The sequence below is a fragment of the Coregonus lavaretus genome (genome assembly GCF_964263955.1).
Source record: "Coregonus lavaretus genome assembly, chromosome: 5".
Classification (NCBI taxonomy): domain Eukaryota; kingdom Metazoa; phylum Chordata; class Actinopteri; order Salmoniformes; family Salmonidae; genus Coregonus; species Coregonus lavaretus.
In genome coordinates this window covers 58,770,024-58,894,255 of record NC_139992.1, presented here as the reverse complement: position 1 = coordinate 58,894,255, position 124,232 = coordinate 58,770,024, and the positions used below count along the sequence as shown (strand labels likewise).

The following is a 124,232-nucleotide window of genomic DNA, read 5'->3' as shown; positions in this document are numbered from 1 at the left end:
AGCCACGTTTCATCTTCAATGCCCTTGCTGATGGAAGGAGGTTTTCACTAAAAATCTCACGATACATGGCCCCATTCATTCTTTCCTTTACATGGATCAGTCGTCCTGGTCCCTTTACAGAAAAACAGCCCCAAAGCATGATGTTTCCACCCCCATGCTTCACAGTAGGTATGGTGTTCTTTGGATGCAACTCAGCATTCTTTGTCCTCCAAACACGACGAGTTGAGTTTTTACCAAAAAGTTATATTTTGGTTTCATCTGACCATATGACATTCTCCCAATCCTCTTCTGGATCATCCAAATGCACTCTAGCAAACTTCAGACGGGCCTGGACATGTACTGGCTTAAGCAGGGGGACACGTCTTGCACTGCAGGATTTGAGTCCCTGGCGGCGTAGTGTGTTACTGATGGTAGGCTTTGTTACTTTGGTCTTAGCTCTCTGCAGGTCATTCACTAGGTCCTCCCATGTGGTTCTGGGATTTTTGCTCACCGTTCTTGTGATCATTTTGACCCCACGGGGTGAGATCTTGCGTGGAGCCCCAGATCGAGGGAGATTATCAGTGGTCTTGTATGTCTTCCATTTCCGAATAATTGCTCCCACAGTTGATTTCTTCAAACCAAGCTGCTTACCTATTGCAGATTCAGTCTTCCCAGCCTGGTGCAGGTCTACAATTTTGTTTCTGGTGTCCTTTGACAGCTCTTTGGTCTTGGCCATAGTGGAGTTTGGAGTGTGACTGTTTGAGGTTGTGGACAGGTGTCTTTTATACTGATAACAAGTTCAAACAGGTGCCATTAATACAGGTAACGAGTGGAGGACAGAGGAGCCTCTTAAAGAAAAAGTTACAGGTCTGTGAGAGCCAGAAATCTTGCTTGTTTGTAGGTGACCAAATACTTATTTTCCACCATAATTTGCAAATGAATTCATTAAAAAATCCTACAATGTGATTTTCTGGATTTTTTTTCTCTCCATTTGTCCGTCATAGTTGACGTGTACCTATGATGAAAATTACAGGCCTCTCTCATCTTTTTAAGTGGGAGAACTTGCACAATTGGTGGCTGACTAAATACTTTTTTTCCCCACTGTACATTTCCAGAAGTGTATGGACATCCAGTAACTGGAAGAGGAGGAGGAGTGGAAGAGGAGGAAGAGGTGGAGGAGAGAAAGAGGTTAAAGAGAGGAAGAAGAGGAGCAGAGGAAGAGGAGGAGCAGAGGAAGAGAGGGAGGAGAGGAAGAAGAGGAGAGGAAAAGGACAAGGAAGATAGGGTGGAATATTGCAGATTAATGTTAACAGTTAAAGTTAGGAATAGTACACATACTAATGCAATTTTCACACAATTGTGTCAACCCACACAATACTCTACTGGCTCTGATACTTTTTCTTTAAATAAAGATTGATATCCACATAATGTTGAATGCTCCCACTGTTTTATTGAATGCATCGTTTTGATCCGAAAGCCTCTGTCAGCCTGACAAATATGTTTGCAGAACACATACATCTCGAACCAGGGCTTACTCCACACATAAGGCCCCACAACCCAGAACAATGCCAGTCACTGGACAGTGGACAATGTCGCTGAGAGTCAACAGTATGCAACAACACACACTTGCTCTACTGACCACTTAATGCTATTTGAGAGCTGCTTTGCTCTGATATCATGAGGTCATTCAGCAGCCAGTCCTTTGAAAGTAATGAATTGCCTGTATGAATTACCGTTAATAATGCAGACTCTATGGTACACACATGATCTACCTCAAATCACAATGTCTAAGAATAATGCAACAGGAAGGAGTCTTTTGGCCTGTGTTTTTAAGTAATGAGGACAGAGGGATGCATTCATGTCGTAAGGGTCTCTCTCTCTCTCACTGTTCCCCTGTTAACCACAATGCATTTTCCTATCAGATTTTTATCTCTAGGTTAGGAAATAATAAACATGATACCCATTAAAATAAAAATAAATTGACAACACAATCAAATACTGCTGGCCACTCAAGAAATGTGTATCCCACTTTGCTTGGTTGATAGTGCCAAACAGTGGCTGATACTTGATGCCTTGAACAAATTACATCTTTATTTGTATTCCTTCAGCAAAAGCTGCCAAATTAGTTGGGAATCAGCAGCCAGCTGATAACTAATGTATCATGCTCATTTCCTTTCATGAATAGAGATGGAGAATAATGTGTTGTTGATGATAGTCATGTGTACAGGAAGTGAAGTAGCTACATCTTGAGCTACAGAACACATAGAAGTTCCCAATTGTATGAACTTTGTATCATGTTATAGAGCAACATATTCTGTCCGCAAAACAGCACTGAACTAACTTATTACTCGCAATATTGGTATCATGATGTTGTACGTTTTCTATAAAGATGTATGTGAAGGGCGAACATTTTATTAAAATGTGCAACAATGTATTGCATGCAGCTGCAGTGTACGCTAAGAAAGTGTGGCACCAGGGAGACATTAATTTAAATGCAACCTATATTTTTGACTATACATTGTACAGATTATCATTACAGCTGTGGGAGAGGAAGAGCAGGATATGTACATGTTCCCTGAGTATATTGAGAACAGGAGTCTCGTGGTCTTGAGACTACTGCAGCACCTAAATGCGGTCTTGGTCTCATCACAGTCTCAATCCACAGGGTCTGGTCTTGGTCTCGTCATGGTCTTGATAAACTGGGTCTTGGTCTCGAGGTTAGCTCTAGATCTGGGTTTTAAGGGTTCTGGTCTGGGTTGCAAGTTCTGGTCTTGACCATAATGTCTGTCTTACCACATCTCACTAGCTACCAACCTAAATGTCACATTTATAAGAAAAGGTAGTGGAGCAAAAACTCTCAAAGTTCGATACATCACATGAATCACTGGAGCATACTTTCCCCGTTGAAACCTACTAGCTGTTCTCATGACAACTGTCAGACCGACTTTTCACTTCTCTTGGATCTACTTCCCTTGGAGTAATAATGGTTAATAGAATTTTAACATGCATTGGTTTGAGCCATTTCTCAAAATTTTTTGATTTCTGTTGATTACTTATTATTTGCGAGGGCTGACAAAATGTGAATAAGGACCATTTGATGAGTCATTGCCAGATGTGATTACATTTTTCGCTCTGAGTAGTCAAAAGGGTTTTTACCTCTAAAATAATATTTCTTTCAATATCACATTACGTTTCCAGGACAAAATTTTATGTTGAAAGGAACGTATCTATTTTGAAAGGTTTACATGGATGAAGGCTTGGAGTTCAAGTCCCATCACTGAATTAGACTAATTCGGGAGTAAGCAAATTGAGTGAATCCCTAATACAGTTGTTCTGGCAATGGATTGAATTCAGGCTTAAGGGTGTGTTTACACAGGCAGCCCAATTCTGATATTTCTTTTGACCAATCAGATCAGCTCTGAAAAAGATCTGATGTGAACAGATCTGATGTGATTGGTCAAAATACCAATTAGTGGAAAAAAATATCAGAATTGACACACAGCCTGCAGTTTGGAGGAGTTGTTGCCAGAGGAAATGTCACGATAACATTCATGTTCGGATGTAATTACAAGGACATTGCTGTATATGACAGAACCCAACTGGATAGAAAGGAGCCCTAAAACCCATTCTCAAATAAATGGCGTTCTGTGGACACTCAATCAGAATAGCAAACACATTCTCTGCAAGGAGCAGAACACTCGCTGGATTAGAAATCCATTATTAACGTAACGCCAACTTTCCATGCGCCATCATGAAACGTCATCACTACAAAGCAATGAGTAAGAATTCTACTTCTGCAGGTCAAGCTCGGTAAAACATTTACATTTACATTTTAGTCATTTAGCAGACGCTCTTATCCAGAGCGACTTACAGTTAGTGAATACATATTTTTTTTTTATACTGGCCCCCCGTGGGAATCAAACTCACAACCCTGGCGTTGCAAACGCCATGCTCTATCAACTGAGCTACATCCCTGCCGGCCATTCCCTCCCCTACCCTGGACGACGCTGGGCCAATTGTGCGCCGCCCATGAGTCTCCCGGTCGCGGCCGGCTGCGACAGAGCCTGGATTCAAACCAGGATCTCTAGTGGCACAGTTAGCACTGCGATGCAGTGCCTTAGACCACTGCGCCACTCAGGAGCTAAAACAAATGAGATTATTTTTTTGTGTGCCCTTCTGTTCGAGACAACGATATGATAGTTATTTCATACATCAAACACTGTCCTGGCAGCCACAGTGCCAAAATACAACCAGAAAAAAACAATACTGTCAGGGGTGTAGTAGGTGGGTGTGGTGGTGGAATCAGGCGCAGGACGCAGAAGTAAATTCCAAAGACTTTAGTGAATTACTCACAGTGCAAACACTAAATAGCCCGAAGGCGAAACTCCGCACGCAGGCGAAACAAATACGCGCGCACAAACAGGTGCGACAAAAACACTCCAAACTATGGAGGAACAGCTCAACCGAGCAAAATGCAAAATACATCTAGCAACAACCACGACAGTGAAAACAATAACACACAACACTAGACAAAACACAACGAGAACTTATAGGACACTAATTACACTAAACGAGAAACAGGTGTACAACAATCAGACAAAAGCAAACGAACATAGAAACATTCAACGGTGGCAGCTAGTATTCCGGAGACGACGAACGCCGAAGCCTGCCCGAGCAAGGAAGAGAGGCAGCCTCGGCCGAAACCGTGACAAATACATCAATAAGAACAAACCGATGCCATATCTCAGGTGGTCCTGTGCTCAGTGTGTTTTGTATCAGTGTTCATGAACTAGAAAAAAGTTTAAATCATCCAAATATGAACATATCCATATACAATATTTGGCCTGGTTGTAGACATCATAGTAGTAGTAGTAGTAGTAGTAGTAGTAGTAGTAGTAGTAGTAGTAGTAGGTAGTAGTAGTAGTAGTAGTAGTAGTAGTAGTAGTAGTAGTAGTAGTAGTAGTAGTAGTAGTAGTAGTAGTAGTAGTGGTGGACCTTATGATTCATATAATTATATACATCTATGTTTTTATCAAATTAATAGTAGTCAACTCACTCAGGGACAAAAGTTATGTATAATAACCTTTATTTTCAAATGCTGCTATGATGTCCATTTTGAATTCCACAGATTATAAATGTAAATAACAATTCTACATTGACAAATAGAAACAACAGAAATTGCACAATGGAAATTACAAGAAATGACTGGAGCCCTTTCAATTCTATGACAATGTTCAAATATACATTATCTAATGACAATAACACTTTTAGACAGTGCCCAGTCCCAGAAAAAATTAAACTTGGCCCATTCACTGAACATTATGACAACACTGAAACAACATTTTGACCTATTTTAGCATGCAGGATATCCCATACAAGCACATATTATATGAACCATACAAGATGTTGACTCACGTTTGACCACAAATAAAATGAGGAGGAAGTCTAACTACACAGATAAAAACTTCCTACCCAGCAGGCAAAATTTGACACAACGTCTTAATGACATAATTTTCTGGTTGTAAACTGATTTTCTGATTGAGAAGACATCATATTATCAGATTACAAGCAACTTGTCTTGGTTACAACGAGGTAATGACGAGATCAATAAAGATGTCATATTTTGGTTGTTATCTGGTCAAATAACCAGATAAAGATGTATTTCTATTGGTTGCTAAAAATACATTAATGAAACTTCCTTATATAACCAGTATACAACCTGGCAATGACACCATTATTACTTAATTGCAACCAACTTTCCCCCCTGAGTAGCAACTAACTAGACTAAAAGACAGCTTTACCGGGTACTGTACATGGCAGAAGAACAGGGAGTGAACATGATCTAGTACATCCCAATGCAGAGTGCAAAGGTGTAGAAGTCATAGGGGATAGGCACTTCGGCATGCACATCTCATAACCACATAGCTACAGAAAGATCAATACAAAAATGAGTATGGCTTGTGTTTATGGTTGTGTTAAAGTGACAGAAATGTAACAGTCTAGCTATCAATCAACTTTTATTCCACTTGTGTAATGAATTCCATTGAATTTGCATGTAAACAGATGTTGTATAAACAGACAATGGTGGGCATTTGCCACATGTACATGGGGATTCTGTGGTGGTTTGCAGAGTATAATGACTTGTAGTTAGGAACCAATCTGTGTGCCACAATGAAATATAACAAGTTCTGAACAGCTAAACTCTCCCACTTAAATGCAGGATCTCAAGAGATATCAAGTGAAAATAGTGTTCTAAAAGAATTAGCCTTCACCTTGAGAGTGTGAAGTGAATATAAATGAAATGATAGTCTAAATGATAAAATGCCCAATTTGTCAATGTATGTCCTTTTTCGTAATTTGATCACTCTGTTGTCGCAGAGAATTTTCCTGCGCCGCAGGAAATGCAACTTTTAGTGTATTTGAGGTTTAAAAAGGCTTCTAAAGTTAGGATATTCCACTTTAAAATGTCGGACTTGATTTGCCCCAACGAAAAATGTATCAACCCTACAAAAATCCACATAATAATTAACATTTCCTGTTGTGGCAGGATTATTTTCCTGCTGTGAGAAACTGGTCAAATTAAGATAGTATATCTGTATACATACAGAAAGACAGAGAGCGAGTATAAATACTAAAGGTTCAGACGTAGTCCAAGTCTATCGTCTCCTAAGGTCACCTTAAACCTTAAATCCAGCTCAAAAATCAAGAACTCCTTTCCCCCTATCATCCACTCACTCACTCACCCACTCACACACACTTTCTCAAATGTGTGCCACAGTGGGCCTGCTAGAGAACCGTGCTGATGGTGTCAAAGTCTTTGCTGATCTGCGAGCTGCTGGGCAGGGACTTGAGGTACTCAATGTGCCTCCTGGCATCCTCCTGGTTCTGCCGCACGTAGTAGATCACGTAGGCTATCACCATGGTGAACCAGCCAAACATAGTCACGAACATGGCCACGTCGGTGGTCTTGTGGTAGAAGTTGCAGAAGTTGATTCCCAAGTCCAGGACCTGGATAACGGGCTTGCCGGCGTACTCCTCCTCCACGGCCGTGTAGCAGCTCACCTCGTTGACCGTCTCTGGGTCCAGTCTCAGCTCCCTCAGGACCTCCTGCAAGCTGCACTCGCAGTGCCAGGGGTTGTTGGAGAGGCTGATTTTGGCCCGAGGTTTGGTGAATGCCTCTTTGGGCACGCTGCTTAAGCGGTTGTTGGACAGGTCCAGGACCCGAAGGCCGTCGGAGACCCCCTGGAAGGCCCCAGCGTCCACCGTCTCAATGGCGTTGTTGGATAGGTCCAGTTCCTGTAATCTTTTGAGGTCCTTAAAGGCCTGGTTGGGGATCTTGGTAATGCGGTTTGAGGCCAGCAGCAGGACTACTGTGTCTCGTGGCAGGTCGGCGGGGATGTTCTCCAGGTTGCGCGACATGCACTGCACCATGACAAGGCTGTTCTTCTCCATGCAGTGGCAGCTCTTGGGACAAGCGGTCACCAGTGCACTTCGAAACAATATTCCAAAGTGCAAGGCCCACAAGAGAGCCGAGACAGCTGAGAGCAAGAGATTTCTGGGCCGATCAGGACCCATAGGATTGGACATATTCAGCTGCGTGCTCTAGCTGGTCCTGTCATGCAAGAGCAGTCATGGTTCAACCTTGTGCCATGTTGTGCTATCGTTATGGCTTGCAAACCACAAGACAAGACAGAGGAGTGTTTTAATTTCCTTACAAGCCGTCAAGGTTGTATCTGTAGTTAATCCATCAGATCCATCGGTGAAGTATCATTTTCATGTCCTGCTGTTTCCAAAGGGTTTCAGTAGAGCCCAGATTCACATGAGCTGCATTGGGAGTATTCCAGACAGAATCCAAGAGGCTGCCTTCAGATTGGAAAGACAAAATAGTTACTCACGAGGGAAAGGTATCTTAGAGGGAGATGAAGGCAACTGTGAGGTGGAGGTAGGCTGAATGTGTTACAGGTATCCTCCTGCCATGTCGAGAACTGAAAGAACAAAAACAGAATAGTGACAGTCCTAGTGAAAAAGGGAATTACAAGACATAGCTTCTTCTTAGTAGCAGTGACACAGAATAACTTGAAGGCCATATTGTAAAAGTTTTAGGGTAGGTTTATGTATTTTAGGGATAATGTTTTATGTCAAGATTACTTTGCTATAATATTCGTACAATTGTACTGAGTGCATCAGCCAAATTGGTTTTGCTTGCAAATTGGACATAGTCAATTCAAGCGTCACACTGAACACATTTGTAAAATGATTATCAAGGACAATCCATTTCACTTAAAGAAAATCTCATAAAGCGGAGAAACAAATACATTGGTCATCACTTACATTATCGGATCATATTAGGATAGCTAATTCATTTATATGGACTTAAAACGTTGGAATGAAATAAATTTGTTCTGCTTCTGCAGGGTAGTGCCGATATAATAATGATTACACTCTTTCATAACAGAAAACATGAATATGAACTGTGCTTCTGTCACGCCCTGACTCAGGGGACTCTTATATGTTGAGTCAGGGTGTGTATATTATTTGTTGTGTATGTTCTATGTTGTATTATCTAGTATGTGTATTTCTATGTTGGCCGGTGTGGTTCCCAATCAGTGGCAGCTGTCGCTCGTTGTCTCTGATTGGGGACCATACTTAGGCAGCCTATTGGCACTGTCTAGTTGTGGGATCTTGTTCCTTGTAAGGTATGTTGTGTGTTCTACCTTGGACTTCACGTTTCGTTTCCTTTGTTGTTTTGTCGTGTTGTTTATTACGTTAATAAACATGTACGCATATCACGCTGCGCCTTGGTCTGACCCGTCATTAAACGAACGTGACAGCTTCTCTTCTCATAACGTAATAAATCAATGCTTCAGCTGCTCAGTCATATTTCCACTTAAAGGAAAACGGATGTCCTACATTTACACAACTAGAATGGATCCACTGTGCCAATGTATCATATAATTTTCACTATGGGTCTATGCACCCTCTTGTGGATTATGCTGACCATATAGCTTATTGTTGTACTTGGTGTCAACCTGTTGATGGGACTGGGGGCACCAATGTGACATTTAGAATTTTTATCAAGCATTTTTGGCTACGTCTCAATGGCTTTATCCCATGAACACGCACACACACAAAATGCAGCCAAGATTTCTTAAATAAGCCCCTCACGTTCACATTTGAGCTGGTGCTCATAGGGAGGTGTCAACAGGATTTGACACGTTAAAATGCATCAGGGCACACTGGGACAGCCTGTAGTGACATTATGAGAGCCTCTGTTCTTTTACAAAACAGGCCATATTAATAGACCATGACAGCCCTGCAGTTGAATTGAGATGAATTGAATGTATAAGATCATATGAGATTAATTTGGAGCCAGAGCTAAAACATAACAAAATGTTAACAAGTAGAGGTCTTAATTGGTTCTGTATTTTGTTAGATAACCATTTTTATTGCAAGTCAAATAAGTTAATTACTGTAAATGCAGTAAAATGTTGAACACACATAATATCATGCATCAAATTAGCAGCAAGTGCTTTAAATGGGCATTCTGTGATTGCTACATCCCTTTTTGGACTATTGATTCTTGAAGGATATGACTTGTAAATGCCTTATGAGCTTAGTTCAACTGCCGTATCCCATCAGAACCCAAAATATAAGCTTGTTTACTCCACTGTTTGTAAACAATGTAATTGTAAACAATTACTGTATAGCCTCAAAACATGGTTTAAACTATAATTTTGATATCATGGATGGTCAGTCCTTGCATCCACAGCTCTTGGAATTTGAGAGTAGTTACATTTCTTCAGCCCCATCTCTAAGCTTTTTACCAAAACAGTGGCGGGTAAATTTGAAATTGTTTGAACTGCCGATTGCCCCTTTAGATACTGTAGCTTTGAATGTATCATAGATCAAATTAGGAGAGTTACATTCTGCAATATGATCACTTATAATAATAATAGGGTTTCAGGACACAATCCTTAATTTGTGTTCTAAATGGCAGCACCCACTTGGTTTGCTATAAAGTTGAGGGGTGGGGCTAGATACATGTAACCACTGTCAAATTCATAGGTGAAGCTATGGGTGCAAAGACTGAAAGGCAATGAGATCATCATGAGTTGCAAACATATTTTGAAGCTATGAAAATACTTAAATTACCATAACCATCAAAACCATAAATCATGGAATAAAACATCCTTATATAAAGGGGAAGACAGTTCTCAGCTTATAATGAATTTTAAATGACATTCTTTAAATCTAGAAGTTGTATAAAATCAAATGCTTTTTAAATGACTATTGGATTGCAGTAGTTACCTCTACATAATCTTGCTGATTTATCTTAATTTAAAATGTCCTATACTGATTTATTTGCTCTTACAAAAATCCACCCAGAATTACAATGAGTCATCCCAATAGGCATTGGACATTGAATGTAGACAACGGAAAATTTGACATTTTATTGAACTATGTGCTTTCAAACGTTTTTCGCCCCAAAAATACATAAACTTTTACAGTAGGCAGGATACAAATAAAATTTACAGGAATCGTAGCCAATTATTTTGTCCGGAGTGTTACCGTTACCTTTATAAAAAAGTATTCAGCGTTATATCACAGTTATAAAAATGAGCACACATCAGGTGTTTATCCACTAGTCCATTTGCTCCAGATCGCGTGCGTAAAGACTCGTCTCCATTTTGAGAATATGTGCTTCTATATTTCAAATTTCCACCAAGATCCATACTTCTTCTTTAAAAATAATTACTCCAGACATTTCTTATGAATATAACAAAACATAATTCAGACAGCTGTGGTCTGAACAGTATGTATTGCTTTCAGCACGAGGCATTCTATTCAAAGCCTAAAATGTCAGTGGTCAGCATAAAACCGAAGTTTCCGCGTGGTCTGTACATGGTATTCCAAGTAACATCATCTCCAAAACAGGTACCCTATACTATAAATTACAGTTGTAATACCTAATAGCCTACCGTTTCTCAACACAGAGATGACAGCAGACACACTTGTTGATGTTCCTGTTCAGTCACCGGCCACATTCATCAGCGCGTCATGCGCACATCAGTGGAGAGCACAGAAGGGGTTCGGTCGGGCTGTGTGTCGATTGGACTGCTGTTAGTTTGGCAAGCCTCCACGTATTCCCTCGCTTGAAAAAAACGAGAGTAGATCCTCTATAGTCAAACAAGGAATTTAAGGCCTGGTGGATGAATAAATAGGCTAAAAACCTGGAAAGAATTACAGGTTAACTACAGGAGTTAGGTTAAAGGGGAATGGTTAGCTAATATAATAAGTAGTTACAAAGTAGCTCAAAAGTAGTAAGTAGTTGCAAAGTAGCTAATTAGTGAAAATGATAAAGTTATCCATGATGCGATTCGAACACAACCTTTGGGTAGGTAGATGTTCACATTATATGCCCACCCCATCCTCCCCGACCAACCTTCCTCTATCATTTCTGTCTTAAGTAACCTTCTGTCTTTATCTGTGATTGAAATGCACTGTATACAAAATCGTGTGCTGCACACGAAAAAACAAAGAATTTCCCATAAGCAATTAATGTCTATTTCACAATTATCTGTAATACTGGGTTGAAAATAACACAATTATGTTTACATAACTACATAATAATGATAATATGCCATTTAGCAGAGGCTTTTATCCAAAGTGACTTACAGTCATGCGTGCATACATTTTTGTGTATGTCACCTGCAAGTTAATTACCATGTCATACACAGGTTGTAAATTACTTTTTTGGTGGCACAGTGATTCAATATATTGGAATAATCTATCACGGTATAACAACTCATACTCTCGGTGATAGATTGTTCCAATATATTCCCTCACACTATAGGTCAGAGAAATTGTATATTCTTTCTTCCATGGGTGAATTGTTTTTAACATCAACCCCAGACAATACGACCAAAATGTATCCCAAATGAAACTATGTACTAGCTGGATTGTGGTGGTCTTGTTCCTTTTAATGTAACACAACACTTGTTATGTGAGGAACTCTAATAAAACGTGTCTTCTCATCTGAAAAAGCTTGATAGATTTATATTTGGTTGTAATAGCATTACATTAAGCGATGTCTGAGCTGGCTCTTGCATAGAATTCTATGACCTGGTACCAGGAAAAAAAATCTTTACCTCCTCCAGCCCAACTGGCTTGGATTCTGATAGATTTTTGTGAGGAGCAGATGAAACCAGTTCCACACATACTGTATAGTTGAGAGAAACTAGGACGTATGATAGTATAATAGGCATTTCAAGTTGTTTTCCATCATTATTAACGGTGGCATTAAGTTACCTCTGAAACATGAAGAATGTTCCAATTTAGTAAATCCAGAAATGATATTTTTTTCCCCTAACAAATGATCAATATGTAGCCTGGTCCCAGATCTGATTGTGCTATCATTTGCATTTTTACATTTTTTGTCATTTAGCAGACACTCTTATCCAAAGCGACTTACAGCTAGTGAGTGCATACATTATTTTTATTTTTATTTTTTCATACTGGCCCCCCGTGGGAACCGAACCCACAACCCTGGCGTTGCAAATGCCATGCTCTACCAACTGAGCTACATCCCTGCCGGCCATTCCCTCCCCTACCCTGGACGACGCTGGGCCAATTGTGCGCCGCCCCATGGGTCTCCCGGTCGCGGCCGGCTCCTTGCCATGTTCTGCAGTGTCATTTTTGAGCCCCACATTTCTAGCAAAATAAATAAATAATACTAACTTTTTTTTTGGGGGGGGGGGGGGGGGTTATGCCTGTTTTGCATGTTATTTTGGCATTAATACGTGTCACATATCAGTTTGCAAACAATGTAAAAAATATATATATATATATATATATATATATATATATATATATATATATATATATATATGTCAGTTAATAAAGCATCCATGGACAGCCACATGATATTTAGCTACATTTCTTGGACTAAATTGCTTTTGGTGTCTTTAAGTTTGTTTTCAGTGTATTAAACTAAGCAAACAGTATATAATCTAGTTGATTTGATGATGTTTAAATGTTTAAGTTGAAATGGTGCTGGAATAGCGGAAGCAGTGCTCCTGTGACTTGCGGTAACTCTGTGGTTTTAAATCAGTTGCTGTTGTTTAGTAAACTGTTTTGAGCCCAACCTTTTTATCAAAAATAAAACCCTTGGGTACTGCCATATAGTTACATTAGATGTGCCCATCCAAGAAGACTCAAGGTCATTGGCCACAGATAAAAGGACGTCAAATCACGTTATATCTACAGTAGCTTTGATTGGACTGATCATGTCAACGTCATACTTTCAAAATTTTAGCTAGCAGTCATCATCATGAATCAAGTCGACAATCTACTGGCAAATCCTTTTTAATCCTTGTCATATGAAGATAAATAATGAAGAGAAATTATAGATAAAACGTATCGGTGCTCATCGGCCATTGGACATAAACATTACACAACAAGATGGAAATCGCAAATTCAACAATGAGTGGTTTGGAAGGAATCAGTGGCTTACTGCAAGCATTGCAACGCAACCACTAGCCTGCTATTCAGTGGAGTGGGTTTGTGGTCCCAATTCTCGGTTTAAGGGTCTCTTTTCCAAGTTTAAAATGATAAACATTCAACATTTGCCATGCTGTCAATCCAGCATGATTTCTGCCGCGCTCAAAACAACTGTTAACTCAGAACTGGGAAATCAGACTTCAGTGAGTTCAAGACAACTGGAAACTCAGGAAAAAACGAGCTCCGACTGGGAAAATACGCTTTGAACGGTCAACCAACTCGGTATTGTAAGTCGGGACTCTGGCCTTTTTCAAGAGCTACGACCTGAAGATCCCTGACGTCATCATGATTCAACCTTGTTTTTTCACAGTTGTCTTGAAAGCACCATAAATCCAGAGAATGCCAGACTTTGATGACAAAGTTTGATGACAAGATTTGCCCACGTAGGACCGCTGCGCCACCTTCCTGTTCAAGTGAGCACAGCACAACAAGCTGAGTCCAAACATGTATTGTATGCTGCTGCATAAATGATGTAATATGCCAGAGAGATACACTACCAGTCAAAAGTTTGAACACACCAACTCATTCAAGGGTTTTTCTTTATTTTTAGGGTGAGCCACATGGGCTACTAACAGCTTACTACACAACATAGACTTAGTATTACTTTCTTAGCTACAGTATACATACAATACTAGTCAAAAGTTTGGACACACCTACTCAGTCAAGTCTTTTTCTTTATTTTTACTATTTTCTACATTGTAGAATAATAGTGAAGACATCAAAACTATGAAGTAACACATATGGAATCATGTAGTAACCAAAAAAAGTGTTAAACAAATCAAAACATATTTCATATTTGAGATTCTTCAAATAGCCACCCCTTGCCTTGATGACAGCTTTGCACACTCTTGGCAATATTTAAGAAAGTAAAATTGAGGTTTTGGCTTTCTTTGGAGAATATCTATGTGTGCACAATTATTATGCAACTAAATGAAAAACGAAAAGTTCCCCATCTCACTTGTTTATTTTCATCTGTTAAAGTGAGAATAATAAACAAACAACTCAAAATGTACAAATAAACTTTTCTGACATTTCAAAAAAAAATCTGTGACCAATATAGCCACCCATCTTTTCAATAACAGTCGTAAGCCTTCCATCCATGGAGTCTGTCAGTTTCTGTTAACGATCAACTTTTTGTGCAGCTGCAACCACAGCCTCCCAGACACTGGTCAGAGAGGTGTACTGTTTTCCTTCACCGTAAATCGACCGTTTAAGAAGGGACCACAAGTTCTCAATAGGGTTTAGGTCAGGTGAGGAAGGGGGCCATGTCATTTTTCTTTCATCTTTAAGGCCTTTACTGGCTAGCCACGCAGCGGAGTACTTCGATGCATGCGATGGAGCATTGTCCTGCATAAAAATCATGGTCTTCTTGAAAGATGCAGACTTTTTCCTGTACCACTGCTTGAAGAAAGTGTCTTCTAAAAACTGGCAGTAGGTTTGGGAGTTGAGTTTGAGTCCATCTTCAACCCGAAAAGGTCCAACTAGCTCATCTTTAATCATACCAGCCCATACCAGTACCCCACCTCCACCTTGCTGGCGTCTGAGTCGAAGTGGAGCTCCGTGCCCGTTACTGATCCAGCCACGGGCCCATCCATCTGGTCCATCAAGAGTCACTCTCATCTCATCAGTCCATATAACCTTTGAAAAATCTGTCTTCAGATATTTCTTGGCCCAGTCTTGACGTTTCAACTTATGTGTCTTTTTCAGTGGTGGTTGGGTTTCAGCCTTCCTTACCTTGGCCATGTCTCTGAGCACTGAACACCTTGTACTTCTGGGCACTCCACGTAGGTTGCAGTTCTGGAATATGACAGCACTGGAGGATAATGGGTTCCTGGTAGCTTCACGTTTGATTCTTCTCAAATCTTTGGCAGTTAATTTGCGTCTTTTTTTCTCAACACGGTTCTTGCGACCCTGTTGACTATTTGCAACAAAACGTTTGATGGTTCTGTGATCACGCCCCAATATCTTAGCAATTTCAAGAGTGCTGCATTCCTCTGAAAGACCTTTAACAATTTTTGACTTTTCAGAGTCAGTTAAATCTCCTTTTTGGCCCATTTTGCCTGAGGAAAAGAAGCTGCCTAATAATTATACACACTTGATATAGGGTGTTGATCTCCTTAGGCCACACCCTCCCTCATTACACAAATACACATCACCTGATATGCTTAAATCCAATAAGCATTCCAGTTTATTCAGCTTGGAGTTGGGAAATATGCATAATAATGATGATATGGTCAAAATACTGACTTGGCTAATAATTTTGCACACAGTGTATAATGTGGCTCATTGCATGGATTATTGATAGTGTAACTCAGCCCAAGTACAGAGTTATACAATTAAGGAAAACAATTTAAGAGAAGATGACATTACGGTGACATTCGCTTCTAAGAATATCCTAGGTCAGGAGTTTTAATCAAATCAAATCAAATCAAATTACACTGCTCAAAAAAATAAAGAGAACACTTAAACAACACATCCTAGATCTGAATGAATGAAATAATCTTATTAAATACTTTTTTCTTTACATAGTTGAAAGTGCTGACAACAAAATCACACAAAAATTATCAATGGAAATCAAATGTATCAACCCATGGAGGTCTGGATTTGGAGTCACCCTCAAAATTTAAGTGGAAAACCACACTACAGGCTGATCCAACTTTGATGTAATGTCCTTAAAACAAGTCAAAATGAGGCTCAGTAGTATGTATGGCCTCCACGTGCCTGTATGACCTCCCTACAACGCCTGGGCATGCTCCTGATGAGGTGGCGGATGGTCTCCTGAGGGATCTCCTCCCAGACCTGGACTAAAGCATCCGCCAACTCCTGGACAGTCTGTGGTGCAACGTGGCGTTGGTGGATGGAGCGAGACATGATGTCCCAGATGTGCTCAATTGGATTCATGTCTGGGGAACGGGCGGGCCAGTCCATAGCATCAATGCCTTCCTCTTGCAGGAACTGCTGACACACTCCAGCCACATGAGGTCTAGCATTGTCTTGCATTAGGAGGAACCCAGGGCCAACCGCACCAGCATATGGTCTCAAAAGGGGTCTGAGGATCTCATCTCGGTACCTAATGGCAGTCAGGCTACCTCTGGCGAGCACATGGAGGGCTGTGCGGCCCCCCAAAGAAATGCAACCCCACACCATGACTGACCCACCGCCAAACCGGTCATGCTGGAGGATGTTGCAGGCAGCAGAACGTTCTCCACGGCGTCTCCAGACTCTGTCACGTCTGTCACATGTGCTCAGTGTGAACCTGCTTTAATCTGTGAAGAGCACAGGGCGCCAGTGGCGAATTTGCCAATCTTGGTGTTCTCTGGAAAATGCCAAACGTCCTGCAGGGTGTTGGGCTGTAAGCACAACCCCCACCTGTGGACGTGGGGCCCTCATACCACCCTCATGGAGTCTGTTTCTGACCATTTGAGCAGACACATGCACATTTGTGGCCTGCTGGAGGTCATTTTGCAGGGCTCTGGCAGTGCTCCTCCTGCTCCTCCTTGCACAAAGGCGGAGGTAGCGGTCCTGCTGCTGGGTTGTTGCCCTCCTACGGCCTCCTCCACATCTCCTGATGTACTGACCTGTCTCCTGGTAGCGCCTCCATGCTCTGGACACTACGTTGACAGACACAGCAAACCTTCTTGCCACAGCTCGCATTGATGTGCCATCCTGGATGAGCTGCACTACCTGAGCCACTTGTGTGGGTTGTGGACTCCGTCTCATGCTACCACTAGAGTGAAAGCACCGCCAGCATTCAAAAGTGACCAAAACATCAGCCAGGAAGCATAGGAACTGAGAAGTGGTCTGTGGTCACCACCTGCAGAACCACTTCTTTATTGGGGGTGTCTTGCTAATTGCCTATAATTTCCACCTGTTGTCTATTCCATTTGCACAACAGCATGTGAAATTTATTGTCAATCAGTGTTGCTTCCTAAGTGGACAGTTTGATTTCACAGAAGTGTGATTGACTTGGAGTTACATTGTGTTGTTTAAGTGTTCCCTTAATTTTTTTGAACAGTGTATATTCATCACATGTGCCGAATACAACAGGTGTAGACCTTACAGTGAAATGCTTACTTACAAGCCCTTAACCAACAATGCCGTTTTAAGAAAGAATACCCCCAAAAAACACACAAAAATACAATATAAAATAATACGAAATACAAGTAACAAATAATTAAAGAGCAGCAGTAAAAATAACAATAACGAGGCTATATACAGGGGGTACCGGTACCGAGTCAATGTGCGGGGGCACCGGTTAGTCAAGGTATTTCAGGGAATATATACATGTAGGTAGAGTTATTAAAGTGACTATGCATAGATAATAAACAGAGAGTAGCAGCAGCGTAAAAGGGGGTTTGGGTTGCCATTTGATTAGATGTTCAGGAGTCTTATGGCTTGGGGGTAGAAGCTATTTAGAAGCCTCTTGGACCTAGACTTTTAGCACCGGTACCGCTTGCCATGCGGTAGCAGAGAGAACAGTCTATGACTAGGGTGGCTGGAGTCTTTGACAATATTTAGGGCCTTCCTCTGACACCGCATGGTATAGAGGTCCTGGATGGCAGGAAGCTTGGCCCCAGTGATGTACTGGTCCGTATGCACTACCCTCTGTAGTGCCTTGCGGTCGGAGGCCGAGCAGTTCCCGTACCAGGCAGTGATGCAACCAGTCAGGATGCTCTCGATGGTGCAGCTGTATAACTTTTTGAGGATCTGAGGACCCATGCCAAATCTTTTCAGTCTCCTTAGGGGGAATAGGCTTTGTTGTGCCCTCTTCACGACTGTCTTGGTGTGTTTGGACCATGATAGTTCGTTGGTGATGTGGACACCAAGGAACTTGAAGCTCTCACCTGTTCAGTCCTCTTTTTTTCCTGTAGTCCACAATCATCTCTTTTGTCTTGGTCACGTTGAGGGAGAGGTTGTTATCCTGGCACCACACGGCCAGGTCTCTGACCTCCTCCCTATAGGCTGTCTCATCGTTGTCGGTGATCAGGCTTACCACTGTTGTGTCGTCAGCAAACTTAATGATGGTGTTGCAGTTGTGCCTGGCCATGCAGTCATAGGTGAACAGGGAGTACAGGAGGGGACTGAGCACGCACCCCTGAGGGGCCCCCGTGTTGAGGATCAGCGTGGCAGATGTGTTGTTACCTACCCTTACCACCTGGGGGCGGCCCGTCAGGAAGTTCAGGATCCAGTTGCAGAGGGAGGTGTTTAGTCCCAGGATTCTTAGCTTAGTGATGAGCTTTGAGGGCACTATGGTGTTGAACGCTGAGCTGTAGTCAATTAATAGCATTCTCATGTAGGTGTTCCTCTTGTCCAGGTGGGAAAGGGCAGTGTGGAGGGCAATAGAGATTGCATCATCTGTGGATCTGTTTGGGCGGTATACAAATTGGAGTGGGTCTAGGGTTTCTGGGATAATGGTGTTGATTTGAGCCATGACCAGCCTTTCAAAGCACTTCATGGCTACAGCCGTCAGTGCTACGGGTCGGTAGTCATTTAGGCAGGTTATCTTAGTGTTCTTGGGCACAGGCACTATGGTGGTCTGCTTGAAACATGTTGGTATTACAGACTCAGTCAGGGACATGTTGAAAATGTCAGTGAAGACACTTGTCAGTTGGTCAGCACATGCTCGGAGTACACGTCCTGGTAATCCGTCTGGCCCTGCGGCCTTGTGAATGTTGACCTGCTTAAAAGTCTTACTCACATCGGCTACGGAGAGCGTGATCACATAGTCATCCAGAACAGCTGGTGCTCTCATGCATGCTTCAGTGTTGCTTGCCTCGAAGCGAGCATAGAAGTGGTTTAGCTCGTCTGGTAGGCTTGTGTCACTGGGCAGCTCATGGCTGTGCTTCCCTTTGTAGTCTGTAATAGTTTTCAAGCCCTGCCACATCCGACGAGCGTCAGAGCCGGTGTAGTACGATTCAATCTTAGTCCTGTATTGATGGTTCGTCAGAGCGTCAGAGCCGGTGTAGTACGATTCAATCTTAGTCCTGTATTGACTCTTTGCCTGTTTGATGATTCGTCGGAGGGCATAGCGGGATTTCTTATAAGCGTCCGGGTTAGAGTCCCGCTCCTTGAAAGCGGCAGCTCTACCCTTTAGCTCAGTGTGGATGTTGCCTGTAATCCATGGCTTCTGGTTGGGGTATGTAGTGGGGAGAACAAGTATTTGATACACTGACGATTTTGCAGGTTTTCCTACTTACAAAGCATGTAGAGGTCTGTACTTTTTATCATAGGTACACTTCAGCTGTGAGAGACGGAATCTAAAACAAAAATCCAGAAAATCACATTGTATGATTTTTAAGTAATTAATTTGCATTTTATTGCATGACATAAGTATTTGATCACCTACCAACCATTAAGAATTCCAGCTCTCACAGACCTGTTAGTTTTTCTTTAAGAAGCCCTCCTGTTCTCCATTCATTACCTGTATTAACTGCACCTGTTTGAACTCGTTACCTGTATAAAAAACACCTGTCCACACACTCAATCAAACAGACTCCAACCTCTCCACAATGGCCAAGACCAGAGAGCTGTGTAAGGACATCAGGGATAAAATTGTAGACCTGCACAAGGCTGGGATGGGCTACAGGACAATAGGCAAGCAGCTTGATGAGACGGCATCAACTGTTGGCGCAATTATTAGAAAATGGAAGAAGTTCAAGATGACGGTCAATCACACTCAGTCTGGGGCTCCATGCAAGATCTCACCTCGTGGGGCATCAATGATCATGAGGAAGGTGAGGGATCAGCCCAGAACTACACAGCAGGACCTGGTCAATGACCTGAAGAGAGCTGGGACCACAGTCTCAAAGAAAACCATTAGTAACACACTACGCCGTCATGGATTAAAATCCTGCAGCGCACGCAAGGTCCCCCTGCTCAAGCCAGCGCATGTCCAGGCCCGTCTTTAGTTTGCCAATGACCATCTGGATGATCCAGAGGAGGAATGGAGAAGGTCATGTGGTCTGATGAGACAAAAATAGAGCTTTTTGGTCTAAACTCCACTCGCCGTGTTTGGAGGAAGAAGAAGGATGAGTACAACCCCAAGAACACCATCCCAACTGTGAAGCATGGAGGTGGAAACATCATTCTTTGGGGATGCTTTTCTGCAAAGGGCACAGGACGACTGCACCGTATTGAGGGGAGGATGGATGGGGCCATGTATCGTGAGATCTTGGCCAACAACCTCCTTCCCTCAGTAAGAGCATTGAAGATGGGTCGTGGCTGGGTCTTCCAGCATGACAACGACCCAAAACATACAGCCAGGGCAACTAAGGAGTGGCTCCGTAAGAAGCATCTCAAGGTCCTGGAGTGGCCTAGCCAGTCTCCAGACCTGAACCCAATAGAAAATCTTTGGAGGGAGCTGAAAGTCCGTATTGCCCAGCGACAGCCCCGAAACCTGAAGGATCTGGAGAAGGTCTGTCTGGAGGAGTGGGCCAAAATCCCTGCTGCAGTGTGTGCAAACCTGGTCAAGACCTACAGGAAACGTATGATCTCTGTAATTGCAAACAAAGGTTTCTGTACCAAATATTAAGTTCTGCTTTTCTGATGTATCAAATACTTATGTCATGCAATACATTGCAAATTAATTACTTAAAAATCATACAATGTGATTTTCTGGATTTTTGTTTTAGATTCCATCTCTCACAGTTGAAGTGTACCTATGATAAAAATTACAGACCTCTACATGCTTTGTAAGTAGGAAAACCTGCAAAATCGGCAGTGTATCAAATACTTGTTCTCCCCACTGTACGTACGGTCACTGTGGGGACGACGTCATCGATGCACTTATTGATGAAGCCAGTGACTGATGTGGTGTACTCCTCAATGCTGTCTGAAGAATCCCGGAACATGTTCCAGTCTCTGCTAGCAAAACAGTCCTGTAGCTTAGCATCTGCGTCATCTGACTACTTTTTTATTAACCGAGTCACTGGTGCTTCCTGCTTTAGTGTTTGCTTATAAGCAGGAATCAGGAGGATAGAGTTATGGTCAGATTTGCCAAATGGAGGGCGAGGGAGAGCTTTGTATGCGTCTCTGTGTGTGGAGTAAAGGTGGTCCAGAGTTTTTTTTTCCTCTGGTTGCACATTTAACATGCTGGTAGGAATTAGGTAGAACGGATTTAAGTTTCCCTGCATTAATGTCCCCAGCCACTACTTATGGCCTTATACAGCTCATTGAGTGCAATCTTAATGCCAGCATTGGTTTGTGGTGGTAAATAGACAGCTATGAAAAATATAGATGAAAACTCTCTTGGTAAATAGTGTGGTCTACAGCTTATCATGAGATACTCATAAGATAAGATACATAAGATAGCTGCTGGTGTGAGGCGTACAAATGCTAGCACTGCTGTCAATGAGCTCCAGCAGGCTTTCCACATCAGCACCTTATGCTCACATCCTTCAATCTTTGTAAATTTAATTTACATCACCAGACAGAGGAGCTGAGGGATATAGAAAACATCAGATCAGCCTGGGTGTGCGGTAGCAGTTTTGTCTTCATTTTGATGTTCCGTAATTTGTTTTGCTGCTGTGGGTTTCTTTTTCTATGGAATGTTTTTAAAAAGCCGCTGAGGTAATTGATATATATATATATATATATATATATATATATATATATATATATATATATATATATATTTCAATGCTTTTCCACCAAAAACTTTTCTTATGCTTTTTTGACAGAGCAAATACCTACAGCATGTGGATGGCAAAGGTGTAGTAATTATGCAGCCCAGTCTCCCTCAATAAGATGCTGCTACGTTTAGCCCACTATACCAATGATGAGCTTTGGAGTGAAGTACACTTAATGGTCTTAATGTATTTACATTAAGTAGTTTGGTCCATAATTGCCATGGGGACCACCAACAGCAACATTAAATGCAAAACACATTAATCGCATGCTCTGCTAAGCACCACAGGAGGTGGTCCTTTGACACAATTAGCTGATTACTGTCCGAAAGTGTGTGTTTGGGTGGGTAGTATCAGGCATGGAAGAGAACACATCGGTCATTAACAATAGAACAGGCAGACTGCCACTCTTTATTTTCCAAAGTTGCTCATTCACTTCTCTATACACCTGTGTCTTAATGAATTCCCCATGCTCCAGAGTCCTTAATAGACAAATTACATGTATCAAGTGCCAAGAGTGATTTCCGCTTCTATAGCCAACTTACTTTTTCAAGCGCAACGGTGTGGTGTCATAGCAGATCCATCTTTTTTGATGGGCGAGATCCTGATTACAGGAGCCTACTGTCCCCACAAATTAATCACAATTACCAGTACTCTTACTGCTGCTCTGACAAAGGAATGGAGTTGGTGGCCGCAAATTACATCAGTAGCTGGGCGAGTGGGGTGTATCTCTCCTATTAGCAGCCACAATTTACCCTTGTGTTCTAAGTGCAACTCCAGAACAACTGAGATCCAACATCGGACATACGGCGGACATGTACAGGAGCTATTAAGTTAAGGAGCCATGCATGTGGATACAAAGATACAAAACTAACGCCACATACACTACCAGTCAAAAGTTTGCACAAACCTACTCATTCAAGGGTTTTTCTTTATTTTTCTATTTTTTACATTGTAGAATAATACTGAAGACATCAAAACTATGAAATAACACATATGGAATCATGTAGTAACCAAAAAAAGTGTTAAACAAATCAAAATATACTTTATATTTGAGATTCTTCAAATAGCCACCCTTTGCCTTGATAACAGCTTTGCACGCTCTTGGTATTCTCTCAACCAGCTTCACCTGGAATGCTTTTCCAACAGTCTTGAAGGAGTTCCCACATATGCTGAGCACTTGTTGGCTGCATTTCCTTCACTCTGCCGTCCGACTCATCCCAAACCATCTCAATTGGGTTAAGGTCGGGGGATTGTGGAGGCCAGGTCATCTGATGCAGCACTCCATCACTCTCCTTCTTGCTAAAATAGCCCTTACACAGCCTGGAGGTGTGTTGGGTCATTGTCCTGTTGAAAAACAAATGACAGTCCCACTAAGGCCAAACCAGATGGGATGGCGTATCACTGCAGAATGATGTGGTAGCCATGCTGGTTAAGTGTGCCTTGAATTCTAAATAAATCACAGACAGTGTCACCAGCAAAGCTCCCCCACACCATCACACCTCCTCCTCCATGCTTTACGGTGGGAACTACAAATGCGGAGAACATCCGTTCACCCACACCGTGTCTCACAAAGACACAGCGGTTTGAACCACAAATCTCAAATTTGGACTCCAGACCAAAGGACACATTTCCACCGGTCTAATGTCCATTCCTCGTGTTTCTTGGCCCAAGCAGGTCTCTATTTCTTATTAGTGTCCTTTAGTAGTGGTTTCTTTGCAGCAATTTGACCATGAAGGCCTGATTCACACAGTCCCCTCTGAACAGTTGATGTTGAGATGTGTCTGTTATTTGAACTCTGTGAAGCATTTTTTTTGGCTGCAATTTCTGAGGCTGGTAACTCTAATGAACTTATCCTCTGCAGCAGAGGTAACTCTGGGTCTTTCCATTCCTGTGGCGGTCCTCATGAGAGCCAGTTTCATCATAGCGCTTGATGGTGTTTGCGACTGCACTCAACTAAACTTTCAAAGTTCTTGAAATGTTATGTATTGACTGACCTTCATGTCTTAAAGTAATGATGGACTGTCATTTCTATTTGCTTATTTGAGCTGTTCTTGCCATAATATGGACTTAGTCGTTAACAAATAGGGCTATCTTCTGTGTACCACACCTCTTACCTTGTCACAACACAACTGATTGGCTCAAACACATTAAGAAGGTGTCAGCTTCCTGCTTCTCCTGTTTGTCTCCTGGCCTCTAGAGGTCAGCTGTGTTCCCCTCTGCCTTTGTTCTTCCTCATGTGTCCTCATTAGTTTGATCCAGGTCACCTGTGCCTTGTTTTCCCTTTAGTATTTTAGCTGTGTGTTTTCCCCTTGTTTCTCACTTGGTTATTGCGTCCTGACTATGTGTCTCCTGCTTTGTCCCACCGTGTCAGTCCTAGTAAGTTGTTCGAAGTTATCTTTAGTTTGTTTTTCTCCCCTCGTGGAGTTGTTTTGTTTTGCCTCCTGTTTTGGAACATTAAATCTACTTGCCTGGAGTATTGCCTTGGGTGTTTCATTTGGGTCCTACAACATCTCCTCTGTGGCTAAGGGGTAGTACCCCCAGCTCTACACATCTGAGACCGGAGTTCTAGCCCGGCTTGTGACAGAATAACCAAGTCAATCATGGACCCAGAAACACTCAGTTCCCAGGACCTGTTGGCGGTGATCACTCGACATGAGGCTTCTTTCCAGCGCCATGAAGCCGTTCTCAGCCGACAAGAGGAGCTGATGGCTAGTCATTCTCAACTCTTGGCCGAAATGATGAGTGCCCTTCGCCAGCTCTTTGAACGCCTCCCTGGTCCTCTCCCTTCCCCCAGGTCACCCCCCAGTGACGACAGGCCTTCTCGGTTGGCGGAGCCCCGACTACCACCTCCCAAGCCCTTTTCTGGGGATCCAAGCTCTTGCCAGGGTTTCCTCACCCAATGCTCCCTCACCTTCGAGCTCCAACCCTCAAGTTTTCCCACAGACCGTTCCAAGATTGCCTACATCATTACCCTTCTTTCAGAAAAGGCGCTCGCCTGGGCTTCTGCGGTGTGGCAGTCCCAGGAGGCCTGTTGTGACTCCCACGCTGCATTTGTAGAAGAGTTCAAGCGGGTGTTCGATCATCCTGTCAGTGGGCGGGAGGCTTCCAAGCGCCTACTGTCTCTCCGTCAGGGCTCCCGAAGCACGGCAGATTTTGCCATTGATTTCCGGACCATAGCAGCAAGGAGCGGATGGAATGATGAAGCGCTGAGGGTCTGCTTTCAGGGAGGGTTATCTGAGCCCCTTCAAGATGAGTTAGCCACCCGAGAACCAGCTGGAGATCTCGAGTCCCTCATAGCCTTGGCCATCCGCCTGGACAATCGTCTAAGAGAGCGGAGAACGGCTCGCCGTCAGGTGTCTCAGTCCCAAGTTCCTCTGAGCAGCTCTGTTTCTCCTGTTTGGACTCCGTCATTCAGAGCTGCCCCGGCTCCTGAACTGCCCCAGGATTCCCCGGAGAGCATGCAGTTAGGCCGTTCCAGGCTTTCTCCCAACGAAAGGGAACGTCGCATGAGGGAGCGTCGGTGCCTCTACTGCGGGGTTGCCGGCCACTTCCGCTCCACTTGCCCCGAGCTTTCGGGAAACGCCTGTCCCCGCCCAGCTACAGGAGGGTTGTGATGGGGAAAATTAGAGCTCCTCCTACTAACGCGGTCCTAGCTATTCCAGCCACTCTGTCCTGGGAGGGCCACCAGCATCGGGTCCAGGCTATGATCGATTCCGGTGCCGCAGGTGATTTTATGGATGTAACCTTGGCGAAGGAACTTAAGATCCCTACCCAACTACTTCCTCAACCCCAGGCAGTTACAGCCTTAGATGGCAGACCTCTGGAACCAGGAAAGGTTACTGAGGCGACTCAGTCCCTGCGACTTACCATCTCTCAACACCAGCAGGAGGAGACCTTCTATCTCATTGACTCTCCCGAGTATCCTATTATCCTGGGTCACCCTTGGCTATGCAGACATAATCCCCAGATCGACTGGCCTACTGGCACTATTCTAAGCTGGGGTCCCACTTGCCAACTCACCTGCATGCTTCAGAGTCCCTCAGCCCCTAGTACCCAATTTCAAGAGTCTGTTGACGTCTCCCGAGTCCCCAGTGTTTACCATCGGTTCAAGGCAGTGTTCAGCAAGGCCCGGGCTACTGCCTTACCGCCTCATCGCACGTATGACTGTGCCATTGATCTACTCCCTGGGTGCTGCCCTCCTAGAGGTCGGATCTTTTCCTTGTCCTCCCCCGAGCACGCAGCTATGGACACCTACATTAAGGAGTCCTTGGCAGCCGGCCTCATCTATGCCTCTACTTCCCCGGCTGGGGCGGGCTTCTTTTTTGTTGAAAAGAAAGACGGGGGTCTTAGGCCTTGTATTGATTACCGGGGACTCAACAAGATCACGGTTCGGAATCGATACCCCCTTCCTCTCATGGCCACTGCTTTTGAGCTGCTTCAAGGGGCTTCCATTTTTACTAAGCTGGATCTCCGCAATGCTTACCATCTCGTGCGGATCCGGCCAGGAAACGAATGGAAGACGGCGTTCAACACGCCCACGGGGCACTATGAATATCGGGTGATGCCGTTCGGGCTCACCAATGCCCCCGCAGTATTCCAAGCCCTGATTAATGATGTTCTCCGGGATATGCTTAATCTGTTCGTCTTCGTGTACCTGGACGATATCCTCATCTTCTCGAGGTCACTGAAGGAGCATGAGGGGCATGTTAGCCGGGTTCTCCAGAGGCTCCTTGACAATCACCTCTACGTTAAGCCTGAGAAGTGTGAATTTCATGTTTCTCAGACTCAGTTTCTCGGGTTTATTGTCACTCCCGGGCACCTAGAGATGGATCCCAAGAAGGTCAAGGCGGTCCACGATTGGCCCACACCTGCCACGGTCAAGGAGGTTCAACGGTTCATTGGCTTTTCTAACTTCTATCGGAAGTTCATCAAGAATTTCAGCTCGGTGGTAGCCCCCTTGACGACGCTTACCAAGGGAGGAGGGACCAAGATTCACTGGGGTCCGGAAGCAGCAGGGGCCTTCGAGGATCTCAAGCGCCGCTTCACTTCTGCTCCGATTCTGGTGACCCCTGACCCAGAAAGACCTTTCGTGGTGGAGGTGGACGCCTCAGAAGTGGGGGTAGGAGCCGTCCTGTCACAGAGGGGTGCGGATGGGAGATTACACCCTTGTGCCTTCATGTCTCGCCGCCTGTCTGAGGCCGAGCGCAACTACCACGTGGGGGATCTAGAGTTGCTTGCGGTAAAACTGGCCTTGGAGGAGTGGCGCCATTGGCTTGAGGGGGCTCAGCACCCTTTCCAGGTTCTCACAGACCACAAGAACCTGGAATATCTCCAACAGGCTAAGCGGATGAACCCTCTGCAAGCACGATGGTCTCTTTTCTTTAATCGATTCCAGTTCCTCCTGACTTACCGACCTGGCACCAAGAACGTCAAGCCGGATGCTCTGTCTCGAGTCTACTCTCCCGAGGTACAAGAGAAGCCCTTGGCATCGATTATTCCGAGGTCTAGGATCGTCGCACCTCTTCAGTGGGAACTAGAAAGAGGGGTACGAGAAGCTCTTGTCCAGGAGCCCGATCTAGGCGGTGGTCCTGCCGGTCGCCTGTACGTTCCTCTCTCTGTTCGGGCCCGCGTCTTGCAGTGGGGTCATGAGTCGCCCTTGACATGCCATCCAGGCAGTGCTCGCACACTGGAGTTCCTCCGACGGCGGTTTTGGTGGCCGTCCATCAAGAAGGACGTGCAGGTCTATGTTGAGGCCTGCCCTGTGTGCAACCAGGGAAAGTCGACACGCCAGCGACCCCAGGGACTGCTCCATCCCTTACCTGTTCCTCGAAGGCCATGGTCACACCTTTCTCTGGACTTTGTTACGGGACTTCCTCTATCCCAGGGCAACACCGTCATCCTAGTGGTGGTAGACCGGTTCTCTAAGGCTGCCCGGTTTATCCCCCTGCCCAAGCTGCCCTCGGCTAAGGAGACTGCTGAGCTCCTCATGAACCATGTCTTCCGGATATTTGGTATTCCCCTGGACGTGGTCTCTGACCGAGGTCCCCAATTCTCGTCCCGGTTTTGGGGGGCCTTCTGCAGGCTTGTTGGGGCCACAGCCAGCCTATCGTCGGGGTTCCATCCAGAGTCTAATGGCCAAACAGAACGGATTAATCAGGATCTGGAGACCACCCTGCGGTGTATGGCGGCCAGTAATCCCACGTCTTGGGCCACCTATATCATTTGGGCTGAATATGCCCACAACACCCTCCAGTCCTCAGCCACCGGATTGTCCCCATTCGAATGCCAGTTCGGTTACAACCCTCCATTATTTCCAGAGGAGGAGGCGCAGGTTGGTGTTCCCTCGGCCCAGCGCTTTGTCCAACGCTGTAGGCGGACCTGGAAGAAGGCCAGGCGTGCCCTCCTTCGGACCTCCCAGAGATACCAAAGTCAGGCTAATCGCCACCGCCGGACGGCCCCTAGTTTCCGAGCTGGTCAGAGAGTTTGGTTGGCCACTAAGAACCTGCCCCTCCGGGTCGAATCCAAGAAGCTTTCCCAGAGATACATCGGCCCTTTCCGCATTGCTAGAAAGGTTAACCCTGTGTCTTATCGTTTGGTTCTCCCTCGCTCCCTTCGTATTAACCCCACTTTCCATGTTTCACTTATTAAACCTGTCTTGTCTTCTCCCTTTGCCCCCCCACGCAGACCCCCGCCACCTCCCAGGATTATTGACGGCCAGCCAGCCTACACAGTCCGCCGGATACTGGACTCCCGGAGGGTCCAGAACTCTCTGCAGTATCTGGTGGACTGGGAGGGCTACGGGCCAGAGGAGCGCTCCTGGGTTCCAGCCAGGGACATCCTGGATCCAGGGTTGGTCCGAGATTTTCGCACCCTGAGGCCAGGGTGTTCTGGAAGGAACGTCAGGAGTCGTTCCTAGAGGAGGGGGTCCTGTCAGCTTCCTGCTTCTCCTGTTCGTCTCCTGGCCTCTAGAGGTCAGCTGTGTTCCCCTCTGCCTTTGTTCTTCCTCATGTGTCCTCATTAGTTTGATCCAGGTCACCTGTGCCTTGTTTTCCCTTTAGTATTTTAGCTGTGTGTTTTCCCCTTGTTTCTCACTTGGTTATTGCGTCCTGACTATGTGTCTCCTGCTTTGTCCCACCGTGTCAGTCCTAGTAAGTTGTTCGAAGTTATCTTTAGTTTGTTTTTCTCCCCTCGTGGAGTTGTTTTGTTTTGCCTCCTGTTTTGGAACATTAAATCTACTTGCCTGGAGTATTGCCTTGGGTGTTTCATTTGGGTCCTACAACATCTCCTCTGTGGCTAAGGGGTAGTACCCCCAGCTCTACACATCTGAGACCGGAGTTCTAGCCCGGCTTGTGACAGAAGGAAAGAAATTCAACAAATTAACTTTTAACAAGGCACATCTGTTAATTGAAATGCATTCCAGGTGATTACCTCATGAAGCTGGTTGAGAGAATGCCAAGAGTGTGCGAAGCTGTCATCAAGGCAAAGGGTGGCTATTTGAAGAATCTCAAATATAAAATATATTTTTATTTGTTTAACAGTTTTTTGGATACTACATGATTCCATATGTGTAATTTCATAGTTTTGATGTCTTCACTATTATTCTACAATGTAAATCAATTTTAAAATAAAGAAATACCCTTGAATGAGTAGGTGTGTCCAAACTTTTGACTGGTAGTTTAAGCTCCTAAAACTTTCCCCGACACAGTAGGAAAATACTCCTGAGGGGAAATGTCACTTCTACTCAGAGCCAATCAAATGCAAGCATTGAAAGCCAGATGCAAAATCCAATACTGAAGGTCTCCAGACTTCCAAAAGTTGAGTCAATTAGGCTAGAGCTCGATTCAATCAGATCCGCCTAAGCTGACTTCTGCATAGCGGTTGTTTTGGCAGTGTCGGAGGTGGTACTGCATTAGAGCTGTCATATCCACAAGCGGCTCCAAGCATTATACCTAAAGCAGACATTGCCATTGGCTGCACGGAGTCACATTACGAGAAATCCCATGAAGCGTTGTTTACAAGTTCGAACACTGGAATGTGAGATGTAAACTACACCTCGCGAGAATGCCAAGACTGTGCAAAGCTGTCATTAAGGCAAAGGATGGCTACTTTGAAGAATCTAAAATCTAAAATATATTTTGATTTGTTTAACACTTTTTTGGTTACTACATGATTCCACATGTGTTATTTCATAGTTTTGATGTCTTCACTATTATTATACAATGTAGAAAATAGTAAAAATAAAGAAAACCCTTGAATGAGTAGGTGTGTCCAAACTTTTGACTGGTACTGTACATGTTGATCACCTTATGGTATAGTACTGAAAGTAGGTCTGCTGTTGAGAAATCCTTTCAGAATGACTCTGCACATATAAGCACTGTGAGAAGTGAGCACAAACAGAATCCCCATGATGTCGGCAGCTTCTTACAAGGGAATCTCTGTCACAATGATTTATAGTCATATTGGAAGAGCAGTGCCCGACCTCACTAATGCTCTTGTGGCTGAATGGAAGCAAGTCCCAGCAGAAATATTCCAACATCTAGTGGAAAGCCTTCCCATGAGAGTGGAGGCTATTATAGCAACAAAGGGGAGACTCCATATTAATGCCCATGATTTTGGAATGAGATGTTCAACGAGCAGGTGTCCACATACTTCTGGTCATGTTGTGTATATACGACTGACACAAAAAGACAGACAGATGGACACACCAATGTGTCTTTCTCTCCCTCTCTTCCTCTTTCACTCTTCGCATCAACTCTACCCTCTGGCCTCTGTTGTGCATTGCTATTGTTTTAACATTGTTGGTTGTAAAGCCTTATTTGCATATTTCCCAGCATGCTTTTCAAGTGAATGTGAGAGATACCCACTCATGACTGTTTGTTAGTAACAGAGACAAGGTTGTTGCATTCAATAACTTCTATTCCTGAAGCATTCACCAAGTAACTGCCTAGTGAATGTGTTGGAATTAAAAGTAAATGCTTTATGACCATATATTATACATTTCTTCAGGCCTTTAGTTATCCTCAACATTGTGGTCTGAAAGTCTTGGCTCATGGGCCACATCGGACCTGCAACTCACAATAAGCTGGTTTGTGTAGTGATTAGTAATTCCTATTGGAATTCAGCCAAAGTGAGGACATCCAACAATTGGAATATTTTATCACCCAAGAACATAACAAACAAAACTAACAAAACCATCTAAACTGGAACAACAATATCAGTCATGCGTGGAATAAGTCCAACCCCTTACAAATTGGATTAGTTTAGAAACATATACACTACATCACCAAAAGTATGTAGACACCTGCTCGTCGAACATCTCATTCCAAAATCATGGGCATTAATATGAAGTTGGTCCACCATTTGTTGCTATAACAGCCTCCACTCTTCTAGGAAGGCTTTCCACTAGATGTTGAAACATTGCTGTGTGGACTTGCTTCCATTCAGCCACATTAGTGAAGTCGGGCACTGATGTTGGGCTATTAGGCCTGGCTCACAGTTGGTGTTCGAATTCATCCCAAAGGTGTTCGATGGGGTTGAAGTCAGGGCTCTGTGGAGGCCAGTTAAGTTCTTCCACACCGATCTCGAAAAACCGTTTCTGTATGGACCTCGCTTTGTGCACGGGGGCATTGTCATGCTGAAACAGGAAATGGCCTTCCCCAAACTGTTGCCACAAAGTTGGAAGCACAGAATCGTTTAGAATGTCATTGTATGCTGTACCGTTAAGATTTCCCTTCACTGGAACTAAGGGGCCTATCCTGACCCATGAAAAATAGCCCCAGACCATTATTTCTCTTCCACCAACCTTTTACAGTTGACACTATGCATTGGGGCAGGTAGCGTTCTCCTGGCATCCACCAAACCCAGATTTGTACGTCAGACTGCTAGATGGTGAAGCTGATTCATCACTCCAGAGAACGTGTTTCCACTGCTCCAGAGTCCAATGGTGGCGAGCTTTACACCACTCCAGCCGACGCTTGGCATTGTGCATGGTGATCTTAGGCTTGTGTGCGGCTGCTTGGTCATGGAAACCCATTTCATGAAGCTCCCAACGAACAGTTATTGTGCTGAAGTTGCTTCCAGAGGCAGTTTGGAACTTGTTAGTGAGTTTTGCAACCAAAAACAGACACATTTTACGTGCTACGCGCTTCAGCACTCGGCGGTCCGGATCTGTGAGCTTGTGTGGCCTACCACTTTGCGGCTGAGCTGTTGTTGCTCCTAGACGTTTCCACTTCACAGTAACAGCACTTACAGTTGACCAGGGCAGCTCTAGCAGGGCAGAAATTTGACGAACTGACTTGATGGAAAGGTGTCATCCTATGACGGTACCACGTTGAAAGTCACTGAGCTCTTCAATACGGGCCATTCTACTGCTAATGTTTGTTTATGGAGATTGCATGGCTGTGTGCTTGATTTTATACACCTGTCAGCAACGGGTGTGGCTGAAATAGCCGATCCACTAATTTGAAGGGTTATAAGTTATTTGTTTTTGTGTAGTATAAGATCAATTAATCAATCAATGTGCATGCAGAAACATAAATATTAAAACAAACTATTCTAAAACTCTACCTGCAACCAAGCATTCTGGGAAGAATGATAATGAGGCCCCTCCCATTTATTTTTCTCTCTGAGAGAGTTAACGGAAATGTACTCAACACAGTCAAGTAACAACAACACCACACAGTGTTGATTCCACTGTGATTCAAATAACACTTCATTTATTCACAGCATGTGGTGTCAATTTCAATCCCACTGGTGTTAACCCCACTAGAACCAACACTGCGATATAACACTAACAACACTTTTTACCTTAACACCGAGATTTTAACACTTGCAAATTTGCTGTGTAGTTAGCAGTGGTGACAGAGTAGAGGAGAAGGGGAGAAGGTGACCTCAGTTGCCCCTAGAGTAATGGTGCTCATTTTGAAACATGCCTGTGGACCCCGGTGCCTCCTCATGCACAGTCCCCTGTGGTAGCAGTCTACGTTCACGCTGAGTCACAAAACTAAATATTCCAATTAACTACACACAATAAAAAAAATTAGACTGGCACATCACATTAAGGGCCCTATGGTTCTGGGGTTGTCGAAGATTATGGTTTTAGCTGTGTCTTTGGGAAACAGAGAGATTAACAAAGCTGATTCTGAGCAGTGAATAATGTTATAAACGTCTGTTTTGGTTCAACAGGATCAAGGTGATTTGAGTTGTTTTGAATTGTCGACTCCATTGTTAGCCTAAATAGTATTTATCGTAAATCTCAGCTTAGTTTTAGTTTTCGGAACTGGATTCTTTTGAGTGTTTATTTCAGTAATCATGTTCCCTTTTTTCATTAATTTATTTTCAGTCTTTAGTTGTTGGTTTAGTTAACTATTCTTGGATGACCACTCAATAAAATAACAGCATGTTAAATGGCAATTGCATGACTTATTATTCCCCTTTTACAGCAATGTGCATCATGATGAAGATTTTTCTGTAAACTATGAGATAAACAAAGTTAATCACAGACATGACGAACATATAGGCAGAATTCTCTGTTGCTGGGCAAGAACTGAATTGGTTCCTTTCACTGGGTTTGTGTGTGTGTGAAATGGGGATCTGACCTCGGGTCGAATTCCTCGCTCTTACCTAATCCATGGCTGTCCTACCTTATCAGAGACTGAAACCAGACTGTTGCCTTTTGCCTCTCTCCTCAAACAAAGTCCTGAGAGCGGAGCCAGAGTTGAACAGAGTTCAGACTAATCATGAGTAATTACAGCATGACGGGAGGGGAGAGAGGAGTTGGGTTTGGGTATGTTTGAGAGATTGAGTGTGGACCTGTCATGTCCAGCAATCAATCTTCAGGTCAAGCCAGGGTGAACCGGGGTTGAACAGAGTTTAAACTGAACATGATTGTTTTTGCATGACAAGGGCTTGATTAATTGTACTACTATTGATTCTGTAACTGAATAAAAGTCCAATTTAGCCACTATCATAGACTAAGGAAGTGGGTGGAGCGGTAGAGAGGGGGAAACTGAGGATGGTGGTGGGGGAACCCAAGAGTGAGGGGCTTTAAGCTAAGATGTATGTGAATATGACTATATAAATGGAGAGCTGAGAGGTAGATGGGAGGTGCTTTGCAAATCATTAATTCTTAATTCTACAAAAACTCTGAAATACTTTGAATCTTTGATTAGTATAAGGACGACATTTTCCACATCATCTCTGGTCCAAAGTGTGTTTCTTATTCTTATTAGTTGCCCATGTCCCCAATGCTGGACTGGTGCCCCTGATGGTTCATGGGGTAACCTTGACTTGTCCAGCCTCAGCTGCAGGCTCTGTCAAAATATCCGGGATAGAAATTAGGCCCTCAGAGGGGTAACACCGCCTCATCACAGCCAATCACCAGCTAGAATTTAAGTTTACGTCATTCAAGGGAAATGTCGCCGTCAGCCTATAACAATCCATTACCTTGTCATTACCTTGTCATACAGTGTTGAGTACTACATTATAATTGTCCCGACCAGCACTGTCTTCATTAGAAATTATAAACACTATCAAGGGTGACAGATTAAAATGAAAAAAGTAATTGTATTTATGTCAAAGTTTAAACTAATCTCAATAAACGTATCTAATATAGACCATTATTTATAACCCAACTCTTACATTTTCAAACAGCATATTTTACATCAGCGTTAAGATAGCTAAAGGCCCTTGCATTTTATTGCTGCTCTAGTACAAAGAAAAAGTGATTGAGCATGTATGATGAAAATGACAGCCTGTAAAATAATCAGTTTTTTATATATATACAGTACCTGTCAAAAGTTTGGACACACCTACTCATTCAAGGGTTTATCTTTATTTTTACTATTTTCTACATTGTAGAATAATAATGAAGACATCAAAACTATGAAATAACACATATGGAATCATGTAGTAACCAAAAAAGTGTTAAACAAATCAAAATATATTTGAGATTCTTCAAAGTAGCCACCCTTTGCCTTGATGACAGCTTTGCACAGTCTTAGCATTCTCTCGAAGTGTAGATTACATCTCACATTCCAGTGTTTGAACTTGTAAACAACGCTTCATGGGATTTCTCGTAATGCAACTCTGTGCAGCCAATTGCATTGTCTTCTTTAGGTATAATGCTGGGAGCCGCTTGTGGATTTGACAGCTTTAATGCAGTTCCACCTCCGTGTCACGAGAATATCTATCTCTAATTAATCAAACTTAATGCTTTGAACAATTCCCAGAGGGTGTAAGGCTCTGGTTTAATCATGAATTAAACGAAGGTCCGCAACCAGCAAGAATGATCTGTATGTTTTAATCATGGAGAGCTCTGGCGCCAAAAAACATACATACATACAGCTCTTCTCTTTTGCTTCTTAACAATGGTAAGGGCATAGCATAATTAGTGGTGGATTTTGACATATCAAGACCACTGCCGAGACTATGATGCAGCTCAAGTTACCCCTATTCCCAAAAACCGCCAACCCTCTCCTGTCCTCAGTCTTTCTGCTTGGTATCACCCCATACTCACACCCTGAGAACACACTACAGTGATGATAGGTTGGGGTAGGAGATCTTCGTTAACAGAGGTGATCCCCAGACCCTATTGGTCTAGTTCTTCTCTCTAACTCTGCGTGTGTTCAGTGGTGCTTGCATGTGTTCTTACCTTTTTGCAGTGGGTAACGTGGACCCAGGTTGCTCTTTCTGCTATTCTAATGGCAAAGGTGGTGACCAATATAACCTGATAGGGCCCTTCCCATCAGGCCTGCTTCCAGTCTTTCTTCTTTAGGGACTGGATCCTCACCAGTCACCTGGTTAGATAGAGTGGGTCACCTTCTCCTTTAGTTCACCTGTGGGGCACAAAACCTCTGACATACCGGTGTGGTTAATAACTACCTTCTCACGTTGTACCCCATTTCTTCCTGCTCACCTGTGTGTTTTCCTTAATCCCTCTCTAATTATACCGTTCACATCAATATTCTCTTTCTAGACTGTATCTAAAAAAAAAAGTAAAAAAAAAAAAAAGTATTTTATCCTCTCCTTCGTATATTATTTAATCCTACCACTAGCCTCTTCGCCCCTCTTGACACATGGTTCTGCTCATGTGTCAATATTACCACCTACCTAAACAATCACTTAGGTAATATTGGTAATTTATCATCCAATTGCCATCCCTTATTTATTTTTGAGACTGTCCCTTGCTTCTTTATTGCTCCTCCCACTTCCTTTGTCTTTAATGGCGGCTAAATTCGACTTTCATTCAGTTCAGAATCAATAGTAATCCAATCAATCAATCTCTTATCTTGTAAAAACACTAATGTTTAGTTCAAACTCTGTTCTACCCCGGCTCTCCCGGGCTTGACCTGAAGACTGATGGTTGGACATGACAGGTCCATACTTAAATCTTTCAAACCTAACACAAACCCCCCTTCATGCTGTAATCAATCAAGAAGATAGCAAAGGAGAGACAGGTTTTAGCCTGAACTCTGCTTAACCTGGCCGCTTTTTCCTCTCTGTTTGAGGAGAGAAGCAAAAGGCTCCTTTCTGCTTTCATTCACTGATAACGTAGGACAGCAATAGGACTTAAGTAAAAGAGCAATTCGACCCTAGGTCACCTAAGTCTTCTGCCTAGCAACAAAGAATTAAAAAACTCTATGTTCGTGATTAACCCAGTTATATCTAATAGTCCACTAAAAAAACTCCCTCATCACCATCTTTAAATCACGGCCAATGTCATATATCCCTCTTTACTCTCTACCATTTGGGTAAAATCCCTGTTATATGTAGGAAAAGCTATTTTGTAGGAAAAGACTGTTTGGGAAGTGAGCAACTTTTTTCTCTTCATAAATTGTTCTTCCTCCTCAGAGTTCCAAATGATTTTACCATGGGCTGCCATTGCCTTCCCATAGATAAGATCACTTAATTTACCAGTATGCAGTACATAATGGAGTACCCAAGCTCTACAGTATTTCTGCATTTATTCCTTAACTCCTCCTTCTTCATCTATTTTTGGACAGCTAGTCCCTATCTTAAATTATCCTATCCAGCTTCCTATCATTACTATCTTCCTGATCTTATTACTAAATCAATGATCTAGGCAATAGCTGTTTCGCATTAGATTGTGCCTTCCTTTGATTACTGCAGCTCATTGCATTAATTTAGTTTCAAATACCAACTTGTTGTTTATTAAAGCATAATACAAATTAAATGTAAATGACAACATTTGATAATATCTCAACTTACTTCTATCCCGTAAAAGTAATCCAAGATTAGTACAATTGACTAGCAACAGGTATCCCTCATTCAGGGAAAGCTCTCTCCCTCTTCTGTTATTTTATGGTTCAAATCCTATTATTACCAAATTATAATCTTCTTCACACTTCTCACAGCACTATAAATTACCCTCAACTTGATCAAATAAACCATCCCAAAGTCCTCCTCTCCTGCCCCCAGAACCACTAGTGTGGATGACCAATCAACACCAGAAAGTCAAAACAGAGCCCAGAGGCCACTGAAATCACCAAGTCCTCATGACATCCACTCCCACAAGAAATCATGCACACTCCAAACTCAGTCAAAAACCGAAAAACTCCATAAAATTCACTGTGTGTGCTCCTTTAAGACCCATCACCTATGAACTGTAAAAAAAAAACTAAATTCAACATAACAACCCCCTTTATAAACATCATACTAGGTGTGTTGTTTTTTATTTTGAAAAACCCAATTGAAAAACAACAATCAAAGATAGCCAGGCCCCACTAAATTTGGTAGCTCCCTTTTACGACCTAAATACTGCCTAACTTCACTACTGCTCCCCCTAGCCGTGGGCAACATTCCAATGAGATAAGCTAATCTCTTTCTCCTGGTTATACATTTTGTCAACCTTCAATTACCATCAGTAATCTAAAGATGGTAAGTACACACAAAACATGATACAGATATCCCCAGTCCTAACTCATCAATAATCGTTTGAATCAATCTAATTCCTCATAACTAATCTCACAATGATTATTGAACCCCTAAATCTGATCCATGTGATCTCATCTCAAATGATCCATTATCAATTATTTTACCAACACCATAGTAAAATCTGTCTCCCCTTCTATTGTTCCTTTCGCCCCTGTAAATGTCATATTTAATCATCGCAACCTGTTGCATTGATGTTTTTAAAATATAAACCTATTGTTTAATAACTTCATACTTATAACCAATGTTTATTCAATCCATCATCCTAATAATAAAAACGATATCCCATTGTTCACGTAACGAAACCAAATTATCGTTTTAGAATTCACCACTTATTTTCATACACCACTGGTGTTACCCAACCTATACAATAAAGTAATAACCATTAGACTTCGTCAAAGAAATGCTTTTCATTCAACCATTCCACCTTTTGCTCGATACCGTCAAGCAAGTACAACCCTTTTACCCGGGAACTAGAACCATAAATTATTTTCCTTTGTCCTCAACTTAAATAATTTTCACAGCTCTATCGCCATTTCAGTTCGCTATTCAATTTCTTTAACTGTTCTCTCTGATTAGGCCCTAATTAATAAAACAAATACTTGCTATCGTTGCTAAGCATACATTTAATTACATTCCTATCATTTGAACTATGTACTGTCTCTCACCCCCCCCCCCCCGCTCCTTCCTACACAACGGGGGAGGTACGGGGACCTGCCCTAATCATCTTCCTTCCTAGGAAATAATGTCATTCGTACTTGTAACCTATTTTCATAGACCTATCTAGAATACTTCTAAAGCTATCTAATTCAACTTTTAATACACATAGTAATCTAGATCCATAGCCCCAATGCGAAAGCTTTAGCCACTGTCCCTACCTGGGTTCGAACCAGGGACCCTCTACATACATCGGCAGTCACTCTACCATGATTCTTTCAAAGCAACTACTTCCAGTTCATAGAGCAAGTGACGTCACCAAATGAAAACCGCACTAGCTCTCACCTCATTCAGCAACGCAAAAACTCTCTCTCCCTACACCCATTCCCTATTGAATAAGTGAGACTTTCTATTTAACCCAAACCACGCTACAGATCTCCCATTCAACATCACCAAACCAAATACTCAGTAGTATCCGGTTACCACCCATACCAGCCGTTGAATTCACTCATACACAAAGATTTCACCTTATGCCATTGAAATGCCCAACAAAACATAATAGTTTAATGGAACCCTCTATTGGCTCTCTACTATTTATACATTACTTCTATAACCACATTAGTTATGGTCCGATTACCCATTAAACCTTATCACATGATCAAACAACGGCACAACCTTAAACTCATATGGGGCGGCAGGTAGCCCAGTAACCAAGAGCACCGTGCCAGCAACCGAGAGGTCGCCGGTTCCAATCCCCGAGCCCACCAGGCGAAAAATCTGCCGATGTGCCCCCGAGCAAGGCACCCAACCCCAATTGCTCCTGCAAGTCGCTCTGGACAAGAGTGTCTGCTAAATGACCAAAAATGCAAATGTAAATATTCTCTACTTTCTCATCCATGACGTACGTCTACGTTTGGGTGAGAAAGTTCATACATATATATTGTTAGAAATGTATAGGTACCTCTCAAATAATCGCTTCGTGGTGTTTTTAGCCAATTCTTAATCGACACAAATCACTTCTTCAAACATTTTACACTGGAACCAAAAAATAGACTGTCATTTCCCGGACACTGCCCTTTCCTTTATTTCTGCAGTCGCGATGGTTATGACCTGTTTTGTTACAGTATTTACATGGGGCCTTACACTCTTTGGCCAAATGACCCTCCTTGTTACAGTTAAAGCACTTCCTCTTACCTCCTCCCCTATTCTGCCTCCCTGATTTATTATAGCTATCTAATTTAGTCTTTCCTGACTCTCCAAAAGCCATACTCTCGCTGCCTCTAGCCCCTCCCCTCGCTGTTTCTTCAAATCCATTCCGCAATTTACATGCATCTACCTAATCATATTTATTTCCCATGGTAGAAAAATAAGAAATCCCCCCGTTTAGTAATAATTCAATCCAGAATTATTTTCCTTGGGACTTATTATCTGGTGCGACTCTTGAGCCAATGTTTATGATCTGCTTTTGTAATTAACCATTTAAATTATCCAACCCGTAACCCAGAGTTTTTTAAAACCCCAGTTTCATGAAAGGGATGGGACAACCATTTTTTTTTCTCACGCAACCTATTTTAGTCCCTTCCTTGAAACAATTATCACGTATTTCGATGGTTTGGGATGAGTTGGACCGCAGAGTGAAGGAAAAGCAGCCAACAAGTTCTCAGCATATGTGGGAACTCCTTCAAGACTGTTGGAAAAGCATTCCAGGTGAAGCTGGTTGAGAGAATGCCAAGAGTGTGCAAAGCTGTCATCAAGGCAAAGGGTGGCTATTTGAAGAATCTAAGTATAAAATATATTTTGATTTGTTTAACACTATTTTGGTTACTACATGTCTTCACTATTACTCTACAATGTAAAAAATAGTACAAATAAAGAAAAACCTTTGAATGAGTTGGTGTGTCCAAACTTTTGACTGGTAGTATATATATATATATATATATATATATATATATATAAATACATATACACCGAACAAAAATATAAAATATATAAACGCAACATGTAAAGTGTTGCTCCCATGTTTCATGAGCTGAAATAAAAGATCCCCGAAATCTTCCATATGCACTAAAAGCTTATTTCTCTAAAATGTTGTATACAAATTTGTTTACATCCCTGTTAGTGAGCATTTCTCCTTTGCCAATATAATCTATCCCCCTGACAGGTTTTTGAGGGAGCGTTGGAAAGGTGGCATCCTATGACGGTGCCACGGTGAAAGTCACTGAGCTCTTCAGTAAGGCCATTTTACTGCCAATGTTGGTCAATGGAGATTGCATGGCTTTGTGCTTGATTTTATACACCTGTCAGCAACGGGTGTGGCTGAAATAGCCAAATCCACTAATTTGAAGGGGTGTTAACATACTTTGTATATATAGTGAATGAACATCCTTTTCTGACTCAAATAAGATTCCCTCAAGGTTGCTCTGATGTCCAAAAGATTTCAAATCGAAATTTCGTCATATGTAACTTTTAAGTTGCATGTACAGTGGGGAAAAAAGTATTTAGTCAGCCACCAATTGTGCAAGTTCTCCCACTTAAAAAGATGAGAGAGGCCTGTAGTTTTCATCATAGGTACACGTCAACTATGACAGACAAATTGAGATTTTTTTTTCTCCAGAAAATCACATTGTAGGATTTTTTATGAATTTATTTGCAAATTATGGTGGAAAGTTATAGTGGAGTTTGGAGTGTGACTGTTTGGGGTTGTGGACAGGTGTCTTTTATACTGATAACAAGTTCAAACAGGTGCCATTAATACAGGTAACGAGTGGAGGACAGAGGAGCCTCTTAAAGAAGAAGTTACAGGTCTGTGAGAACCAGAAATCTTGCTTGTTTGTAGGTGACCAAATACTTATTTAGCGAGTTGATACAATTCCAAGTCTGGAAGGTTAAAACCACCCTCAGACTTAGGAAGATGTAAAGCTTTCCTTTTTATTCTATGAATTTTATTTGCCCATATAAAGTCTGTTATGACCGAGTATACTTTTTTAAAGAATGGAATTTGTTTCTCATGCATCTGAGGCAACTTGCAGGTGAATATTTTGATCAATTTACATTTCTTATGGCATGTGCTACTCAACAACTGGGATGAACATAAGATTGTGATGTCATGGTTTTGAAGGACACAGATGAGAAACAGAAACGAAAAGGCAACCATCAAGAAGTCATTAGTATGCCTCGACTGTATTTTCTCAAGGTTTTGAAATGGCATAAATATCAAATACCATTTGTAATCAGATGTGCATTTGGATAAACCTAACCATCCTATTGAATTGACTAAATTGGTTGACAAAGCAGTGCAACAATTAAGATGTGTAAACAAATGCCAGTGCATTCCCGCATAAATATACATCTGTTGCTGCAGGCGATGTACACAGCTAAGTCATTTGTAACAGTGGAAGCTATACATTGTTTTGGTAACTGCCATAATATAGGAAACACCAACATTAAGTGTCATAGTAGGGTGTTCAGCCACCACGAGCCGACAGAACAGCTTCAATGTGCTTTGGCATTGATTCTACAAGTGTCTGGAACTCTAGTTGAGGGATGCAACACCATTCTTCAACAAGAAATTCCATAATTTGGTGTTCTGTTGATGGTGGTGGAAAAGGCGGTCTCAGGCACCGCTCCAGAATCTCCCATAACTGTTCAATTGGGTTGAGATCTGGTGACTGAGACACACACACACACACACACACACACACACACACACACACACACACACACACACACACACACACACACACACACACACACACACACACACACACACACACACACACACACACACACACACACACACACACACACACACACACCCTTTAAACCCCCTATGCTCCTTTGAGACCCCTCTTTCAAAGTCACTGAGATCGCTTCTTCTAGCCATGGTAGCCAAACTAATGGGAAACTGGGCATTTTTATACATGATGTGATGTTAATTGCTTAATTAACTCAGGAACCACAACTGTGTGGAAGTACCTGCTTTCATTATACTTTGTATCCCTCATTTACACATTCTCCCAAACTCAATATCAATCTGAAGCAGCTTTGAAGCTTAGACGAGTTCATAGGCAATATGCCTGTTCAGGCACATTACTTTAAGCCACACTAAGAAACAAACTAAAAATGTTCCTACATTCTTGGCAAAAAAACATTATCAAGCTAGAAATAATAAACAACATATAATGAAAAAAACTGTGAATGTCTCAGTTGTTTAAAATTATTAAAAAACACATTTTTGTATTTACTTTCAGAATCAGTAATCTAGGAGTTTTTTTTCTCATGAAACCTTATCTTTTTCTGACAAGTTTCAAATGAGATGGATAGTTCTGTACCAGACTGGATTGTTCATCGACTAGTCCCAGTGAGGTACAAGGTTTTACAATAATGCAATTGTCTTCAGTGTGAGGCATCACAGATAATCAGCATTTCATGTCACCCATATATTACATACTCAGCGTAAAATGTGAATACAAATGCAGTAATGTCACATCCGTGCAATGTCACATGCTACTCAGACAGACAGACAGACAGACAGACAGACAGACAGACAGACAGACAGACAGTGGTGTGTAGTCATGGATAACAAGTGAAGCCAGGCTTCTCCAAATATTTGACCAATAAAAAAATAAAAATAAAAATAAAATGTGTCTCTCTCTGTGTCTTCATAATTTTCCCTCAATTCGCAAGTGGCTGAATCTCACTTGAGAAATCACTTGAGCGAGTGAAACAGCGCCCCTCTGTCTAAGTATGTGTAGCCCATGTATGTGATGCTGTCTGGACCAAAAGAGCAAAACATGTTGCCACCATAGCATTTGATTGATTGATGCCAGCAAGCTTTTGACCTCCCTTGTAAATTTGTTGTTGTTGAAAAGAATTAGCCAATCAGTGTTGAGCTGACCCCAACTGTGGGTTGTCCTGGTGCAGCAAAACGCCCCTTAGCCTACTGTTCTGACTTGGTGGTGCAGAAGTAGCATATACAGTGGGGAGAACAAGTATTTGATACACTGCCGATTTTGCAAGTTTTCCTACTTACAAAGCATGTAGAGGTCTGTACTTTTTATCATAGGTACACTTCAACTGTGAGAGACAGAATCTAAAACAAAAATCCAGAAAATCACATTGTATGATTTTTAAGTAATTCATTTGCATTTTATTGCATGACATAAGTATTTGATCACCTACCAACCAGTAAGAATTCCGGCTCTCACAGACCTGTTAGTTTTTCTTTAAGAAGCCCTCCTGTTCTCCACTCATTACCTGTATTAACTGCACCTGTTTGAACTCGTTACCTGTATAAAAGACACCTGTCCACACACTCAATCAAACAGACTCCAACTTCTCCACAATGGCCAAGACCAGAGAGCTGTGTAAGGACATCAGGGATAAAATTGTAGACCTGCACAAGGCTGGGATGGGCTACAGGACAATAGGCAAGCAGCTTGGTGAGAAGGCAACAACTGTTGGCGCAATTATTAGAAAATGGAAGAAGTTCAAGATGACGGTCAATCTCCCTCAGTCTGGGGCTCCATGCAAGATCTCACCTCGTGGGGCATCAATGATCATGAGGAAGGTGAGGGATCAGCCCAGAACTACAAGGCAGGACATGGTCAATGACCTGAAGAGAGCTTGGACCACAGTTTCAAAGAAAACCATTAGTAACACACTACGCCGTCATGGATTAAAATCCTGCAGCGCAGGCAAGGTCCCCCTGCTCAAGCCAGCGCATGTCCAGGCCCGTCTGAAGTTTGCCAATGACCATCTGGATGATCCAGAGGAGGAATGGGAGAAGGTCATGTGGTCTGATGAGACAAAAAATAGAGCTTTTTGGTCTAAACTCCACTCGCCGTGTTTGGAGGAAGAAGAAGGATGAGTACAACCCCAAGAACACCATCCCAACCGGGAAGCATGGAGGTGGAAACATCATTCTTTGGGGATGCTTTTCTGCAAAGGGGACAGGACGACTGCACCGTATTGAGGGGAGGATGGATGGGGCCATGTATCGCGAGATCTTGGCCAACAACCTCCTTCCCTCAGTAAGAGCATTGAAGATGGGTCATGGCTGGGTCTTCCAGCATAACAACGACCCGAAACACACAGCCAGGGCAACTAAGGAGTGGCTCCGTAAGAAGCATCTCAAGGTCCTGGAGTGGCCTAGCCAGTCTCCAGACCTGAACCCAATAGAAAATCTTTGGAGGGAGGTGAAAGTCCGTATTGCCCAGCGACAGCCCCGAAACCTGAAGGATCTGGAGAAGGTCTGTATGGAGGAGTGGGCCAAAATCCCTGCTGCAGTGTGTGCAAACCTGGTCAAGACCTACAGGAAACGTATGATCTCTGTAATTGCAAACAAATGTTTATGTACCAAATATTAAGTTCTGCTTTTCTGATGTATCAAATACTTATGTCATACAAAAAATGCAAATTAATTACTTAAAAATCATACAATGTGATTTTCTGGATTTTTGTTTTAGATTCCGTCTCTCACAGTTGAAGTGTACCTATGATAAAAATTACAGACCTCTACATGCTTTGTAAGTAGGAAAACCTGCAAAATCGGCTGTGTATCAAATACTTGTTCTCCCCACTGTAGCCTGTTTTAGAGAAATGTCATTGAATACTGTAAGAGCTTTCATTGTCTGCTTATATGCCCACTTTATTTATCCTACGGTTCTGACTTGGTGTACAGGGAGAATACTGAATACTGTAAGAGCGGCCCATGTTCTGAATTCTGTCACTATACATTTCAAAAGTGCTGTACAAATAGTTAAATTGACTATGACCGTCCTAGCTCGCTCATTAATGTCTTAATCGAAATTATGGAATGCCTCTTATCCGCTCACCATTCCGTTATGCCATAGTTTGTACATCTCAATTGTCAGTAGAAACCACATTTGTTTAAGCAAGTCAGCCAAATCAGCTATGTTTTTTCAAAAGGCAGTAAATGAGACTGAATGAACTGTTTCGCTGCCAGACAAGGCTCCGCTGATAACCTGGTGTAGCGGTGGTAAGGATTCACTCCATTGTGCTGAAAAGAAAGCTCTGCTGTTGGGACAGCTTTATGTAGGCCCTAACAGTTTGTGGGCACCGTTTGTCACCGTTATATGCAATTAATTTATTGTTTAGTGTTGTGTTGCGTAGTGGCTTTGCTGGCATGCATCCCCCAAAAATATTGTAGTTTGCCCCACCAAGATTTACATGCTAAAATCGGCACTGTACACATATCACCCAAAATGTTGTCATGTAATTATTTATGCAAAATACATTCAGATATTATTCCAATGTATGTATTTTTAGAGGCACATATTATAATGTGAATTTCTGGCTCAGTTGACCATCCTAGCCTATTTCAGTAGTACACTTATTTGCCTACTTTTAAAGCATTGTGAATTACCTTGGTCCTAGACCCATGTTGGCAAATCAAAACATTACACACAAACAAGTATTTTAATTTGGGACAGTTTATTTTCAGTTTGGTGCGTTTGAAATTGCACTTTGGGATGATTCTGGGATGGTTAGTCTCTCTCAAGCCCTGCATATATTATGAGCATTCACACGATAGATGTGTTTTAAAAGGATGAAATAAACTGAATTCACAGTGAAACACATGATAATGCCAAGTGCCAGGAATGTCATGGAAGGTACTAGAGTGTCAAAGTGTCCTTTGAAAATAGTCGGTTGAGGGAAGGTGAGGAGAATCAAGTTAACAGTGTGGGTATCATGTTTACTTTACATATGATAAATCAGTTAGGATCACTTAAAGGCGCAGGACAGATAAATACAGAGAGAACAAAAATAAAGGTGCAATGCCATTGGCACAAGGATAATGTGATGCAGTGAAGAATGATGGGTAGAAATTAGTGTTCACATTCCAGTGACTTCAGACGTCAGCCTAGAACAGTTAAGGAAGAGGGGAGAAGGGAAGGTTGAAGGAAAAAGAGAGAAAACATAGAGAGAAAAAAACTATTCAGAGATTGGACACTTTCGCACAACAGTGAAAGCTCTGCAGCATTCTGTTTTTTAGGTCTCCATGTTACATTTACTCCTGTATATTGGTCATGCATATGGATTTTATGATGCACTTTAATAAAAACCAATTCAAAATGTTCCAGTTAATTCTGGATTTTCCATAATCGAAAAACCTGTACCTAAGTCTCTTGAACTAAGAATAGTGTGAGTTCAAATGTAGTCTTCTATCACAATGGAAGTTGTCGATAGAATGGAAGTTGTTTCCCTGCAAAATGGAGAACCTCCCGAAACCTGCTTACTATTTATATAAAAAGCACTTCCTTTTAATTCCAAATTTGACACAGCAATATCTCTTCACAAACATATCACATCACTCTAGAATCATGGCCAATAGCATTGCTCAGTAGCAATCTGAGTAGCAATATTGTTTTGTTTTCCACTTTTTATACATGTTGTTACTTTCCTGACAAGGAACTACAAGATTTAATCGGCAAACTTAAACAAAAAAAGAATGTAACAATTATCCTAAGCATTCGGCATGCTGAAACACTATACGTAACTCTTTACATTACATGAACAGAAATCAAGTCACATTTTTTCACTTTGCTTTACAAATAGCCTTGTTAGCCTCTTCAAAGCTGCTAAAGCTTAACTGTCAAGTGCTAAGGGAATCAGGGAGCCATTAAGTTCTGTGGGAGTATACATGGGGTTATTGGGGAGACAGTTGCTGCTGTTAGCTTCTTGATAGTGGAACCAGATTTGGGCCTCAGGATGTTGTCATGGATGACGGGTCATTCCACATGGCAGCCACATCCCTGAACCTGTCAGTGGAATTGTGGGAATGCAATAGCCATTAGTCTCTCTCCAACCGCTTCTCTGCAAACCAAACCCTAAAAGAAAGAAGTCACAGATAACAAAGCCCCCATGTTGTAAATTGTGTGTATCAGTAAGAATTGAAGCATATGGATTGGGACTGTACCCCTGACACTGTCTAATTTCAGGGTTGTGTTCATTAGGTGCTAAAGGAAGAAAACGGACTAAAACAGGGACAGACTACCTGGCCTTTGTCCTCCGTGCTCTAATGACCATGACTCAACTTTGAAGATAAGTTATATGAACATTTCTGAAACTTCATGGCAAAAAGCAATTTTTTTTATTTTTATAATGAATCAGTATGGTTTTAGAGGACAGCGAGCAGAAGGAGAGCTGGCTATGCTGCCTCTGGCAAATACAGGAGTAGATGCAACCAACCATCACCAGGGTCAGATTCCCTTCAATTTAAAGGTTAATGGATTTTGTGCTGAGACAAAGTCTCGGTCCCAAATGGCACCCTATTCCCTAAATATATAGGAAGTAGAGTGCCATTTGGGATGCATCCAATGGACTGACTCCTCAGTAATAGCCTACTTGATTTATCTATAAATAAAGAGTTTGATTTTGACACAGAGAAGATATGTCTAAGTAATGTGTTACTTATCTGTGTTGAGTTGGATGTGTTTTCTACTGGGCTCAGTCAGTAGCCAGAGCAGTGACACTTAACCTAAAGCAGCCTGCCATGAAAGATATATCATAAGAATGATATAATCCTTGTCAATGATGACACAAAATTGTGAATTTTAAACGTGAAGCAATTGCTGACTAATCTCAATATAACATGTCATTGGGTTAGGTCCGTTGCCACCTAACTGCCGTCATCATCTGTCATTACATGTTATGACTCATATTGATGCCAGAAATAGCCGTGGAGGTATTTGACAGTCCCTTTGTACAAAGGGACTCCTCCACAGACAACCGTTTCCCACAGAAATGTACTGGGAGGTCACTGATTTGGCCTCATGCTAACAATGCCTACTGTTTGCATTAGCATCATTAGTGTTAGCGCTCTGATGTTGGCGGTGGGTGAGAGGTTACCTTGCGTTGATGAGGTACTGGGCAAGGCTGATGTTGGCGGGGGTTCCTGTAATGGTGATCTGGCGCTCCGACGAGCCCTCCATGGCGTTAGCGATTTTGATCTGCGCCCCAGACATCTGTCGGATCTCATTGATTTTGGTTCCCTGGCGCCCGATTATGCAGCCTATTAGCTGGGAAGAAATGGCAGCGGTTCTTAACTGGGAAACCTGGAACAGAAGCCTTGGGCTGGCTTTCATTGATTTAAGCTTTAAAAAGCTCACTCATTAAACAGTGTGACATCATTGATTCATTGAAGGGTCAGTTCCATTGAAACCCAGTAACTACAAGATATTAATTTAAAATAATTTGAGAATTGTTTCATTTTTCAAAGAGGTATTTTTAATGTCATTGAAAGTTGATAGTGTGACAAGACATACTTTTTAAGTCTGTGTATGTCTATGTTGACTATTATTTGTCTTCACAGTAAAAGTAATCTTGTGGGGAAGTTACAGTGGGGAAAAAAAGTATTTAGTCAGCCACCAATTGTGCAAGTTCTCCCACTTAAAAAGATGAGAGAGGCATGTAATTTTCATCATAGGTACACGTCAACTATGACAGACAAATTGAGAAGAAAAAAATCCAGAAAATCACATTGTAGGATTTTTTATGAATTTATTTGCAAATTATGGTGGAAAATAAGTATTTGGTCAATAACAAACATTTCTCAATACTTTGTTATATACCCTTTGTTGGCAATAACACAGATCAAACGTTTTCTGTAAGTCTTCACAAGGTTTTCACACACTGTTGCTGGTATTTTGGCCCATTCCTCCATGCAGATCTCCTCTAGAGCAGTGATGTTTTGGGGCTGTCGCTGGGCAACACAGACTTTCAACTCCCTCCAAAGATTTTCTATGGGGTTGAGATCTGGAGACTGGCTAGGCCACTCCAGGACCTTGAAATGCTTCTTACGAAGCCACTCCTTCGTTGCCCGGGCGGTGTGTTTGGGATCATTGTCATGCTGAAAGACCCAGACACGTTTCATCTTCAATGCCCTTGCTGATGGAAGGAGGTTTTCACTCAAAATCTCACGATACATGGCCCCATTCATTCTTTCCTTTACATGGATCAGTCGTCCTGGTCCCTTTGCAGAAAAACAGCCCCAAAGCATGATGTTTCCACCCCCATGCTTCACAGTAGGTATGGTGTTCTTCGGATGCAACTCAGCATTCTTTGTCCTCCAAACACGACGAGTTGAGTTTTTACCAAAAAGTTATATTTTGGTTTCATCTGACCATATGACATTCTCCCAATCCTCTTCTGGATGCACTCTAGCAAACTTCAGACGGGCCTGGACATGTACTGGCTTAAGCAGGGGGACACGTCTGGCACTGCAGGATTTGAGTCCCTGGCGGCGTAGTGTGTTACTGATGGTAGGCTTTGTTACTTTGGTCCCAGCTCTCTGCAGGTCATTCACTAGGTCCCCCCGTGTGGTTCTGGGATTTTTGCTCACCGTTCTTGTGATCATTTTGACCCCACGGGGTGAGATCTTGCGTGGAGCCCCAGATCGAGGGAGATTATCAGTGATCTTGTATGTCTTCCATTTCCTAATAATTGCTCCCACAGTTGATTTCTTCAAACCAAGCTGCTTACCTATTGCAGATTCAATCTTTCCAGCCTGGTGCAGGTCTACAATTTTGTTTCTGGTGTCCTTTGACAGCTCTTTGGTCTTGGCCATAGTGGAGTTTCGAGTGTGACTGTTTGAGGTTGTGGACAGGTGTCTTTTATACTGATAACAAGTTCAAACAGGTGCCATTAATATAGGTAACGAGTGGAGGACAGAGGAGCCTCTTAAAGAAGAAGTTACAGGTCTGTGAGAGCCAGAAATCTTGCTTGTTTGTAGGTGACCAAATACTTATTTTCCACCATAATTTGCAAATAAAATCATAAAAAATCCTACAATGTGATTTTCTGGAGAAAAAAAATCTAATTTTGTCTGTCATAGTTGACGTGTACCTATGATGAATATTACAGGCCTCTCTCACCTTTCAACAGCTGGTGCACAAAATCAAATACTAAGAAAGTCTCAAGGTTTTGCTCGCCTGAGGTAGAGTATCTTATGATAAGCTGTAGACCACACTATTTACCAAGAGAGTTTTCATCTATATTTTTCATAGCTGTCTATTTACCACCACAAACCAATGCTGGCATTAAGATTGCACTGAATGATTTGTATAAGGCCATAAATCAACAGGAAAACGCTCATCCAGATGCAACGCTCCTAGTGGCCGGGGACTTTAATGTAGGGAAACTTAAATCCGTTCTACCTAATTTCTACCAGCATGTTAAATGTGCAACCAGAGGAAAAACAAACTCTGGACCACCTTTACTCCACACACAGAGACGCATACAAAGCTCTCCCTCGCCCTCCATTTGGCAAATCTGACCATAACTCTATCCTCCTGATTCCTGCTTATAAGCAAAAACTAAAGCAGGAAGCACCAGTGACTCGGTTAATAAAAAAGTGGTCAGATGACGCAGATGCTAAGCTACAGGACTGTTTTGCCAGCACAGACTGGAACATGTTCCGGGATTCTTCAGACAGCATTGAGGAGTACACCACATCAGTCACTGGCTTCATCAATAAGTGCATCGATGATGTCGTCCCCACAGTGACCGTACGTACATACCCCAACCAGAAGCCATGGATTACAGGAAACATCTGCACTGAGCTAAAGGGTAGAGCTGCCGCTTTCAAGGAGCGGGACTCTAACCCGGACGCTTATAAGAAATCCCGCTATGCCCTCCGACGAACCATCAAACAGGCAAAGAGTCAATACAGGACTAAGATTGAATCGTACTACACTGGCTCTGACGCTCGTCGGATGTGGCAGGGCTTGAAAACTATTACAGACTACAAAGGGAAGCACAGCCGCGAGCTGCCCAGTGATACAAGCCTACCAGACGAGCTAAACCACTTCTATGCTCGCTTCGAGGCAAGCAACACTGAAGCATGCATGAGAGCACCAGCTGTTCCGGATGACTATGTGATCACGCTCTCCGTAGCCGATGTGAGTAAGACTTTTAAGCAGCTCAACATTCACAAGGCCGCAGGGCCAGACGGATTACCAGGACGTGTACTCCGAGCATGTGCTGACCAACTGGCAAGTGTCTTCACTGACATTTTCAACATGTCCCTGACTGAGTCTGTAATACCAACATGTTTCAAGCAGACCACCATAGTCCCCGTGCCCAAGGACTCTAAGATAACCTGCCTAAATGACTACCGACCCGTAGCACTGACGTCTGTTGCCATGAAGTGCTTTGAAAGGCTGGTCATGGCTCACATCAACAGCATTATCCCAGAAACCCTAGACCCACTCCAATTTGCATACCACCCCAACAGATCCACAGATGATGCAATCTCTATTGCACTCCACACTGCCCTTTCCCACCTGGACAAGAGGAACACCTACGTGAGAATGCTATTCATTGACTACAGCTCAGCATTCAACACCATAGTGCCCTCTAAGCTCATCACTAAGCTAAGGATCCTGGGACTAAACACCTCCCTCTGCAACTGGATCCTGGACTTCCTGACGGGCCGCCCCCAGGTGGTAAGGGTAGGTAACAACACATCTGCCACACTGATCCTCAACACGGGGGCCCCTCAGGGGTGCGTGCTCAGTCCCCTCCTGTACTCCCTGTTCACCCATGACTGCATGACCAGGCACGACTCCAACACCATCATTAAGTTTGCCGACGACACAACAGTGGTAGGCCTGATCACCGACAACGATGAGACAGCCTATAGGGAGGAGGTCAGAGACCTGGCCGTGTGGTGCCAGGACAACAACCTCTCCCTCAACGTGACTAAGACAAAGGAGATGATTGTGGACTACAGGAAAAAAAAGAGGACTGAGCACGCCCCCATTCTCATCGACGGTGCTGTAGTGGAACAGGTTGAGAGCTTCAAGTTCCTTGGTGTCCACATCACCAACGAACTATCATGGTCCAAACACACCAAGACAGTCGTGAAGAGGGCACGACAAAGCCTATTCCCCCTCAGGAGACTGAAAAGATTTGGCATGGGTCCTCAGATCCTCAAAATATTATACAGCTACACCATCGAGAGCATCCTGACAGGTTGCATCACCGCCTGGTATGGCAACTGCTTGGCCTCCGACCGCAAGGCACTACAGAGGGTAGTGCGTACGGCCCAGTACATCACTGGGGCCAAGCTTCCTGCCATCCAGGACCTCTATACCAGGCGGTGTCAGAGGAAGATCCTCAAAATTGTCAAAGACTCCAGCCACCCTAGTCATAGACTGTTCTCTCTGCTACCGCACGGCAAGCGGTACCGGAGTGCCAAGTCTAGGTCCAAAAGACTTCTCAACAGCTTCTACCCCCAAGCCATAAGACTCCTGAACAGCTAATCATGGCTACCCGGACTATTTGCACTGCCCCCCCACCCCATCCTTTTACGCTGCTGCTACTCTGTTAATTATTTATGCATAGTCACTTTAACTCTACCCACATGTACATATTACTTCAACTACCTCAACTAGCCGGTGACCCGCACATTGACTCTGCACCGGTACCCTCCTGTATATATAGCCTCCCTACTGTTATTTTATTTTACTTCTGCTCTTTTTTTCTCAACACTTTTTTTGTTGTTGTTTTATTTTTACTTTTTTTGTTAAAAAGAAATGCACTGTTGGTTAAGGGCTGTAAGTAAGCATTTCACTGTAATGTCTGCACCTGGCGCATGTGGCCAATAAAATTTGATTTGATTTGACTAAATACTTTTTTTCCCCACTGTATTTGAATCTACCGAGTGGACAGTTAAAATGAGTTGACCCTGATACCGGTTCATTAGTAGTTTATCCTACTGGTGTCCTTTACTCACATCATTTGGAATTGTGAGTTCATGAGTACTGGCCGGGGGGCTGGCATCCAAACCTGGGTTGGGGAACAGGGAAGGAGAGAACATGGCATAAATAGCATTTTTTATCAATTGGAGGATGTCTTGCTGTGAGTCAGGACCTTGGTCTCAGGATTGCAGGCCTAAGGCATCAATGAACCAAGGACCTTGGTTTGTTACCATAGTAGTCAAATGGAGAGCCGCGTCCTTGTGGTGAGATAAAAAAATAATAGAGATCCCATTGACTCTGATGTACACTGAGATCCAAATTTATTGGTAGCCTTGATAAAGATTAGCAAAAAATACTGTATAAAATAAATAATACAAATACTGAGCTATATTGTATGTTCAAAAGAATAGGAATGTTTTATTATTTTCTACTAATACAATTGCTCAGACAAAAATATTTTGTTTAAAGCCCGTATGCAGTCTTTTTAATGTACATTTTTTAATCATCACTTTGTGCGCTTATTTTTTATATAACTTTTTATAATTTATTTACCTGAGCCTCCTTTGGCCACCGAAATGCTCAGTCTGACTGTGTGGGCATGGGGATACAAATTTGAATATACACTTCATGACCAAAAGTATGTGGACATCTACTCGTCGAACATCTCATTCCAAAATCATGGGCATTAATATGGAGTCGCTTGGCATTGCGCATGGTGATCTTCTTGTGCTGACATTGCTTCCAGAGCAGTTTAGAACTCTGTAGTGAGTGTTGCAATCGAGGACAGACAATTTTACGCGCTACGCGCTTCAGCACTCGCCAGTCCTGTTCTGTGAGCTTGCATTTGTATTTCTGTTTATTAAGATCCACATTAACTGCTGCCCAGGCAGCAGCTACTATTCCTGGGATCGAGGAACATTAAGGCAGTTATATACAATTTAAAATATTTCATAACACTTTTCACAACATATAAAGTGTGTGCCCTAAGGCCACTATTCTACCACATATCTACAATACAAAATCCATGTGTACGTGTGTGTAGAGTGCATGTCTTATCATGTGTATGTGTGTCTGTGCCTGTGTGTATGTCTCTTCATATTCCCTGCTGTTCCATAAGGTGTATTGTTATCTGTTTTTAAAATCTGATTATACTGCTTGCATCAGTTACTTGATGTGGAATAGAGTTCCATGTAGCCATGGCTCTATGTAGTACTGTGTGCCTCCCATAGTCTGTTCTTGACTTGGGGATTGTGAAGAGACCTTTGGTGGCATGTGTTGTGGGTAGGGAGGAAGTCAATCTCTCCTCCATTTGAGCCAGGAGAGATTTACATGCATTTTATTAATGTTAGTTCTCCGTGTACATTTAAGCGCCAGCCGTGATGACCTGTTCTGAGCCAATTGTAATTTTCCTAGGCCCCTCTTTGTGGCACCTGACCACATGACTGAACAGTAGTCCAGGTGCGACAAAACTAGGGCCTGTAGGACCTGCCTTGTTGATAGTGTTGTTCAAAATGCAGAGCAGCGCTTTACTATGGACAGACTTCTCCCCATCTTAGCTAATGTGTATCAACCATGTATATGTGTATCAATATGTTTTGACCATGACAGTTCACAATCCAGGGTTACTTTATGCAGTTTAGTCACCTCGACTTGTTCAATTTCCACATTATTTATTACAAGATTTAGTTGAGGTTTAGGGTTTAGTGAATGATTTGTCCGAAATACAATGCTTCTAGTTGTTTTAAAATGTAGGACTAACTTATTCCTTGCCACCCACTCTGAAACTGTAGGTCTTTGTTAAGTGTTGAAGTGATTTCACTCGCTGTAGTAGTTGACGTGTATAGTGTTGAGTCATCTGCATACATAGACACACTGGCTTTACTCAAAGCCAGTGGCATGTCATTAGTAAAGATTGAAAAAAGTAAGGGGCCTAGACAGCTGCCCTGGGGAATTCCTGATTCTACCTGGATTATGTTGGAGTGGCTTCCATTAAAGAACACCCTCTGTCTTCTGTTAGACAGGTAACTCTTTATCCACAATATAGCAGGGGGTGTAAAGCCTTAACACATACGTTTTTCCATCAGCAGACTATGATCGATAATGTCAAAAGCCACACTGAAATCTAACAAAACAGCTCCCACAATCTTTTTTATCATCAATTTCTCTCAGCCAATCATCAGTCATTTGTGTAAGTGCCCTACTTGTTGAATGTCTTTCCCTATAAGCATGCTGAAAGTCTGTTGTCAATTTGTTTACAGTAAAATAGCATTGTATCTGGTCAAACAGTATTCTTTTCAAAAGTTTATTAAGGGTTGGTAACAGGCTGATTGGTCAGCTATTTGAGCCAGTAAAGGGGGCTTTACTATTCTTGGGTAGTGGAATTACTTTTGCTTCCCTCCAGGCCTGAGGGCACACACTTTCTAGTAGGCTTTGATTGAAGATATTGCAAATAGGAGTAGGAATATCGTCCACTATTATCCTTAGTAATTTTCCATCCATGTTGTCAGACCCCAGTGGGTTGTCATTGTTGATAGACAACAATACTTTTTCACCTTTCCCACACTCACTTTACGGAATTCAAAATTATAATGCTTGTCTTTCATAATTTGATCAGATATACTTGGATGTGTAGTGTCAGCGTTTGTTGCTGGCATGTCATGCCTAAATTTGCTCATCTTGCCAATGAAAAAATCATTAAAGTAATTGGCAAGTCGGTTTTGTGATGAATGAGCCACCTGATTCAATGAAAGATGGAGCTGAGTTTGCCTTTTTGCCCAAAATCTCATTTACGGTGCTTCAAAGCTTTTTACTATCATTCTTTATATCATTTATCTTTGTTTCATAGTATTGTTTCTTCTTCTTTTTATTCAGTTTAGTTACATGATTTGTCAATTTGCAGTACATTTGCCAATCGGTTGTGCAGCCAGACTTATTTGCCATTCCTTTTGCCTCATCCCTCCCGCTCTAGTTTAGTCTTATCTTGATTATTGTCCAGTTGTGTGTTCGAGTGCTGCAAGGAAAGACCTAGTTAAGCTGCATCTGGCCCAGAACAGAGCGGCACGTCTTTCTCTTCATTGTAATCAGTGGGCTGATTTAAATACTATGCATGCCAGTCTCTCTTGGCGTTGAGGAGAGTTGAGGAGAGACTGACTGCATCAATTAATGTGTTGAAAATCCCACCAGAAATACTACCAGGGGTCTTTCACAGTACCCAAATCCAGAACAAATTCAAGAAAGCGTACAGTATTATATAGAGCCATTATTGCACAGAACTCCGTTCCATCTCATATTGCTCAAAGGAACAGCAAACCTGGTTTCAAAAAACACCTCACGGCAAAACGCCTCTCCCCTATTTTGCCTAGATAGTTTGTGATTATGTATTGGTATTGATATGTAGAATACGTGTGCCTTTTTTAACATTAATTTTTTAATTGATGTAGTTCTGTCCTTGAGCTGTTCTTGTCTATTAATGTTCAGTATTATGTCATGTTTCATGTTTTGTGTGGACCCCAGGAAGAGTAGCTGCTGCTTTTGCAACAGCTAATGTAGATCCTAATAAAATACCAACCATACAATTTTTTTATTCCTCATCAATCCACATGGATTTAACAGTTTTTACAGTCATTTTCTTAATGTGTGTATTCTTATTCGTAACTGGAATAAACAATTTTATAAATGAGTCAAGTTCAGCATCTGGTTGCTCCTCATTACACACCACAGACCAACAAATATTATTTACATCAACAACATAGGAATCACTACAAAACGTATTGCTTGACCACTTATACACTATATTAGGCCCAGCTTTGGAACTTAGTTTTTCCTAGATATGGCTACTATATTGTGATCACTACATCCGATTGATTTGGATACTGCTTTAAAGCAAATTTCTGCAGCATTAGTAAAGATGTGATCAATACATGTTGATGATTTCATTCCTGTGCTGTTTGTAACTACGCTGGTAGGTTGACTGAAAACCTGAACCAGGTTGCAGGCACTGGTTACATTTTGAACTTTTTTTCTTGAGTGGGCAGCTTGATGAAAGCCAGTCAATATTTAAATCACCCAGAAAATATACGTCTCTGTTGATATCACATACATTATCAAGCATTTCACACGTTATACAGACACTGACTGTTAGCACTTGGTGGTCTATAGCAGCGTCCCACAAGAATGGGCTTTAGGTGAGGCAGATGAACCTGTAGCCATATTAGTTCAACAGTATTTAACATGAGATCCTCTCTAAGCTTTACAGGAATGTGGTTCTGAATATAAACAGCAACACCTCCACCATTGTCATTTCTGTCTTTTCTGTAGATGTTATAACCATGTATTGCTACCACTGTAGGTATTATCTAAGTGAGTTTCAGAGATAGTCAGAATATGAATGTCGTCTGTTACTAGCAAATTATTGATTTCATGAACCTTGTTTCTTAAGCTACATATGTTAACGTGGGCTATTTTTTTGCACTTTTCTGGGATGCTTGATTGTTTTCATTCCTTTACTGGGAAGCTTAGCAGAAGTAGACAAGCTCATGTTATTTATGTTAGTGCAGGGTGAGCTGCACACAGTGGACTTCCTACTAGGGCACACTGCCTCAGTGCTAACAGTATAACTCTGGTTCATAGGCACATGATTACTGCATACAATAGCTGTAGGATCAGCAGAGCCATTCAGGGCAGTTAGAGGGACATAAATTAGGTTACTTACATTGTGTCTACCAACGCCCCTGGGATGATGTACATTTGCTGAAGCATTATGACAACTCAGCGACACAATGGTAGGGATTAACTGAGCTGGGCTTGGGTCATAGATAAGTAATTGTCTCATTGCTGCCTTATAATGCTGTGAAAAGATAAAGGGAAATCAAATGATTTTGGTGGAATCCATCCTCCTTGGGCTCCCGAGTGGCGCAGCAGTCTAAGGCACTGCATCTCAGTGCTTGAGGCGTCCCTACAGACCCCCTGGTTTTGATTCCAGGCTGTATCACAACTGGCCGTGATTGGGAGTCCTATAGGGCGGCGCACAATTGGCCCAGCATCGTCCGGGTTTGGCCGGTGTAGGCTGTCATTGTAAATAAGAATTTGTTCTTAACTGACTTGCCTAGTTAAATAAAGGTACAATTAATAAAAAAATAAACCTAGCTTTGTTTCCAGAAGATCAAAATTGTCAATAAAAGCTGCAATTGTCAAGTAGCCAGCTATGGAGGGCTAAAAGTATGTGTCACGCCCTGGCTCTGGGGACTCTAATATGTTGAGCCAGGGTGTGTATAGTCTATGTGTGTTCTAGGTTTCACTTTCTGGTTTTGTAGATCTATGTTGGCCAGGGTGGCTCCCAATCAGAGACGGCTGTAGCTCGTTGTCTCTGATTGGGAGTCATACTTAGGTAGCCGTTTGGCACTCATTCATTGTGGTTTCTTGTTCGTATTTGGTTTGTGTTTACCATTGACTGTCACGTCATCGTTTTGTTGTTTTGATCGTGTGATCATTAATATAATAAATATGTTCGCCTTCAATGCTGCGCCTTGGTCCTCCTCTCTCACCGACGATCGTGACAGTATGCTGAAACATTCAATGCCATGATTTAGGGAAGGCACAGGACCATATATTATGGGGTGTTTGTTGGTGTCAAGCCCAGTCAGTTCTTTAAAATCCATCTTCAGCTGTTCTGAACTGCCCTTCATCATGTAATTGAATCCCACATGAACTATGATAGACACAATTTCCTGATGCAGGTTTAAAATGTTTGAGAGCAGCTTATTGATGTCCTGTACTCATGCTCCTGGATAGCACAATGTTTTTGCTCCAGGGACTAAGACATTTCTCACCATTGAACTGCCCAATTCAATGACCGGAGAAGGGGATGGAGAAACCCGCCCATTCCTTCCCCTCACAAAATGTGTGGAACCTTTCACGGGCCCACGAGAAACAGGATAGCGTACACCTGCAGCTCCCGCCGATAGGTCCAGACCTCCCACAGCATGCAGAGCCCCGTCAGATCCAGAGAGAGGGAAAGGAGCCGAACTTGACAAAGAAGCCGCTGTTGGAGTCAGCGTAGTTGGAGTCAGCACAGCTGTCGCAGACACAGGCAGTCCCAGCGATGAAGACGCAGGTAGATCAGGCACCAGGGCGGCAAAGCTATTCTTCATGTCGATCTGCTCCAGACCACTCGCAGACACTCTAGTCCGTTTAGCATGCCGCTGCCTTTGGTTTTCACGACTTGTGACATGGAAGCAGCGCTGATTGGAACAATCCTCTTGCTGTTCTCCGTCTACTCCACTACAAGATGGAGGAGGAGAAGGAGATAGAGACGACTTCCTTGGCAGGCAGGTTCCAGGTAGCACAGGCCATTTGGATAGGGACAGATAACAAGGCGGGGATACATCTATCAAGTGTGAGCGGCATCCAGCCAAATTTGTGTTTTCCCCATAAGTTCGTGCAGAATAGAAATTTGCTTGCTAAGGATATACACCTCATTCCTGTAATCCTCCACAAGCAAACAATTGCCGCATTGGTACTCCGGATTGTCAATGTTGTCCCGGACAAGAGCATAATAAACACAGCTTCTACAGCGCTGGAAACTTTCATAAGCTATTCCAAGCAAAGCGGGCTCCATTGCAACTAGCTGTCTAGTTGGTAAACATCTAGTCCAAACCAGCAGGTTTTGACACAAACACTTATGAACAAACTAAAACTTCGGAAACAACAGGCCGAAACAACAGGTCGAGGCACAGGAGGTATCTGAGATCGTGACAGTAAGCTTCTGTGGCCTACCACTTCGCGGCTGAGCCGTTGTTGCTCCTAGACATTTCCACTTCTCAATAACAGCACTTACAGTTGACCGGGGCAGCTCTAGTAGGGCAGAAATTTGACGAACTGACTTGTTGGAAAGGTGGCATCCTATGACAGTGCCACGTTGAAAGTCACTGAGCTCTTCAGTAAGGCCATTCTACTGCCAATGTTTGTTTATGGAGATAACATGGCTGTGTGCTCGATTTTCTACACCTGTTAACAACGGGTGTGGCTGAAATAGCCGAATCCACTAATTTGAAGGGGATGTCCACATACTTTTGTATATATAGTGTATTTATATACAGCCCTGATTGGCTGATAGAATTGTTTAGAGCCCACCCCCTTACCCCTTAAAAAAAAACAACAACGGGTAATGGTATTCAACCTGTCAGTTGGAGCTGTAGCCACAGGTGTGTAGGCTACTTTGTTTTGTTATCAAAACAAAAGGCATACATCACACATCTTCATTTGCTATATCATTGTTGTACTGTTTTCAATAGGTCACCAGAAGATGCAGTAGGTCACCAGAAGATGCAGGACCAAAACAGCCTGTTTGCATTGTGGGCCATCTTGGCTTTTACCCTTCATTGCAGAATGCCATGATTATCTACAGTGCCTTGCAAAAGTATTCATCCGCCTTGGCGTTTTTCCTATTTTGTTGCATTACAACCTGTCATTTAAATGGATTTTTATTTATTTCATGTAATGGACATACACAAAATAGTGGAATGAAAAATATTAAAGTTGTTTCAAAGAATTCTAAAAAATAAATAACTGAAAAGTGGTGCGTGCATATGTATTCATCCCCTTTGCTTTGAAGCCCCTAAATAAGATCTGGTGCAACCAATTACCTTCAGAAGTCACATAATTAATTAAATAAAGTCCACCTGTGTGCAATCTAAGTGTCACATGATCTGTCTCATGATCTCCGTATATATACACCTGTTCTGAAAGGCCCCAGAGTCTGCAACACCACTAAGAAGGGGCACCACCAATTAAGCGGCACCATGAAGACCAAGGAGCTCTCCAAACAGGTCAGGGACAAAGTTGTGGAGAAGTACAGATCAGGGTTGGGAAACTTTGAACATCCCACGGAGCACCATTAAATCCATTATTAAAAAATTGAAAGAATATGGCACCACAACAAACCTGCCAAGAGAGGGCCGCCCACCAAAACCCACGGACCAGGCAAGGAGGGCATTAATCAGAGAGGCAACAAAGACACCAAAGATAACCCTGAAGGAGCTGCAAAGCTCCACAGCAGAGATTGGAGTATCTGTCCATAGGACCACTTTAAGCCGTACACCCCACAGAGCTGGGCTTTACGGAAGAGTGGCCAGAAAAAAGCCATTGCTTAAAGAAATTAATAAGCAAACACGTTTGGTGTTTGCCAAAAGGCATGTGGGAGACTCCCCAAACATATGGAAGAAGTTACTCTGGTCAGATGAGACAAAAATTGAGCTTTTTGGCCATCAAGGAAAACGCTATGTCTGGCGCAAACCCAACACCTCTCATCACCCCTAAAACGGGCGGCAGGTAGCGTAGTGGTTAAGAGCGTTGTGCCAGTAACCGAAAGGTCGCTGGTTCTAATCCCCGAGCCGACTAGGTGAAAGTTCTGTCGATGTGCCCTTGAGCAAAGCACTTAACCCTAATTGCTCCTGTAAGTCGCTCTGGATAAGAGCGTCTGCTAAATGACAAAAAAAAAAAAAAACACCATCCCCACAGTGAAGCATGGTGGTGGCAGCATCATGCTGTGGGGATGTTTTTCATCGGCAGGGACTGGGAAACTGGTCAGAATTGAAGGAATGATGGATGGCGGTAAATACAGGGAAATTCTTGAGGGAAACCTGTTTCAGTCTTCCAGAGATTTGAGACTGGGACGGAGGTTCACCTTCCAGCAGGACAATGACCTAAGCATACTGCTAAAGCAACACTCGAGTGGTTTTAGGGGAAACATTTAAATGTCTTGGAATGGCCTAGTCAAAGCCCAGACCTCAATCCAATTGAGAATCTATGGTATGACTTAAAGATTGCTGTACACCAGCGGAACCCATCCAACTTGAAGGAGCTGGAGCAGTTTTGCCTCGAAGAATGGGCAAAAATCCCAGTGGCTAGATGTGCCAAGCTTACAGAGACATCCCAAAGAGACTTGCAGCTGTAATTGCTGCAAAAGGTGGCTCTACAATGTATTGACTTTGGGGGGGTGAATAGTTATGCACGCTTAAGTTTTCTGTTTTTTTTGTCTTATTTCTTGTTTGTTTCACAATAAAAAATATTTTGCATCTTCAAAGTGGTAGGCATGTTGTGTAAATCAAATGATACAAACCCCCCAAAAATCAATTTTAATTCCAGGTTGTAAGGCAACAAAATAGGAAAAATTCGAAGGGGGGTGAATACTTTCACAAGCCACTGTACAGGGCAGACACTAGGCCTCTGTGTCTCAGAGGTCAAACACAGTAAGTTATACTTAGTATTACTTGCTGTGTTAGGCCTCTGAGACACAGAGGCCCATGGTATAATCTTCCGGATCATCACAAAGTCTATTTAATAAATGTTCGAAATAGACTTTCTGATGGTACTATTTCAATTTGTCTAATGAATAAACACTCTTGAGTTACACATTTTGGAATGTTTCTGTTGTTGAAAGTAAATAAAGAAACCAGACTGCAATGAAAGGTTGTTGTCATTCTTCATAAATTCTCGTCAGTTATTTACGTAACATAATAAACAGATCGTAAACAAGGTTATAATGAAAGTCAAAATCATGGTATGTAAGTATTTTCAAGTTATTGTTTTACAACTCAAGCTCTGGAAGGTATAACTCACAGTAAATGTATTTCTATTATGATCCATACAAAATAAGGAAAACCTGTTTTAGTGACTGATGGTACTTAAAAAAAAAAGGAATATTCTGTGATCAGACACTTTCGAATCCGGATAGTAAATTAAACACATATCTGCACCAAAGCAAATTACATAAAGCATTGAGTCTTACATATGATAAGGAACGACATACACAAGTCATATAATATTAATAAAACAATAACTTTATTGAAAGAATAAGGTTAGGGGAATACATTGTCTCATTCAAACCTGAAAACAAAGTGCAAGTTACATCACTATCATAACCATAAAATGATACACAACTACTTGCCCTTGCATTCGGATGCCACACAAGCAATCCACGTCATATTCTCCTTTTTATCTTTCCTGTAACAAAGACAACAATTTCTAGAGTAGTCTTCAAGTACAATGAAGTTTCACTCTTTCTGTTCTGACAATCAGCCAAATGTTAGCTTGGTCTTCAATCTGTTTGTGCTATATAGCCAACTCCTATGTATAGCCAACTGCTGTGGTAACATGGCATGACAACTATCATACATTAGGAGTTAGCAAGACAGCATAAACAGATCTGGGACCAGGCTAGAGCATTTATACGACCTGCACCACCAGCTTGGTATGTACAGCAGCCACCTCCACCAGCAACAACCTAGGAGGATTGGGGGGAACCAGTTCAGCTGCTTCTCTGCCAGTCGATGTCCACCTGTCTGTCCTGTGTGTGTGTCATACTCTTCGTCATCATCTTCACCAAGTAGCTCCTCATCAAAAGCATCTTCCTCCAAGAAGTCCATGACCTCATGGTCCTCCCTCAGCGATGACCCTTTAGCACATAAAAAGGGGATCATCAATGGAAGGGAATTGTGTCGTTACAAGTTATTAACCTGTTTGCAAGGTGACAAAGTTAAATTGTATAATCCTAGGGTTTTCACTCTAACATTTGAAAAAACATGTAACATAATTTCATATCTGATAGTCCATAACTGAAATATGATTATGTATGCCTGTAGCAAACCAGCTAGACCTCCAGCCTGAGTTTTCATAAGTCATATGATCTATCTATCCATACATTCATTCTTGCATTCAACAGCCAGAAGGCTTATTATTTTTTAGGAACCATATCACAGATAAACATCAACCTTATGAGATATCTAGCTAGCTAATAATAATATAACTATCTTTCTTCTGTCTAGCAGGCTAGTAGCTACTAATCCAATCACAAGCCAGTTCGTTTTAGCTCTAATGACAAATACATTTCAAATTGTCAATTTTAGCTATTTATTTTGTATAGTCAAAGAAAATATTAACATAAAAAATACAAGACACAAGCTAAATCAAGTAGGCTACCTTGGTCTGTTTTTGGTGACTGACTGACTGCAGCTTGAACAACAGTCAAAAGTCTAGCTAGCTAGCATTAGTTAGCTCAAAGACTTTGGTAGCTAGCAATCTAGCTAACATTATCTTAGGAGACACTATAGTGGCCTGGAAATACGATGACATTGGTAAAGTAGGAAAGAACTTTGCCATTATTATCATGTCATCAAATTTACTTTAGAAAGATGCCATAGCTAGAAAAGTTAATCAAAAATAGCTAGCAATGCTAACTTTAGCTAGCTAAAATCCGGTCTGACTCCTGTTCCTCAATCTTAGCTAGATAGCTAGCTAAAGTTATACTCCATCTAGAGTAAAACTGATGAGAAAATGTTTTCCTACAAATTATTTGCCTCCTTTAGAAATGTAATCTGTTTTCCAAGTCACTTTAATGCACTGTAGGCTAAATCTTAATCAGCACATGGCTCAGAGAATGCATTGAGTAGTAGAACGTTCATTCCGGCATCAGTCCTCAAGAGAATGTTCAAAACAATAATGTGAAGAAGCATGCAAAACATGAATAGGATATATTTTACTTACAAAATAAAAAATAACTAACTAGACACTTACTTCATGAATGGTTGCTACTGCTGCCGGTTTCAAGATCCATGTGACATAAAGATGGAGCTGCTGGAAAATCCAGCTGTGTACCTAGCCTGATTTGCAATGCAGTCCCATGTGTGCTTCTCTGACACTTGATTATGAAAAATAAATCGATGCTGCACCAGAACTAGGAGGATACAGTATATGCAAATGAACGATGAATGTTCATTGGTCTATTAGAATCAGATCACCTTGTGATGTTATGTAGCAGGCTGAAAATCCGAAGGCATTTTTTTCAATCAGTTTACACAAAAAGCGCATTATCATCAGTGTTATTTTGACCTCATGCAGATGTAGGATCTTAATTTGATCACCCTGTTGCAGGAACACTTGTAGTGTAGTTTGTAATTTCCACTTTGAAATTTCAGACTTGATTTTCCCTTACGCAAAATGTATCAACCCCTACAAAAATGTCCATTAATTATAATCCACATAGTAATTCAAATTTCATGTTGCTGCAGGATTATTTTCCTGCTGTAGCAAACTGGCTTAAATTAAGATCCTACGTCTGTAATGTGGAAATATTTATTATAAAAAACAAGGAAATCGTTTATTTCTTCTCAAAAAGTGAAGGGTCAAAATTATTGGCACCTCTGTTTTCAATACCTCACCTTGCATAAGAGCACTGAGCCTTTTTCTAAAATGCTTTATGAGATTAGAGAACACATTGGGAAGGATCTTAGACCATTCCTCCATACATAGTCTTTCCAGATACTTGATATGCTTTGTCTGCTGCTTATGGACTGCTCTCTTCAATTCAAACCACAGCACTGGGCGAAAACTGTCAATATTAGGGTATATGTTTATCTATATATTTCCGGATATCCGGCATTTTATTAGATATAAGGAGTAGACATGCTCCAGATACAAATGTCCTTAAAACCCCTAGAATCTAAGCCGGGGGACATACCAAGATGGTCATACCAAGGATCATTTAGCTATTTGATTTAGAATTTTAGGACCCCTTTAGGTATATATATAAAAATATTTAAACATTATTTGATGAAACATTGAATTTGGCCTTACAGCTATTAGCCCATAGAAACGCATTGAAAAACAGATTCATACATGGAAAACCAGATAGTCAAAAAAGAAAATCAAAAGGAAGTTTGTTTTGAAGTGTCAGTCCTATATCTGAGTGATATAAGAAAGATCAATATATATATATATATATATATATATATATACAGTGGGGAAAACAAGTATTTGATACACTGCCGATTTTGCAGGTTTTCCTACTTACAAAGCATGTAGAGGTCTGTAATTTTTATCCAAAAAATCCAGAAAATCACATTGTATGATTTTTAAGTAATTAATTTGCATTTTATTGCATGACATAAGTATTTGATCACCTACCAACCAGTAAGAATTCCGGCTCTCACAGACCTGCTAGTTTTTCTTTAAGAAGCCCTCCTGTTCTCCACTCATTACCTGTATTAACTGCACCTGTTTGAACTCGTTACCTGTATAATAGACACCTGTCCACACACTCAATCAAACAGACTCCAACCTCTCCACAATGGCCAAGACCAGAGAGCTGTGTAACGACATCAGGGATAAAATTGTAGACCTGCACAAGGCTGGGATGGGCTACAGGACAATAGGCAAGCAGCTTGGTGAGAAGGCAACAGCTGTTGGCGCAATTATTAGAAAATGGAAGAAGTCCAAGATGACGGTCAATCACCCTCGTTCTGGGGCTCCATGCAAGATCTCATCTCGTGGGGCATCAATGATCATGAGGAAGGTGAGGGATCAGCCCAGAACTACACAGCAGGACCTGGTCAATGACCTGAAGAGAGCTGGGACCACAGTCTCAAAGAAAACCATTAGTAACACACTACGCCGTCATGGATTAAAATCCTGCAGCGAACGCAAGGTCCCCCTGCTCAAGCCAGCGCATGTCCAGGCCCGTCTGAAGTTTGCCAATGACCATCTGGATGATCCAGAGGAGGAATGGGAGAAGGTCATGTGGTCTGATGAGACAAAAATAGAGCTTTTTGGTCTAAACTCCACTCGCCTTGTTTGGAGGAAGAAGAAGGATGAGTACAACCCCAAGAACACCATCCCAACCGTGAAGCATGGAGATGGAAACAACATTCTTTGGGGATGCTTTTCTGCAAAGGGGACAGGACGACTGCACCGTATTGAGGGGAGGATGGATGGGGCCATGTATCTCGAGATCTTGGCCAACAACCTCCTTCCCTCAGTAAGAGCATTGAAGATGCTGGTCGTGGCTGGGTCTTCCAGCATGACAACGACCCGAAACACACAGCCAGGGCAACTAAGGAGTGGCTCCGTAAGAAGCATCTCAAGGTCCTGGAGTGGCCTAGCCAGTCTCCAGACCTGAACCCAATAGAAAATCTTCAGAGGGAGCTGAAAGTCCGTATTGCCCAGCGACAGCCCCGAAACCTGAAGGATCTGGAGAAGGTCTGTATGGAGGAGTGGGCCAAAATCCCTGCTGCAGTGTGTGCAAACCTGGTCAAGACCTACAGGAAACGTATGATCTCTGTAATTGCAAACAAAGGTTTCTGTACCAAATATTAAGTTCTGCTTTTCTGCTGTATCAAATACTTATGTCATGCAATAAAATGCAAATTAATTACTTAAAAATCATACAATGTGCCGCCTTTCACCACAGATGCGGATGGCCGACCTCAGCGGATGCAGTGTATTAAGATGCAGCACATGCAAAAAAACATATCTGTAGCTTAATCAGACTAATTTTTATGGGGATTTTTTTATTATGCTAATTCGAATTCCACAGAGGCGCGAACATTGAATCTAGGGAGTTTAATTTCCTATAAGGAGCTAGGGTATTCTCCGTAATGGGACAGTTTATACATGCATTGAAACTAAGGCACTGCATCGCAGTGCTAGCTGTGCCACTAGAGATCCTGGTTCGAATCCAGGCTCTGTCGTAGCCGGTCGCGACCGGGAGACCCATGGGGCGGCGCACAATTGGCCCAGCGTCGTCAAGGGTAGGGAAGGGAATGGCCGGCAGGGATGTAGCTCAGTTGGTAGAGCATGGCGTTTGCAACGCCAGGATTGTGGGTTCGATTCCCACGGGGGGGCCAGTATGAAAAAATATATATAAAATAATCATGTATGCACTAACTGTAAGTCGCTCTGGATAAGAGTGTCTGCTAAATGACTAAAATGTAAATGTAAAAAAAAAAAATTGAAACTGGACCTCCGAAATATCCCTGCTACCATGAGTCCAGGGAGATATCTGGGTTGAGATACGTTCAAGACACGCACCTGATGCGCATTCACCCGCTTACATATTTTGAGAATATTCTAACTCCGGAAAGGGTGTCAACTTGCTGACAAATCTATGCCTTTATACTCAGGCATGAACGAATCCACATGTTTGTCACAGATTGTTTTCAGAAATGTATCATATCTGTAGATCATTTATGTATCCATATTTCTCAAATAATTCATTATTTCAATAGATATCATTGCATGATTTGTGAATCATATATATTTTAATGTTTCATCCTCGTATGTCTCTGCTATTTCTGTTTCAGAAATGCAGCATAGCAAAACCACAGCTCCAATCACACGTTTTCTGGAATGATGCAAACGCAGGCCAATCTTTGCGAAAATAATCATTTATTTAACAGAAAATAAAAGTTGCACACCCTCAATACCCCTGCCTGCCCTGTCTGTTATTATGGACGATGCGATGGGTGCAGATTGGGTCGTTAGCGGCAGTCCCTTGGTAGTCCAGACCCAACGTGGTGGTAGAGTGTTGGTCTGTGTCCACTCCAAACTGTCAATGGATATATCTAAATTGTGTCGATATTGCAAGAAAATATTACTATTTCACACAACCGTACCACAAGGTATCTACTCTACCTGTTTCATTCATGACGAGAAAACTAACTGGAACTAGCTAGCTAAAAAAAAAATCCCTGAAGGGAAGGCAATTTTATTAGCTTTTACCCCCAAATATTTTTTTTATATATAGAAAGGTTATGAAAACAGAGGGAAAATTACACTTTTTATGTTTCTCTATTATACTTATTGCCTTGGGAAGAGTCCAACCAAAACAAAACTAATCTCTATGGAAAAACGTGCAGTCAATGTAAAATGTGCGGCATGTCAACTTGCTGGCTAAACACAGAACACAAAAATCGTATTGACTACCCACCCTCGAAAGACAATCAGCCACCATGTTGTCCTTACCACAGACACGTTGAATTTCAAAGGGAAACTCCTGCAAATCAGACTCCAGCGAAGGAACCGGCAATTTGTGGAACTAGAGCTTTGTCAGCAACTACAGCTGTGAATCTTTCTGGGTAAGTCTCTAAGAGCTGTGCACTCCTGGATTATACAATATTTGCACATTATTCTTAAAAAATTATTCAAGCTCTGTCAAGTTGGTTGTTGATCATTGCTAGACAGCCATTTTCAAGTCTTGCCATAGATTTTCAAGCCGATTTAAGTCAAAACTGTAACTAGGTCACTCAGGAACATTCAATGTCGTCTTGGTAAGCAAATCTAGTGTATATTTGGGCTTGTGGTGTAGGTCATTGTCCTGCTGAAGGTGAATTCATCTCCCAGTGTCTGGTGGAAAGCAAACTGAACCAGGTTTTCCTCTAGGATTTTGCATGTGCGTAGTTCCATTCTGTTTCTTTTTTATCCTGAAAAACTCCCCAGTCCTTAACGATTACAAGTATACTCATAACATGATGCAGTCACCAGTATGCTGAAAAATATGGAGAGTGTTACTCAGTAATGTGTTGTATTGGATTTACCCCAAACATAACACTTTGTATTCAGGACAAAAAGTGAATTGCTTTGCCACATTTTCTGCAGTATTACTTTAGTGCCGTGCAAACAGGATGCATGTTTTTAAATATTTGTATTATGTACAGGCTTCCTGCTTTTCACTGTCAATTCGTTTTTATTTTATTTTATTTTTTATATAGTTTTTTATATATACAGTATATATACATATATATAATTATTTTTTTTTTACAGCTTTTCTGCTACATATACATACAGTTGAAGTCGGAAGTTTACATACACTTAGGTTGGAGTCATTACAACTCATTTTTCAACCACTCCACAAATTTCTTGTTAACAAACTATTGTTTTGGCAAGTCAGTTAGGAAATCTACTTTGTGCATGACACAAGTAATTGTTCCAACAATTGTTTACAGACAGATTATTTCACTTATAATTCACTGTATCACAATTCCAGTGGGTCAGAAGTTTACATACACTAAGTTGACTGTGCCTTTAAACAGCTTGGAAAACTCCAGAAAATGATGTCATGGCTTTAGAAGCTTCTGATAGGCTAATTGACATAATTTGAGTCAATTGGAGGTGTTCCTGTGGATGTATTTCAAGGCCTACCTTCAAACGCAGTGCCTCTTTGCTTGACATCATGGGAAAATCTAAAGAAATCAGCCAAGACCTCAGAAAAATATTTGTTGACCTCCAAAAGTCTGGTTCAACCTTGGGAGCAATTTCCAAACGCCTGAAGGTACCACATTCATCTATACAAACAATAGTATGCAGTATAAACACCATGGGACCACGCAGCCGTCATACCGCTCAGGAAGGAGACGTGTTCTGTCTCCTAGAGATGAACATACTTTGATGAGAAAAGTGCAAATAAATCCCAGAACAACAGCAAAGGACCTTGTGAAGATGCTGGAGGAAACAGGTACAAAAGTATCTATATCCACAGTAAAACGAGTCCTATATCAACATAACCTGAAAGGCCGCTCAGCAAGGAAGAAGCCACTCTTCCAAAACCGCCATAAAAAAGCCAGACTACAGTTTGCAACTGCACATGAGGACAAAGATCGCACTTTTTGGAGAAATGTCCTCTGGTCTGATGAAACAAAAATAGAACTGTTTGGCCATAATGACCATTGTTATGTTTGGAGGAAAAAGGGGGTTGCTTGCAAGCCGAAGAACACCATCCCAACCGTGAAGCACGGGGGAGGCAGCATCATGCTGTGTGGGTGCTTTGCTGCAGGAGGGACTGGTGCACTTCACAGAATAGATGGCATCATGAGGAAGGAAAATTATGTGGATATATTGAAGCAACATCTCAAGACATCAGTCAGGAAGTTAAAGCTTGGTTGCAAATGGGTCTTCCAAATGGACAATGACCCCAAGCATACTTCCAAAGTTGTGTCAAAATGGCATAAGGACAACAAAGTCAAGGTATTGGAGTGGCCATCACAAAGCCCTGACCTCAATCCTATAGCAAATTTGTGGGCAGAACTGAAAAAGCGTGTGCGATCAAGGAGGCCTACAAACCTGACTCAGTTACACCAGCTCTGTCAGGAGGAATGGGCCAAAATTCACCCAACTTATTGTGGGAAGCTTGTGGAAGGCTACCCAAAACGTTTGACCCAAGTTAAACAATTTAAAGGCAATGCTACCAAATACTGATTGAGTGTATGTAAACTTCTGACCCACTGGGAATGTGATAAAATAAATAAAAACTAAAATAAATCATTCTCTCTACTATTATTCTGACATTTCACATTCTTAAAATAAAGTGGTGATCCTAACTGACCTAAAACAGGGAATTTTTACTAGGATTAAATATTAGGAATTGTGAAAAACTGAGTTTAAATGTATTTGGCTAAGGTGTATGTAAACTTCCGACTTCAACTGTACATGGTACTTTTATATAAAGCAGTCACATAACAATAATACATGACCAAAGATAAACTCTTTAATCCCACCCCTCAGCCACTCTCAGCCCATCCCACCTATCACCATAGACCACCCTCGTTTGGTTTCCATGTGCCATTTATTTTTAAATTGTGCTGTGATGTTTTAGATAAATGTTGAACCTTTCAAATCGTATAGTATCCACAGATTGAGAGCAAAAGATGAAAACCTTTCCTACAAGTATTATTATATTATTTATTGACTGACCAAACACTGCTATTTGTTAAGGTTAATTTTAAGTGAATGTTGTGATTTGTTAACCATTCCTGAAACAAGCTACAGTGAGGGAAAAAGGTATTTGATCCCCTGCTGATTTTGTACGTTTGCCCACTGACAAAGAAATGATCAGTCTATAATTTTAATGGTAGGTTTATTTGAACAGTGAGAGACAGAATACCAACAAAAAAATCCAGAAAAACGCATGTCAAAAATGATATAAATTGATTTGCATTTTAATGAGGGAAATAAGTATTTGACCCCTCTGCAAAACATGACTTAGTACTTGGTGGCAAAACCCTTGTTGGCAATCACAGAGGTCAGACGTTTCTTGTAGTTGGCCACCAGGTTTGCCCACATCTCAGGAGGGATTTTGTCCCACTCCTCTTTGCAGATCTTCTCCAAGTCATTAAGGTTTCGAGGCTGACGTTTGGCAACTCGAACCTTCAGCTCCCTCCACAGATTTTCTATGGGATTAAGGTCTGGAGACTGGCTAGGCCACTCCAGGACCTTAATGTGCTTCTTCTTGAGCCACTCCTTTGTTGCCTTGGCCGTGTGTTTTTGGTCATTGTCATGCTGGAATACCCATCCACGAACCATTTTCAATGCCCTGGCTGAGGGAAGGAGGTTCTCACCCAAGATTTGACGGTACATGGCCCCGTCTATCGTCCCTTTGATGCGGTGAATTTGTCCTGTCCCCTTAGCAGAAAAACACCCCCAAAGCATAATGTTTCCACCTCCATGTTTGATGGTGGGGATGGTGTTCTTGGGGTCATAGGCTGCATTCCTCCTCCTCCAAACACGGCGAGTTGAGTTGATGCCAAAGAGCTCCATTTTGGTCTCATCTGACCACAACACTTTCACCCAGTTCTCCTCTGAATCATTCAGATGTTCATTGGCTTTCTTGAGCAGGGGGACCTTGCGGGCGCTGCAGGATTTCAGTCCTTCACGGCGTAGTTTGTTACCAATTGTATTCTTGGTGACTATGGTCCCAGCTGCCTTGAGATCATTGACAAGATCCTCCCATGTAGTTCTGGGCTGATTCCTCACCGTTCTCATGATCATTGCAACTCCACGAGGTGAGATCTTGCATGGAGCCCTAGGCCGAGGGAGATTGACAGTTATTTTGTGTTTCTTCCATTTGCGAAAAATCGCACCAACTGTTGTCACCTTCTCACCAAGCTGCTTGGTGATGGTCTTGTAGCCCATTCCTGTTATGTGGGCAGCTTGTCTCTCCCTTTTCTGTTTCCCTTCCTCCTTGTTTTGTCCCCTCTTTTTCTGTTGTATGTGTGTTTGTCCCCTTTATGTGGGTGTGTCTGGAGTGGAGCAGGGGGCGTGCTCAGGATCTGCCTCTCCTGTGCAGCTGCGGGTTGTTTCCAGTGATTCCTGCCTACGCAGCTGCATCCTATTCTCTCATCAACCTGCACTACTTATTCCTGGGCATGGCTCTCCACCGGCGCCAGATCGTTGTTCTTACCAGAGCGGTAACTTGGCTCACCAGTAAAGTTATTTTGTCTTTGTCTTCAGCCTGGCTCTCCACTCTCCTTTACCTGTCGTTTGTTTTGTCTTCAGTTCGGACATACCTCCCAACCTGCCTGCCTTCCTGCCGGTCGGTCTGCCTGCCTGCCTGCCTGCCTGCCTCAGCCTCTCCTTCCTCCGGAGCCGACTAGCCCACTCTGTTCCTTTACGTCAGTTGTTTTTGGACTAAGACAATTTGAACTTTTATTAAAACATTTTTGTTTCTTCCACTCCCTTTGTCGTGTTGGTTTCTCTGAGTGCTGGGTTGAACCATAGCCATAACAGAACGATCTGGCCATGGACCCAACAGAGAAACAGCACGGGGCAAACAAAGACAGCTTCCAACAAGCTATCCAGGCTCAAGGAACGTTGCTAGGACAGCATGACCGGTTGATTCGGACTCTTGTGGAAGATAATCATCAACTGCTGAACCAGGTGACTCAGTTAACTACACACGTCTCTAAATTGTCTGTTATCAGTTCTCCATCTCTCTCTGACCCCCAGTTTGATGCACCCCAAGTTGTTTCCTCGGACACTAGGCAGGCTTCGTTCCGTCGGGAACCCCCTGTCACGTCGCCTGAACCGTTCAATGGAGAATTGGACAAGTGCCGGGGATTTTTGCTTCAGTGTGACTTGATTTTTCGGCAGAGACCACTGTCGTTTTCTACTGATTCATCTAAGGTACATTATGTTCTGGGGCTGTTAAGAGGGAAAGCTCTGGTTTGGGCTGAGGCTGTGTGCTCAGATCAAACTTTGACTGGATTGACTTTTGCTGATTTCTCTGCTAAATTGAAGACTGTTTTTGACCATCCTGACCATGTGGGTAATTCCTCCAAGATACTTTTTAATTTGAGGCAGGGTTCTAACAGTGTGGCAGAGTACTCTATTGAGTTCTGGACGTTGGCAGCGGACTCCAAGTGGAACAATGTGGCACTTCAAGGAGCATTTCTAAACGGTTTGAATGAAGCCATTAAGGATGAACTGGCTGCTCGTGATGAGCCACATGATTTACATTCTCTCGTTTCCCTGTCCATCAAGCTAGACAATCGGTTGCGGGAGAGGCGTCGGGAGAGAGGCGATCGGCCACATCTAGGAGGACGAGTTCCCCAGCCTTCAACCACTCGAGTCTCGCCTCTCCGGAGTCGGCAGCTTCTTGTTCCTGATTCCATCCCGAGCACAGAGGAGGAACCTATGCAAGTGGGTCGAGCTCGACTACCTCCAGCTGAGCGGCAACGGCGCCTCCAGGCGGGTGAGTGCCTGTACTGTGGAGACGCCACACACATTCTGGCTACATGCCCTAAGCGGCCAAAAGACAAGGCTCGCTCGTAACGGTGGGTCTACTTGCAAGCCCAGAGTTAGATCCTGAACCCATCATTCCCCGATTACAAGTACCTGTAACCTTACGTTTCCAGAGTCATTCCCTGCCACTCTCAGCTCTCATAGACTCAGGTGCAGAAGATAACTTTATTAGCCACCAGTTCGTTACACAAGCTCGTATCCCCATGGAGCCACTACCTACCCCCATCCGGGTCACAGCCCTTGATGGGCGCCTCCTCGCGGAGATAACTCATCAAACCACCCCCGTTTCCCTAGTGATTTCTGGCAATCATTGTGAAAGCATTCAGCTAAGAGTTATGTCTGGCTCAGCTACCTCCCTAATCCTTGGCTTCCCCTGGTTGGCTCTTCACAACCCACAAATTGATTGGACACGTCACACCATTCTCAGTTGGAGCACTAACTGCCATTCCGAGTGCCTGAGGTCAGCGGTTCCCCCCACTAAGTGTAACCCAACTCCTCCCTCAGCTCCTCTTGATCTGTCATCTGTCCCCAAAGAATACCATGACTTAGCGGAGGTTTTCAGTAAGGACAAGGCTCTGTCTCTACCACCACATAGGCCTTATGATTGCCCTATTGAACTGCTCCCTGGTGCTCCCTTGCCCTCTAGTCGGTTATACAATCTGTCCCGACCGGAAAGAGAGGCAATGGAGCAGTACATTGGTGATTCTCTGGTCTCGGGCATAATCCGTCCCTCGTCGTCTCCTTTGGGTGCAGGTTTCTTTTTCGTGGAAAAGAAGGACAAGTCGTTACGCCCCTGTATCGATTTCAGGGGTTTAAACAACATAACTGTTAAAAACAAGTATCCCCTTCCACTCATCAACTCAGCTTTTGAACCTCTGCATGGCGCCACAGTGTTTTCCAAGCTCGACCTCAGGAATGCTTATCACCTTGTCCGAATCCGAAAGGGAGATGAGTGGAAAACCGCTTTCAACACTCCACTGGGACATTTTGAGTATTTGGTCATGCCCTTTGGGCTTTCAAATGCCCCTGCGGTTTTCCAAGCCATGGTGAACGATGTTCTTAGGGATTTTTTGAACCGTTTTGTCTTTGTATACCTGGATGATATTCTTGTTTTTTCCAAGTCACCCGAGGAGCATGAGTCACACGTCCGTCAAGTCCTTCAACGGCTCTTGGAGAACAAGCTGTACGTCAAGGCAGAGAAGTGTGAGTTCCACAAACAGTCTACATCGTTCCTTGGATTCATAATTGAGAGCGGGCAGGTGAAGGCGGACCCCGAGAAGATCCGGGCAGTGACGGAATGGCCCACACCCACCACCCGTAAGCAACTTCAACGATTTTTGGGCTTTGCTAACTTCTACCGTAGATTCATTAAGGGTTTTAGTAGAGTGGTGGCACCCCTTACAAGACTCACATCTCCTAAAGTCCCTTTTCGGTGGTCCCCTGAGGCGGAGCAGGCGGTAGGGGTTTTGAAGGAACTGTTTTCCACCTCCCCCGTGTTGATACACCCCAATACCTCTCTGCAGTTTGTTGTGGAGGTGGACGCGTCGGACTCAGGTGTGGGAGCAGTCCTCTCCCAGCGCTCCCCCACTGACCAAAGGCTTCACCCCTGTGCTTTTTTCTCCAAGAAATTGTCACCCACAGAACGGAATTACGACGTTGGAAACCGGGAACTGCTGGCGGTCAAGCTTGCACTGGAAGAATGGCGGCACTGGCTGGATGGAGCTGAATTGCCGTTTGTGGTCTGGACTGACCACAAAAACTTGGCTTACATCCAAGCCACTAAGAGACTCAACTCACGCCAAGCCAGATGGGCCCTGTTTTTTAGTAGGTTTAACTTTATTCTTACATACAGACCGGGGTCAAGAAATGTTAAACCAGATGCTTTGTCCCGCCAGTTTGCTGACCCTTCGGAGACCAGCGAGCCTGAGGCAGTCCTGCCTTCCTCATGCGTCGTGGCGGCTGTTCAGTGGGAGATCGAGTCTCTTGTGAAGACTGCACTTGCCACGGACCCGGGACCGGGTGATGGACCTCCCAACCTACTCTTTGTTCCCGAGACGGTCCGGTCTCAGGTGTTGCAGTGGATTCACACCTCCCGTTTTGCTGGTCACCCTGGGATGAGACGCACGTTGACGCTGCTTAGGAGACATTTTTGGTGGCCTTCAATGGAAACTGACGTTCGGGCTTTTGTGGCAGCCTGTTCAACCTGTGCTCGGGGCAAAGCCTCCCATCAGTCCCCTTCGGGGCTGCTGCTACCCCTCCCAGTTCCCAGCCGTCCCTGGTCCCACATTGCCATGGATTTTGTCACCGGCCTACCCAAGTCTGAAGGTAATGATACTATACTTACCATTGTGGACAGATTCTCTAAATCTGTCCACTATATAGCATTACCAAAATTACCGTCTGCCAGTGAGACAGCGGACCTCCTAGTCCAACATGTATTCCGTCCCCATGGAATACCTGTGGACATCGTATCTGATAGAGGCCCACAGTTTACTTCCCGTGTTTGGAAGGGTTTCTGTTCTGCTTTGGGTGCTTCCGTTAGTCTGTCCTCAGGGTTTCATCCCCAGACCAACGGTCAAACAGAAAGAGCCAATCAAAACCTCGAAGCAACCCTTCGTTGTGTGGCTGCTCAACATCCATCATCCTGGGCTAAACATCTGCCCTGGATAGAGTACGCCCACAACTCCCTCACCGCCTCTGCCACCGGTCTTTCACCCTTCGAGGTTACCATGGGTTATCAACCCCCTCTGTTTCCTGCTCAGGAGAAGGAATTGGCTGTTCCTTCGGTTCAGGAGAACCTCCGCCGCTGCCAGAGAGTGTGGAGCGACGCTCGGGAAGCATTGCTTCGGACCACCGACAGGAACAAGACAACAGCGGATAGGAGCAGGACTCCCGCACCTGTGTTTCATCCTGGTCAAGAGGTTTGGCTGTCATCTAAGAACGTACCTCTTCGTACCAAATCACGCAAGCTGTCTCCTCGGTACCTGGGTCCGTTTGTGGTGGAATCCATCATTAACCCCGCTGCGGTTCGTTTGAAGTTGCCTTCAGCCATGAAGATACACCCTACCTTCCACGTCTCCCAACTGAAACCTGTGTCCTCCAGCCTTTTGTGTCCGCCGGCTGATCCACCTCCACCTGTTCGCCTCATTGACGACCATCCGGCCTACACCGTCAGTAGGCTCCTGGACTCTCGGAGGCGGGGTAGGGGTCTCCAATACCTAGTCGATTGGGAAGGTTATGGACCAGAGGAGAGGTCTTGGGTCCCTAAGCGTTTTGTGTTGGATCCTCAGCTGATCACGGACTTCCATCACGACAACCCTGACAGGCCTGGTGGGTCGCCAGGTGGCGACCATTGAGGGGGGGGTACTGTTATGTGGGCAGCTTGTCTCTCCCTTTTCTGTTTCCCTTCCTCCTTGTTTTGTCCCCTCTTTTTCTGTTGTATGTGTGTTTGTCCCCTTTATGTGGGTGTGTCTGGAGTGGAGCAGGGGGCGTGCTCAGGATCTGCCTCTCCTGTGCAGCTGCGGGTTGTTTCCAGTGATTCCTGCCTACGCAGCTGCATCCTATTCTCTCATCAACCTGCACTACTTATTCCTGGGCATGGCTCTCCACCGGCGCCAGATCGTTGTTCTTACCAGAGCGGTAACTTGGCTCACCAGTAAAGTTATTTTGTCTTTGTCTTCAGCCTGGCTCTCCACTCTCCTTTACCTGTCGTTTGTTTTGTCTTCAGTTCGGACATACCTCCCAACCTGCCTGCCTTCCTGCCGGTCGGTCTGCCTGCCTGCCTGCCTGCCTCAGCCTCTCCTTCCTCCGGAGCCGACTAGCCCACTCTGTTCCTTTACGTCAGTTGTTTTTGGACTAAGACAATTTGAACTTTTATTAAAACATTTTTGTTTCTTCCACTCCCTTTGTCGTGTTGGTTTCTCTGAGTGCTGGGTTGAACCATAGCCATAACAATTCCAGCCTTGTGTAGGTCTACAATCTTGTCCCTAACATCCTTGGAAAGCTCTTTGGTCTTGGTCATGGTGGAGAGTTTGGAATCTGATTCATTGATTGCTTCTGTGGACAGCTGTCTTTTATAAAGGTAACAAGCTGAGATTAGGAGCACTCCCTTTAAGAGTGTGCTCCTAATCTCAGCTCGTTACCTGTGTAAAAGACACATGGGAGCCAGAAATCTTTCTGATTGAGAGGGGGTCAAATACTTCCCTCATTAAAATGCAAATCAATTTATAACATTTTTGACATGCGTTTTTCTGGATTGTTTTGTTGTTATTCTGTCTCTCACTGTTCAAATAAACCTACCATTAAAATTATAGACTGATCATTTCTTTGTCAGTGGGCAAACGTACAAAATCAGTAGGGGATCAAATACTTTTCTCCCTCACTGTATATAGGGGCAATACCAGAATAAATGATCTAGTGATTCTGTCTCTTCGTAGCAAAATCTACAGATGTGAGATTGTTGTATGCCCCATATATATAGCGTTCTGTTGGTGGCAAGAATTGTATTTAATAATTTAAATTGAAAAACTCAAAGTGTTGAATTAAGTGTTGTTTTTTGGACCAGTTCATAAACCATGTGTCATGGAATCGGTACATCGAAAGTCTCTTCCCCTTTATTTTGCAACCTGTATGGTGCAGCTGTTAACATTTTTGTCCTCAAATGAAACTGGTATATTTTTCTATTTATGTCAATTTCTTTCAGCCAATTTGTATCTTTAATATATGGCAGGCAAACAAGTTCCCTACCTTTTCCACTTGCCTCCTCCATTTTTGTGGTAATGCTGCAATCAGTTGGTTGTAAGTTTGCATTGAGCAGACATTCCCATATATTTTCGATAGCTGCATATGTGACATAACTCCACCGTTACTATTCATTATATCATTAATAAATATAATACCAATACAAAATAAAAAATACATAAGAATGTTTTTTTATTAATCAGTATATTTGAGTTTAACCATAACATTTGTTGTAATATTTGTTCTATCTTTTCTGGAGGATAAAACTGAAATTGTAACCAGCTTTGTATGGCTTGTTTAAGAAAAGGCGATACTTTAAACAAAATTTCATTTTCAATTAGTCGGAAATGAGAAGTTATAATCTGTATAAAGGCAAAAAGGCAATTTTTGAACAAAGGATGAGCCTTTCTTAATAATCTACTGGAGAACCATTTTGGGTTTAAGTATAACTTGTATGAGTGAAGCGTTTAGTGAGAGGTTTAAAGCTTTAATATTTAATAATTGTAGCACCCCAAACTCATATTCAGTATATACATAGGCACGTTTAATTTGTCTGGCTTAGCATTCCACATAAAATGAAATATCTTTTGCTCATATGATTTAAAAAATGTGTCTTCTGGAGTAGGCAGTGCCATTAGTAAGTACGTAAACTGTGATAGGACCAAAGAGTTAATCAATGTGATTTTTTCTTAAATAGACAAGTATTTACCTCTCCATGGTTGCAGAATCCTATCTATTTTTGCAAACTTTCTATTGAAATTGTTTGTGGTAAGTTCATTTATATTTTTTAAGTTGTGAATACCAAGTATGTCTACTTCACCATCCGCCCATTTTATTGGTAAACTACAAGGTAGTGTAAACACTATCTTTTAACGATCAAGTACGTAATATGGTACACTTGTCATAATTAGGTTTTAGTCCAGAGAGGCTAGAAAAGTGATCAAGATCTTCAATGAGACTGTGCAGGGATCCAGATTGCGCACTTAAGAAAAAACTTGAATCATCAGCATACATTGACACTTTTGTTTTTATCCCCTGGATTGTTAACCCCTTGATGTTCTTGTTGGATCTAATTTTAATAGCTAGCATTTCAATTGCCATAATAAATAGATATGGAGACAACGGACAGCCTTGTTTTACTCAATACTTTCTGAGAAGTAACCATTATTTACTATTTTACATCGGGGGTTGCTGTACATAACTTTAACCCATTGTATAAGAGATTCACTGAAATTAAATCAATCCAGGTATTTATATATAAATTCTAGTCGTACTTTATTAACCGCCTTTTCAAAATCTGCTATGAAGACCAGGCCTGGTATCTTTGATGTTTCATAATGTTCAATTGTTTCAAGTAATTGTCGTATTTTATCTCTAATATATCGTCCATGTAAAAAACCTGTCTGATCAGGATGAACAAATTCTGGTAAAACCTTTTTTATTCTGTGCTATGCATTTCGTCAGGATTTTCACATCACAACAACATTGAAGTGTAAGAGGCCTCCAGTTTTTTAAATGGACTGGATCTTTATACTTACCACCTGGGTCCTGTTTTAGTAGTAATGCAATCAGACCTTCTTGTTGAGTACCTGAAAGTCTACCATTTTATAGGAGTAATTAAAACATGGTAATAATGGATCTTTTAGTACATCAAAAAAAGGTCTGATATACCTCTACTGGTATACCATCAAGCCCTGGTGTTTTTCCAGACTGAAAATATTTAATTGCCTCAAAAAGTTCCTCTTCTGTAAGTTGGCCTTCACACAGGTCTTTCTGTAAATGTGTTAATTTTACATTATTATTAGGAAGGAAATCCTTACTGTCAATTAGGTTATAATTGTGGAGTAACTACAATGTTGTTGATCCATCCTCATTTTTCTCCTATCACAGCCATTAAACTCTGTAACTGTTTTACAGTCAATATTGGCTTCATAGTGAAATCCCTGAGCGGTTTCCTTCCTCTCTGGCAACTGAATTAGGAAGGATGCCTGTATCTTTGTAGTGACTGGGTTTAATGATACACCATCCAAAGTGTAATTAAACACTATTATTGCACACAGAGTGAGTCCATGCAACTTATTATGTGACTTGTTAAGCACATTTTTACTCCTGAACTTATTTAGGCTTGCCATAACAAAGGGGTTGAATACTTACTGACTAAAAACATTTCAGCTTTTCATTTTTTATTAATTTGTAAGAATGTCTAAAAACATATTTCTACTTTGACATTATGGGGTTTTGTGTGTAGGCCAGTGACACAAAATCTCAATTTAATCAATTTTAAATTCAGGCTGTAACACAACAAAATGTGGAAAAAGTCAAGGGATGTGAAAACTTTCTGAAGGCACTGTAACATTGAAGTGCTGAAAGCCATGTTCAAAGCAAGCACTTCTTTCTCGATGGTGGAGTAGTGCTTTTTGCTAGGAGGCTAACTTCTTTGAAAAGTACCCCACAGTGTGCTCAATATCGCTGTCGTCTTGCTGTAGGAGCACCTGCGACTTAATGGGCTGGGGGGCTCCCACAAGAAGAAACTGCTTTTTCTCGCTCTCATTTTTATTTTTTAAGTTAGCTCGTAAACCTGAAGGATAGCAGCTTTAACAGAGTCATAATCTGAACTCTGCTCAAGAGATAAAGTGGCGTACACTTTCTGAGCTTTTCCCACAAGACTACTTTGTAGGAGCATGACCAGATATCGTGCGGCCACTTTAGGGACGTGGCAGTCCGCTCAAACAGAGTAAAATATACGTACACCTCCTTTTTGTTAAAAGGCGGGACAAGCCGGCTGTTCCGACCAAGATCAAACTCTGCTGAGGGGGGAGGACAGCCTGTCTCGATTCGGAGTACTTCCAGATTACCTCTTTAAATTGGATGGCATGCACACGTTCTTCATCTTCTCCGTACGTTCTGGCTGCACATAATTTTTCCTTTTCTATTTGCACTAACTAATTTTTTTTTTTTTTTTTTTACATTTTAGTAATTTAGCAGACGCTCTTAACCAGAGCGACTTACAGTTAGTGAGTGCATACATTATATATATATATTTTTTTCATACTGGCCCCCCGTGGGAATCGAACCCACAACCCTGGCGTTGCAAACGCCATGCTCTACCAACATCCCTGCCTGCCATTCCCTCCCCTACCCTGGACGACGCTGGGCCAATTGTGCACCGCCTCATGGGTCTCCCGGTCGCGGCCGGCTACGACAGAGCCTGGATTCGAACCAGGATCTCTAGTGGCACAGCTAGCACTGCGATGCAGTGCCTTAGACCACTGCGCCACTCGGGTTCTCTTTTCTTGTCCTCAACCCCTAACTTCTGTTTCTCCAATTTTGCCTGTAGTTCTACTCCCGCAGCTGCACATCTACGGGCTTCTCTCTACTCCCCGTAGGATCCTTTTCATCATCATCATCATCATCATCATCATCACCCCCCCCCCCCCCTCAGGAGACTAAAAAGATTTGGCATGGGTCCTCAGATCCTCAAAAAATTCTACAGCTGCACCATCGAGAGCATCCTGACTGGTTGCATCACCGCCTGGTATGGCAACTGCTTGGCCTCTGACCGCAAGGCACTACAGAGGGTAGTGCGTACGGCCCAATACATCACTGGGGCAAAGCTCCCTGCCATCCAGGACCTCTATACCAGGCGGTGTCAGAGGAAGGCCCTCAAAATTGTCAAAGACTCCAGCCACCCTAGTCATAGACTGTTCTCTCTGCTACCGCACGGCAAGCGGTACCGGAGTGCCAAGTCTAGGTCCAAAAGACTTCTCAACAGCTTCTACCCCCAAGCCATAAGACTCCTGAACAGCTAATCATGGCTACCCGGACTATTTGCACTGCCCCCCCACCCCATCCTTTTTACGCTGCTGCTACTCTGTTAAGTATTTATGCATAGTCACTTTAACTCTACCCACATGTACATATTACCTCAACTACCTCAACTAGCCGGTGCCCCCGCACATTGACTCTGCAACGGTACCCCCCTGTATATATAGCCTCCCTACTGTCACTTTATTTTACTGTATATATAGCCTCCCTACTGTCACTTTATTTTACTTCTGCTCTTTTTTTCTCAACACTTTTTTTGTTGTTGTTTTATTCTTACTTTTTTTGTTTAAAATAAATGCACTGTTGGTTAAGGGCTGTAAGTAAGCATTTCACTGTAATGTCTGCACCTGTTGTATTCGGCGCATGTGACCAATAAAAGTTGATTTGATTTGATTTGATTTGATTTGATCACCCTCTCTCTCCGGGAGGATTTCCTTCTCCACCAAAGCAGCATCAAGTAACTCTTTGACTACTGCTTTTGAATCGGCAGAGGTCATACTTATGTCATACTGCTTTGCAATGTTGAGCAGATTCACCTTCGTACACTTATCTAGTATCTCCCAAGTAGGGTTTTCTACAAATGCTCCCAAATCAAAGTCCATGTTTTGTTCCCTATGTGCTTATGAAACATTCACTAATCCTATAACCCCAATGTTGGTTGGTAGCGACAGAAACTCTACAACAATAGTATTGTTTGAACACTCAAATATTTTGGCACAGTAGAGCTTCAGAGTAGGTGATTAGAGCGAACATAGGGGTGTCTACTGGTTGCTGGCCAAGTAAATAGAGTAGGGTCTTAAAAGACACCAACCATGGACACCCACTGGATTTGCATGAGAACAGACAAATAAAATAAAAAACACACCAACTTAGGAAAGGGAGGAGTAGGGGAGGATGAAGGCTTTGTTCGGCTGGGTGGAAGAGATAACATGACATGTAGCTCTTCCAACGTCTCCTCCCCACCTGATGGACTGGGCTAGCAGGTCTTAAATACCAGCTGGGCAGTTCAATACAGTTGAAACAGATACTGACTAACGAGGTGACTCCAATCAGTGCACCCCACAACGTGTTAAGGTACTAGGTACACATGCTAAAATGGAGAGAAAAACCAAGCCTGTAACAATGTGCGTGGCCATAGAGCTGTATTTTCATGTCATCTGACATTAGCACCGGTTCCAATCTAAGTGCCAATGCCTTTTAGAAAACTCCAGGTGTTTACATTTGTTGGATGACATGAAAATAGAGTGGTGAGTTTGGTGTCGAAATAAGGCTGCATAAACAAAAAAGAACCCCATACCTACTGTAAAATATGGTGGTGTACCTTTGATGTTATGGAACTATTTTGATTCCAGTTGTCCTGGGACCCTTGTTAAGGTCAATGGCATCATGAACTTTAGCCAGTACCAGGACATTTTAGCCAAAAACCTGGTTGCCTCTGCCAGGAGGCTGAAACTTGGCAGCAAGTGGATTTACCAGGGAGACAATAACCCCAAGCACACATCATAATCCACAAAGAAATTGTTAATTGACCTCAAATTCAACATTTTCCAATGGTCAGTCTCTGAACTAGAACCCCATTGAAAACCTGTGGTTTGAATTGAAGAGGGCAGTCCATAAGCGCTGATGAAGGATATTAAGGATCTGGAAGGATTCTGTATGGAGGAATGGTCCCAATGTGTTCTCCAATCTCACAAAACATTTTAGAAAAAGGCTCAGTGCTATTATCCTCGCAAGGTGAGGTATTGAAAGGTACTGAAAACAGGGGTGCCAATCATTTTGACCACTATCATTTTGAGAAAAAATATATGACTTGTTAAACAAAATCTATTTCTCTGAGCAATTGTATTAGTATAAAATACAATAATTTTCCCATTATCTTGAGCATACAAATATTATTTATTTTATACATTATTTTTTGCTCATCTTTATCAAGGGTGTAATTTAATCAATTACAATTATAATTACAATCATTTTGGACCCCACTGTACAGTCATGTACTGTCAGTCAGGTGTTTGTGAAAGAGAGTGCGAGTTTATGTAGGCCTATTGATTGGTGCATTGCCTGCTCTGAAACAAGTACAAAATAGTGATATCACCGTCAAATAAAGTCCAACCGACTTGCTTTTTTCAAATTAATAGAACATTCTCAGCTGGATGTTTTTATGATGTTCCTCCTCGTGATTCTTGGGAGGTGTTTTGAAAGGCATTTAGGAATCAGGAACTCACTGAAATGTATGGTCAAGACATATTTTGAAGGGCCTGAAAAGCTGGTTGTTGTTTTAATCAATCAATCCTGACATGTATAAAATGGTAATCGTCAAGTCCTTGTAGATGACACTGGTGGAAAGAGGAATCAAACGGAGCCATCTTTATTCATGAGACCTTGATTGTGTCTTTTACAAATACCTGAGTTTTACATTATATGAGGAAAATAATTATTATACTGAGGTCCAAACCAAATAATACAGATGCAGGAGACTTGAGTTGTCCACTGTCCATTTTATGATGAGTCTGTCCTTTTCATATTAACTGGGAACTAACTCAATCTCAAAAGAGACCGTAGCTGGGATGTAGCCTATAGTTGTTGCCAGATGGTATTTCAAAATAGAGTCCTCATGCATGACAAAAGATCAACCAAAGACCAGCTCTGGTCGACTAAATGAAGGCAGAGCCAAACAAAAAGCCAAGCTTAGGAGGAAAGCAACCACCAGGGTCATGGGGAAAGAGAGGAAAGAGAGAAAAAGAAGAGCGAGATGAGTGTCTACAGGTACAAAGAGAAGGAAGTGTTGAGAGAGGGCTTGTGGGTACGTACCAGGGAAAGCAGGGGTGGTCTGTCCGAGGGGGGTAAAGGGGGTTTGCTGCATAGCCAACTGGTGGAGCTTGGTCAACTGCTGAGGGGGGTAGGAGCGACAGTAGAACTAAGAGGTTATTGTAATAACACAAGGTCACACCGACAAGAAATCAAGAACTTAAAACTAGAACAGTGAGGAGAAACAGTGAGGAGAGGAAGCATGGCACATGGTGGTGGGAGACGAGAGAGCAAAAGAGAGACAGACAGAGAGACAGAGAGAATGAGAGACACAGAGAGAGAGAGCGAGAGAGAACTTGAGAAGGACTTAGCCCAATATGGTTGAGATGGGGTGTTATATTTGCTGCTGTATCCAGTTTGTAATAGCAGATGGATTGCGTAATCAGCAGAGATGCAGCTTTTTCACAGGGAAGATCAACACAGACAACTTGTTGCATTATAATATTTTCCATTGATTGGTAATGAAGACATCAACTAACTTCTTAACATTCTAATTTAATGCATCTATCTGTGATGCAATGTCTGTGTGAACACTTCAATCTGGTTGGTTTTCTGGTTAAAGGTCCAGTAATTTGAGTTGCTTTGCAACATTTATCGTAATGTCTATGATATGAATATAATTGAAAGGTCATAATCTGTTAAAAATGTTTGACTTGCCTACCCCTCCCTATTTGTTGAAAAGTATATTTCCCAAAAACTAGTCGATTCTGTATTCACATCATGTACCAAGGATCACGTTGCTTTTCGGTAGTGTAGCCAGACGAAGCTAGCCTGTCAAAAATGGCTGACTCACGTACCCAGACGAAGCTAGCCTGTCAAAAATTGCTGACTCACGTCCGAAATTGTCTGATTAAATAAATATAGCCCTGAGACACAGCTGTAGTCTCCATTATTATGTCGCCTAGAGTTGGAGTCTACAACTGTTTCAAGGCTAAAATACAGTGAATACTGCAATTGCAATCACAAACCTTATGAGCTAGACTTAAGGTTATGCAATTAGACAAGCTAAGGAAAGAAAACGTCTACATTTGTTGTATAGTTTTAATGTTTTATTTAAGATTAGCCATGACTGGTTTGGGGCTGAAACTGTCTGTTTCAATTTAGAACACAGAACGACGTGATCTTACAGGCATTGGCCAGTAACTTAAATCTGTGTGAGATCGTAGTTTGTCATTTCACAAAATGTGACTTATTGGACCTGGAAAGGGATAGTTATTTCTTTTTTTTTCTTTTTTTTTTACTGTTGTTTCATCCAAAACTCCTTAATTCAAAACTGTATTCAGGTCACTTTGGTGCATAACGATGGTGCATAACCATGATGGAACAATATGCTCATCTTACAAAGTGGATGACACATCAGTCTGAAATTCACAAATCCTGTTTTTCTTCTTTACAATTTATCATCTAGTAACATACAGTATAAATCCTGATTGACCACTCAAACAATTTCTTACAGTAAGCCAGAGATGGACAACCTTGCCAAGACCAACAAGACAACCTTCATGGGCCTGGCTGTCAGTCAAACAACACTTGGCCCATATGAAACTTAAAAGTTGACAATCTTCCCTCACTGTCTATCATTGCTATCAATAATGAGCGAGACGGATGCTTGTGAATGCTCTCACCCATTAAAGAGTAGCTTAAATGAGGGTGGGGAGGATGTCGAGGCCCTACTTGAGTGATTGTAATGTCAACCAATGGCTCCCCTGCCATCAATCACTGCCTTCTCCGAATTAAAAGACCTAACACGCGATAGCTCTCGAGATGCTCGAGACAGATTAAGTGAAATTATTAATGGAGACTGCAGTTGAAGTCGGAATGTTACATACACCTTAGCCAAATATATTTAAACTTTTTCACAATTCCTGACATTTAATCCTAGTAAAAATGCCCTGTCTTAGGTCAGTTAGGATCACCCGTTTATTTTAAGAATGTGAAATGTCAGAATAATAATAATTATAATAATAGTAGAGAGAACGATTTATTTCTGCTTTTATTTATTTCATCACATTCCCAATGGGTCAGAAGTTTACATACACTCAATTAGTATTTGGTAGCATTGCCTTTAAATTGTTTAACTTGGGTCAAACGTTTCGGGTAGCCTTCAACAGGTTTCCCACAATAAGTTGGGTGAATTTTGGCCCATTTCTCCTGACAGAGCTGGTGTACTTGAATCAGGTTTGTAGGCCTCCTTGCTCACACACGCTTTTTCAGTTATGCCCACACATTTTCTATAGGATTGAGGTCAGGGCTTTGTGATGGCCACTCCAATACCTTGACTTTGTTGTCCTTAAGCCATTTTGCCACAACTTTGGAATTATGCTTGGGGTCATTGTTCATTTGGAAGACCCATTTGCAACCAAGTTTTAACTTCCTGACTAATGTCTTGAAATGCTTCAATATATCCACATAATTTTCCTTCCTCATGATGCCATCTATTTTGTGAAGTGTACCAGTCCCTCCTGCAGCAAAGCACCCCCACAGCATGATGCTGCCACCCCCATGCTTCACGGTTGGGATGGTGTTCTTCGGCCTGCAAGCCCCCCCTTTTTCCTCCAAACATAACAATGGTCATTATGGCCAAACAGTTCTATTTTTGTTTCATCAGACCAGAGGACATTTCTCCAAAAAGTGCCATCTTTGTCCCCATGTGCAGTTGCAAACCGTAGTCTGGCTTTTTTATGGCGGTTTTGGAGCAGTGGCTTCTTCCTTGCTGAGCGGCCTTTCAGGTTATGTTGATATAGGACTCATTTTACTGTGGATATAGATACTTTTGTACCTGTTTCCTCCAGCATCTTCACAAGGTACTTTGCTGTTGTTCTGGGATTGATTTGAACTTTCCTCATCAAAGTATGTTCATCTCTAGGAGACTTCCTGAGCGGTATGACGTCTACAAATAGGTCTTGACTGATTTCTTTTGATTTTCCCATGATGTCAAGCTTTGAAGGTAGGCCTTGAAATACATCCACAGGAACACGTTCAATTGACTCAAATCAGAAGCTTCTAAAGCCATGACATCATTTTCTGGAATTTTCCAAGCTGTTTAAAGGCACAGTCAACTTAGTGTATGTAAACTTCTGACCCACTGGAATTGTGATACAGTGAATTATAAGTGAAATAATTTGTCCGTAAACAATTGTTGGAAAAATTACTTGTGTCATGCACAAAGTAGATGTCCTAACCAACTTGCCAAAACTATAGTTTGTTAACAAGAAATTCGTGGAGTGGTTGAAAAACGAGTTTTAATGACTCCAACCTAAGTGTATGTAAACTTCCGACTTTTTTATTGTCCAGAAAAGATAGAACAAATATTACAACAAACATTAGGGTTAAACTCAAATATACTGATTAATAAATAAACATTCTTTATGAAAAAGAAAAAAAAAAGTATTATATTTATTATTGATATTATGAATAGAAATGGTGGAGTTATGTCACATATGCAGCTTTCGAAAATATATGTGAATGTCTGCTCAATCCAAACTTATTAGCAACTGATTGCAGCATTACCACAAAAATGGCGGCAAGTGGAAGAGGGAGAAGTTGGGGAACTTGTTTGTCTGCCATATATTAAAGATACAAATTGGCTGAAAAGAATTGGCTTAAATAGAAAAATATACCAGTTTCATTTGAGGACAGAAATGTTGACAGCTGCGCCATACAGGTTGCAAAATAAATGGGAAGAGATGTTCAATGTACAGATTCCATGGCACATGGTTTATGAACTGATACAAAAAACAACACTTAATTCAACACTTTTAGTTTTTCAATTTAAATTATTATACAACATTCTTGCCACCAACAGAATACTATGTATATGGGACATACAACAATGTCAGCTCTGTAGATTTTGCTGCGAAGATACAGAATCACTAGATAATTTATTCTGGCCCCTATGTAGCTTGTTTCTGGTTCAAATGAACCTTACAAATAGCAGTGTTGGGCGATTTGGAAAGCCATAGTCAGTCAATAAATAATATAATAGTACTTGCAAGAAAGGTTTTCATCTTTATCTCACAATCTGTGGATACTATGCAAGTAGAAAGGTAAAAAATGTATGTAAAACCTCACAGCACAATTGAAAAATATATGTCACATGGAAACCAAACGAGGGTGGTCTATGGTGATAGGTGGAATGGGCGGAGAATGGCTGAGGGGTGGGATTAAATAGCTTATGTTTGGTAAGGTATTATTTGTATGTGATTGCTGTATATAAAAGTACCATGTACAGTGGGGAGAACAAGTATTTGATACACTGCCGATTTTGCAGGTTTTCCTACTAACAAAGCATGTAGAGGTCTGTAATTTTTATCATAGGTACACTTCAACTGTGAGAGACGGAATCTAAAACAAAAATCCAGAAATTCACATTGTATGGTTTTTAAGTAATTAATTTGCATTTTATTGCATGACATAAGTATTTGATCACCTACCAACCAGTAAGAATTCCGGCTCTCACAGACCTGTTAGTTTTCTTTAAGAAGCCCTCCTGTTCTCCACTCATTACCTGTATTAACTGCACCTGTTTGAACTCGTTACCTGTATAAAAGACACCTGTCCACACACTCAATCAAACAGACTCCAACCTCTCCACAATGGCCAAGACCAGAGAGCTGTGTAAGGACATCAGGGATAAAATTGTAGACCTGCACAAGGCTGGGATGGGCTACAAGACAATAGGCAAGCAGCTTGGTGAGAAGGCAACAACTGTTGGCACAATTATTAGAAAATGGAAGAAGTTCAAGATGACGGTCAATCACCCTCGGTCTGGGGCTCCATGCAAGATCTCACCTCGTGGGGCATCAATGATCATGAGGAAGCTGAGGGATCAGCCCAGAACTACACGGCAGGACCTGGTGAATGACCTGAAGAGAGCTGGGACCAGAGTCTCAAAGATAACCATTAGTAACACACTACGCCGTCATGGATTAAAATCCTGCAGCGCACGCAAGGTCCCCCTGCTCAAGCCAGCGCATGTCCAGGCCCGTCTGAAGTTTGCCAATGACCATCTGGATGATCCAGAGGAGGAATGGGAGAAGGTCATGTGGTCTGATGAGACAAAAATATAGCTTTTTGGTCTAAACTCCACTCGCCGTTTTTGGAGGAAGAAGAATGATGAGTACATCCCCAAGAACACCATCCCAACCGGGAAGCATGGAGGTGGAAACATCATTCTTTGGGGATGCTTTTCTGCAAAGGGGACAGGACGACTGCACCGTATTGAGGGGAGGATGGATGGGGCCATGTATCGCGAGATCTTGGCCAACAACCTCCTTCCCTCAGTAAGAGCATTGAAGATGGGTCGTGGCTGGGTCTTCCAGCATAACAACGACCCGAAACACACAGCCAGGGCAACTAAGGAGTGGCTCCGTAAGAAGCATCTCAAGGTCCTGGAGTGGCCTAGCCAGTCTCCAGACCTGAACCCAATAGAACATCTTTGGAGGGAGGTGAAAGTCCGTATTGCCCAGCGACAGCCCCGAAACCTGAAGGATCTGGAGAAGGTCTGTATGGAGGAGTGGGCCAAAATCCCTGCTGCAGTGTGTGCAAACCTGGTCAACACCTACAGGAAACGTATGATCTCTGTAATTGCAAACAAAGGTTTCTGTACCAAATATTAAGTTCTGCTTTTGTGATCTATCAAATACTTATGTCATGCAATAAAATGCAAATTAATTAATTAAAAATCATACAATGTGATTTTCTGGATTTTCTGGATAAAAATTACAGACCTCTACATGCTTTGTAAGTAGGAAAACCTGCAAAATCGGCAGTGTATCAAATATTTGTTCTCCCCACTGTATGTAAAATGTATGTATATGTAGCAGAAAAGCTGTAAAAAAAAAAAAAAAAGAAGACGGGGAGGTGGTGGATGGGTTAATGGAGACTATGTATGGCCTTGTGGAAATTAGGAGGAGTCCACACCCAGACGACCAGTTCTATCACATTCTACTTAGTCCTAAGCACTGCAACAGAGCACGGCATCAGTCAAAAGCAATTTCCTGGGTGTGGAGACTGTTGGGTGTATGCGATTCTAAATCTGAAAAAATCACTCCAAACCAAGAACTTGTTCCTTAAGTGCCGTCATTTTAAAAATGGAACAGGCCAAGACCTGAGAAGTGAAGGTTTCAGAATGCTTTCACTGAAAACAATGTTGTATTAATATTACTGGTTAATATTAGTAGGTGTAAATCTAAGAAATGTGCAGACTTTTGACAGTAATAAGATTTGACAGCTGAGACTTGGAACTCACATCTGGGTGTGGGATGGCATATTGTCCCTGAATTGTGTAGGCCTGTATGGAGGAAGAAGAAACACAAAAACTGAATATTATTATCTATCTTCTCAGGGAATAGGGCTTATACATGTAACCTCAGAGACTACTCTGAAGTTCAATTTTTACAATTATTTCAGACTTAAGTACTGTCTCATTCATATAGTCTTTGTTTCCCTTGGAAGCATTTTATACTTGACAATGTTGCATAACGTTTATATAATATATGAACACTGAACAATTTCAAACCACTGATATTCTCTGTGAATGAACTAACATGACATTTGAAAAACTTGCCTTATATGATGTCCCTTTAATAGGTGATAGTCAACGACATTTTTGTACTTTGATGCCTTGACTATAAATACTATTCATTACATTTAATATTTTTGACTAATTTACAGTAGTGGTAGTGGATGAGTAGTGGTATTAGTAGCAGTAGCAGTATTCAAGAATGTTAAAGGTAGAATCAGCGAAAAGACATTGCCACAAGCAGCACCGCAGATATTGAGATGAGCAAGTGGTAAGACTTCGCTCTCACACAGTCAAACAGTCTGCGCATGTGCACAGTTACGCTTCATGCTGTTCACAGCGTGGTAGCCAGGGCACCAAAACAGTGGAGGAGTTGAGCCTCGTGCTTCCACGCTCTTAGTTGTTGCGGAAATTGACTCACTATGTTACTTTCTGCATCTAGACTTTTTTTATACAAAGTATGTGGACACCCCTTCAAAATATTGGATTTGGCTATTTCAGCCAAACCCATTTCTGACAGGTGTATGACATCGAACACACAGCCATGCAATCTCCATAGACAAACATTGGCAATAGAATGGCCTTATTGAAGAGCTCAGTCACTTTCAACGTGGCACCATCATAGGATACCACCTTTCCAATAAGTCAGTCCGTCAAATTTCTGCCCTGCTAGAGCTGCCCTGGTCAACTATAAGTGCTGTTATCGTGAAGTGAAAATGTCTAGGAGCAACAACGGCCCAGCCGTGAAGTGGTAGGCCATGGGACTGGCGAGTGCCGAAGCGCCGAGTGCGTAAAAATCGTCTGTCCTCAGTTGCAACACTCACTACCGAGTTCGAAACTGCCTCTGGAAGCAACTTCCGCACAAGAACTGTTAGCCGGGAGCTTCATGAAATGGGTTTCCATGCCCGAGCAGCCGCACACAAGTCTAAGATCATCATGCGCAATGCCAAGCGTCGGCTAGAGTGGTGTAAAGCACGTCGCCATTGGACCCTGGAGCAATGGAAACGTGTTCTCTGGATTGATGAATCACGCTTCACCATCTGGCAGTCCGATGGACAAATCTGGATTTGGCGGATGCTAGGAGAACGCTACCTGCCCCAATGAATAGTGCCAACTGTAACGTTTGGTGGAGGAGTAAAAATGGTCTGGGGCTATTTTTCATGGTTCGTGCTAGGCCACTTAGTTCCAGTGAAGGGAAGTCTTAACGCTACAGCATACAATGACATTCTAGACAATTCTGTGCTTCCAACTTTGTGGCAACAGTTTGGGGAATGCCCTTTCCTGTTTCAGCATGACAATGCCCCCATGCACAAAGCGAGGTCCATACAGAAATGGTTTGTCGAAATCGGTGTGGAAGAACTTGACTGGCCTGCACAGAGCCCTGACCTCAACCCCATCAAACACCTTTGGGATGAATCGGAACGCCGATTGCGAGCCAGGCCTAATCGCCCAACATCAGTGCCCGACCTCACTAATGCTCTTGTGGTTCAAGACACTTTTTTTGTACTTTGTTCTTGGTACTTGAATGAGGAAGTCAACATTGGAAACCCCAATATGTCCACATACTTTTGGCCATGTAGTAATCTACCTCAATTACCCCGTATCCCTGCACATCTACTTGGGACTGGTACCCGTGTATATAGCCAGGTTATCGTTAATCATTGTGTATTTATTCCTTGTTATTATTTATGAATTGTTTCTGTTTTTCTATTATATCTCATTTTTTTCTCTCTGCATTGTTGGGAAGGGCCTATAAGTAATAATTTCACTGTTAGTCTACACCTGTTGTTTATGAAGCATGTGACAAATACAATCTTATTTGATATATTGTTAAGAATTCCCCCCGGAAGAGAAGGTTTTGTATATTTCACCGTCATAAATGTCACCAAGTATATTCTCTGATGTTGCCCATGTATATCTGTGATTAAGGGAGTCTCTCACTTTAACATTTTCAAGCAGACCTTGTACTTGAGAATCTATAGGAAGGGTAACAAGGTCGCTCCTATTCTTCAAATCATTGATGCCACATGACCTGTTACAGTTTGGGCATATATATTGTTGTGTTGGATTACCCTGTTTCTGACTTAAATGTTTGAAGGCCTTACTAAACAAATGGTTAGTAGGCAGTGCAGTTGACAGAATATGTCATTGATTAATTGTAGGTCTGTCAAAGCAACTTTGGTCAAGGCTGTTATAGCAGCAAAGGGGGGACCAACTCCATGTTAATGCCCATGATTTTGGAATGAGATGTGTCCACATACTTTTGGTAATGTAGTGTACGTCATATCACTGAGACTACCTTTAAAAAGATGTTAACAAGTCATCAGGAATGTTAAAAGGATATGATATATTTTTGAAAGAGGAGGGGTGCACTGTACAATGAGAGCTTGCATGCAAGTCATTAGTTAGGAGTGCTTTGAAACACAATCTATGGTTAACCCACAAAGGTGTTAAAAGTCCAATAGCCATGCAGTCCATTTTGGTCTTGACGTCCTAAAGGACCCCTCATCGTGCAGGTTTCTGTTCCAACCCCCCCATCCCAACCCCTGGTTATAATTTTAATGCTACTGTCAAGAGGTGGACATGAGATTAATTGAACAGAATTAAGTGAAAGTCGGAGCAAAAACGTCTGAACAGGGGTCCTCAAGCACCAACTTCACAAACTATAATAGCCCTCTATTTAGTAGTGACCTGCAACAAGCTCCTTCCCTATATCCCTCCCTCCCTCTTGGCCTAGCTTTATAAAGTTCATAGCCGCAGGCCGTGATAGTCTATACGTCATATACGTCATATACGTCATATACGTCCACGACTAGATAAGAGCCAATCAAATGAGGTTTGTTAGAATGTAATAATGGGCCATGCTGACTATCGTGGCCTGCTCTGAACTTTGTACATTGGGCTTTACAAGAAGGGGGCGGCATGCGAGTGAGTGTGAATTTGAGAAAACCTGAGTGCACTAACAGGCAGTGGCTGGTGCTGGAATAAAAGGCTGAGGTTGGCTGCGGACGCCACCAGCAGTTCGGCTCTTACCTGGCCACCTGAAAAAATGATGGGGGTGGAGGCGGGCTTTGGGCGGTAGGGAATGGTGGCACCTTTCGGTGGGGACTAGGAGAAGAGGAAGAGGGAAGACACAGAGAGAGTGTTAGACCAGGACTGAGTGTGTGGCCGTGGGTTTAACAAGAGAGACGAGGGAGACAGAGGTTACATCCAAAATGTCACCTAAGTCGTACAGTACAGAGAGAATAGGGTGCCGTTTCAGACAGATGTGTATTCCCAGCCCAGTGTTTTTGTGAGGAGTTTGTCTGTGCCTCACTGTAGCTTTCTATTCGCCATATCTTGAAAAACAATAATGTACAGTAATAGGGGCAGCTGCAGCTCTTTGGCTGTGTTTACAGAGGCAGCCCAATTCCAATGTATTGGCGTCTGATACCTATAAGATTATTTCCTGAATGTGTTAACAGCAAAAACCACATTGAATCTGATCTTTTGAGTTTCGACTTATTCCACATTTTCGTATGTAGTTCTCAATCTTGTTACAATTCCGATGTTTCATATGCGACCTCAGATCAGATGTTTTTTTTGCACATGTCCTGCTGTTACCGCGATAACCACCCAGAATATTAAAGGAACACTGACAGGAAATGAGCATTGCATCTGTGTGATATTTCAGAGGCTACATCAGTTTGAATGTGCAAATCTGATAGGGGTCACATATAAGTGTGTGGACAGTCAGAAAAAAATATTAGATATGAAAAATAATTGGGTTCTTAGGATAGATGTATAAACACAGCCTTAGGTAGCTGCTTGAGTGAGACACAATATTTATTAATGTAGCAGTGGCACCACATACACTTTTAATATAATATAATATAATATGCGATTTAGCAAATGCTTTTATCCAAAGCGACTTACAGTCATGTGTGCATAAATTTTACGTATGGGTGGTCCCGGGGATCGAACCCACTACCCTGGCGTTAGAAGCACCATGCTCTACCAATTGAGCTACAGAGGACTTTTGGGTGAATGTAGAGTGGAATTCACTGATTAACTCCATCAGATTGTATCACTAGCCTTTGTAAGACAAAAGCTCCACGTCAGCTTAGCTGGTTATCAGACAAGAATAATCTGTACATTAGTAAGTAGACTATTGTGGAATCCAAGATAGCGTAGCAGTGCGGTCGTGTTTTTTATCTGTGTTCTGTGTTTTTTTTTTCTTCTCAATTTTACTTTTAATTCTTTAACTAAATATACTTTCCTGCAACCCGCCTCACCCAACATGGAAAAGGATTCTATTATTTCTTTATAACTTTTTTCAAGAACCTTAAACTGAAACTAGTCTAGCTGCAACCGAATGGCTACTTGCTATGAGCCACCGTTAGCGTCTTCACCATTGTCCGTGGCCTGCACTACCCATCAGCCAGCTCTAGCTCTAGCCTGGACAATTTGTCGGCCAGTCTGCACAGCGTGCTATCGACCCAGAGCATATCGGATTTTCTGCCGGAATCACTGGACCCTAGCGCCGGATCATTGCAACCAGCTAGCTGCAACCAAATGGCTGTTGTCGTTGGCTAATTACCATTGCCCCTTAGCAAGCACCAGTTAGCCTTGAGCTAGCCTCGAGCCCCGCCGATCCAACATGACTGGTTTGCCGACGAAATCGTCTGATGTGGTTTCAACAGGCTTCCCGTTACGACGTCGACCACGAAGATCCATCTGCTAGCTCCGGCCCGCTACCACACGCAAGCCGGGCCTCTTGCTCCCCAGTGCTATAGCAGCCCCCGAATCTACCTCCGAACTCTCCTATTGCTGTTCACCGGACCTTATGATAACTCAGCTATACAGCTGATGCCTGCTGGACTGTTCCTTTATACAGTACTGCATCCTGTTTATGTTTAGCCTCAGCCCAAACTTTGTCGCCATTACCAGCTGTTGTCTTAGCTCTCTGGAATAACACCTGTGACTGCTTTGTGCCTCTCTCCCATGTCAATATGCCTTGCTTAATGCTGTTTCGGTTATTTCTTATTGTACTATTTCACTGTAGAGCCCCCAGCCCAGCTCAACCTGCCTTAGACAGCTCCTTTGTCCCACCACACATACACGCGGAGACCGACTCAATCTGTGCCTCCAGTGATGCTATCTCTTTCATCGTTACCCAACGCTTAGGTTTACCTCCACTGTACTCATATCCTTCCATATTCTTGTCTGTACATAATGCCCTGAATCTATTCTACAACGCCCGGAAATCTGCCCGTTTTTTTCTCTGTACCCAACGCACTAGAATACCAGTTCTTAATGCCTTTAGCCGTATCCTTATTCTACTCCTCCTCTGTCCCTCTGGTGATGTAGAGGTTAACCCAGGCCCTGTAGCCCCCAGTATCACTCCTACTCCCCAGGCGTTATCATTTGTTGACTTCTGTAAGCGTAAAAGCCTTGGTTTCTTGCACGTTAACATCCGAAGCCTCCTCCCTAAGTTTGAGTTATTCACTGCGTTAGCACACTCCGCCAGCCCTGATGTTCTAGCAGTGTCTGAATCCTGGCTTAGGAAGGCCACCAAAAATTCAGAAATGTCCATCCCCAACTACAACATTTTCCGTCTCGATAGATCGATGCCAAAGGGGGTGGGGTTGCAATCTACTGTAGAGATAGCCTGCAGAGCTCTATCATACTATCCAGGTCTGTGCCCAAACAGTTTGAGCTTCTACTTCTAAAAATCCACCTTTCCAGAAATAAGTCTCTCACTGTTGTCGCTTGCTACAGACCCCCCTCAGCCCCCAGCTGTGCCCTGGAAACCATATGTGAACTGATTGCCCCCCATCTATCCTCAGAGTCCGTACTGCTTGGTGACCTAAACTGGGATATGCTTAACACTCCGGCCAACTTACAATCTAAACTAAATGGCCTCAATCTCACACAAATTATCAACGAATCTAACAGGTACAACCCAAAATCTGTAAACATGGGCACCCTCATAGATATCATCCTGACAGATTTACCCTCTAAATACACCTCCGCTGTCTTCAACCAGGATCTCAGCGATCACTGCCTTATTGCCTGCGTCCGTAATGGGTCCGCGGTTAAACGACCACCCCTCATCACTGTCAAACGCTCCCTAAAACAGTTTAGCGAGCAGGCCTTTCTAATTGACCTGGCCCGGGTATCCTGGATGGATATTGACCTCATTCCGTCAGTAGAGGATGCCTGGTTGTTCTTTAAAAGTGCTTTCCTCTCAATCTTAAATAAGCATGCCCCATTCAAAAAATTCAGAACTAAGAACAGATATAGCACCTGGTTCTCCTCAGACTTGACTGCCCTTGACCAGCACAAAAACATCCTGTGGCGTACTGCATTAGCATCGAACAGCCCCCGCGATATGCAACTTTTCAGGGAAGTCAGGAACCAATATACACAATCAGTTAGGAAAGCAAAGGCTAGCTTTTTCAAACAGAAATGTGCATCCTGTAGCACTAACTCCAAAAGGTTTTGGGACACTGTAAAGTCCATGGAGAATAAGAGCACCTCCTCCCAACTGCCCACTGCACTGAGGTTAGGAAACACTGTCACCACTGATAAATCTACAATAATCGAGAATTTCATCAAGCATTTTGCTACGGCTGGCCATGCTTTCCACCTGGCTACCACTACCCCGGCCACAGCTCTGCACCCTCCGCTGCAACCTACCCATGCATGTTCTGACAGAGCTGAAAAATCGGGACCCCTACAAATCAGCTGGGCTAGACAATCTGGACCCTTTCTTTCTAAAATTAGCCGCCGAAATTGTCGCAACCCCTATTACTAGCCTGTTCAACCTCTCTTTCGTAACGTCTGAGATCCCCGGAGATTGGAAAGCTGCCGCGGTCATCCCCCTCTTCAAAGGGGGTGACACTCTAGATCCAAACTGTTACAGACCTATATCCATCCTGCCCTGCCTTTCGAAAGTTTTTGAAAGCCAAGTTAACAAACAGATCACCGACCATTTCGAATCCCACCGTACCTTCTCCGCTATGCAATCCGGTTTCCGAGCTTGTCATGGGTGCACCTCAGCCACGCTCAAGGTCCTAAACGATAATATAACCGCGATTGATAAATGACAGTACTGCGCAGCCGTCTTCATCGACCTGGCCAAGGCTTTCGACTCTGTCAACCACCGCATTCTTATTGGAAGACTAAATAGCCTCGGTTTCTCAAATGAATGCCTTGCCTGGTTCACCAACTACTTCTCAGATAGAGTTCAATGTGTCATATCGGAGGGCCTGTTGTCTGGACCTCTGGCAGTCTCTATGGGGGTGCCACAGGGTTCAATTCTCGGGCCGACTCTGATGATGTTGCTCTTGCTGCTGGTGAAGCTCGGATCCACCTCTATGCGGACGAGACCATTTTGTATACATCTGGCCCTTCATTGGACACTGTGTTAACAAACCTCCAAACGAGCTTCAACGCCATACAACACTCCTTCCGTAGCCTCCAACTGCTCTTAAACACTAGTAAAACTAAATGCATGCTCTTCAACCGAACGCTGCTTTCACCCGCCCACCCGACTAGAATCACTACTCTCGGCGGGTCTGACCTAGAGTATGTGGACAACTACAAATACCTAGGTGTCTGGTTAGACTGTAAACTCTCCTTCCAGACTCACATTAAGCATCTCCAATCAAAAGTTAGATCTAGAATCGGCTTCCTATTTCGCAACAAAGCCTCCTTCACTCATGCTGCCAAACATGCCCTCATAAAACTGACTATCCTATCGATCCTTGACTTCGGCGATGTCATTTACAAAATAGCCTCCAACACTGTACTCAGCAAATTGGATGTAGTCTATCACAGTGCCATCCGTTTTGTCACCAAAGCCCCATATACTACCCACCATTGTGACCTGTACGCTCTTGTTGGCTGGCACTCACTACATATTCGTCGCCAAACCCACTGGCTCCAGGTCATCTATAAATCACTGCTAGGCAAATCCCCATCTTATCTTAGCTCACTGGTCACCATAGCAACACCCAACCATAGTCTGCGCTCCAGCAGGTATATCTCACTGGTCATCCTCATAGCCAACACCTCCTTTGGCCGCCATTCTTTCCAGTTCTCTGCTGCCAATGACTGGAACGAACTGCAAAAATCTCTGAAGCTGGAGACTCTTATCTCCCTCACTAACTTTATGCGTCAGTTGTCAGAGCAGCTTACCGATCACTGCACCTGTACACAGCCCATCTGTAATTAGCCCATCCAACTACCTCATTCACATATTGTTATTTATTTTGCTAATTTGCACCCCAGTATCTCTATTTGCACATCATCTTTTGCACATCTATCATTCCAGTGTTAATACGAAATTGTAACTATTTTGCACTATGGCCTATTTATTGCCTTACCTCCATAATTTACTACATTCGCACACACTGTATATATATTTTCTGTTGTATTTTTTACTTTATGTTTTGTTTACCCCATATGTAACTCTGTGTTGTTGTTTTTTATCGCACTGCTTTGCTTTATCTTGGCCAGGTCGCAGATGTAAATGAGAACTTGTTCTCAACTGGCTTACCTGGTTAAATAAAGGTTAAATTAAAAATTTAAATTAAAAAAATCAACCAGCAGTGCTTGACTTGGGCAGGAGCTCACCAGAGCTGAGTACTGGCACCTCAAATTTTCTACTGCTTGAGCTCCTGTTTTTAGAATATTAGCTCAAAAGTATTGTGGAGCTCCTGCACCAAAATATAAACAGTACCGGCACCCATAATGAGTAACGGAACCTATTTCAGTCCAACAAGGAACTAGACAATGTTGACATCGATGGGATAAATTGGGGAGATAATAACTAGTTGACTGATTTGATAAAAAAGTTGCGTCTAGACCACATTTCTGAGGTAAAGCAAAATAACACTCTTCCCATGTTGTGAGATAGGATATTTGAATCAAGGATTTATTTCTAAATGTGTTGTTAATTTAAAATTATTTAATTGATTAATCCAGTTCTCTCTGTCCGAGCACAAAAATTGGTTTTGTCTTACCCCTGAAACTTTTGGAAACTACAAAGTTGTTACTGGAGAATTATTATATTATGTTCAGTCGATTATGTTAGAATTTTTTTAAACCATCACAGCAGGAGTAGCTTGGCAGGGAACTAGGGACAGGGACCGTTCAGAGTGCCAACAGTAGCATGGCTCTCGCTGTGTCTTTGTTCTGGCTATGTGGGTTTTGGTGGCTAAACTCCCTTTTTATTGAACTGAAAATGTCCTCTCCCTCCAACATACTTTACCTCCAGCATGACCACACAGATTTGTTTGACACACTGGATTATGGCTTCAGGGGTCCCAGAAATTGTCACGGCACGCTCTGTGGAATTAGGCAGCATGTCCCCTGCCACCTGAACCTGTGCCCCTGTGGACTGGGGAAAGATAGACATGGCACAGTGAGACATAGTTCCAGTTCAGTGCAATTCACTTACTGTAAATTGGCCTTATTCAGGAATTTATCTCGCATCTTGAACTCTTGATTAAACACAATCAACATGTAGAGATTACATTGGTATTGGAAATAACAACATAAGGTAACACTCACAAAGACACAGAGCCATTGACAACTCAAGTAATACGGTGCGGGGCATTGCCTAGTATGACAAGTTTGTTGGGTTTATTTAGTATGGGCAACAGTCATAAGATAGTGAAGTGAAGTATGATAAATTGAGAAGTGAGCAAGTGTACACTTCTGGTAGAAGGGTAAAGAATCAGAATGCAAACAATCTTGGTATCATCTTGATTCCATGCTCCATGTCTGATGTTCATGGTATAGCCCGCTACTGTACCTGTACTGTACCGTACCTCTCTCATCTCCTTTATCTTGGAACCTCCCTTCCCAATGAGAGATCCACACTGGCTGGCTGGCACCACCAGACGCAGAGTGACAGGGGGCTTGCTGGTGGCTGGACTGTTGCTCATGGAATTGATTATATCCTGGAATGGGAGAAAATCTGGTCAAGCATAAGAAACAGTTGCCTGTGTAAGACATATTTTACTTCGATGTTTACTACACCTTCTCTCCACGGCCATTTATGTTTCTCCCTTTTTGTTGGCAAATCGGTTTTATTGGACCACAGTAAAAGAAAGTAAAGGAGGTTATTCTTCATAATTGAAAAAATAAAAAAATAACTCTTAATTTGCCTAAATGTTAAATTCCTTTATTAAATTGGCATACCCACAGGGATAAAAAATATAAAAACCTGGCAAACTTTTTTGCTTCACATACAGTGAGGGAAAAAGTATTTGATCCCCTGCTGATTTTGTACGTTTGCCCACTGACAAAGACATGATCAGTCTATAATTTTAATGGTAGGTGTATTTGAACAGTGAGAGACAGAATAACAACAAAAAAATCCAGAAAAACGCATGTCAAAAATGTTATAAATTGATTAGCATTTTAATTAGGGAAATAAGTATTTGACCCCCTCTGCAAAACATGACTTAGTACTTGGTGGCAAAACCCTTGTTGGCAATCACAGAGGTCAGACATTTCTTGTAGTTGGCCACCAGGTTTGCACACATCTCAGGAGGGATTTTGTCCCACTCCTCTTTGCAGATCTTCTCCAAGTCATTAAGGTTTCGAGGCTGACATTTGACAACTCAAACCTTCAGCTCCCTCCACAGATTTTCTATGGGATTAAGGTCTGGAGACTGGCTAGGCCACTCCAGGACCTTAATGTGCTTCTTCTTGAGCCACTCCTTTGTTGCCTTGGCCGTGTGTTTTGGGTCATTGTCATGCTGGAATACCCATCCACGACCCATTTTCAATGCCCTGGCTGAGGGCAACAAAGGAGGTTCTCACCCAAGATTTGACGGTACATGGCCCGTCCACCGTCCCTTTGATGCGGTGAAGTTGTCCTGTCCCCTTAGCAGAAAATACCCCCAAAGCATAATGTTTCCACCTCCATGTTTGACGGTGGGGATGGTGTTCTTGGGGTCATAGGCAGCATTCCTCCTCCTCCAAACATGGCGAGTTGAGTTGATGCCAAAGAGCTCGATTTTGGTCTCATCTGACCACAACACTTTTACCCAGTTCTCCTCTGAAACATTCAGATGTTCATTGGCAAACTTCAGACGGCCCTGTATATGTGCTTTCTTGAGCAGGGGGACCTAGCAGGCGCTGCAGGATTTCAGTTCTTCACTGCGTAATGTGTTACCAATTGTTTTCTTGGTTACTATGGTCCCAGCTGCCATGAGATCATTGACAAGATCCTCCCGTGTAGTTCTGGGCTGATTCCTCACCGTTCTCATGATCATTGCAACTCCACGAGGTGAGATCTTGCATGGAGCCCCAGGCCAAGGGAGATTGACAGTTATTTTGTGTTTCTTCCATTTGCGAATAATCGCACCAACTGTTGTCACCTTCTCACCAAGCTGCTTGGCGATGGTCTTGTAGCCCATTCCAGCCTTGTGTAGGTCTACAATCTTGTCCCTGACATCCTTGGAGAGCTCTTTGGTCTTGGCCATGGTGGAGAGAATCTGATTGATTGATTGCTTCTGTGGACAGGTGTCTTTTATACAGGTAACAAGCTGAGATTAGGAGCACTTCCTTTAAGAGTGTGCTCCTAATCTCAGCTCGTTACCAGTATAAAAGACACCTGGGAGCCAGAAATCTTTCTGATTGAGAGGGGGTCAAATACTTATTTCCCTCATTAAAATGCAAATCAATTTATAACATTTTTGACATGCGTTTTTCTGGATTTTTTCGTTGTTATTCTGTCTCTCACTGTTCAAATAAACCTACCATTAAAATTATAGACTGATCATTTCTTTGTCAGTGGGCAAATGTACAAAATCAGCAGGGGATCAAATACTTTTTTCCCTCACTGTACCGGCTAATACGCCTTCATCAGAGCATGACCTACAGTAGTAAAATCAAATTGTGCCATGTTTTTATTAATCCCTGTTAGTATGCGAACCTAATTAAGACATTTTATATTTTCACAAATTTGAAGAGTGCCTTGAACTCATCTGAATATGAAGACAAAAATCAGCAACCCTCCCAAGGAGAGCACCATCTAAAGCTATTCTCCATTTGTTCTCACCCAAGCAGTGGTAGCACTCCTGCCTCTGCATATACATGAGGTTATTTAGGACAAGAGAAATGATGATACCTCCTCAAACTTATAGGCAATCATGGCAAAGGCCTTAAAGATGGCGTCTGTTGGGCCAGTGATGGTGACGATCCTCTCGGGGCAGTTGCCCTCGGAGATGTTGATTCGTGCTCCGCTCTGTGAATAATAACAGACGTCATTATGAGCAGCCATGGGATTGATTCTAATTCTCATGATGAAAGTGTATAATCGAAGAAAAGAGGGATTGACAACGCACCTCCTCACGCATTTTCTTCACTGTTTCCCCTTTCTGGAAGAAAAACATTAAATGTTTACAGTAATCTCAAGTAATTATATTTTCTCTGATTCAGTGCATCAGGTAACTATTGTTCGAATTATTGTGTTATGTACAAGTACGTGATAAACACAAACTCTTGCATACCTTGCCAATAATACTTCCAACCTCCTAAAGAAAATAAGGGAACATAAATATAAAATAGTAGATGTTATTAACATGTTAGGGTAATCTCAATGCTAACAATAAGATTATTGATAAAGCTTTGGTAACACTTTATATTAATGTCCCTTAATAAATCATTTACAAACAGTTTGTAAAGAGTTTACTTAACATTTATTTATCATTATTCCTACATTTGTAAATTAATAAAAATGAATAAGGTATTTGATCATATGTTCACAATTTGTAAAGGATTTATAATGTACTACTAATGTACTTAACCAGCTATGTAAGGGATAAACGCAGACGTTCTGTAGATTACCTTGGAAATAATGGACGACGCAGCTGGATGAGGTGGAGCCGAGTCCATTTGCGGAGTAAATTTTTCCATGTACAGAACGGAGGCGTTTATCTCACTTATACCACAGTTGCCAAAGAAAACAATATGAAAGCACACATTTGCCGGTATAAATATTTTTTCCCAGTTGATATTAAAATGTTATAATTTTTTTATAATTCATACTTTCTCATCTTCTGGTTGCTAGAGACGCGACCCAGTCATTCGTTTGATTAGTTTGATATTTACGGATGCGACCCAGTCGTTGGTTCTTTATGTTCCGTTGCCATGCTCAGTGGCAACATTCTTATTCATTGCTTGCTGCTAGCCAGCCAGCCAGCTAGTCACAACTGTTAATTATGAGGAGATCACATTGCATATCAAACACTAGGCTAGAAGCTAGCTAAATCGTTTTTTGCTAGCAAAGCTGCCAAAATGACAACCGAATTCAAAAATATCAATTGCTGAAAACGGCTGGTCAAACTAAAAACATGTGGGAGGATTTGACAGCTTTAGCCATGAAGGGGACCGGATAAATTCATGCTCATCACTGACAATGTTAGATGCTCCAAAAAAATATGTCTCTGCAAAAACAAATCAATGCTAGCTAGCTACGTTTTTATCTCGTTGGACCTGCGTTTACAGTGTGTCCAATTGCAGTTTGTGTAGTTGTTGGTTTAGGTTTCTATAAGTTTGTAGCAAGTATGGTCTGAAGGTGTAGGCACATATTGTGCCATGATTGCAAGGTGTCCCAATATATTTTCCAACTGTCCTGAGATATTTTCCTACTGTCCCGTTATCTAGCTTTAATGTCCATTCTAGAATGCCCTTCTAGCCAATCAAAAAAGAGTATTCAACAATGCTGTGGTATAAAAAAGAAATTACTGTCAACTCCTAAGATTATTTTTAGGTATTTGGTAATGGTTGATTAACCCTTTCAACACCATGTCTCCAGGTGGCAATTTCCACCTAATTGTTAATCATAGTTTGACTCACCATTTCTTTACATATTTATGAATATATTTATATACAGTGGGGGAAAAAAGTATTTAGTCAGCCACCAATTGTGCAAGTTCTCCCACTTAAAAAGATGAGAGAGGCCTGTAATTTTCATCATAGGTACACGTCAACTATGACAGACAAATTGAGAATATTTTTTCCAGAAAATCACATTGTAGGATTTTTTATGAATTTATTTGCAAATTATGGTGGAAAATAAGTATTTGGTCACCTACAAACAAGCAACATTTCTGGCTCTCACAGACCTGTAACTTCTTCTTTAAGAGGCTCCTCTGTCCTCCACTCTTTACCTGTATTAATGGCACCTGTTTGAACTTGTTATCAGTATAAAAGACACCTGTCCACAACCTCAAACAGTCTCACTCCAAACTCCACTATGGCCAAGACCAAAGAGCTGTCAAAGGACACCAGAAACAAAATTGTAGACCTGCACCAGGCTGGGAAGACTGAATCTGCAATAGGTAAGCAGCTTGGTTTGAAGAAATCAACTGTGGGAGCAATTATTAGGAAATGGAAGACATACAAGACCACTGATAATCTCCCTCGATCTGGGGCTTCACGCAAGATCTCACCCCGTGGGGTCAAAATTATCACAAGAATGGTGAGCAAAAATCCCAGAACCACACGGGGGCACGTAGTGAATGACCTGCAGAGAGCTGGGACCAAAGTAACAAAGCCTACCATCAGTAACACACTACGCCGCCAGGGACTCAAATCCTGCAGTGCCAGACGTGTCCCCCTGCTTAAGCCAGTACATGTCCAGGCCCGTCTGAAGTTTGATAGAGTGCATTTGGATGATCCAGAAGAGGATTGGGAGAATGTCATATGGTCAGATGAAACCAAAATAGAACTTTTTGGTAAAAACTCAACTCGTCGTGTTTGGAGGACAAAGAATGTTGAGTTGCATCCAAAGAACACCATACCTACTGTGAAGCATGGGGGTGGAAACATCATGCTTTGGGGCTGTTTTTCTGCAAAGGGACCAGGACGACTGATCCGTGTAAAGGAAAGAATGAATGGGGCCATGTATCGTGAGATTTTGAGTGAAAACCTCCTTCCATCAGCAAGGGCATTGAAGATGAAACGTGGCTGGGTCTTTCAGCATGACAATGATCCCAAACACACCGCCCGGGCAACGAAGGAGTGGCTTCGTAAGAAGCATTTCAAGGTCCTAGAGTGGCCTTGCCAGTCTCCAGATCTCAACCCCATAGAAAATCTTTGGAGGGAGTTGAAAGTCCGTGTTGCCCAGCGACAGCCCCAAAACATCACTGCTCTAGAGGAGATCTACATGGAGGAATGGGCCAAAATACCAGCAACAGTGTGTGAAAACCTTGTGAAGACTTACAGAAAACGTTTGACCTGTGTCATTGCCAACAAAGGGTATATAACAAAGTATTGAGAAACTTTTGTTATTGACCAAATACTTATTTCCACCATCATTTGCAAATAAATTCATAAAAAATCCTACAATGTGATTTTCTGGATTTTTTTTTCTCATTTTGTCTGTCATTGTTGACGTGTACCTATGATATAAATTACAGGCCTCTCTCATCTTTTTAAGTGGGAGAACTTGCACAATTGGTGGCTGACTAAATACTTTTTTTCCCCACTGTATGTCATCAATGGAATATTTATTAATTGTTAATGAGTCAAATAAAATATACTTCCTGATGACCTGTCCCAAGGTGGTAAGGGTTTGCAACAACACATCCGCCACGCTGACCCTCAACGCACCCCTGAGGGGCCCCTGTGTTGAGGGTCAGCGTGGCGGATGTGTTGTTGCAAACCCTTACCACCTTGGGACAGGTCGTCAGGAAGTCCAGGATCCAGTTAAAGAGGGAGGTGTTCAGTCCCAGGGTCCTGAGCTTAGTGATGAGCTTGGAGGCCACTATGGTGTTGAACACTGAGCTGTAGTCAATGAACAGCATTGTCACATAGGTGTTCCTCTTCTCCAGGTGGGAGATGGCAATGTGGAGTACAATAGAGATTGTGTCATCTGTGGACCTGTTGGGGCGGTATGCAAATTGGATTGGGTCCAGAGTGTCTTGGATGATGGTGTTGATGTGAGCCATGACCAGCCTTTCAAAGAATTTCATGGCTACAGATGTGAGTGCCATGGGCGATAGTCATTTAGACAGGTTACCTTGCCGTTCTTGGGCACAGGGACTATGGTGGTCTGCTTGAAACATGTACTGTAGGTATTATAGACTGGGTCAGGGAGAGGTTGAAAATGTGAAAAAGTTAAGACACTCGCCAGCTGGTCAGCGCATGCTCCGAGTACGCGTCCTGGTAATTCCTGGCATTTATACTGAACAAAAATATAAACGCAACAATAAAAGAACCCAGAAATGTTCCTTACGCACAAAAAGCTTATTTCTCTCAAACATTGTGGACAAATTTGTTTACATCCCTGTTAGTGAGCATTTCTCCTTTGCCAAGATAATCCATCCACCTGACAGGTGTGGCATATCAAGAAGCTGATTAAACAGCATGATGATTACACAGGTGCAGCTTGTGCTGGGGACAATAAAAGGCCACTCTAAAATGTGCCGTTTTGTCCTACAAGACAATGCCACAGATGTCTCAAGTTTTGAGGGAGCATGGAATTGGCATGCTGATTGCAGGAATGTCCACCAGAGCTGTTGCCAGAGAATTGAATGTTCAACGTCCAATGTTCAATGGGCGAACGTTGTTTTAGAGAATTTGGCAGTACGTCCAACCGGCCTCTCACCTGCAGATGACGTGTAACCACAACAGCCCAGGACCTCCATATCCGGCTTCTTCACCTGCAGGATCATAACTGACTTCAGTGGGCAAATGCTCACCTTCGATGGCCGCTGGCACACTGAAGAAGTGTGCTCTTCATGGATGAATCCCGGTTTCAACTGTACCGGGCAGATGGCAGACAGCGTGTATGGCGTCATGTGGGCGAGTGGTTTGCTGATGTCAACTTTATGAACAGAGTGCCCCATGGTGGCGGTGGCGGTGGGGTTATGGTATGTGATGGCATAAGCTACGGATAACGAACACAATTGCATTTGATTAATGGCCATTTCAATACACAGAGATAACGTGACAAGATCCTTAGGTCGATTGTTGTGCAATTCATTCGCCACCATCACCTCATGTTTCAGCATGATAATGCACGGCCCCATGTCGCAACAATCTGTACACAATTCCTGGAAGCTGAAAATGTCCCGTTTTTCCATGGCCTGCATATTCACCAGACATGTCACCCATTGAGCATATTTGGGATGCTCTGGATCGACATGTACGACAGCGTGTTCCAGTTCCCGCCAATTTCCAGCAACTTCGCACAGCCATTGAAGAGGACCGGGACAACATTCCACAGGGCATAGTCAACAGCCTGATCAACTCTATGCGAAGGAGATGTGTCGCGCTGCATGAGGCAAATGGTGGTCACATCAGATAATGACTGGTTTTCTGATCCATGCCCCTACCTTATTTTTAAGGTATTTGTGACCAACAGACACATGTCTGTATTCCCAGTCATGTAAAATCCATTTATTAGGGCCTAACACATTTATTTCAATTGAATGATTTCCTTATATTAACTGTAACTCAGTATAATCTTTGAAATTGTTGCATGTTGCATTCATATTTTTGGTCTGTGTAGCTCATCTGATAGGCTCGCATCCCTGGGCAGCTCGCGACTGGGTTTCCCTTTGTAATCCATGATAGTTTGCCAGCCTTGCCACATCCGACGAGGTCATAGCGGGATTTCTTATAAGCATCTGGATTTGTGTCCCGCTCCTTGAAAGCGGCAGCTCTAGCCTTTTGCTCAGTGTGGATGTTGCCTGTAATCCATGGCTTCTCGTTGGGATATGTACGTACGGTCACTGTGGGGACGACATCGTCGATGCACTTATTAATGAAGCCGGTGACTGATGTGGTAAACTCCTCAATGTTATCGGATGAATCACGGAACATATTCCAGTCTGTGCTAGTGAAACAGTGCTGTAGCTTAGCATCCGCTTCATCGGACCACTTCCGTATTGAGCTCGTCACTGGTACTTCCTGTTTGAGTTTTTGCTTGTAAGTAGGAATCAGGAGGATAGAGTTATGGTCAGATTTGCCAAAGGGAGGGCGAGGGAGAGCCTTGTATGCGTTTCTATGAGTGGAGTAAATGTGATCTAGAGTTTTGTTCCCTCTTGTTGCACAGGTGACATGCTGGTAAACATTTTGTAAAACTGATTTCAGTTTCCCTGCATTAAAATCAGCGGCCACGAGAAGTGCCATCTAGTGGATTTGCATTTTCTTGTACCTCAGTTGATGATTAATGTACATCCTCATAACCCACTTATAAACCATTTACTAATTATGAATAAACTATTTTGCAGCCCCTAATCTAAAGTGTGACTATATATACTTTATAAGCGTTTATAAATTACTTACCACCTCCCAAAAGCTAGCCACATTAGTAGACAGTACCTGATGCTCCACGCTAGCCTAGCATGCTGACAAAAATGGCAGTTTAATTAAAAACGAGCAGTATTTCAATCCTCTCGATATTGCGTCTTAGATAATGGTAAATTAGGAGTACAGTGACACCTTCCATCCCTGGATTGGGGTACATTTTCAAGCCATATCCCTTGTTCGTCACCGCGGTGGCATAGGACTGAACTTCAAGTCGAGTTTTGGATAACTAAGCACAGTAACATAATTCAACAAAAAATATGCTATTCTGTTCTTTTGAAATACATTTTCTTAATATCATAATGTTTCTTTAGACTAGCCTAAATGAAAAATGTATTTATTTGTGATGGTGTATATTAAATGGATTTCTTTGTTAAAATGTAGACGCCCCAAGCGTCATTGGCAGCTATTTGTATTAATCGAGGCCCGGCTATTCTAGTGTTAAACGGCCATATAGCACTGCACATATGCTTTTGCTTCAAGTGCAAGTTGCTGAAGTTGAGGATCACTTGTGATTTATCAGGCCTTTGTTAATGGCTGCAGTTATGAAGCTTATGAAATATGTAACTGAAATTGTTCAAGCAAGTGTCAGGTACTTCCTACTAATGTGGCCAGCTTTTGAGGAGTAACAAGTCATTTATATAGTATACACTGAGTAAACAAAACATTAAGAACACCTGCTCTTTCCATGACATAGACTGACCAGGTGAAAGCTATGATCCCTTATTGATGTCACTCGTTAAATCCACTTCAAAGATGAGGGGGAAGAGACAGGTTACACAAGGATGTTTAAGCCTTGAGACAATTGAGACATGGATTGTGTATGTGTGCCATTCAGAGTGTGAATGGGCAAGAGCAAGACAAAAATATTTAAGTGCATTTGAACGGGGTATGGTAGTAGGTGCCAGTTGCTCCGTTTTGTGTCAAGAACTTCAATGCTGCTTGGTTTTTCACACTCAACAGTTTCTCGTGTGTATCAAGAATGGCCCACCAGGCTGTTCTGAGGGTTCCTAATGTTTGGTATACTCACTGTATATAGTGCAGATTAGGGGGTGCAAAATAGTTGACTAATAATTAGTCAATGGTTTATAAGGAGCTACATTAATCATCAACTGAGGTATTAGTAAGTGCATGTACTCACATTTACAAATGCACTCATTATCAATAAAAAAATATCTCATTCATGAAATATTATAAACACATTCATAAATATGTAAATAAATGCTGAGTCAAACCATTAATCAACCGTTAACAAATGCCTTATAAATAATCAAAAGAGTTGACAATAACTCCTTTATAGCTGGTTTATAAGTATATTATTAATAATTTACAAATTGTGAACATACTATGATCAAACACCTTATTAATTATCTCATAAATCAATAATGCATAATTTAAATAGTGTTAATAAATGCGTAAATGACTTAAAATATTGCTTATTGACATTTACAAATGAAGGAACAACTATTAATACATGGTAAGTACACTCTTTATAAACTGTTTATAAATGGTTTATTAAGGGGCCTTAATATAAAGTGTTACCACAGCTTTTTGAGGCATCACTTCATATTCACTTGCAAAGATCCCAAGTGAGAATAACAATGTACTTGCAAAGGTCGTACAGCTACCCAATCTAATTGTTGCCAAATTAAAATATGCACACAATCACTCTCTATCATCTTGGTCTGGTACAGTACGACTAGGGAAGCCGGGCAGTGTTGGCTTTGAGCGCTAACACTCTCTCACCTCTCCTCCATGGTGCTCAAAGTCACATGCATTCAGCCTCACCCAGAAGGACAGCAGCTGAGTCACCGGCAGCCAGCTTGCCAGTTAACAACAACAAACATTCCAACAACATTTCCATCTAGCTTCTGTTTGGTTGTGAGATAACATTGCAGTGTAAGAGATTACTCTTTTTTATTTGAATTGATGTTTGTCCTTTATTTTTATTTTTAGATTTTATTTTAGATTTTATAAATGATACAAAACATACACATACAAATGAAAAGGTGGTCCTCTGTAGCTCAGCTGGTAGAGCACGGCGCTTGTAACGCCAAGGTAGTGGGTTCGATCCCCGGGACCACCCGTACACAAAAAAAAATGTATGCACGCATGACTGTAAGTCGCTTTGGATAAAAGCGTCTGCTAAATGGCATATTATTATTATTATTATTATTAAAAGATCATACAAACATCAACTACATCACACCTGCCCAGACCCACTGGCACACACCCCCATCATGCATGTGACCTCTACGCATAGTCACTTTAATAACTCTACCTACATGTACATATTACCTCAATTACCTTGACTAACCGGTGCCCCCGCACATTGACTCGGTACCGGTACCCCCTGTATATAGCCTCGCTATTGTTATTTTTACTGCTGCTCTTTAATTATTTGTTACTTTTATTTCGTATTATTTTATATTGTATTTTTGTGTGATGTTTTTTGGTATTCTTTCTTAAAACTGCATTGTTAGTTAAGGGCTTGTAAGTAAGCATTTCACTGTAAGGTGAAACCTGTTGTATTTGGCGCATGTGACAAATACAATTTGATTTGATTTGATCTCCAAAGCCCGCATGATTTTATTACTTTTTTGTCAAAATGTAGTGTTGCAGAAACGGTCTGACAAGGTGAAAGGAAAACGTTCTCTTCATGTCATGATTCCATGTTCTGGGTGAGCTACTTAAGTCAGGCATATATCAACTATTATCTAGGTTACTCTTCCTTAACCAGTGATGTATGAAGACTAGAGACTGCTTACTTTGCCGTGCATGAGGAGGCGGATGGTGAGGGTGACATTGAGGCCGCCCTCTGGCTGGACTTTGTTGGGTTCCATACTGGGAGTGGAGGTGAAGAGAGGAGGAGTGTGGTCGTGAAGAGGGTTTCCTCAGGAATGGAAGGAGTGTGATGGTACAGTAGCCAGCAAGTCACCTGCAACACAACAAGGAGATACCAACATACCCAGAAAGGTTAGGTCAATCAATCAATCAACTAATCAAAGTTTAGGTCATGTGACTGATTTTAGACATGAGTACACAATTCTTCCATCCACAACACGACAATAATAACCATTCATGTTGGGTCCATTTAATTTGGATTCCAGACAATTTAGTAAATGTAATTTCAGTTGACATGAAGGAGATTGTCTATAATAAAATACAAAAAGTCAATTTGAAATCTAATTGGGTTTCATTCCAGCCATGTACTGAAATGGCTGGAATTGACTTCAATGCTGGTCTGATCTGCTTGAATAGATTTAACGGATCATCTTCATGAGAGCTTATAACACAAGGGGAGCACCTCTCAAACTCTAATCAGGACATGCTTCTCATATGTTGTTACAAGTAGGATCAGATGAATCAATAAGAAAGGTTTTACAACTAACACATGAAATTAGTGACCATCACAAGTAGATCTCAACTCAATCGTACACTTGCCACTGTACTTTTACCGTTCTTAAAACACCTTTAACATCTGGCATGGCAGACAGACTTCTCAGCAAGAGGGGGTTTTCAGTACACCAGTGCTGGAAAGTGAATTAAAGCCACAGTCTAAAAATGAGTTCAGCAGCCTTGCTAAGATCCTATATTCATATTTCACAGGACTGCACTGAAGCTCAAATTGCATGGTGACAGCAAATGCATCACCTCCACACTTGGCTATGAATTTCAGGCAGGGTTGGGGAGTAACGGATTACATGTAATCACTAACATGTAATTTGATTAGGGGAAAAATTGTAATCAGTTGTGTTGACAGCTAAAACATTGTTACAGATACTTTTGAAAACTAGATGATTACTTCTGGGATTACTTTTCAATTCAGAAAGGATGTTTGTGAAGGGGACTTGTATTCTCAATGACATTCAATTCCTTTTGGTCTTCTTCTAATGCCTCTAAAGGGGAAAGTAATCAGATTACGTTACTGAGTTTGCATAATCTAAAAGTTATGTTACTGATAAAAAATGTGGACAGGTAACTAGTGAATGTAACAGATTACATTTAGAAAGTAGCCTACCCAACCCTGATTTTGGCGCTTCCAATGTTGACTTCCTCATTCAAGCACCACGAACAAAGTACAGAAAAAGTGTCCAAGCTCACCTGAAGTCCATACAATGTAGCAGTTTACACACACTACATTACCAAAAGTATATGGACACCTGCTCGTCGAACATCTCATTCCAAAATCATGGGCAATAATATGGAGTTGGTCCCCCCTTTGTTGCTATAACAGCCTCCACTCTTCTGGGAAGGTTTTCCACTAGATGTTGGAAGATTGCTGCGGGGACTTGCTTCCATTCAGCTACAAGAGCATTAGTGAGGTCGGGCACTAATGTTGGGAGATTAGGCCTGGCTCGCAGTCGGCATTCCAATTCATACCAAATGTGTTTGATGGGGTTGAGGTCAGGGCTCTGTGCAGGCCAGTCAAGTTCTTCCACACCGATCTCGACAAACCGTTTCTGTATTGACCTCGCTTTGTGCACTGGGCCATTGTCATGCTGAAACAGGAAAGGGCCTTCCCCAAACTGTTGCCACAAAGTTGGAAGCACAGAATCGTCTAGAATGTCATAGAACAACATTTGGAGAGTACGACCCTGCCTTACACAAGAAGCGGCACAGGTCCTAATCCAGGCACTTGTCATCACCCGTCTGGATTACTGCAACTCGCTGTTGGCTGGGCTCCCTGCCTGTGCCATTAAACCCCTACAACTCATCCAGAATGCCGGAGCCCGTCTGGTGTTCAACCTTCCCAAGTTCTCTCACGTCACTCCGCTCCTCCGCACACTCCACTGGCTTCCAGTTGAAGCTTGCATCTGCTACAAGACCATGGTGCTTGCCTACGGAGCTGTGAGGGGAACGGCACCTCCGTACCTTCAGGCTCTGATCAGTCCCTACACCCAAACGAGGGCATTGCATTCATCCACCTCTGGCCTGCTGGCCCCCCTACCTCTGCGGAAGCACAGTTCCCGCTCAGCCCAGTCAAAACTGTTCACTGCTCTGGCACCCCAATGGTGGAACAAGCTCCCTCACGACGCCAGGACAGCGGAGTCACTCACCACCTTCCGGAGACACTTGAAACCCCACCTCTTTAAAGAATACCTGGGATAGGATAAAGTAATCCTTCTACCCCCCCCCCCCCCCCCCCCCCCCCAAATTTAAAAATAAAATAAAAATAATATATTGTAAAGTGGTTATCCCACTGGCTATAGTGTGAATGCACCAATTTGTAAGTCGCTCTGGATAAGAGCGTCGGCTAAATGACATAAATCTAATGTAAGCTGTAGCGTTAAGATTTCCCTTCACTGGAACTAAGGGGCCTAGCCCGAACCATGAAAAACAGCCCCAGACCACTATTCCTCCTCCACCAAACTTTATAGTTGGCACTATGCATTTGGGCAGGTAGCGTTCTCCTGGCATCCGCCAAACCCAGATTCGTTCGTCGGAATGCCAGAAGGTGAAGCGTGATTCATCAATCCAGAGAACGCATTTCCACTGCTCCAGGGTCCAATGGCGGCAAGCTTTACACCACTCCAGCCAACGCTTGGCATTGGTGATCTTAGGCTTGTGTGCGGCTGCTCTGCCCTGGAACCCCATTTCATGAAGCTCCCAACTAACAGTTATTGTGCTGACATTACTTCAAGAGGCAGTTTGGAACTCGGTAGTGAGTGTTGCAACCGAGGACAGATGATTTTTCAGCACTCGGCAGTCCTATTCTGTGAACTTGTGTGGCCTACCACTTCGCAGCTAAGCCGTTGTTGCTCCTAGAACTTTCCACTTCACAATAACAGCACTTACAGTTGACCGGGGCAGCTTTAGCAGGGCAGAAATTTAACAAACTGTCTTGTTGGAAAGGTGGCATCCTATGACGGCGCCACATTGAAAGTCACTGAGCTCTTCAGTACTGGCCATTCTACTGCCAATATTTGTCTATGGAGATTGCATGGCTGTGTGCTCGATTTTATACATCTCTCAGCAACGGCTGTGGCTGAAATAGCCAAATCCACTAATTTGAAGGTGTGTCCACACACTTTTGGTGTAAATACAGTGGTTCTTAAGTGCCAACTTAGTTTTTACCTATAGTCTTGTAAGGAAATGGCCCCTTTGGAAATGTTGTGAATTCGTTGGCAGGTCTTTTTTTGGTTTTGTTCAAGATAGAATGAAAAGGTGTGTGCCAGACCATTCCAACTGAAAATTGAAGAAACAATGATTGATATTTAAAATGTGTCTTTCAAAGCATAATGGTACAGCATTACATCCTTTTCATTACTCCTGAAGAACATCCATTATGAGTGGATGGTGCCCCTTTCTGCAGTGACACATACAGTTCTACTTTAGGCCATACAGTTATCTTTGATACAGCGGCGGAGCACAATTGGGTTCAGTTTTAATGTTTTATATTAATGTTTTTCATATGGGTCTTTGATCAAAGGATTGAGAGACTGAAATGCGCCATCACCTCGATAACTTGCGGCTGTTGCGGTCCATCCAAAATGCGTTAGCGAGGTGGGTGAGTCGAAAAAAACCAAACTGAGTTATCAAGGGGCAGTGTATCATGCTTTGACTCAATTTGGTGTCAGCAGGCTATACAGTTCAGTGGTAAGGATGGAGACTAGGAGTGATAGGCAGAATAGGAAAATAAGTTACTTTGCATGACATACAGTGGCTTGCGAAAGTATTCACCCCCCTTGGCATTTTTCCTATTTTGTTGCCTTACAACCTGGAATGAAAAGGGATTTTTGGGGGGTTTGTATCATTTTATTTACACAACATGCCTACCACTTTGAAGATACAAAAACCATTTTTGTGTGAAACAAACAAGAAATAAGACAAAAAAACAGAAAACATGAGCGTGCATAACTATTCACCCCCACAAAGTCAATACTTTGTAGAGCCACCTTTTGCAGCAATTACAGCTGCAAGGTCTTTTGGGGTATTTCTCTATAAACTTGGCACATCTGGCCACTGGGATTTTTGCCCATTCTTCAAGGCAAAACTGCTCCAGCTCCTTCAAGTTGGATGGGTTCCGCTGGTGTACAGCAATCTTTAAGTCATACCACGGATTCTCAATTGGATTGAGGTCAGGGCTTTGACTAGGCCATTCCAAGACATTTAAATGTTTCCCCTTAAACCCCTCGAGTGTTGCTTTAGAAGTATGCTTAGGGTCATTGTCCTGCTGGAAGGTGAACCTCCGTCCCAGTCTCAAATCTCTGGAAGACTGAAACAGGTTTCCCTCAAGAATTCCCTGTATTTAGCACCATCCATCATTCCTTCAATTCTGACCAGTTTCCTAGTCCCTGCCGATGAAACACATCCCCACAGCATGATGCTGCCACCACCATGCTTCACTGTGGGGATGGTGTTCTCGGGGTGATGAGAGGTGTTGGGTTTGCGCCAGACAAAGACATTTTCCTTGATGGCCAAAAAGCTCATCTGACCAGAGTACCTTCTTCCATATGTTTGGGGAGTCTCCCACATGCCTTTTGGTGAACAACAAACGTGTTTGCTTACTTTTTTCTTTAAGCAATGGCTTTTTTCTGGCCACTCTTCCATAAAGCCCAGCTCTGTGGAGTGTACGGCTTAAAGTGGTCCTATGGACAGATACTCCAATCTCCGCTGTGGAGCTTTGCTGCTCCTTCAGGGTTATCTTTGGTCCCTTTGTTGCTTCTCTGATTATTGCCCTCCTTGCCTGGTCCATGGGTTTTGGTGAGCGGCCCTCTCTTGGCAGGTTTGTTGTGGTGCCATATACTTTCCATTTTTTAATAATGGATTTAATGGTGCTCCGTTGGATGTTCAAAGTTTCGAATATTTTTTTATAACCCAACCCTGATCTGTACTTCTCCACAACTTTGTCCCTGACCTGTTTGGAGAGCTCCTTGGTCTTCATGGTGCCGCTTGCTTGGTGGTGCCCCTTGCTTAGTGGTGTTGCAGACTCTGGAGCCTTTCAGAACAGGTGTATATATACACTGAGATCATGTGACAGATCATGTGACACTTAAATAAAGTCCACCTGTGTGCAATATAACTAATTATGTGACTTCTGAAGGTAATTGGTTGCACCAGATGTTATTTAGGGGCTTCATAGCAAAGGGGTGAATACATATGCACGCACCACTTTTCCATTATTTATTATAATTTTTTGAAACAAGTAATTTTTTTTATTTCACTTCACCAATTTGGACTAGTTTGTGTATGTCCATTACATGAAATCCAAATGAAAATCTATTTAAATTACAGGTTGTAATGCAACAAAATAGGAAAAATGCCAAGGGGGATGAATACTTTTGCAAGGCACTGTAGATGTGTGGACGTGAGTCATTGATGCACAAATAAATCAAGTTTACACACACATTTCTGTGTGATTGAGTTTAAGTGTGTATGTTTGCATGTGAGTGTATGTATGCATGCACGTGTGTGTGTGTGTGTGTGCTGCATGTCTATGCCTGTGTGGGTATTTGTGAGTATAAGATAAAAAGATGAATAGATAGGCAAGAGGGAACATGGATGAGTTCTATGATAACAGCCAGCCAGTAGTGCTCCCAATCTTCCAGCCCAGCTTCCAGCCCAGGTCATATTGCATAAGACACTATTCCAGGTTAAAAGCAACTGGCAAGTGGACAGACATAAACCCAATCTGATGTCTTGGTGAGATGCATGCCACGGTGGGGTCAACGAACCTGTGCAATGTGCACTGTCCAGACAGGACACATTAAACACCTTTCTCTCTCTACCCAAAGTCCCTACAAGGCCCGTTTTGAGACCCAAGGGAAACTATGCAAAAGAATGGGGCATTGCTGTACAAACATTAAATAAACTATTTGTTTGGTTTTCTTCATCAGTTGATGTACAAGAAACATGCTGGATAAGGTAATTTAAATTGGTAATGGAGGGAACAAAATACTCAATGTTTTCATAAATGAAAATATTTTTCCCAGCTTCCTGCTCTATAGACAGTGGAGTATGCTAGAGTACGTGGAAGACACCCCTTATTACTCCCTCCCAGCCATTACCACTGCCTTCGGCCATATTTGTTGGCCCTAGCTTTCAGCTCCGTAACCACTGCAGTTCATTGTATGGAATTCATTCCACATCCTGCTGATAATATATCAAAGTAACACTTAATTTGCAAGTGCTGGTGTTTTTTTTTATTCAACCCCATATCACTCTCTGCCAGCCATCACCACTGCCATTTGGAAACCTTTTGTGTGGCAGCCACTCTCTCTGGTTGTCTTGACACGCTGACCAGCATAGTCTTCATTATCAAACACAACCACGCTTCATAGCTGTGGCCAGATTTGAACCTCCATCCTCTGCCTAAAAAGCAAGTCGCAGGGTCGGGATAGTGGCTAGGGGTCGTTTCTGCTGGACGGCCATACATTTGAATGAGCTTCTTTTTAGAATATGATAATCCCATCCCCATGGCAGTATATGATAAATAAAAATGACATCTATTGTTATAATGTTATTTGTAGTGTATGTAATTTCATGTAATTTGCGTGTTTTCCTTGTTGTTATTAGGAGCACTATCTCTCGTGACGTGTGATGTAGAAAGTGGGTCAGGCTTTCCGCTAAAGGGCTTCTGGCCCCTTCTTTGTTGGTAGCTGTTAAATTTAATCATGCTTAACGCCTGGTCAAACTGCTACCCAAATTGTATTTTTTCCATTCTCCATTTCCATTTGTGTGTTGAAACTGAAATTCTGTATGCAGTATACATGCAACCACACCAATCACACCAAATCCCAATTACATTAAATCACCTTGGACTGGGAGTCAAGTAATGTAACAATTTCACCTGCAAATATCACTATTGTTGTAAAATAGTCGCTTCTTTTCTAGTGAGGGGTTGTTACAGCCACCCTCAGTGCCTATAAACAGCAAAGTGTCCTTGATTCATAACTAGTTCTCATTCTCAGAGGTTAAAAAAATGTATCCATATAATACTATTTCATGTCCCTCTGACCAACCTGTACCCTTCACCTGGAGTTCACAATAATTTTACAGTGGCGACACTCTTTTTTCTATGCTGTTTTCATGGACATAGAGAGTCTGGACTGTTAACTCTGCTATGAGTTTGCAACAACACATTTCCAGCCAGACCCGGATTTAACTTAGGGCTATCATCTCTTTTGTCCATACCAAAGAACCCAAACATGCCCCTTCTCACTAAATGACTGTCTCGATAAAATTGTATTTTTCAAATTGAGATTATAAATCAAAATGTAACTGACACCACAGTCTCTTTTATTAATTAGTTTGAATTTGGGGATTTTTTTCTTCTATCCTCACCTGATAGAAATACTAGTGTTTGAACGAGCTTACTATTGCAAGAAAGTCATCTATCCGCTATCAACCTATTCAGTGGCTCAATGTAGGCTACTTAGGAATATCAAGAGACAACAGTTATTAACAATGGCTCTTTAAGATTATGTTTTAACCAATTACTTGATACTACAATACTAATCTGTGATGTTAACTAGGATATGCCAGTAGACAGAGAACACCATCAGTTGTTGGTTTATAATATGGCTGTGTATAATCCACACCAATTTGTGAATCATTCTTGGGTTTGATGACACAGCTCTTTCTGGGCATATTGCCCAAAATACATGGCAGAAGTTGAGTGGTATTGTGCATGTAAACACGGACCTTTCTTGATTAAATGTGATAAAGCTATATCAAACAACCCCATCTGCTTTGCGTCATTTACAGCTCTTTTGACAGGGAATCTCTCAAATGTCACTCCAGTAAGTATCTCCCATGGCGATCTACAGCTATGGCATTCCATATCACTGAGAGAGCGCAGTTCATTGCCGGTAAACGTAATGAAAATAATTCAGGCTCCCTCCTCAAAAATACATTATGAATAAAGTAATGAGACATCTGGACTGAGGAGGACACAAGCCAAACAGGGAGATGACAGTCAGTAGGCTTGATTATCTCTGTAGGCTTTATTATTTATTATCTCCTGAGTGGCGCAGTGGTCTAAGGCACTGCATCGCAGTGCTAACTGTGCCACTAGAGATCCTGGTTCAAATCCAGGCTCTGTCGCCGCCAGCCGCGACCGGGAGACTCATGGGCAGCGCACAATTCGTCCAGGGTAGGGGAGGGAATGGCCGGCAGGGATGTAGCTCAGTTGATAGAGCATGGCGTTTGCAACGCCAGGGTTGTGTGTTCGATTCCCACGGGGGGCCAGTGTAAAAAAAATATGTATTCACTAACTGTAAGTCGCTCTGGATAAGAGCGTCTGCTAAATGACTAAAAATGTAAAATCTCTGTGGCATGACTCAAGAGGTAGATTTTGACGGTGGATTTTATTGGTGGTCTACACTGCACCATTCGATGTGAGCCAATGAGAAGGCTTTTTCCTGACCATTTTGCTGTGATATTCTAATTGTTGGGGTCGAGGGAGATCAATTGAGCATGCTTTAAAAGACATTGAATGCCACATACAGTATTTCACAAAATGGTAAAAATGATCTCCTTTATTTCAAAAAATCATGGAAATCAAATTGCCACCTTATTGCCTTCGATCTTGAAACCTGGCTGACAATTAGTATAGTCATGGTCCACAGATCAAGTTGTTCTAGGCTGAGCTCAAGGGAACTTGGCAGAGAGACCTGGCCAGATCGAGGGCCATGATTTATCGTATTAGCCACATCAATACTCCTGTCAGTGGATAAAAGACTGCAGTGTAAGAGGAAGTGACAGTGTTCATTAGCGACACTGTTGCTCATGTGAGATTTCAGGGCAAATTACCGCCTGGGGGCATGGTGCCTTTTGTTCCCTCCTCTAACAAACCCTCCTCAGCCATAACCCACAATGCACTGCATACAAGAAGAGACAAAATCGGACCAAAAATGGAGGAGAGGATGAAAAAGTAACAGAAAGAGGAAAGGAGGAATGTGGGAAAAGGGTGCTCGGAGCTACCATCCTGCTTTCTCTCCACTCCCAATTGTGATTTCTCTGAAAGGACGACACAGGTATTAGCAGAAACAAATTGCTTTCCCCCCCCACACACTCAGGGTAGACAGTCCATTCAGACAGAATATGAAAAGAGCGGAACTACCTTTTTCCTGCAGACAACTCATACATGTACCAAACAAAGTACCTCTATTAAGGAATGCGTAAACTGAGCTTGTTATACACTGGAGGTGGCAAATACCTTGCTTTCCTTGAGCAATGAACTACAGGTAACTGCCAAAACAAAGGAAACACCAACATAAAGTGTCTTAATAGGGTGTTGGGCCACCATAAGCCAGAACAGTTTCAATGCACTTTGGCATAGATTCTACAAGAGTCTGGAACTCTATTGGAGGGATGCGACACCATTCTTCCACGAGAAATTCCATAATTTGGTGTTTTGTTGATGGTGGTGGAAAACGCTGTTTCAGATGCCGCTCCAAATCTCCCATAAGTGTTCATATGTGTTGAGATCTGGTGACTGAACCCATGGCATATAGTTTACATCATTTTCATGCTCATCAAACCATTCAATGAGCACTGTTTACGAACATATTAAATCTCTCCCTATCCCAGTCTGCTGTCCCCACATGCTTCAAGATGGCCACCATTGTTCCTGTACCCAAGAAAGCAAAGGTAACTGAACTAAATGACTATCACCCCGTAGCACTCACCTCTGTCATCATGAGGTGCTTTGAGAGACTAGTCAAGGATCATATCGCCTCTAACTTACCTGTCACCCTAGACCCACTTCATTTTGCTTACCGCCCCAATAGATACACAGACGATGCAATCACCATCACACTGCACACTGCCCTATCTCATCTGGACAAGAGGAATACCTATGTAAGAATGCTGTTAATTGACTACAGCTCAGCATTCAACACCATAGTACCCTCCAAGCTCATCATTAAGCTCGAGGCCCTGGGTCTGAACCCCGCCCTGTGCAACTGGGTCCTGGACTTCCTGACGGGCCGCCCCAAGGGGGTGAAGGTAGGAAACAACATCTTCACTTTGCTCATCATCAACACTGGGGCCCCACAAGGGTGCTTGCTCAGCCCCCTCCTGTAGTCCTTGTTCACCCATGACTGCGTGGCCAAGCACGCCTCCAACTCAATCATCAAGTTTGCAGACGACACAACAGTAGTAGGCTTGATTACCAACAATGACAAGACAGCCTACAGGGAGGAGGTGAGGGCTCTGGGA

At 42.5% G+C, this 124,232-nt stretch overlaps 2 protein-coding genes across 4 annotated transcripts; both read right to left on the bottom strand.

The window, feature by feature from the left end:
- Positions 1 to 6,765: 6,765 nt before the first annotated feature.
- Positions 6,766 to 7,566, bottom strand: LOC311129514 (leucine-rich repeat-containing protein 3-like; the record flags this gene model as incomplete). The annotated part of the gene is made up of 1 exon (XM_084161811.1): positions 6,766 to 7,566. The coding sequence occupies one exon, from the start codon at positions 7,564 to 7,566 to the stop codon at positions 6,766 to 6,768; it is 801 nt and encodes a 266-aa protein (XP_084017937.1).
- A 41,077-nt stretch (positions 7,567 to 48,643) lies between these two features.
- LOC311128909 (poly(rC)-binding protein 3) lies at positions 48,644 to 113,908 on the bottom strand (the record flags this gene model as incomplete). Of its 3 annotated transcripts, none has more annotated exons than XM_084161140.1 (11): positions 48,644 to 48,817; positions 53,536 to 53,588; positions 86,222 to 86,297; positions 92,469 to 92,510; positions 95,706 to 95,849; positions 102,001 to 102,129; positions 102,563 to 102,694; positions 104,875 to 104,991; positions 105,092 to 105,124; positions 105,257 to 105,280; positions 113,834 to 113,908. In XM_084161140.1, the coding sequence occupies 11 exons, from the start codon at positions 113,906 to 113,908 to the stop codon at positions 48,644 to 48,646; spliced, it is 999 nt and encodes a 332-aa protein (XP_084017266.1). The 3 variants fall into 3 exon arrangements, with proteins under 3 accessions (XP_084017266.1, XP_084017267.1, XP_084017268.1); XM_084161141.1 differs by having other exon boundaries at positions 86,222 to 86,300; positions 95,775 to 95,849; XM_084161142.1 differs by having other exon boundaries at positions 95,775 to 95,849.
- Positions 113,909 to 124,232: the final 10,324 nt, after the last annotated feature.